The sequence below is a fragment of the Parus major genome, chromosome 4 (genome assembly GCF_001522545.3).
Source record: "Parus major isolate Abel chromosome 4, Parus_major1.1, whole genome shotgun sequence".
NCBI classification, from domain to species: domain Eukaryota; kingdom Metazoa; phylum Chordata; class Aves; order Passeriformes; family Paridae; genus Parus; species Parus major.
This window is the reverse complement of record NC_031771.1, coordinates 56,659,232-56,803,410: the sequence shown is the minus strand read 5'-3', so window position 1 is coordinate 56,803,410 and position 144,179 is coordinate 56,659,232. Positions and strand designations below refer to the sequence as shown.

At 38.7% G+C, this 144,179-nt stretch overlaps 3 protein-coding genes across 11 annotated transcripts in view; 2 read left to right on the top strand and 1 right to left on the bottom strand.

Annotated features, from left to right (window-relative positions):
• CRMP1 (collapsin response mediator protein 1) overlaps positions 1 to 20,866 on the top strand; it is a 49,269-nt gene extending 28,403 nt beyond the window's left edge. The window contains exons 6-14 of the mRNA XM_015625741.3: positions 1,470 to 1,550; positions 4,722 to 4,790; positions 6,789 to 6,909; positions 7,975 to 8,131; positions 12,282 to 12,423; positions 14,058 to 14,228; positions 15,455 to 15,634; positions 18,058 to 18,223; positions 19,824 to 20,866. Coding sequence (XP_015481227.1) covers positions 1,470 to 1,550; positions 4,722 to 4,790; positions 6,789 to 6,909; positions 7,975 to 8,131; positions 12,282 to 12,423; positions 14,058 to 14,228; positions 15,455 to 15,634; positions 18,058 to 18,223; positions 19,824 to 19,915 — 1,179 coding nt within the window. The 3' untranslated portion in view covers positions 19,916 to 20,866. The remainder of the gene's footprint in view (positions 1 to 1,469; positions 1,551 to 4,721; positions 4,791 to 6,788; positions 6,910 to 7,974; positions 8,132 to 12,281; positions 12,424 to 14,057; positions 14,229 to 15,454; positions 15,635 to 18,057; positions 18,224 to 19,823) is intronic.
• Positions 20,867 to 24,850: 3,984 nt separating this feature from the next.
• On the bottom strand, positions 24,851 to 73,527 carry EVC (EvC ciliary complex subunit 1). Of its 4 annotated transcripts, none has more exons than XM_015624540.3 (21): positions 73,334 to 73,527; positions 70,224 to 70,334; positions 67,734 to 67,817; positions 66,990 to 67,222; positions 65,983 to 66,067; positions 63,671 to 63,769; positions 61,381 to 61,518; positions 59,299 to 59,457; positions 57,490 to 57,706; positions 53,786 to 53,934; positions 50,915 to 51,013; positions 42,413 to 42,625; positions 35,085 to 35,194; positions 34,281 to 34,491; positions 31,959 to 32,165; positions 31,577 to 31,721; positions 30,587 to 30,692; positions 28,496 to 28,622; positions 28,142 to 28,235; positions 26,849 to 26,960; positions 24,851 to 25,829 (listed from the first exon to the last, which is right to left on the bottom strand). In XM_015624540.3, exons 1-21 carry the CDS (start codon positions 73,502 to 73,504, stop codon positions 25,748 to 25,750), a joined length of 2,952 nt encoding a protein of 983 aa, XP_015480026.2. In that variant the 5' UTR covers positions 73,505 to 73,527; the 3' UTR covers positions 24,851 to 25,747. The 4 variants fall into 4 exon arrangements, with proteins under 4 accessions (XP_015480026.2, XP_015480027.2, XP_015480028.2 ...); XM_015624541.3 differs by having other exon boundaries at positions 30,587 to 30,689; XM_015624542.3 differs by lacking the exon at positions 26,849 to 26,960.
• A 15-nt stretch (positions 73,528 to 73,542) lies between these two features.
• Positions 73,543 to 142,762, top strand: EVC2 (EvC ciliary complex subunit 2). Of its 6 annotated transcripts, none has more exons than XM_015624535.2 (22): positions 73,543 to 73,832; positions 77,122 to 77,176; positions 84,443 to 84,603; positions 85,120 to 85,185; positions 90,064 to 90,250; positions 91,907 to 92,016; positions 93,121 to 93,183; positions 97,056 to 97,190; positions 98,623 to 98,774; positions 108,052 to 108,376; positions 110,953 to 111,192; positions 112,692 to 112,867; positions 118,964 to 119,123; positions 120,409 to 120,866; positions 123,801 to 124,005; positions 125,296 to 125,418; positions 127,685 to 127,912; positions 129,636 to 129,844; positions 131,300 to 131,387; positions 135,995 to 136,188; positions 137,032 to 137,133; positions 137,613 to 142,762. In XM_015624535.2, exons 1-22 carry the CDS (start codon positions 73,704 to 73,706, stop codon positions 137,884 to 137,886), a joined length of 3,840 nt encoding a protein of 1,279 aa, XP_015480021.1. In that variant the 5' UTR covers positions 73,543 to 73,703; the 3' UTR covers positions 137,887 to 142,762. The 6 variants fall into 6 exon arrangements, with proteins under 6 accessions (XP_015480021.1, XP_018861900.1, XP_015480022.1 ...); XM_019006355.2 differs by having other exon boundaries at positions 120,409 to 120,870; positions 123,805 to 124,005; XM_015624536.2 differs by having other exon boundaries at positions 120,406 to 120,866; positions 125,299 to 125,418.
• Positions 142,763 to 144,179: the final 1,417 nt, after the last annotated feature.

The window sequence follows — 144,179 nt, the reverse complement described above, 5'->3', positions numbered from 1 at the left end:
TCCCTGGAGGGTCAGTGCTGAGCTGTGTGGAGCACCTGCATGTGTTTCTTCAAGTGTATACATTCACTTTCTGTGGAGATCTTATGGTGTCTCCCAACATTGCAGCTACTCAGCTCTGCTCAGGATTTCACTCATTTTATTTTGCAGTAACCTTTCAAGGACTCTAGGTCAGAGAGGGAGAAAAAGATGGGGCACTCGAGGCAGTGGCAGTTCTGAGGTTTCAAGAGTTTCTTGGTTGCTGTAAGCAGCTAGATGGAGTTGCTCTTTGGGGGAGGTGGCCTTTTCTCATTAGGGCTGGAGATAACAATGAGCTTGTTTGTCCAGAGCTCATTACAGATTCCAGACTCTTCAGCTTTCCCATTCATACATATCAGGCCACTGTAAATGGACAATGGCATCTGTTAGTAATAATAATGTTTGCTTATTCAGTTGGTAAAATGTTTCTTTCTTACTTATTCCCAGAGCTACAGCTCTTGGTCTCTTAAATAACTGTTGTCACACCTCCAATACATGTGGTTTTAATTGGAATTTTAGACATAATAATTTATAAATATTCTCTGAGAGGCAGTGCCTATTAAATTCAACTCTCTGTTGGAATTGCCAAGAGGAATACATCAAAATGTTTAATGTGTGGCTGGACTAATAGCATGTACCTTGTTTAAATATCTGTGTTGCAAGCTGTATATTGCAGCCCATTCAATGCTGCCTGAAGTGCCCTAGTGCAAAAGTAGATACTGATGAACCTTTGCCTTCCATCTTTAATCTGTGTTTGAAAACTGGGCTCCCATGTTACTGAAGTCAGGTTTAAAAAAGGGACACATAAGATGAATACCTTTTGGGAAAGAAACTGTATTTCATTAAATGTGTGCTCAGAAATTACCAGTAAAAACAAAATGATCAACTACTGCCCTTCTTTATGGATGGGTGTTGAATCTTAGAAAGCAATTAAAAAGCCAAAGATGCTCTAGAGAAAATATTGCAACTTTTAATATCAGAATTAAAGATGTTACTGAAAGCTCAACAATGATGGCTCTAAGAAGATGGTGCAAAATATCTGCACCTCAGAAAAGAGACGTTCTAGCCATACTAAAGTGTCTGTAGTACATGGCAATAATTCTATTTTGCATTTTCTAAAACTACAGAAAAGAGGGTCACTAAACTTATCCCTGTGGGGGGGGGGGGCATGAGGAGTGGCCCTGCAGTGCAGGGGCTGGGGCAGACTCTGTGTCCCAGGGAAATCCAGCCCTGCTCAGGGCTGTAAACTCTGTCTTGGTGCAGCTGGTGTGTACATGGGTGGGTAAAGTCAACACCAATCAGTGGAGCTCCAATTCTGTGTAGAAAAGAGGTCATTTGTTGCTCACCAATATTATTACCAGCATAGAAGGTACAAAACTGAGGTGAAGAGGTCTGAGTGTTAAGTAATGTGTTTTCCTTATTCAGCAGTGTTTCCTTCTTTGTACTACCTGCAGCTTTATGAAGCCTTTACCTTTCTAAAGAGTCTTGGAGCTGTTATCCTGGTTCATGCTGAAAATGGAGACTTGATAGCTCAGGTGAGTGAACCATCATTTTTGTTTCACTTTGTGAGATGATAGGTGTAAGGGAGAAGTTGAATAGGCCAGTCAGAGAATGGCTAGGAAGAAGGGAACTCCCTGGAAAGAGAAATTGAATCTGATGCCCTGCACACTACTGGTATAAAGCCTGGGATGAGAGAATGGGAGTCCTTTTGCATTAACTGGAGGAGCATCCTTGAGATAGGGCAGTGATCCATGCAGCTTCTTGCCTTGACAGCAGGTGAGGGCTAGGTAGTGGGGGCAGAAGGAAACAAGAAGGTTTCTTCTGAATCCAGCAGATAGAAGTGAAGCAGAAGATTGTAAAGCCTTGTTCACAGATTCTGGGTACAAAAGAGGATCTGAAAGCTTTGTACTAAAGTCTTTTGCTGCAGCTATCAGCATAAGCAACACAGTGAGTTTGGAGCGGGTATTAAATCTTACAGGCCTATTCATTTTTGAGAATATTCTTATAAATCTCTGAAGTTTTAGAATAAGAACTACTGTGATCTTGTAGACGTTTCAAAAATCTGTGTTTAAGTATCATCCATGCTCTTAGAAGATGCATCTCAGAACCAGGAAGCTGAGCTCAAGTTCAGAATGTTCCAGTGGTCAGGTGCCCTGGGAGCTGCTGTCCTCCCACTGGACTGCACCACGGCTCTGATCAGTGCCATAACAAATGGAAACATGGAAAGAGGCAACCCAAGGACAGCAGTGAATCTCCCACTGATCTTTCAGAGGCCAAGATCCTCCTCTAAAAGAGAAGGGGCAGATTTGGGTGGGTGTTGTTTTGACACTACATTTGTGACAGATGAATCTTTGAAAGCTGTTGCAGAGGTGTCTCACTCCTCTGATCCCTCGTACGTGCATCGAGCCCCTCTTAGGTCAGTGAGGCTCTGAGTGAGCCATCTGATTTATCTGCTGAGCTGCTTATCTGCTGGCTTATCTGCTAAGGACTGGGCTGCAGAGCTGACAAGGAAATTACAGCAGCTAAAGCTGTCTTTGAGATCTGGACAAGGCAACCCACATTGTCTCACGTCTAAGGGAGAAACTCAAGGGAATGTCTGAGTTCTTGGGCCCTTGCCTTGGGTGTATTTTGTTTTTCCCTCTGTGGGAAAAACACATCTCCATCTCCCTCCTTAGAATTTACCCGCTTTGAGATCTGCCTTTCACTTTTAACTTTGAATTTGACCAAAATAACCACTAGAGTCAAAGGTTACTAGTAAGGAGTCAGCAGGCACATACAGTGTAGTTGTGTCCTCCCCCCACTGAAACTAAGTGACAATCTTCATTTGAATTTAAGAGAGGAAAAAAGCTGATTTCTCGTGAAGTTTAGCATGAATAAAAACTACTAAATACATAATTCATAGTTTTAATACAACATAAAATATCCAGCAGAATTAAAATGACTAATAATATGGATTATTAAGTCAGTATTACTGTAGTAAAGGCATGAAATAAAACAAATAAAATAAAACAAATAAAGTAAAACAAATCAAATGGCATCTGTGGTGTTTTGATATATTGCCCATTAAAATCAAGGCACATGCATGGTATTGCATTTTTGATAGAAATCTATTTCAGCTACATTTTTCTCTGATCAGTCTTAATATACAGCCATTGAATATGAATGAACAATGAACAGAAAAATTATTATGAAAAGAGGAAGTAGTAAATAAATATAAGTTATGTTATACATCAACATATTTGTTCTCCCTTGCCATGTTTCATAAAATCAGTCTTTCTCTATGCTTTTATTTAGAAGAATTATTTGGATAATGAAAAGAAAACTGCCTGCACATAGGTTTTTTTGGACAGTCCTGTTTGAAAATACAAATTTGATCTTGTCAAATAAATATTCTAGTTAATTAGCACTATCAAGTCCTCTTTCAGGGGGCAATTTATAATATGATCTGGTTTTATTACTTCCTTCAAGATGCAAATATGTCCCACTTTGTGTATCTGTTCTGTACCAGCTTGCTATTTTTTTTCATGGTTGTAACTTCATTTTATTGCTGTATTTTAATTGTCTGAAGTCTTTAACTGCAGTATTCAGAGACTGTGCATTAACAGTCCAGAACAGCTGTTTTTAAGAATACCTATGAAATCTTACGTTTTTCTAACCAAAATGTTCTTACACAATCAGATTAATGTATTCCTGTTAATGCCTCTTCAGCCTTGATTGATTGCACTGAAGGCTAAAGTATATATTAATGTTAACTTTCTCAGTTTTATTGAAATATGTCAGTAATGTGTGAGCTTTTCTCCCTCAGGGACCTGGGATCAGATATTTATTAGTTGACACTTTCAAATATGTTCAGTAACTTTATTCTGGTCTCTAGGGGACATTTGTCTGTGTCACAGAGCCATTACATCATTGAGCTGGGCTCATTAGAGCCCCGTGGGCAGGGCCAGAGGTACAGCAGCAGTTCTGGTCCCACTTCTGCACCACTGTCAGGCCTGGACCAACCTCAGATGAAGAGAGGTTGACCAGTTTCTGCAAAAAGGGAAATTTATTCCAATAACCCTGCTTGGCCTTTAATTAAATGAAGCTTTTTGTCTATTTTGAAAAAAATTTTCTCGCAGTTATGAGGCTGGATAGCACAGATTTTCTTTCTGACAAACCCCCATTGGTCCTGAGATGGGCTCTTTGATGAGGACACAGTGCCCTTGCAACTGGAGGGCACTGTTTTGTTTTATAAAAGCATAATTTTAGTGATTCACTGTGTAGGAAGAAAGCATTACAGAAAACTGAAAGTGTCAACAATGCTGAAAGTTTAAGAATGTCCTTTGTGGATTACAAACAGAGAGGAACTTGAGCAAGTAAATAGGGAATGGCAGGCTGGAAGTACCCATAATTACCATTGGTTGAAGCCCGTTCCCTGGCCTAGTGTGGTGGTGTCAAGCAGCACTTTCTGGAGGGCAGAGGAGGTTCCTGATGGTGCAGCCCAATGGCTTGAGGCACAAATATGCTCAATCACACAACAGAGACCACTGCTGGCTGTGCTGGTGTGGCATGGGACCAGTTTAGAGCCAGTGTTTTCAGTGTTCAGTGAGCTTTGCAGCAGCCACTGAAAGGGGCAGTCAGACCATGTGGCTGTTCATCTCCCTGCAGATGCTGGGTGCACAGGTCTCATTCTGGAGATGGGTCAGCATTTATCTCTTACATTGCAGGAACAAAAGCGCATTCTGGAGATGGGAATCACTGGACCTGAGGGACATGCCCTGAGCAGGCCAGAAGAGGTAGGAGACTGTTCATTTTGTCATTTGTGGAATTATTTTGTCAAACACGTACTGTCAGAGCTTGGCTTCTGTATGTGCAGATGATGGATGGGTGCATCAGAGAATGCAGATGTCTGCTTCTCCCACTGTCTTGTCCAGTATTACTCAAAGTCTGAAAAATCCAGATCCTTTCAACTTGTTTGTTCGGCTGAAAAGCCCTTTGGATGTTGCAGCAGGTGCATTCCCTTAGTCCAGGGGTAAGTGTGTCCTTGTACACTCAGGAATCTCAACTCCTGTTCCCCTGGACATGGATGTCCATGTATTTTTTAAGTGTGACCTTTGTGTTTTGATTTGTGATGACAAAAAAATGGGCTTATCAAGCTAAAAATAAGCAGTGCAGCTTGAGGGTTAGTCCTCAGAGTAACTGCGTTTATTAAAATGCTTTGGCTGAAAATCTGGAAGATGCATGTGCACATCTATCCTGTGCATATGTATACACCCACATACAGATCTACTTTAATGCTGGCAGATATATTGGTGTCAGAAATGCAGGCTGTAGAGATGCAAATACATGAGAATGGAAAGATCCTGTGAGGCAACTTGTTTTATACAGCTCCCTTATAATAAAATCTAGGCTCTGGTGTGGATCATCTCAGGCATCTGGAATGAGTTTATTTAATGCCAAGGAAAATGTGGAGACATGAGAATGTCCCCTAAAGTACACAGCTCAGATTGTTAATGGGATGTGGAGGGTGGTAGTAGGAAGTGACTGCTTTCCTAGAAGACTAAATAGACGAGATCCCGGGGGTTTGAGGCTAAACTTGAAGAGATTATTGTGGTTTGCAGATCTTTATTTAACTTCTCCCCAAGGCAAAAGGAATCAGCTTAATTGGTAACATTCTTCTATTGAATTGTTTATGCACTTTTTCATTTTGCTTTTCAACTTCTACTAAAATTGTTCTAAAAGGATTGAGTTGTTTCCTTTTAATGAGAGCAAGGGCCTAAGGAAAATCTGCATTTGCAGTTTCTAGAAAGGAATTTTGCTCATCTGTAGTGCTGCAGTGCAGAGGCCGTGCCTCCTTTCCTGCTCTCTAAAGATGCATTTGGGATTTCCAGAGCAAATGTTTGGATACAAGTCCTAGGATAAACTGAAACAAGAACTGAAACTGAAGCATTTAAGGAAAAATAATTTACAAAACTGTAAAGGATTAAGCCAGCCATGAGGTTTTGGAAGATCTTTGCTCAACTTTTCTAGCAAAACTTTTTCACAGAAATTTCTGTGCCACTGAGCCACTATTTTCAGTTACAGCAGGGTTTTTCATATTAAAATGCCAATACCATGAATCCATCTGGGAAGGATCTGGTATAAAACTGATGGCTGGGGAAAGGAGTCTCCAGAGCTGCTGGGAAACACTGCTCCTCCATCTGAAGATGCTTTCTTTGTGTGCCTACATCCCAGATGGCTCCCTGGGAGGAGATTGCTTTTACGCTTGCTGACAGAGGAGACTTACTGGGAACTGCTTCAAAGGCTTCTGTGGATTATGGGCTAAATTCAGTCCATAGTGCTGAAGTTGCTGTTTCAGAATTCTTTACATTCACTGTCACCATTATGTAAAGAATAGGGTAAGCTGCCAAGGGGAGCTCAGAGGTTGTCTCCAAACAGGGGCAGTTTTCTTGCTTTGTTCTCCTTTCAGCTGCAGGGTAGGAGTCTGAAACAGGAAGGTAAGGAGGAACTGCATCAGCTGCTTGGATATGACCTTTCCTGGGGTGCAGGGAGCTATGTTTGTGCTGGGGCAACTGTACTCTACTAGTGAGTACAGCCTGGCTGTGGTTACTACTAGTGCCAAGTGTTTGAGGTTGGGTTAGCTCCCTGTTTCCCAGCACTGTGTCTCTCTCCATGGAAAAAGCAGAATCAACCCCTGACAAGTTGTTGCAGAACAGTTCGAAATATAGCACAGTCCTACTGATTTTTTCTTCAGACTGCATTTGCAGTTAACTTTTCCCTCTTGTTTTGCTCAGCTTGAAGCAGAAGCAGTTTTCCGTGCCATCACAATTGCCAGTCGAATAAACTGCCCAGTGTACATCACCAAGGTGATGAGTAAGAGTGCAGCTGATATCATTGCACAGGCCAGGAAGAGAGGTAAGTGACTTTCTTTGCTCCCCCAAACTAGTTTTTTTTTGTTGAATAGAACCTCAGTGAAATAACCTGTATGTCTTGACCCAAATCACAGGCTATAGGGAGAGGTTACCAAAGACTAAATATTGCAGACTAAATATTTATAGCTGGGAAGGATGAGGGGAAATCCTTTTGTGTTTTTAAGTTGAGAACCTCTCCCCACAAACTGTCCTCTTGAAGACTGAATTTGTAACTCTTCTCTATTCTGTTTTCCCTTCAATTTTTCCCTTAGACTGTTAAATCTCTGTTCTTGGGAGGGAGATACTTTATTCCTAATGGCACATTCTCCATGCCAGTATTTCAGGTTGTCACCCTCTGAGATGTGGCTTGGGCAGTGACCCTGCTGTTACAGATGCTTTTAGCTTGCTCCTGGCCTTGCTTCTGGATCTGACCCCCTCTGATGTGTACTGCAGGCTGGCCCTGCTTGCTGGGGCCATGGTGGGATCCAAGTTACAAACACCCAAAAGGGCCTCGTGAACCTGAAGGCAGCTGCTTCCGAAGCTGCGTTTACAAGTCAGGGCTGTTCTGCTGGTTGGGACTACAAAGCTCATGAGCAATATGGAAAAGCCAAAGAGCAAATTATTGTCTTGATGTTTGTATTCTTGGAGACTTGGAGTGTGGTGCTGGGGACCATATGCTGCTATCTGCTGGTGCTGTGCCCAACCTGGGAGTAGTAAAAAGGCATCTGCCTGCTGAAGTGATCCACCACCAGTGCACTTGGAATTGGAGCAACAGAGAGAACGTGGCTGTGATTAAAACAGTACAAATTAAAAGCGGGTCTGAACTGTCTCCTTCTGGATTAGAGGGAAAGATTTTTAAATAGGCTGATCAAAAGCATGTAGAGCTCAGAGAAACTCCTGATTAATTTTTTATCATACAGACAAAGCCAGGGCTGTTTAATTTCCTGGGAGCTGTGCTAGCCATGTAGAAATGTGTGAATTATACATGGCTGCATGCAGCAAGCAGTGTCATGTGCTGAAGAGAAGAGTGGGTTGTAATTAGTTCCTGTGTATCCTTGCTTTTTCCAAGGTCCCCTTGTTTTTGGAGAGCCGATCACTGCCAGCTTGGGGACAGATGGGACACATTACTGGAGCAAAAACTGGGCCAAGGCTGCAGCTTTTGTGACCTCACCACCTCTGAGCCCTGACCCTACTACTCCAGACCACTTAAATTCTCTCTTAGCATGGTAAGAATTACTTTTTTTTTTTACAGGATGGTGCAAAAGCCATATGGCATGAGGCATCTAGGGAACAGCCTGGTTTCCTTTAGACCAGTCTCATACATGAAACAGCAGAGAAGAGGCATAGAAAACGAGAGATAGTTATATCCTTATGCTTAGGCTGTCAGTCATGGACATTCTAGTTGCTGATTGGCTTGATAGAGAGGCAGTTGCTAGCTATTGAGAAATTAATTTTTTCTCTTTCTGCTTTTCAAGTGATTCCTAGTTGTACAACTAGATTTTCGGGACTTCTAACCAGCCCTCTCCCTAGTTTTCAGTTTTCTTTAGCTGAATTGTTGGTATATGATGGGATGGCACCGTCGCTGTCCAGCATAAGCAAAAGCCTGATGGATACATCCTCATCTTTGAGAAGGACTCAGTTTTAAGGCCCAGTCATATTTGACAAGCACAGCTCCTGAAATCAGGGCTATTACTGAATGCAGAGATACCTAGAACCATTAAAAATTCCTTGGTGCAATTTTTGTCGAAGCTGGTGCAGGCTCTCAGCTGTGAGTTCTGAAAATTGTCTTTTTCTAAATTTACTTGTGTTTGTAGCAGAGTTGTGTGGGCTTATCTCCTGCATATGGAAAAGTTCTGACTTGGTAGTTTGCCTTCATCTGAAGGGACCAAAATCATACATTCCTTGTGTCCAGTTCTGGCAGGCTTCTTATTTTAGCTTGCCTTGTGTCTTTATGGGGTCTGGGGTCCTCCAGCTGGAAGAAGGCAAAGTAGTACATGAAGAGCAGGTATGTCAGGAGAAAGAGACCAGAGTGGATTACAAAGGAGACTGTGAAGGACTTAGGTGGAGACAGCTGGAGACTGAAGGCCATCTCTTGAGAGGATAGGGATATGAACTGACTGCCTTCAGGTTGGCAGGGAGAGTTTAATCACTAGGTAGGTGAAAGGAATGTGGACAGCAGAGGAAGAAGTGTCTTTCTCATATGGAAAAGAAGATATCAGCAGTGCCTTGACAGAAACCCAGACTGTAAACCCATCTCTGAAAGTATTTCCTGCCTGTAGCCAACTGAGGGTCTTCTTTAGCTTAAGCAAAAGACCATCTGCTCTGAAATGATGTAGAAATTCACAGCTGAAGCCCCACCAGGACAGATTGCTAGGGCTGGAGTGAGGACCTCAACATTCATATCCTTACTTATCTTCATGTGGTGGCACCCACCTCACCTCCTGCTTCCCCTTTCTGGGGTTTACAATGGCCTAGACAGAGCAGTGAAATTTGAACCTTGCAAGTGATCATCTTTAGAGCAGCTGCCTGGGAGGTGGGTGGGCACATACATATGACAGGAAGATGCCATCAGTCAGTGCCACATCTCCCCTTGCACATGATGGATCAGTCTGTGCAGCCCACCAGAGCCCACCCAGGGTTTAACTCAGCTGCTCTAAAGATGATGCTGCAGTTGAACTCTGAGTTACATGTGGTTCTGGTAAAAATACTCAGCAGTTCTCTTCTGACAGTCTGAAGGCAAAAATATTTTTTCCATAACTGAGCTTTTTGTTCCAAATAAGGACGCAGAAAAAAAATTGCTTCCTTGGTCTAATTCATCACTATCAGCACTGTAAAGGGTGAAGCTCCCTGCATGATGGTAAGGCTCTTAGCTAGCACGTGTAAATGTGTATCAAAATGTTTGACTCCTTACTCTGTTACACTCACTTCTGTTAGAGTGACTTTGTAGAAGAGAGTCCCAAAATAATAGTATGTGGGTCAAAGCAGATTAGCTAAAATAACAAGAACCTTTTTAGAAATGGAATCCAAATAATGACTTTTTTAAACTAACATCAGAAAGACAAACTCAGGACTTACAGAGGTTTTCATTTTTCTCCAAGCATGCAAAAATGCCTTTTTTTTTTCCTAGTGGCTTAAAGTCCTAGATCTTAAATGACAGCAGCTTAGTCTGCTTTCAGTTTTAATACTTCAAATCTATACTGTGAAACTAAAAAGAATTGTATATTTTATCAGTCTTCTCTGCATTCATGGGGAATTTTATGCAAGGATGATGTTAAAGACAGTATTTCACATTTATATTACACTGTATTTGGGTACCAATATTTTACATTCATTAAAAAATCCCTCCAACATCCTTCCTTTGCAAGCATGCAGCATACTGCTTGTGCTCTTTATCACAGAAAGCGTTGATTTTCCACTGAAAAGCTGAATGTGTAAAACCCCTTCATGTCTCATGGGATTTGCAGATTGAATTTGCCTCATGAGATTAGGTCCTTGTGTCATCTGTGGGCCATGCCCTTGAGTTAGCTTTGATCTTGTGTGGTGTTGTATGCATTAGTGCAGCTGTGATGTGCCACCTCTGTGAACCAGAGATGTGAGATCTTGGTGCTACACAGAAGATGCCATGAAAGCCTTGTTTAAGGGGAAGAATAGGAAGACAAGTTATTGATCTGGCATTTATTTCATGATGATCCCTTCTTGTCTCTCAGTTTTTCAGTTGATGCTTATCCCCCATTTGACAGTAGAGTGTGTTCAGACTGTAGAAGTGCCCATGGGTTAGCCAGGGATGGAAAGCTCTCAAGTGACACACTTCAGTTTTGGAAGTCTTCTATTGATTTGACTGGGGAGTGCAGTTCATATCAATAATGTCATTACATGTCAGAGGAGAGGAATATGGAGTTAAGAAAGTAAGCCCTTTGTATCTTTCAGTGTAGGAATTTGTAGTGTGGTGGTAGAAGCACAGCATAAGCTCAGAGAAGTGGGCAGGGTTACAGGGCCTGGCTGTGACAGGTTTTCATGGTTATATCAGTGTGTGGAAGCTTTGCTGTTTAGAAGAGCATCAAAAAGGAAGAAATAGCTTTGCAGCCTTCTGACATTATTGTTGTTAATATAAATCAACACTTAACTGATGAAATTGGCTTAATCCTATGGAGTAACCAGGCAGTCATTAATAATCAGGTGCAGATAAAGCAGAGTGGCCTTTTCTGTACTGAATTCATGGGCTTGGCTTCTGCTAAAAACTGGATGGATGGCTTGTGAGCGTGGTGAAGAACCAGCAAACAGACCAAGGACTCTTCTCTGCCAGCAATAATTAGGGCTGGCAGCCTAGAAAATGGCATTAGAATTACTCATGTGTGACACTTTTTCTTCTGTACTTGACTGTTTGTTGGATCTAGATTAGGGGACCAGAATCATTCAGTTGTGTCAGAGGTAGACTTTACATTATCAGTTAAAGAAAAGGATGACAAGCTCTTGGGGACTTATGGAGTGATTCAAGAGAAATCATAGTGAGTTCTAATGTGCTTGCCTCATGCAAGCTTAATCAAGAGCTAAAAATATCATGTTTCCTGTGGATATTAGAGAACCTTCTTTTTTGTCTCTCTATTTTTGTAAGATTCTGTATATTGATTATGTTCTTCCTCCTTATTTCCGTGAGCAGCTGTGATCCAGTTCTGCTCTCTGGCAAAAAAATTCTTTTCTAGGTCAAAAAACCCAGCCTCTCAAATAAAAGCATTATAAATGGTAGCTCTTTTTGCATTTCTCTCCATGCCTTTTTCTGTGTAAGACCCTTAAGTTAGATAAATCCAGAGCATGTGTTTGATTTGCACAACCTTTTGTTGTTTAATTAGAAAACTACCTGATCATTTTTTTTATTTTCTTGGATCTGTTTTGGAAGGTCAGATGAGAAGTATTCATGTAAGTTTTGCACAAAAAATATATGCACAGCAGAGAAATGCAGGGGAACACATTTGAAGCTCATGGCTTTGCACTGTGAAATTTGCTATTATTTTTTAATGTGGTTGTGAATCAATTTATCTTGAGAGTGGCAGACATTTCATACAAGCTTCCTATCATTCCTTTAATCCTGGGGTAATCCTTTGTCCTGGTTAGTGGGCTTTTGCCTGATCTCTGTCGATAAGCAGCCTGGAACCGGAGGGGGCTGTAATCCGGGAGTTCAGGGTGCTCCTGGGGAAAGTGGAGATGTCCAGTGCCATCGTTACTCTCAGTGATCTGTACAGCACAGAAAGGCTGCTGGCATGATTTACAGCCTGTGCCTCTGGTGTCTTGAAAGGCTTGAGAGGTCCATTCACAGCCTGTCTGAGACCAAGGTCACCTTGGTGATGCTTGGTCTAAACCTTCTGTGTGTTAACTCCACAGTGGGGACCTGCAGGTGACGGGAAGTGGACATTGCCCCTATAGCACTGCCCAGAAAGCCATTGGAAAGGACAACTTCACTATGATTCCCGAAGGGGTCAATGGAATTGAGGAGAGGATGACTGTTGTCTGGGACAAAGCTGTAGTAAGTAATAACTTACTTTTATAGACTAAAAGGAAATTGAGTGTTGGCTGAATAATGAAAGCCAGGAGACTCTTGGCCATTGCTTAACTGACTTTCTGATATATTTCTGAGAATTCCCTGAGAGAATACTACTGTGAGGTGAATTGCTTATTTCAAAAACCTCTTCCAATTTTTTAAATTCAGGGCTGTGTTTCAATTCTGACACTGCAATAGTATTGTGTTTTATTAGACCTGAGGCTTCCCAGATTCCATTGCTCTATTTTCCGTTTGTGTCAGAGCGGATTCTTCTGAGAGCTGTGTTATCTGGAGCAATTTAATGCTTTTGAAGTGGACCTCATATAAACGTGATGAATGGATTGTTTGAGTTTGGGAAGTGTCTCATCATTTTTGAAAAATTACAAATGGATGGCAGCCGAGCCTGAGGCTAAATGATGAAATGCTTTGAAGGAGAGCGCTGCACGTAATTCATACTGGCATACTTTGCAGTGGAGTGCCGGTGTAAGTCAGGAATTTTTTGATGGTTCCATGGATTCTAAGGTATAATGATATTCTCCCTCTGTTCCCTCCATGTGCACACCCTGCACGCTCACACATACTTGCTGCATTGTGCTCAAATGCACATGGCAGACTGGGAAGTGGCAGTATTTACAGTGCTCTGATGAACACTTCTCCCAGATTGTATTCCGTAATCACTTTATTCAGGAACAGCTATTGAGATTCCAGGCACAGAAGCAGCTTCAGGTACCTGCCATGTAGGAGCAAAGCAAGGAAGCAAGCAAGGCACAGCCAACTGCTGATATTTTTCTTTTGTTACTCCCTCAATGGGAAGGAACTGCAGGAAGGGCTGCAACACAGGATTTATAGGTGGTCATGTTTAGTCCTGCACCACTGAGTGTAAAGTGTAAAGCAGTGTATAGCTTATACTTTACAAACCTTATATTTTACCAGGCAGAAGATAAGTGTTTGTTTAATATTAAAAGGTTTGGCAGTGTTGCTTTTCCTTAGAACATTGTTCTTGATCATTGCCAGGGAGGACCCCAAAATACTCTACTGAAAAGTCAAAATGCTGTTCAGTACAGTGCAATTACCATCACTGACTATATGCCAAGTTCTATTGGTGATGACATTTCTCCAGGGGAGGACTTTATAATTGGTTGTATTACTTAGATATATAGATCTGACAGTAATGATAATAGAATGGACTTAATTTGCAAGAATTGTTCCCAAATGTATTGGAATCTTGACCTTTTGTTACATCATGTAACACTTACATATAAAAGTTTCTCTGATTTAAAATTGCTTGAATATTTAAATAGAAATTAGTAGTAGCAACAAAACACTTAGGCCTTAGTGTTTAGAGACAGGGATCCCAGACAGCTGAACACCTTGGTGGTATCATGTGCACTAAGGTTTCTCTGGGTGTCCTTTGCAATGCCTGGAGTAACACACACATTTATTTGAAAGTACCGAGTAAAGAGCCATATATAAAGTCCTGTGTGATACAATCTCTGTTTCATGCACCATCACCATATCTATAAAGGGATGCCTTCCAATATCTCCCTGACCTTTCAGCACTCTGAATAGTAAATCCTCATTTCATAAGCATGTTTTGCTCATATCACTTTTTTTTTTAGGCCACTGGCAAGATGGACGAGAGCCAGTTTGTAGCTGTCACCAGCACCAATGCTGCCAAAATCTTTAATCTGTATCCAAGAAAAGGCCGGATTGCTGTAGGATCTGATGCTGATGTTGTTATTTGGGACCCTGATAAGGTGAAGACTATAACAGCCAAAAGCCATAAATCGGTAAGGAAATGAAAACCAGCAAGAAAAAAGAAATGTCACTGTTGTTTTTCAGCTATTGACCTAAACTGTGTGGGCACCAATACCACAGAATACCAAGGAGTGGGGTAACTGCCTACTCCTGTTCTGAAATAGGTATATGTTTCAGCACAGGAGAGTACTGAAGTCCTGTGTTGGAAGCATTGTAATCAGGAAGGATTTATTTTCTCTCTGCACATACCCTTCCAATATTTATTTTTTGCATGCTTGTTGTGCACCTATAAACAGGTGTGAATCAGCAGCTCTGCAGCTGAGGTTAGTAAGGCTGTGAGGATAAATTTAAAACCAGCTTATTTTTTTTTCTTACCTAATAAGCATGAAATTATAAATTTCATTATTAAATTAACAGTATTCTAAACTATGACAAATCATTAAATGTTTTAATAATATAGCTCTAATCACCTTCATGGATGGAATTTTCTGTTTAATTCCAGAGCTTTGCCACATATTTCTTTGTCCTCAGTGCAGAGTACCAGTGACTGACAGTTGTTTTCATTTTGACTCTGATAGGTTTTATCTTACGTATTGTCTATCCCAAAGTTCTTATCTTACTGTTTAGTGCTTTGCCCCTTTGTATTGGGGAATTCTTCCAAGAGTTTTACTGAAAATCCAGTATTGCATTTTTATATTAAAAATATAAAAACATTTATAAACTTTAAAAAAGTTAATTTGGGTGATTCAATTTCTATTTCTCTGTCTTGGGATCTCTGTATTTTCAAGAAAGTAACAATCCCCTGCCCTGTCATTCCCATTTAGATTCAGACGTTCCTGAGGTTTTCTGGGCTTTTTCAGACAGAAATACATAATCTGGCCTCTGTGAAATTTGCTTACAAAGTCACAGCAGATGCACAGTGGGACCACATCCTCTGGGTATCCAGCAGCTGAGTCACAATTTTCCTTCATATTAGGGCTATCATTCTTCTAAATGCTCTGGTTAGATACAGCAAATTTTCAAAAACAAGTGAAGTCCTTGATGGAAAATGAAAAATGGAAAGGAAATGTCTCACCCAGGAAAGAATGGGAAAGATCCTTTAAAATAATTTCATATCAAAATGCATTGCTTTTCCTTCATAAAAAACACTTTTATACACTTCTTAATGGCAGTTGCCTAAACCTATGACTACAAATGTACATATTATAAGTTACTAATGGAAAGAGGTTTTGCAGTGAATATGTTGGTTGATCCTCAGGCCATTGAGTACAACATCTTTGAAGGAATGGAGTGCCATGGTGCCCCTCTTGTGGTCATAAGCCAAGGAAAGATTGTGTTTGAAGATGGAAATCTGCACGTAAATAAGGGAATGGGCCGCTTCATCCCTCGCAAACCTTTCCCTGAATATCTTTACCAGCGCATCAAAATCAGGAACAAGGTAATGTCTGATCCTATTTAATCTTCTTTGTAGACAAACCCTCTTGGAAGCACAGTAGGATCTGTTTTTGATATTGTTGTGCTATTATGAATCCATATCAGATGGACTATATGTGACGTGCTCAAAAGATGACCACAAAACTGGTTGCAATTGTGAACTCATCTAACTTAGCATTAACACCGTGAGTTTCAGCAGGTGGAACATAAAATTGCCAGTTGGCATAATTGCCTTAGTCCAGCAATGCCTTATGTCAAGTCTTTGGAGGAGAGGCGGAAAAGTGATAGAATTTACTTTCAGTTAAAGTTCAGTAAAAGAGAAATCTTCTTGTAAACAAGGGAGGGTTAGGCAGAATAAAAACAGAATTTTAAATTGCATACTGAACTGCTATGATGCAGAGAAGTAAAACATGTCAGCCAGAGATTCTCATTATACTGGGCATTTCTGAACTGTTGTTAGTGCACTTGCTGGACTGGGTATTAGCAGCATTAATGACTCAGAAAACTTTTCTCTTTTGTTTAATAAAAAGCTTTGGAAATGACCAAGATTAAGACTAGGCCACCTCTGGTTTTCAGTTATATCAGTGCTTATGTGTTGAAAACCAATTGGCTGGACACTAGTTTGGAGTTGTTTGGAAATTGCCTCTTGTCACTGAGCAGGAAAATCACTGTGTGAGCACAGGTAATGAGAAAAATTGACTAAACCTCATACTTTCTTCAACTAAGCATACATACCGTAGACTGTGATACTGGCAGCTGAAATTAAGCCTACAAGCAGGTTGATAGCTTTTATCTTTCATCATTTATTACACAAATTCTATCAAGCTGCAGAAGAAAGGCCTGCACTTTTTAGAAGAAAAGGTATTGTAAAAAGCAAATGCACCTGCAAAAATTTTGCAAAATGCCTATCAGTATTGCATATTTTTACATTATCCATGTAGATGATACAGGCCTTCACACTTACTACTTTAGGCTTCAGTGCCTGGGAGTGCGACATAAATTAGTAACAAAGTCATCACAGTAGCGAAACCAGCAAGTTAGAAACAAATGTCACAGATTAATGTCTTGCAGCAGGAGTTTGAACAAAATTACCTGAGCTAAGTAACCTGTGTCTTGCAAGTGGACCTAGATGTTGGGAGACCTTTGATCCTTGGGAAGGTCTGCAGACAAAGGGACTGATATTTTTGCTCCTGCAGCTCCCTCTGCTGCCTGACAAGAAGGAGAGCAGATTCATGCCTACATTTCCCACTATCAAGTTTTATCCACTGGAAATATTTAGAAAAACCCCTTGATGGTTTTATCAGCTGCTGTATGAACATGTCAGTGCACAACAGAGGAATATAGAAAAACTTGTCAATCAATGTACTGCAAAACTGAACTGGCAAAAGTTGGCAGTATAAACTCATCCCTGGAGCAGGGATAGCAGTTAAGATGGATTCATTGCAGTGATTGGCAGCTGCTCTCTTCTGGGCATTAGTTTTGGCTCAGCCTGAAAGACAGTGGCTCTTCTGTGTCTGATGTCCCTGTCATCAAAAGCAAGGAAAATGCACTGACTGCTTTGAGAGCTGGATCAAACCCCCGTGAATAGTGTCTTTCTATACAGAATTTTAATTTCACTTTTAACCTGTTGGGGAAATTTCTCTGAAATCATAATCTTGTAAGACACAGATTTCTAATCTTTTTGATGAACTTTGCATTCTGCAATTCAATGGCTTCAGGCTTTTTCTGAAAACTGGAACTTTTCTTATTAAAATATTGTTTCCTAGATTCCTATGATTTTAAGGCCAGTGAATTTGTTTTGTCTTTTTTAATATTCCTTGTAAGAATCAAATAGGGAAAGAATCTACAGACCTCAAACAAATCAGAGCTCAAATGACAGCTACTTTATTGACAAATATTGTAAGATAGATTCCCTGCTACAGTCCAGTGTATAATTGCTTTTCTAGCTGATGATAGGAAGTAAAACCTTTTGAAATTTAAAATTGCCACTCCTTTTCAATGAGCTCTAATAAAGAGAATGAGATCTACAGAGGGGAGGAGCAAAGAAAATACAGATAGGAGAGAAATTGCTGCAGTTGGTATAGTGGGTATCAGTTGTGCTACAACCCAAGTGTGACTTGGCAGCTGGAAGGAAAGAGGTGATTGTGACTAATCTTATGTAAAACAAGCCACACCTGTTCTTTTGAATCCCACTTCTCTCCTCTGATTGTGAAGGAAGCCTGATAAGGAACTCTCTTGTCATTTATATATATATAAAAAATGGAGGGATCAAGCTTTATAATTTCCTTGATATATAACGTATAGATGTGTTGTTAATTCAGCCAGTGCAGAATTTAGTTCTGTGCTCACTGCTCTCTTCCTACAGGATCATTAGGCAGCAGTATTTGAGCATTCAGTGTCTGGATATTTACTGTCTTCTTGTTTTAGGTGGGAGGACTGCAAGGAGTCTCCAGAGGAATGTATGATGGACCTGTGTATGAAATCCCAGCTACGCCAAAATATGCAACTCCTGCACCCTCCACTAAATCCTCCCCTGCCAAAAACCAGCCCCCACCAATTAGAAACCTCCATCAATCCAATTTCAGCTTATCAGGTAAGTCAGCCTAACTAATGAGAAACCTTTTAAAGCTATGAGTATGGATTACTGGTGATGAATTTCAATTATAATTACTTCTTTAGTCAAATATGAAAGAATTGTATATAGTCATATACATGCATATAATTACATATATATCTAAGTATATAGGTATAGTATAATATAAGATTGCCTAGGGATATTTAACATATTGTCAAATAGTCAAAATGTTTGCAATCGGAAATTTTCTCTGTGTCAGTCTTTCAATATTATTTACCTGGCCCACTACAATTAGCTGAGTGCTCTGGTTGATGTGACTGAAACCCCTTGGTGTGCACAGCCGATGGGACTTGGTCCTGGTACAACCTGTGAGCATCAGATATCTCACAGGCTGCAACTGCAATTGCTAGACATGGAAACCTCAGCTGTCCTTGTCCATGGTCATAAACCATGTCCAGAAGTTGTTCTGAAGCAGATTGGAGTATTTCTTATCCTATGCTCTTGGTGCCCAAAACATTTTCCATGGTTCATAGGAAACCGTCTGGAAAGTCATCCTTTGGGGTTGCTAGAAATGGTTCTTGTAATCTGAAGACAATCACAAGTGTGTCAAATCCTTATTCTTCAAAAGTCTACAGCCCCAGTGGTGAATAATGCATTCATATGATGTTATGAAAGTAATTGGGTTTTCTCCCTTGTGGGAGCTGATGGTGGAGTTTTCATACCTTATAGATCTTTTCTTTAGAAGCTAAGTGAAACTTGTGTAAGAAAGTCCTAGGAGAGCAAATATTTTAAAAACCCTTCTAATGAGGTGAAGCATATTTTTGCCATACAAATATACACAAAGCTATACAAAACAAAAAAAGTGCCTAGAAAGTTCACATCTTAGCAATAACCAATAATTGGATTTTCATAAGCATCTGAAGTTGTGGTTTCACAGTGCACTGCTGGATCTGGGTTCTAACAAGGCATCTAGTGGTACAAATTTGATCTGAATGATGCAAACCCAAAATTAAGCAGAAGCAGAGACTACAGTAACATTTTAAAAGACCCTACACATTTATTACATTGCCTTTAGCAAATTGAGTATGATCAGGCAATATTTAGCCTGTCAGAAAGCTTGCTGTCCCCTTAAGCTTAACCATTCAGCATTTAAAATGCAGTTTGAAGCGCTCATTTCCTCATGGATTTATGATTGCTAACATTAGATTTACTGAACTGTTGTCCAATGGACTCAGTAAGGACATATACTCTAAGTCAGTGAGGCAGGTTTGAAAAGTCCACTCTGTATGTATGTGTTTTGGGGTACTTTTTGTAGTTAGTAATAGTTTCTGTCAGGTCTGATCTCACAAAGGGAACCCAATCTGTAGCTTGTCATTGGCTGTTCAAGTTAGTGGAAAACAATCCTCCATGAATGGTGAGCATTAGTCTGATCCTAAGCATTTAATCCCACACTTCTCATTGAAGACAGAAACGTGTCTTGAAGGTCTGTTCAGCACTTCAGTCAGGCTCAAGAGATACCAGCTGATGGTGGTGTGAGGGAAGCATAGCCAGGTGAAACCCCAGTACTGATGGTTTTATCCCTTTCATAGCTTTGTTTCCTCATTTTCTGTTGTTGCAGGAGCTCAGATTGACGACAACAACCCACGTCGTACTGGCCACCGCATCGTGGCACCTCCCGGTGGGCGCTCCAATATTACCAGTCTTGGCTGAAAAACAATGATGGACAGAAACACAAGGATGAAGGATCACGGGAATAATGTCCATTCCCTTCAATATCTGTGTTATCGAGCCCACAGTTTTATTTGGTACTAACAGAAATAAAAACTGAAATGTCTTTCTTTTTTTCTTTTTTTTCTCTTTTATTTTTCCTTTTTTTTTTTTTTTTTTGTATAGAAAGAGGTGATAATAGTGTGGTGTGTTTGCTTGGAACTACTTGCCTCACAATTGTGCTTTCATGCCATAGTCACCTTAAAGCATGGTGCTTCCATTGCCCCTTTAGTGACTACAGGTTTTAGCTTTGTCTCGTAACTGAATGATGGTTCCTTTTCGCTGTATTAGAGTAGTTAATGCATGTTACTGAGTTATTTATGCAAGTTGCATTCTGTGAGTGAGTCCCTTTAGAACACATTGCCAACAATTGACTAGACACAATGCCAAGATTAATGTCTGTATTTAAGAAACAACACCAAAAACACTAATGAAGGAAGAAAATGGCCATCTGGAAGGTAAGCAGTAGAGTAGTATAGGCAGCTTCTGTTTAATCTTTAATTTATTATAAACCCAAGAAGCACTTCTCTCAAGACACAGAAACTCACTGGGACATGTAATGACAAATGGTCTCCGTAGCACCTGTCTGTTCCCACTCGGTACATTCCAAGTCTGTGTCCTTCTTGTTTCCATTTTAGACAGAGCCATAGTTTTTACATACCAATGCCATTGCCACCCCTACAGGGATTTCTCCACCTGGGCAGTAGTGCTCTCCTTCTGCATGAGATTTTTGGTACTTACAGATAATACAAGTTGCTGTCGGATTTTTAAAGTTTTGTACAAATTTTTTCCTTTGTAATCACATACATTTTTACTTACTCTACCGTATCAAGATCTACTAGTCGTGGTTCAATTTCTGAATTCAAAGCTTGTGAAATAAAGGAAATTAATTGATGGGTAAGCGTCTTCCTCTGCTTTCCAGTGCTGTGACTTGGTGACTGAAAATTTGGAATGGAGGAACCCAAGAGAAGTTATCTTTCAGGTTGATATCATGCAGCAGAAGGAGCCTCCTTAGACCACAAGTACTGATAAGTGTATAGGTCTGGATATGCATATTATAGCATGATACAGTATGTCTTATTAAACAGTGCTCACAGTAAAAATGTACTTACTAAAAATTGTACTTATTATTGACTAAAATGTACTAACTAATGGTTGGATTGGATCTTAAGGTTCTTTTCCAACCTTATCAAGTCTGTGATTCTATGACATTGCAGCTGCCTCAGTTTTGCCCAAATGAGACACAAATTAACTTTCTCCCAAAGACCTTCAGATCTACATCTTCTTCGCCTAAAGGGGTAATTCATTGCCATCATCTTCATCTGTAATACAGAACTAGTACCCAGTGCTGCAGATTGACCTAAGCTATATTTAACTTTTGTGGTTTTCTCAGCTGACTGAGCTGTGTCCAGGCATGGCAGGAAAAGAACATGCAGGTAAGGTGAGGGAAGTGGACTTAAATTCTCTGAGAGTGAAGGAAGTATTTCTCCTTGTCTTTCTGACTCTCTCACAAGCTATGTAAAGAGACCTTATTTGCTGTCACTTTTTGCTTGTCTGATGGTGTTGCAGATACTGTGGGAGGTGTAGGCTGCAGTGGGGAGTGGGGTGTCATGATATTAGCAAGTCAACAAACACCTCCCCTTGTGCTACTTTGCCTTTATCCCCACTACAAAGCTGCAGCAGGAAAACTTTTGAGCAGTGGGGTGCCACTGAAGTGCTTCTATCAGCTGCACTGCTTTTGACCACTGGACACCCATCCATCCTACCCATGGAGCAGTAACTTGTGTTGGCACAGCTTGTGAGGTGCATGCCAGGTGAATGTGAGGCATAACAGTAGGTAGTAGCCTACCTGAAACTTGTCATTCTAAACTAGTATATTGGCACCTCTGGCTTGCATGGGAAAGGAACTGCTGCCCTGGAAAAATCCATTTTGGTCAGCTTGGTCTGAAACATAGCAACAGAGCTGGTCTGAAGAGCCAGCTTTTCCTTTGGCTTTGAGCTGAACCAGTGCAGAAACATTGCTATTCAGTATGCAGTGAACTGAACTGATTGCTCCAAAAAAAAGAGGAAAATAAAGCTTTTCATGAACAATCCCTTCTGCTAAGGATTAAAATTTGTATTTCCTATTGCCTGGAGCATGCCTCATCCTTAGGCTTCCTTGCTCATTTGGTGGTTCAGATATTTTATATGATATGAATTAAAATAAATTTCTCACTTAGTGGTTCAGGTTTTTTATAGGAAGTAAAATAGCACTAGCAGAGAAACCTGAGGACAGTGTGCCCTGGAATAACCCACAGCCTAGCAGGTAAGGCAATCCTGAAATGCCAAATCTCCATCTGCCTTGTCCTATTCCAACCCATTTGCTATGAGTGTTGACAGCCAGCAACAGTTGCAGTGATGTAACCTTGACAGCAGAAATACAGCTGGTTTGTGAAGCTACCTGGAAAATTTGACAGCATGAAAATTTCAGATCTGCTGGTTACAATTTCCTTATTGCATTTCTTGCACGTTTTTCTGCAAGTAGCAATGGTTGCTCACCTCCAAATAAAACTGCTCCATGTATGAGGCTTGTCACACTTGAGGTAGCAAAAATCACTGTGTAAATTGTGTTGAGATTCCACTTTCCCTACACACTTAACAGCATCTTAAACCAAAATCCCTTTGCCTACAAGCTGGTCAAAGATTCACTGCTAACATGCATTTATTTTTTCACAGTGAAGTGTCTGTGAATAAGTATGTGTGGGTGTTTTGAGAGGCATTTCATGGTTCAGTGCTCCCGTGTGAACAAGACTGTGCCTGTCAGGTCAATGTGACTCTCCTGTGATGTCCCCAAGAAGAAGCAGCCTAAGCCCCTGCAGCTTGGCTGCTCTTGCTGTGGCACTGCTGAGGGGCAGCCTGCAGAAAACCCATGGATCCTGAGGTGCTTCACCAGGTGAGGTGAAGGATGCTTCACCTGGATGGTTACTGGGATTCCATCAGAGATGGCGTGTGCCATTGCTCATGGACAGCAAAACAAAGCAAGGTAAGGGGTGCTTCTCCAGGCTTCACCTGGAGTCTATTTCATAGCAATGCCCCTGCTCCTACTTCACTAATCTGTCCTTAAAAAAATAAAACACTACCAGTAAAGAAAATGTGGATTAGCTGGTGATCCTGAGTGCATGCTGCAGAAGAGGAAACTGCACTTGAGTTTGTTCCCTTGCAGGAACACCAGGCTGGGAGATGTAAACTTGGTGAGGAGCTGCTGTTATTTCAACCACAGCTGTAAGCAGTGCAGAGCTTTCAGGCTTTCTGAATAGTCAAACTTCTAAAAATCTGCAACAGGCTATGACCTTTCAATACCTGATGTAGCTCTAATGATGTAAAACTGCTCTTCCCTATTGCTATGTGCAATAGTCTGCTTAAAACCAGTCCTATGGCCAGGCTGGGAAGTACCTTCATTAATCAAGTGATATGGAAGGGAAGGCTGGATCATGGTTGTGATGAATTTTCCACAAACTTTCCAGATAAATTTCAGTGATGGCAGTGGGGGCTGTTGGGAGACGAGTGTATGGGAGATGGAATAATGTTAGCCTTGATGTTTAAAAACAGAAGGAAAAAGGCATGACATTTTACCCTAAATTTCTGCGTTGTTTTTTATATGTACCTGTAAAGCATGATCAAACCTCCATATTCTCCTTCCCAGAATAAAGAGAGGGTGCTCTATAGATTAGCACTATAAACTGAGTGTTTTGAGCTGTGACTGGTGCCTAGATATCCTGTTTTCCCCTAGTCCAAGTCTGTGATTCTTAAACATAACATAAAAGTTCAACAGTATTAACTGCAAAGCAATTGCTCTGAGTTTTGTTTGGCATTTTCTGCAGTTGTTTCTTGGTCCATTTAAACTGTGTCTTGTTTAATATCTGCCTTACTGACGTGATGGGAAGTGTCACACTATGCTCATCTGCACATGACATTAAACAGGAACTCGGTGTATCCGTGGGGGAACTCAAGGGGAGTGAAGTAACTTTTGAGGCCAAGAATAGTGGGAGTTTTCACAGGAGATTGCTAATGTGACTATGGCTATATGACTATAGCTAATGGCTAATGTGGGAGAAAAGAAATGTCTGCAGAAACATCCCAGGAAATTCAGGCAGATGGAAGGCCGGGAGGTGTCCCCCGGACCGGGGGGAGCGGCGGGGATGGCACAGGGCCCCTGGCTGGCTCCCTGCTCACCTCCTGCAGCAGCGAGGGAGGCGAGCACGGCGAGCTGCCCGGGAGAGGGCACTGCTGCCCTGCTTCTGGGACAGTCTGGACTTTCCTACCGCGGAGAAAAAGCCATTTCAAGCCGGTCTGGCCAAAGCACAGCACAGGGGAGACCCCCCTTGGGTAATGAGAAAGCTGCTCGGGTGATTCTGCTGCACCCCGAGTGTGGCAGGAGCTGTCCTGAGGGTTTGGAGACAGCTCCGATGGTGACAGCTCCCCGTGGCACGGGGACAGAGCACTGCGGGGTGAAACGCCCTCTGTCCAACGCCAGCACCGTGCTTCTGTTACAAACAACAAACAAACAACAAAACAAAACAAAATCCCACAAACAAACAAACAAAAAAACAAATCAAAAACCAAAACACCAAGAAAAATCCCCAACTAAAATGTCCAGGCTGAGAAGGCAGGGATACCACAGAGTGCTGAAATACAAGAATTGAATGCTTGAAAGGGTACTATTTAGAATTATTTTTTTTTTACAAAAAAATAATTCATCAAAATTTTTTTTTGAGATGAAAATTAACCATGATATATGTGTGTGTAACAGGCCTGGTGAACTCGTTTGGACAGCAGCACTTCTGAGGCAAACTGTGTAACTGATGTAGTTCTCTCCATCCTCCAAAAAAGGACAACCTAATAATTTGCAAAATATATGTTTATTTTTAAAAAAGCAGAATACTCCCACTTCATGAAAGCTGTAAGACTGCTTAAGTGGGACAATTTATTACACAATACAGGTGCTCTGTACAGCCAGTAAGAATTAACTGCTTTGCATAACATGAATTTCCCATAGGAAACATAATGAGCATAACAAAGTATATTGGAAACAAAAGGGTGCACTTAAGGAAGAAGACTAGAAACTTAAGTATAAAAAGTGAAAAAGTAAATCAATTTTCTCTCATTTTCTCTAAAAGTAACAATTTGAATTCTAAAACAAAGGCAGACAAATACATATATAAAAATCTTTATACAAATTTAAAAAAGCATACATAAGACATAAATATAACAAAGGAGAGACCAAATGTCATCTTTTGATGTATCAGTACCATCTGAAGCCTGTTTATATATTCTCTACATTTTTACCTCTTTTTATTAGGCCGAAGTAGCACTCATAAAGAAGATTCAATGTATCACATTTCAGGCTCAAAAGTAAACAGTACATCACTATTGTGATGAAATCTTACAGAGATACACTGACCTGGGCCCAGTGTACATCTGTTCCACAAGTGCACTTTCCTCAGATTTATTCCAAATCTCAACTGTCTCTCCAGCATACTACCCAAGCAACCTCAAAGAGCTTGTATTAAAGACTTCCTTGCTCCCCCTTACCAAAACCAAGAGGGAATGTTTTATTAACAGCTAAGGGAAGTTGGGATTGATCCTTGGTCTGCAGCTAAAAAAGATTTATGGGTTATTATTGATTTTTTTCATTGTTCCTCAGCAAAGCAGCTCAGTAAGTACCTATAGCTGCTGAGATTCCCCAGAAGAATGCCTTGGTACACTGTGTTCAGACAGCTCAGACAAAGGCTTTTACTACCTGCTGCCTTTCTTTTTTAACATCTTCGAGTTTTTCCTTGGTTCAGTCTCCCCTTCATGTGAACTCTGTGACTTCTCTCTGAAAGGATAAATAAGAAAAAGAAAATAAAATTGCTGACAGTTTAAAATGCTATACTGCCCTCTTAAGCTAAATTAATTTTGGTAAAAGAAAGGCGCTTTCTATATAAACTTCTGCACTCACTGGTTTCAGCTGCCTCTATTGAGGCTGCCAAAACAAAGTTGCAAAAACATAAACGTTCCTTTGTTGGGTCCCTGTTCCCTACACACGTCTCCCTTGTTGGCTGTGGGAAAGGAGTGCATGAAAAGGGTTGATGCCATCAGGAAAAGGAACCATCTCCTGAAGTCAGTCCCAGGCTGAGGTCACTCAGGGGATAAATACTTTTCCCCAAAGGCCTGTGGCTCCTGAGAACCAACTGTTTGCTTTGCCTGTCAGCAGGATTTTCTCTGCTCAATATATCAAGCCACAGCAACCAGCTGGCTGGTTTGATCTGCCCGTGGTAATCAGCTGGCATCTTTCAGGTTTGTAGCCATTTCTTCTCTAGTTAGCACCCAGCATAAGCCAACTGAAACATCTATCAATAAACCATTGTTAGAGCTGCTACTCACAACAGCCAAAGACCGGCGCTTGCCTTTATTCCTGAAATAAAGGTAGAAGTTGAAAGCCTAAATACCACAGACCATATTTTGGTTGCTACATTTCAGCCTAGTTCCACTGAATTCACTTGTCTCTGCTGATTTATGCTGTTTGTGACTCAGGTTTAAATAAAACTAAATAAAGGAAATTTGGAAATAGAATTTCTCATTTCTCTACCTTTAATCAAAGCTATTTATAAAATACATAGCAGTACAGACAACCAAATACAGATGAATTTCCTAACTTTAAAAAAGATCATGGGTTAACAAAGGTTAAGTACATGTGAGAGGTAAATATTAAGGAAGCTCAGCTAGTGCAATCATTATGTTTTGAGTTTGATTGACATACCTTCTTAAGAAGTAGATTTTGAAGTTTTTATATTAAAAAAGGGTATTTTTTTATAAATAACTTTTCATATATCCTATTTTTAGTCTCTAAGGTACCTGCATAAGCCAGAAGTTTTTCCATGGGGCTCTTGAATATATTCATGAGAATCATCTTTTTCTGCTGGTTCAGGTGACTGGATGGTCTGCCTTTTGGAATTTGCTTTTTCACCTGAATTGTCAATTGCAGTGGATTAAAAATAATAATAATAATAATCACATATAGTAGAGGCTTGTTTGGTTCTGATAAACCTAAAACAAAAAAATTACACTCTAACACTCCACACATACCTATTATTATTCCAAGGAAACCACTCCACCTTACTTTAGCCCAGCACACTGCTTTTTTACCACTGGTTAGTTCTCACACAGGAGACTGTGAACTTAACACTGAAGTGAGCTTCCATGTAGTGCAACAGGTGAAAGCCCTATTATAAATTTTCTTAGCAAGTAACTGAAAAAGGCTTTTTATTACCACCAAACAGAAGAAAAGCAAGTTCATATTTTTGGGTGATCTGAATCAGAAAAACATGATGTTAAGAATTCACTGCTTTTAGGGCCCTGCACTAAGCTTCCACATACGTCTGTGCAGTCACGGTGCCTACCAAGGCAAACAATTCTGCACAGCTGAGAAACAACAGCTGGGGAGAGACACTTCAAAATTGTGCAGGTGAGTGAGCTACTTTTCCCTTTCAGGCACCCATCTTGCCTGCCAGCATCTTTCAAATGTAATGCCATATGTTTCATTCTGATAATGACAGAAAGATTGCACAGCTCAAAGGATGACACTTGTACACTGCATTTGAAATGTGGACCAGGAAACATGACTGCTATTCTAAAAATTTGCCCCTGAGTATCTATTGAAGAATGAATTAGTATAATTTGTTAAAACTACAGTAGATTCATAAAAATAGATCAAGCTTCTGATTCAGTAGGATTGTACATGTGTGGGAGACAATTCTTCCATTCTAGCAGGAGAATGAAAGCTGGGTGATTCAACTCTGCTGTTCTCCCGTGGATTTAGCAATTGAGCTGAACAGAGTCATTTCTAAGGGACATGACAAAGATATGAAAAATGTTTTGGTTTCAGCAAGGCAAAGCCTTACCTCAGTGGACACAATGTAATCTATTGGTTAAAGGCTGCTCTGGAGTGAGGAAAGGTGACACTTGTTTGTGGCTGTGCTGCTGGAGAACTGGGTGACCTTAAAAGGTTTCATTACTTTTCTACATCCAAATTAGGGAAATGGCGCTGATGCAAAATCTCTCCTGAAACTCTAATGTGTTATACTGCAAAATCTGCACTGATTTGTGGAATTATGTGGGGTTTTTTTTAACAATTCAGGTAGAACCAACCTGCTGGCTTGCTCCTTTTGGAAGGCTTCTTCTTCAGAGTCAGTGGAACTCGGGTCAGCACAGCCAACTCTCTCACAAAGTCCTGCTCTGCTTCCTGCATGCAAAGGCAAAGCAGCAACCCTTCAACACAACACAGCTCAGTTCTGGGTTATGTTATTACATGTGGCACAACAAAACAGGCACACCACTGCAGAAACACAGGAAGCAATATGGGAAATGATCAGGAAAGTGTTCCTACAAGACAGTAATGTCTCAGCACTGATTTCAAACAGGGTAGCAAAGAGACCCCTACAATCTGTCCCATGTTTTTACACTGAATGTTTCAGATCCATGAACCATTTCACCCTGATTTACCCTTAGCTGATTCTCCAACTCAGTTCCTAGGTGGTGCAATCCCAGCAGCTTCTGTTTCAGAGACTCCAGACGAATTTGTTGCTGCTGTTCAAACCGAGCCAAAATCTTGTTTTGCTGTAGCACTACCCTGGTGAAGAGAAATGCAGATGTACAGATGTTTTCCAGTGCAAGGTTGGATTACAATCCTGTCAAAGTCTGTTCAGAAGATTTGTAGAGAGAAAACCTCATTAACAATACTGGCCCAGCCAGCTTCTGCTGGGACAGAAAATTTTGTGGTAGACTTTTAGATTTACTTATTTTAATAAACTGCTTTGGCTGTCCATAGCATACAAGGTCCTTTTGGAGGTAGGAATTACAGGAGTTTGCAGTGTCCATGCTTGGGCTTTGGGAGCTGGAATTCAGCTCTAAAGTTGAAGCCTGCTTTCAAAACTATTGTATGTTTCTAGGGTCAGTTTTACTCTGCTTGCCAAAGGGCCAAGCTGTCCAAAGACCAGGTGTGAGGGTAAGGGATTAAGAATTAGGTATTTCATCCAGGGCTCTTCAGTACCAGACTGAGCCATCAACATGTTAATTCAAGACTTGGCAACTGAAACCATTAACAACCGTATTCTTCACTTATTTTACTTTTCTGGTTAAGGATTATTATTAACAGAGTACAACCTAAACGGCTGCAACTTTGCTGCATCTGTATTTCTTCTGTTTTCTTTCCTGATCTACCTTAAAGCAATGCTGCAAATCACCCCTCAAATTCCTCAGGGAAGGAGGTAACACAAATAGTTTCTGCCATTTACACTCAATGGAGCTGCTATTGTAATGGTCACTGCTTACAGAGGTTACCTTTCAGCATTTGCTTTTTGAACTCACAGTCCTAACCTTGCACCAAGGGCAAAAAGAAAGAAAACAGTCAAACAATGTTGAGTTTATAGGAGTTAGACAAATTAATGAAAGCCTTGTCATTAATTATAAAGGACTAGACTATGAAAGAAATCTTAATGGCAATAGGAAAACAGGTTTGATTACTGATGATTATGAGACCAGCTTAGATGCTGCATTGTTACATTCTTCAATATCACACTTCTGCTTGTGAAGCTTTTTGTGAAGAATTTGTGAACGCAAATTTCAGTGTATTTTGTTTTATGATATAAGAAAAGATTAGGGGAGGAAAAAAAAACTGAGACAACTAGAAGTGAATTTGTATGTCAGAATAAATGACAAATTTGATGATGAATAACTAACAGATCTTTTATGTAACCCTTTATTACATAAATCCATTTCTTTAACTCACACAAGGATAAAAAAGTGGACAATGATATCTTTCAGTTTAGAAAAAACAGAATGTCTAAAGAAAGATTTAGCCTCTTTACAATGTCAAAATTGCAGCTGTTGTGTTTTTCTAGATAATAAACCAAGAGTAAAGATATTAAATGACTACAAAAATGTATCATGTACATGACAAGCCATAGAGCTTTTTATGACAACTTTCTCCTTTTTAACTGCAGTTCTTTTTGTCTGGACTTTAAGTTTCATTAAATCAGTAATTAATTAAATATGATTTTTATTTAACTAACATTTGAGGGCTTCCATTCTAAATTTAGTGTGAGTAATCTTGATTTTCCAAGGCATTCACTGAAGCCCTCTTTCCATTTTGAGAATTTTTTTGGGCTTCAAACATTTTCATTGTATGTTTTTCAGTATATGTTTTCTCCACAGCAAACTAACAAACACTTTTGAAGTTCAAAGTACAAAGGATGAAATGTAATGAATTACACTCAGCATTGGTTCCCATCCTCCATTTATGTTAAATTTCTTTTAAAATCTGGCATATATTTTGGCATTGTATTTCATTCTCTTTTTTCAAACTGCCTAAATATAGTTCTTCAATCTGTAACTAATGACCATCAAAAAGTTTATTTAATAAGAAAGTAATTCTCTGAGATCAAAGGGCAGACATCATTTGGCAATAGGTACTTCTTTTCTATCAAAGACAAGTATAAAATGCAAACTCAAGACATTTATTCAGCTAGACATTTATGCAGATCTGCAATCACTCACAAAGTTTAAACAGACAGCAGTGCTGCTGCCTGGTCTAACCTTTGGTGGACCGTGGATGACACATTCAGGAGGCCTTTGGTGTGTTTTTCTTTCAATGCCAGCTCCTTCTCTTTACTCTTCAGTCTGATCCTTTCATCTCTTTCTGCTGAAATAATGTTTATGAAAAATTTTTTGCTCACAATTAAAAACTGAGTTGTGACAACTTTCATCAAAAATTAATTCTGATTCTAGGTAGTCTTTCCAAACTTACTGCTCCTTAGGGATATCAAGAACTTCTTACACACTCTGTCACTGTGATCTGCTGCAAAGAGAATACTTTATGCATGATTTAGCTGAGACAGGAATGTCACTGAATTCCTGTTTACCTACTTCTCCCACTAGGCAAACTGATGGAATTCAAAGCAGCAATTTTCTAAAAAGACCTTGATGCCTTAAGCAAGAACTGTAATACCTAAACAACTAATGAAATATAAAGAAAACCTTCCCCTCAGAGGTGACTTATTCCTGGAATGCCCAGCTTCACAAGATGTCCCCTCAAATGACAGGAAACTATTCTGGTTACTTTTACATATGCTCACACTCAGTGACTGAGTGCTTATTTGCTGTCCAGGCTCCTGATTCTTGGCCCTGAAGTCCTGCCTGGCAGCAAGGCTTGGGCACATCTGACAGGACCTTGTACCACTCCTTTTAAACTAAACAGGAGAGAAATGCATGGGTTTATAACAGATCAGGGTATGTAACCTTCATCTGGGGAGCATCCAACCTTTTCTGAGCACTCAGAGAGGCTGACAGGCACCTTTCCTTCCAACTGCACCATCAGGGAGCAGTTACTGAGTGTACTCTGGGCTGGGCTGGGCTGGCTGTGCCAGCGGATGTACTCTCCACCTTTGCTTCTGTGGCTGTGCCAGGCAGACTAAATTCAGATTTCCTAGGCCAAGGGATGCCAGAAGAAGCAAAATCCTCTAGCCTTACATTAAGCACAGTCACTGGAAGGTAGAATTGTCTTACCATTGTCAGTATCATACAAACCTTGTAAGGATTTCAGATGTTGGAGCTTTTTTCCTTCATAGCCTTCTGTGATTTTTCCTAATTGCTGGTAGTAGTTTTGCACCAGTCTACTGATATTATTACTGGTCCCATACACACTTTCAACAGCAGATTCCACCAGTTTCTCCTATATCACACATTACAAGTCACAATTAATTTTCCAATGGCTGCTGTAGCAAATACTGTACTGCTACATAAGTGTTAGCTTGTAAATACTTTGCAAAACATGCTCAGTTTTAACACAGATCCTAACGTCTTCTGCTGATTCTTCCAGGCATAGGCTAATGAATACATTAAATTGCCTTCCATCTGTGCAAGGTGGCCCCTGTTTTGTTTGGAAAACTGCTTTTGACCATTTCCATACCTTGAAGTCCTGTCCATCATCAGAACTCTTTCTTTCAGCTTCCCCCCGGGCGTACTGCAGCAGTGTCTGCCCAATCACCTGCTCCATGTGCTGCTGAAGAAACTGAAGAGCTTCTTGGATTTCTGTGACTAGCTGCTGGTGAAATTCTAAATTGGTTTCTTGTGTTTCTTCCTCAAGCTTCTCTTCCTCTTCACGAATGTGGGACTCCTGTTAATCAGTGAGACAGCACTGCCATTTAATTATGTTAACAAATGGAGTCAGCTTCACTTTGAAAGAAAGGCCTGCACCCATTCAGAATGTCACAGTTTTAGTAATTATAATAATACAATTTACAGAGGGGTTTGTACAGTCTTTTAGCACATTTGCCTTTGCAACAGAACTATAGCCTCTGTCATGACATGTACAGTAAAAGCTGCATCCTGTCCTATGAGTCACTTCAATGTGATGTATTCACATGTATGTGAAATATCCTGAGTCCAGTAAGAGATAATTGTGGATGCCTTGATAAACTGCACAGGAGCAAGGCAGTTATGCACCAGGAAAACTTGCAGTTTGTGTGGTCTACCTGAGAAAAACTTGGCTTAGTACTTGGGAGTACCAATATCCAAGGGAGTACCAATGGCCCTTGGGACAGGTCACAGAGGTGTGTTATAACACTTGAAAACCATTTGTACAACATCCTCTGGTGGTGAGTTCTAAAGCCTCTCCATGTATTTCTTAATTTTGAACCTGACATCTGGTAACACTGCTAGGTGCTCTCTTCTTTCATTAGAAACATGTATAAAATGGTTCTCTACTCACATATTTGATGCCAGTTTTAAAACCTACGATATTCCAGAAGACACCTATTTTTTAGGCTAAAGAGTTCAAGTCCCTTGAGGTCTTTGGACCATCCTTGCCTCCATTTTTGTGCATGAGAAGTGCACACTTTTCATCCAAGCTCTCTTTAATGAACTGTAGTATCTGCTTACCAGCATGACCTGTTCTGTCATCCTTAAGTGTAGTAGTCTGCCACAGAGGGCCTTCTATTCTGTTGCTGATGTATTTCTTACATTTACATACTCAGTTAAGGCTAAATAACATTAAAATATTCTGGGAGATGGGATAGTACCTATTTGATGCTTTCTTGGAAATAAGAAATGCAAGTAGAAAAAGAACATTCATTTGTACGTATATTTATATTAATGATGGGTTGTTCTGACATGTTATATTTATAGCTAAAACATATTTTTTGAGGGTTTTGAGAAAGTTGAGATGTCATTAAACCTCTTCTCATCTTTTTTAGAAGCCCAATGTCATGTGATTATGCCCAAGCTAAGATTCATTAGTCATTTTACATTCTATAGGAAATCAATGGATAGACATGACATCGTCCAGCAGTATAAAACTGGCCCAAGCCAATTAAATTTGGGTAAAACAACACAGTATGTCTGAAACTGTGGTTGAGTGTCTGCTAATTAACCTCCTCCTGGACTCTATCTTATAGATTGATTCTAGTTTTGCAGGTTGGTTGTAACATGTTTTTTCTCTCTTGACTTTTCCCATTCCACACCTATGTCCTACTTTTTCAGCAGCAAGAATCTTACATGTGTATTTTTAGGCATTTCCTTATGACATGGGTATTAGCTGGACTTGGAAAGAGATTGTAATGGACAGAAGCCAAAGAAACACTAATACCTGAGGACATTTCATTTTCATTGGGGAATCCAGTGATTGCATCAATCAGTGTCTCCATGGGAGCTAAGTGAGAGGGAGTAGTGGAAAGCAAGATACTGATCTTCTTATGGACAGAGAGAGAGAAAAAAAAGAATGAAAAATTATGACAGCTATAGAAGAACTTGCTTGGTGTGGTAGGAGTAAGAATTTCTCCTAATGCTCCAGTAAGAACTTCTCAAGTACATATTATGATCCCCAGCAGAATTAGTAGGAGCTTCTCTTACCCTGAAGCAGTAGCTTTGCAGAAGTCCTTTATACATGTTGGCATCCTTTTTGCATTAGTATTTTCATATCAATAAATTGCTAAATAAGCTTGCTAGGATAACACATATCACAGATGGCAATACACTCGATGAATTATAAGGGATTTTAAAATGTCTGCCCAAACTACAACAGGCACACTCAGAGACCTCCTATGCCAGCAATGTGCACATTTTTGACAGAGAACATTTTTCTTTCTCCTTGGAGCTTGAAATTTATTTTTTTATTATTATTATTATTTTTTTTATTTTTTTTTGTGGTTTACTTCTGCCATGGTTTCTTCTAATGCCAAATATCACAGCATATAAGACCCCTGGAGACAACCCACCTGGACACTGTACCTACCACTGCCTTCTGTAACTGCCACTGGTCCTCATCTTGGCACAGGGAGGATCCCTTCTGCAGGTTATGCTGCTCTCTCAGCTCCTGAAGAGAGCTCTTCTTTCTGGACAGTCGCATGCGCGCCAGGGCTGCCATTCCAACTCTTCGGAAGGTTAACCTTCTGACTACTGAACACAGCAGAAGTCGGTGCTTTTGCAATATATAGCTAACAGACCTGTAAAAAGGACCATTAAAAATCCATCAGTGAAGCTGCTTGCTGCTTTGGTACACCTATGTTCAGCAAAGTCATTGCTTAAAGGTGACAAGTTATTCTTCATGCTGTGCAATGTCTTTTTGTACAAAGCATGCCTTGGAAAGCTGCTCAGGTGTAAAGAATGGGTACTGCTGTCTTACACTTCTAGTCCTGTCACACTGAAGTTAAATTAAAATGAAAACAGAAATAAAATAGCTAAATAACCATCTATATGTTGCTGGAATTAACATTTTATCTTGCAGAAAATGCAACTCCATTGTGACACAGGGAGTGCCAAGAGAGGCTGGTTCAAAACTAGAAACCACTCACAAACACAGCAGATACTCACAAAGCACACCAGGGACAAATCACATAAGACTTCTTTTTTCTAATTTCCAGGAGTCATATGTCCATATTTTTTAATTTGCTTTTGATACTCAGACAAAAATCTAGAGCAATTGGCTCTCTGTCAGAAGGTGCTAATAGTCCCTCAACACTGCTTTCCACAATGTAAGGTACACAAGTTTTTATCAGTGAAGTTTTACTCCAGTGCTGACTGATGAAACTGTGCTTACTCATCGCTGAGGCATCCTAGTCTGCTTACGACACCTTGAATTATCTTCTCTTGTTTCTCAGACAGGTGCTTTTGCATCACAGCAGACAGAGCATATTCCGTTATCCAGAGCTAAAAACAGGAAAAATAATTACAAATATAAGATACTCTGATTTCAGCCAGTCACTGCATAAAGAAACAAGGGTTTATTTTGCTAAAAAATCATCCCTTGCTTTCAAAAAGAAATCCATGCTGAATTAAAATTATTCTGTTAAGGAATATTTTTTTCAATTATCAAAACCTTAAAGCAAAACTCACTGAAAAGAGGAGCTTTGCACTGGTTTGCATCAGCCCTGAGCTGTCTCCTACAAATGTTTTAGTTTCAACAACAGAAGAACAAGAAAAAAGATAACAATATGACACAAAATACTGCATTGACTCTGATCAGCAGGTTGCAGTAATCTTTTTATTTGTTGCTTTATTTTCACGAATAGTAGTTTTTCTTTTCACTGAACAAAATAAAGACATCATCTTTCATCACACTTCTGTCATAGTAAACAGTGGAATATGTTGGAATATGCTGGAAATGGAGATTACATGATTAGGTAAGTATATGTACTGCAAGTTTACAGCTCCTTCATGGTGAGATTTAGATCAAAGAATTTCATCTTTAAATTTATTTTGATGGATTTGCCATTAGATTGTAAACTTTTGGAGATATGGACTTAGGATTTTGTTTAGTATGTTGCCAATATTTAAGGAAGAGTAAGTCATAAGCTGAAATATTTGCAAGGCTCCAGCTCTCACTGTAAGATGAAGAGTATATTTTAGGCTACTGACAGCTGAATAAAAGCAGGCTACCTGCTGATGTAGCCAGAACCCTAAATTAAATATAATACCCAGGGTGTCTGACAGTTTCACTTTGTGTTCCAGTGTCATTCAGAACACGAGGGACTAAATTTTCAATTATGGCAAACAGGTAGGTTTCACTATATCAGCATGTCCAGCAAAGTGTTAGACGTTGTCCTGGATGCAGGAGGGGGTGAAGCCGAGTGTGGTGTGGGCACATCCAAGTTATTATTTTATACTACCCACATCATAAATTTGGGGGTGGTTTTGGGGTGAAAATGAGCACACCCCTCAGAAGTGGGCACCATTTTGCCTCTCCCTCTCCAGCAGGGTGTCAGCACCAGCCCCTGCAGTCCAGCTCCCATCAGCACCCCTGTTCCCCATCCCATTTTCTCCAGAACACACATGGTGCTGAAAGGACAGCGGCAGCAAACCTCAGCAGGACTGGACCAAGAGAGCCCCTGCAGAAGCTGCCACAGGGAAGGACTGGTGGGATCAAACCCCACTGGCAACAGTGACAACAATGGGGAGCCCCACTGACAACAGCTGAGCTGAGCCTGGGCCAGCTGAGCTGAGCTGCAAGGAGATGGCAGAATGGTTGGAAATGCAGCAGCGACCTGCAGGACCAGCGCAGCAGAGGGACAAACAGTGGCACAGACACCTGTGCAGAACTGAACAGCAAAGCAGTGGTGCAGCCTGGCTCAGGGGATTTCTTTGTCACTGGCTTTCATTGTTTCAGGCTGGGGGATGTGGGAAATGTTAGCCATGGGAGTTTCTTTACCATCCTGCCTTTGTTCCTGATGGCCACATGGGCAGTGAGTGGGAATGGTCTCCATATTACCTTTGTCTGGGAAGCCGAGGGGACACGACCTACAGGGAGCATCTGCCATCTGTTTGTTTCTTCCCAGTGGTGAACTCCTTTTTTGCTGGGTAAAGCACCTTCTCTTTTTGTGTACCCTTGCTATTAATATTGCTGTTGTTATAGTGCATTTCTTACTCCATGGCTTTTGCTTTCAGTAAATCGTTATCTCAACCCATACTCTCTGCTTTTGCCACTGCCTTACTGGAACAGGCAGGGGAAGGGGAGTGGCTCATTTGTAGTTTAGTTTCCATATGGTGCTAAAACCAGCACAAATGTGTAATTGCACAATTGTTAGTGTTAGAAATTAGGAGTGATACTGGGCCTCTCTGCTGGATATGTGTTTTTTCATTGGGAAGCAGGAGAGATGCTTTCTCTGTGAACACAGAATGAACTCCCCTGGGATGTGCAGAGAACATCAGAAACTTTGTCATCTTCAGCTTCAAAATAAAAATGTATTTCTTTCATGGCTAGTGCCTTCAATGTACAATTCACAGTGACACTTCTAACTGACCTCACTCCATGTAGAAAACCTTACCAAAACACATGTTCCTGAGCAGGATGCCTGACAAGGATGGGCAGGCAGTCAACAAGTGACAGATGGGAAGAGTGCAGCTGAGCATGAGAAGCACAGCCCAAAAGACTGCATGGCACTGGAGACCCACTAGGCTGCTCTCAGCAAGAGTCTCAGACGTACCTGTGTAGCCAGATCTCAACTGATCTGAGTCTAGGTGAGTCTGATAATCACAGAGCACAGCTGAGCACAGTGTCTTCCCTGATTGCATGCTGCAAGCATCAAATTAAGGTCTATCAGGTCTCCAGGTATCATCATGACAGATGGCAAAGACTTGCTTGAAGTAATAATTGTTATCAGCATTTCCCTTTAGCAGCTCTGTGGATATAGCTCCTAGTATTTCACACCTCTCTGCACATGCCTTGTAGATCCATCACACTGTGTACTTTAATGTCTCTTTCAGCAGATAAAAAAAAGCCTGAAAACGACCTTTTACTTTCTGGAAGTAATTTTATTTCCAGTGAGAGATTGGCTGTAGTTCAGATGTGGTTTTCCATCATTTTTGGAGACCTGATTATTTACTAAGAAGTTGCTCTTGAAGGGCAAGTCAAACATGAGAATATATATCACCAAGAGACAGAACACAGGAGATGGTATCTGAATTACAATTGGAATGGTAAATGATACAATATTGCAGCCAAGAACCCAAAATATAGCACCTCACTTGCTATCAGTATATCATATCCAAAAATATATCCTATCACTGTCAGTGATAACAATGACTACAAAGTGCTTCTGGTAGTTGTTATTTACTTCTGTTTATGAAGAAACAGCCTAGTTCTGTAGTAGTGAAGAGTTCCTTCTAAAGAATGAGTCACCTTTCCCATTAAGAGTGCATTTGAGGTAACCTGTATACAGAATTTATAAAATGTCTCTGCACCTCCCTGAGACCAATGGGAAACTGAGAATACAGCAGAAATTCCTCCAGCACACAGTTATTAAACTGAACAGTAAAAGTGCCTCAGCTGGGTAAGTAGTAAGAGAACAAGAGGAGGAATTATTAAACATTTATGATGAGACAATAAATAAGGAAGATTGAGAATTAGACCAAATACTAAACCAGTGTTTTGTCTCAAAAAGGCCATTAGGAAGATGATCAAGATAGAAACGATCAGCTGGAATAAACAGGATATTGTAAGTTTAACTGGAAACATCACCTAGGCAGCTCACTGGGATGAGCTAGCAGAGCTGGGTATTTTTCACCTCCAAAATACATGAAGACCTCACACAGAGAGGCAGAAATGTGACAGCAAAGATTCTCTGGGAATGTTGAGGCTGCTGGCATGTGGCTGAAAACCAGCAAAACAGAGACAACTACTTCTTCAGGCCAGGTGGCAAGGTCAGGCTCTGTGCTTGCACCAATACTCCAGTGTTGGGTCAAGTCACCACACACATCTCCAAGCTTTCTTGTTCTTGGGAATAGACTTACTTTGCTCAAAGATAGGTCGTATGGAGGGGACACACTCATGCTGCTGCACAGACTTAGCAGCTGCAACAGAGCTCAGGCTCTCTGATTCCTGTATTCAACCAGTAAAACCAGTGACAGAAGTATGGTAAATAGGGGAGTAAAGCTCTAAGGAACATCTGGCTTCTTGAACTGTTATTCCAATAGCTATGAAAAAAAAAACCAGAGAAAGTTGTAAAATGCACACCATCTCAAAGCTAGTAAGCAGGTGCCAGTTCAGCTTTCTGGGTGTCAAGCAATGATGTGGGAATGGATGGAAATCTCATCCCATTTCTTTTCTGTAGGCTTCCAAATATTTTGCTTCTTGGTTACAAGACCATTACAGGATCTTCTGAAGCTAAGTATTACTCTCTGGCAATAAAGGAAAGTGATTTCTCTGTCTCTGCCTGTAGATGGGGTGCGATGCACACTGACTGCCAAGTGAGTCTCATCCTGGTGCAGGAGGCTGCTCCCTGAAACTGCTCTCTACAGAAATCATGAGTTAGGGACTGTGTGGGAAAATGCTCTACATTTATTTTCATTAGTCATGTATTCCAATTTACCTCACTCATATCCTCAATCCTACAAGGCACAGCTATATATGAAACTGTTTTTTTTTCTTATCAGTTGTAAAAGTGATTCTTTTCACCCCAAGGACATCATATTCCAGACACGTATAAATGCTAGGAAAGATCATCTAAAAAAAGTAAAGGGAAAAGTGTCTTTTAGAGCCACTTTGAAAAGCACACATAAATACCCTGGTGAAAAGTCTTCTTTTGTTAAAACTTCCCAAGCCTGTAAAGCAGGTGACTGTGTAACTCAGCATAGCACATTTATCAAGAGGGAAATGAAGGACATATCTCCTGCTGCAAAATGCCTGACAGTTTAAAAGGCCAGTCAACATGACTCTTGATTTATGGATCTTTTGTCAGACCCAGAACTCTAACACCTATGGGTTCTCTCAAATGACATAATCACCTGGCACAAGTGTCCAATATCTCTTCTTCTTAATGTGGGAACCAAGTGCTCCTTTTTGTAAGGACGCAAGTGTCAGCTTATTGTTTAAATGTTCATGCTGCTGTGTTATAGTAGGAAAGGGACAAGAGATGCACTTTGCATTTGAACCTAATATAATGGGTTGTGATATTTTTCAGACTCATGAAAATTTACCAGCATTTCTTTGGTAGAACAGCTATCTCCCAGCATGCTCTCTTTGGAGATAAAGCAGATTTTTTCCCAGTTCAAATTCTTTCCAAAAAGCCACAAGCATTAAGTTAAAGAAGGTACTTAGGGTCCTGCACAGAATATTGTCTTGAGGAATCATAATATGAACTTCTCACTAAATGAAACTCTTATCTCTTCCTGGAATTTATCTTGCAGAATCAGTTGTCCTTAGGACAGCTCTGTCTGCCACTCAGGAAATTTTTGTATTGAATAAAGCCTGGCTGCAGTGTTGGTGAGTCAGAGACCAGTGGGAGAGCACTGTCATTGCTAAGTTAATTCCTCTATAGCTCTATACCTCAGTAATTACTGTTAATGATGTCAGAAAACCTTTTGGTTTTTTTATTTTTTTTTTTTTTCCAGCTAGGAAGTCATCTGCTTTACATTATTCATGCTAGGGTACACAAAGTGATGGAAAGTCAATTTTCTAATTTAAATAACCTATGCTTGAGCATGACCAAAACACCTGAATTCACATATAATGAATCCATCACACAGTGCTGCCCAAAGACCTATTATCTAGCAGCTGAGTGCTGGAGATGAACTAATCCTCTAAATCCTTTGAGAAAAAATCCCAGGGTATATGCTTTCTCCACTCAACAGTGTGCCCAATGATAGCAGGAGGAATGTACAAACAGCATTTTTGGATGAAAACGACAGACTTGAGATGTTCCTGGTCTTTGGTGAGTCTCTTACTTGTTAAATGCATCCTCTCCAGCCCTGAACAATGGCTGAGGCTCAATGGGACAGTGGGAAGGCCACAGGTGCCCTAATGTGCACTCTGACATGACATTTTTCATAAATTGCACACCAGAACCTCCTGTTTCCCTGTGGTTTTTTATGACAGTGAATATCACCACATTGCTTAGGGCTCTGTGTACTACGAGACATCCTCCAGGCCATGCACATATAAGGACAGGAAATTTGTGCATACTGGATGAATGTGAAAATGAACAGGAAGGTTTAAACTTGACAAGTCAGGTATTCAACCTAATCCTTGATTAAAAGGAGAAAAATAATTAAAAGGTAAAAATGAGGTCAGACATGGTTTCATTAATCACCGAAGGTACAGATATGCCAAAATCAAACACGAAATGCCAGCCAACAGTCCTGGGAAGTACAAATATAACTAAGCACATGAGCAGACCCACTGGCAGTGGTGGTTGGTCCCAAGCACAGTTTAGTTTAGTTTGCTAGATAGCCCTGCGGCAACAAACAGAAAAACAGAATTGTTTTTCAAAACAGGTCAGTTACAATGAAGGAAATATAAAAAGATCAGGGAGGTGCATGTTGCATAACTCCAGATTAAGGAAAATATAGAAGGAAAAAAAAGGAAATGTCTCGGAATTTTCAATGAAGTATTTTACTTTTGTATTTCCAAGGGTGTTCTAAATCCACTGGTTAGCAAAGAACTTTACCAGATTTAATAGGAAACCCACAGTATCCTGAATCACGGTGTTTTACAGCAGAATCCTAAATATGAGTGGGTAAAAAAATTGAACACCTTAATGCAGTTTGCAATAATTAGGGACGTGCTCAGTACTTCAATAACAGAGTATTGGATTGTCTAGGCACTTCAGAGAATGAGGGCAAGGGAAAATATGATTCTGCCAGTGTTAAAGAAATCTGCCAACCTTTTATTTAAGAAGCTCCAATTACTCTCTACATTGCAGCACACACTCAACATTTAGGAAAGGACACACCTTTGAATAGAAAAGGTCTTTCTTTGAGTAAGCTGTGTTAGAAGCAGTGTTGACAGAGACATAGCAGTGCATGAATAAACTGAAGGTATATTTGAGCCCCAGTCTGATGCTAAAGACACCTGTCTCAGCATTTACTCTTATTCTTTCCTCTGGTGTCAATGCCCCCTATGGTGGGCACACACTGAGCAGGAAAGCTGGATTCCCTGTTTTTTCACCTTCACAGAGTAGAGTAAGTTTATAAAAGTACGTATCATATGTTTCCAGTTATTAGTGTAAATGCATAAAAATTAGTAAGAGATATTTATCATAGCAAGGCTTCCTTGCCTGTAAACTGTATTTTTTTGTACCCTCTCCAAACAGACCTGATGAAGGATTTTTTGAACTGTTTCTGTAGATGCCAAGAGTTGAGGACATCAGAGAGCAGCCTCTCCTGAAAGTGTTTATGTGCTGACAAAGCTGTCAAACACTGTGGACAGATGTTCAGTAATTACTCTCTGACTCCTCTATGCAAGCCTACATGCACAGCATACATATTCACTCCATGCTGCAGGTAAAACCGCTCCTCCTCAGGCTAGAGCTGTTTCTGGACCAGGCTGTATATTTATACACTAAACACTCCCCACAGATAAGTAGCTTGGTAATTTTTTTCTGTATCCCATTTTTCAGACACTGAGATCTCAAAATACAACATGGATCTTACTTCTTTTTCTTGCAACAGCTGTTCCTGGAAAAGCTTCCAGCGTCTCTGGCGGTGGTTCTCCCATTTCTCCAGCTGAGGGACCAAATTCTCCTGCCATTCCTCCTTCAGAAGCTCACATTCTCTTACAGAGAGACTGGTCACCACAGGCAGGGTCTGAAGGAACAGCTCTGTCACCAACTCTGCTAAAGCATGGGAAGCCTTAGAGTACAGCTCCTAACAGAGGGACAGAGAGGGACAGAGAGAAACAGGTGACAAAGTGAGCCCCCAGCCCTTTGGAGCTCTTTCCATGCATATTCCATAATAGATGCCAGTGAGGGAACCATGTGAATACACTGGGCTGCTGACCAAATCCTGGAGCTAAAATCCAGTGCCACTAAGGCTTGAGTTAAAAAGACCAGGTTTTGTGGATGGAACAACTTAAATGTTTTGGTTCAAGCTACACAAGGCATTTAAAATGCAACATTGGCAAGAGCATGTGAAACCCTGTGCCCTAACTGTTGCTCACATGTGACTGCAGTAGAAAAAAGTATCTTATTTTACTGGCTATGGTAATGTGTTATAAAAACTACCCTTTTGAAAGTTGCTGTGGAAACAATCCAGTGTAGCACAACACCTCACAGGCACATTTTCTCAGGTGCTGATATGAGATGAATGAAGGAAGAGGGAAGAGTTAAAAGAGATGCTATGGCTTTTAGCTAGACAAAAGTGACATTAGTCATGTCAGTTGTTGGTACTTCAAAATATGATACTCTTCAATGCCTGAAGAACAGAATTATTCAAATTCATTCTGATGCAGAATAGTTTCAAGCCTAGGAAAACAAACATCTTCTGGTGATTTTAAGCAAACTAGTCCCATATGAACAGTTTTTAATTGCTAAGGCTGTTTCACTCACAGGAAGCATTGAGGTGATTTAGTCAGATGGCACTCAAGCAAAAAACTCTGTTCTAGTTTCACTGTCAAATACACAGTGGTGATAGGAGCTGTGCTGGCAAACTTAGTGCAATTTGACATAATTCCTGGGGAGAAGGAGTGGGGACAGGTAGCTTTCTCAGCCGAAAAGGGAGCAAAACCACACTGGAAAGTCACACGGACACTGCAGTATTCCTGCAGGATGATGAGCTATTTTTGGGTGAGCTCTGCATGATACTACCAGCCCAAAAAGCTTTACTGCCTAGCTGGGCTTGCTTTCATTGCAACTAGTGTTAACCCTCTTGAAAACACATATATTTCTTCATTTTATTTAGAATACTGATATTTTTAAAACTCGTTTAAGAATTCCTGTTAAAAGAACAAGTCAGTTCTTCTAGGTGCTGCCTAAATACAGGTTTAATTACAATTTCTTAGATGATCAAAACCTAGTACCTCTCAATAGAAACACAGGGATATTTATCACAGACAACAAAAGTTCTAGTGGAATTTTTTTTTTTTGCTGGAGAAATACACTGCTATAATGTACTGTGGTGTAAAAGCCCATTTGAACTGCTAGATATTGAATTATAAAATACAAAATACTAAAAAACAATAATAAAACTCCGCAAAAACCAAAAGAGAATATTCAAGTGCAAGGACAAGAACACAGAAATGAAGACCAGAACTTAGGTTGAATGTGAAATATGGTTTTGTGGCCCCAGAATGATACATACCCAGAATGAATGGGGTTCATGTAATGTTTCCACAATACCTTTATCTGTTCTGTGATTAGGTTTATTAATATCCTTTGACCTGATTGATTTCTGAAAAATATTTTAGTATTTCTCATTTATTGTAAAATATACAAGCTGTGCACTGAGTACTAAATTATTATTTTCTTCCTATGATCCCTCTAGGATGCTAATCACCGTATTAATTAACTGTTTCACAAACAATAAATAGCTTAACAGCTCCCTGCAGTAACCTCTTCTTCTGGATAAAATTGAGGCACAACACTACAAAACATGTTCACTACATCTTTGTGATGAGCTGTCTCAGTCCTTTCCACTCTCTTACCTGTTTAAAGAAGGATTTTCAGAATCGAGCTCCCAGGGCTTTCTTTAATTTCAATTCTTGCAAATTGGACAAGAACTTTTTGAAAATGAGTATTGGCCATAAGTATGAGAATTAGTAGCCAAAGACCCAACATAATACCTAACTTCTGATAATACTTTTCCCATTTCTAATGATTGTTCACAATTTAGACATGACAGTATCATTAAGTGAACATTTGCTACACTCGCTGAGGGATTATTAGAGTTACATACCTACTTCTTAATTATTAGAGTTACAAGTTCCTGTTACAACAAGAGGCATGATTTATACTATTCTAATCATCTGTGTAGTTGTGGGCCTGGCTTAGCTTGGCAAAAGCAATGCCAAATGGTTTGTTTGAATTCTCTCTTCTGCTGTTATTTTAAAAAGCAAGGCTCCAAGTTCTCAGATTTATCATAACCTCAAAGATACTGCATTTCTAATCTGCATATCCCATACAACATTTAAAGAATAATGGCTCTATCTCTGTAAACCATCTCTCCTCTGAGCTTTACCAGCCTTTCAGGACATGTTAATTCTCCTGCCTTTACTGGGTGTTCAGTGATATAAGAATTTCTATTATGTCTGAAATAGCTCAGAAGGAGTCTAGAGGAGTCCATGGCATTTCTACTGCAGTAGATCAAAAGATCTCAGGCAGGGTGTTAAGGAATTCTATTCTTAAACAGTGGCAGCTAAATCCCTTTTGAACACATTTTGCTGTGGAACTGATAGCATTTCCCTGGCATGCTCACAGATCTCTGTTATTATTTGCTATGAAATACTTTGCACACAACAAAAATTTTGTTCCCTGTTGTCACCGTCATTTTGTTCTCTCTGTACCCCCTGCACATTCAAATTATACTGTACGCTTTTGGCACTACCCAAAACATGGGACAGTCACTGAAGAAAAATGTGATTAGGTCCTGTTCCTACAAAATTACTTATCTGTATCACCTCATTAATGTGATGATCACATGGATATCAGAGCCCAGGCAGCCCTTGCAAGGCAGACCCAAGAGGAGAGTATGCTGTACCCAGAGGCCATACCACAGGGACAACACAGTGGTCATGCTGTTTAATGCACTTCAAAACATGTGGGAGAATGGCCTTTTAAAATTTGGGAGGGGAAATACTAAGTCTACATTTAGGAAAGATTGCAGATGTGATTGAACTCTACCCAGCAACTCAAGATAGCTAAGTAATTCAAAACTATTTGTACTCTAAGGAATGTACTTGATTTCAAACTGCAATAAAGTCTGTGAGCAGACCATATATCATAAAAGTTATTTTCCACAGGAAAGAAAAGGAAAATCAGTACTGCTTCCAGGGTCTTATTTTTGGACTAGAGCATCTACAAATATTTTTTACAAGCTTCCTGATACGCCATCTCTTGTTTTCAGAGTTTTGACTTAATGAAATTCATTCAAATTGATTCCATTAGTAGAATAGCTGATTGCTGTATTGAATGAACCTGTTTGTAGTACCTGGCAGTCAATCTCAAAGCTTTTGAAAAAATCCCTAGTGAAATACATCAAGCATAAAGAAATACCATGGGATATACATGGAAATAAAATGGGCTTAGATTAAAATGCTGAGTGCATCTGAATTTTAAACAAGGCAGTAAATATGTAATTTTGTCAAAAACCAGGGGAAATACATAGCTTATCAGATTCCACTTAAAAAACAATATTAATTCTCCCCCTTAAATCTAAATGATTAAAAGGTTCCTACATATAGATGAGTGAATAGTGAAATTGTGAATCAGAAAAAATTATTTAGAAAGGCTGATTGTACTTTATTTTACATGCCTGCCACTGAAAAGTATATATTATCTCAAAGAGGCAACTGCACAGCTATTTGTTAACTTGTGATAGAACATTTTATTAAAGGAATTGAAGTATCTGATCAAAGCTGTATAACCCTGTTCCATGTACCTCCAGAAGCTCAGTGGCTAGGACACTTGGTTAGGAGGCAAGAGATTCATCTCCCAACCCATATTGCATCTTACGAAGGACAGGGATTAAATACTCAGATCATACATCCCATAAATACATCAAAAATTCTGGGACACTGGACACACACACACCACTGGCCACTAGAAGATATTTCACATATACTCAGAAGATACACTCACTCGAAATGGGGGAAAATTGATTGCATGTACTTCTCTCTTCCACGTGAAGAATTCTGGAAAGTCAATTGGGAAATGTAAACCCTACCTGCTTTTAAGCATCCTAACATCAATAAAGCACAGTGACATTGAAGTCATCCTTAGCACAGGTCAATAAATAAGCCCCACTGCTCAATTTCCACACATTTAAAATGGAGGTTTATTGAAATGTCAGCCTTGCCCCCTCACTGGTCTTTGATTTATTCAAGAGGCAGTTTCAATCTTCTCTTTTGGCACTCCTTTTATAGAAATATGCCTTTGTGGATAAGGTTATGCCCTTTATGAGATCTAACTATTAGCCAATTGTGAATCTGCATAATGGTAAAATACATCTTCTTACACAGTAAGGCAAGAGGAAAACTTTAGAATGAAGGCTGCCCCTATCAGATATCTTGTATCAGATTTAACTGCAGCGACCAAAACAAATCCAATAGTGCCCAAACCCAGAAATAGAATGGGCTCCCATGGTCTGAGTTCACAGATTTAATCTATCAGATGATACTGTATTTTTGGGGTAAGACACGGGGCAAAAATTTCAAAAGTGAACCTTTGAGGTGGAGGTCTCTTGATAGGGATTTTTACCTGAGACGAACTTCAGTGATTACCCTAAAAAAGATGCCAGCTCTTGGTACCCAAAAATGCAGTCTAGCATCCCTAACCATATCCTAACCTATATATAACCTAAACTAACCTAACCTTAGGTTTAACAAAATGTAATTTAACAAAATTAAATAAGGAAAGTAATGAAAGATTAAATCTCTGAGAATCTGTACCTCTTGTCAAAAATATTTTTCTTTTTATTAACAAAGGAAAAAATCAATTACTTTTCCTCAAACTCACATTTGTGTCTACCCATTCATAAAATAAATGTCTACTGCCTTGCCCATTGATAACACTCATGACTTCATAGCTTTTAGACTAAATTCTCGTGCATTTCATTCCCATGTCAAGCCAAATGAAATAACATTCTGGTGAACTGCTATCAGCAAAGGGGAATTATAAATGATAATAAATTGTGTTTTCATGGTTTTGAAATAAAGGCAGAAGAAAAAGACCTATCTTACCACATACTGTGTAATTTCTAGTTGTTGATTTCCTTTGTGCAATCTGCATGTGTTTTTTCTTAATAATGAACTATTATCCGCCAACCTCTTCACTTCTCCTTTCCCTACTGAAATACATAGGTAGTTCACACAACAGCCAAAAAAAAAAAAAGAGGGAAAAGATTGGTTGGTGACTATCTGAAATGTTAAAACTTGAGACAGACTTGAAGTAGCCATTATTAGAGAAACAGAACTGGATACATTGGGGCAGCCAGTGGGGTGGGTGGTGTGTTATTGCTGCCATGTAATAGAAAATTATGGTAAAAACAACAAAAAATCCTTTGTATACAGGATAACTCTGCAGACCCTGCTCATGAAAATATTAGGCTGATCCATTCAATTAGTTTTGCACAATTTTCCCTTCAGTTATGATATATTGTGATAATCAAAATAATTTTCCCCCATTCTTCTACACACATTTCAAAAATTAGTTGTGGAGTCTGTGTCTAGACACAGACTATTCACCTACTGCACACTATTTTAATCCACTAGTGTGGCTGAAAAGTCCTACACTATCCTCCAAATATAGCTCATTCATTCACTTCAGGCATCGACAGATTCCATTGACCTTCGTTAAAACATTTTAATTGATTTATTCATGCATACACGAAACAAAACTACTCAACTGTTCTATGCAAACACAGTCAGCTTCCAGATCATTGTATTTTTACATATTTATTCAACAATTTGGATAATTCTTACATTTACTATAGCAGCACAGCCTTCCCTAGCGCTAGAGGGTTATATAAATCTATCTTGATCTGTTTAAAAGGCATAAAATTAAAAAATGGAAAAGGCATAGAAATTTGATAAAGGCTTAAAAGAAGAGGGAGAACAAGCTAAAGATCTTGCACAAGGGAGTGGCACTTACAGGTTAGTGACACCTTTTCTTCTGTCCCCAGAATACTCACTGGTTCCCTGTTCAGTCACATGGTGACCTCTTCCTTATATTTTAGTATCACCTTTTTCATTGAGACCATGTTTCAGCTTCTTCACTTGCAAGGCAAGTGACTATCAGTTAAGCTTCAGAGAGCGCAGATCTTCCGGAACGACAACATCAAGCTCTGCAGTGCTTACAGAAGTGCCCAAACTAGGTGGTTCTACAAAGGACTACAGTCAAAACATAGGTGTTGTAGTACAGAGATGACTGCTGCCATGTGAGGCTTGCTGGTACCCAGCTGGTTAATGCCTGCTTGTTTAAGTCTACTTGATCTGCAGTCACACAACTGCACTGTGGAAGATCTCAAATCCCTGTCATCTTCCCACTGCTACCTTGCCTGCCCCATTAGTAGCAGCAGCTTCTTCCTATGACAAACCTGGAGCAACTAAATGAAGAGGTGAAGTTCTGCTGCCCAGGGAAAGATCTGTGCTTGTACATGCTGCACTTCTGCTCTGGATGTGTGCTGGAGCAGGGGGAGAAGCAAAGGCATTGTGCTTGTGATGTGCACCTCCTTCCTTTAACAGCAAGTCTACTTTTGTTTTTATGGCCCTGGTTACGGAAAACCACTGCACTGTCCTCATCTGTAGAAGTCAGAACAGCTTCATTTACCTTCAGCAGGGCTATGCTCATTTGCATTATCTCTTCTTTCTAGCTTACAAGGTATATTCAAAAGCAGCCTCCTCTCCTAAAACAGTTCATAGAAGCTGTATTTGGGGTTAAGGGGAGAAAGTGCATTGTTCATTATATTAAGTATCACAGTAAAAATGTTCTATCAGAGAAAAAAAGGTAGAAATTAAGATTTGTGGACCCTCATTTAACAGATGCCAGTTGGATCACAGTACTTGAAGTTTTTCATGTCTAGCAGTGTTTGCATCTAGTCATAGGAGAGCAGATGTAATATGGAATATAATGGCCTAGAGATGGGTGAGCTGGCAGAGTTCAAGTTTGTGCAGTTCTCCTGGCAACCAGGCAATTCTAGAAAAATTTAATTTACCCAAACCAATTTTTCTTTAGTGAGAAAGAAAACTTAGCTTAGTATTGAGAGAAATAGGATTTTCAGTCTGGTCTTAGTGTTACTAAAGCAGAGTACACAATAAAGGAGAGCAATATAATTTCACAAATAAGGTGGAACTGTGTAGGATAAAAAAAAAAATTGGTTCAGTCTCAAGACTTCACATGAATTGAGAAAGGGGATGGAGAAGTTAGCAACTATGGATGAAGTACTGAGCACAGTAACATCAGCAAACATGTTGACTTCTCTTATATTACATAGCTTTGCACATTTAATCTACTCCGATTCACATCCTTCCAAGCAAACCTTTCCTTTCTCCAAAGTAGTAATTTTTCCCAAATTGTCTGTTGCTCACACTATTACATAAAACCATGGAAAAATTATTTGTTCTAAATAGAGTGGCTTTATTGTTTCTATCAAATGAATTTGAGAAAGTGCATGTGGACAACTGCTAATTAAGATCGTACGGGTATATTATCCTTATGTGATAGGGACCACAAGTTTCTACAACATCCTAATTTGGCCATAATTAATCATGACAAGGATCCTGTTGAGCTGAAAGTGATTAGTTCCAGCCTAATTAAAGTTCACTACTGACTACAGTTCTGGGCTTCACCAGATAGATCATGTTATCATATTTTTTTGCATAGACAGGAAATAACTAAAGATGATGCAAAAACATGAAGCACCTAGAATTTTCCAAATCAATAATAAAAAATAAATGTAAAAATATTACTTACACCCAAGATGTGAACCTATTTCAGGGAACTAAGTAGAGTAAAAAAAATTATCTGTGAGAAATAAATGAAAAGACTGTATTTGAAGATGTAGTGAAGTCCACTTAGAATAGTATCATCCAGCAATGGTGCAGAAGAGATAATTACAGATATATATATATATATATATATATATACACACACATATATATATAAACAGAAATTAAATCTTCCTCCTGATAGTAATGACAGACATTGTATGATCTCAAAATTACTGCAACCTTGTCAGCCACCTGGGCAGACCATGCAGGCATTTTCTGACTAATATGAGGTTAGGAAACATAGTATTTTGGGAAGATAATGGAAAAGGCAAGCTGATATGGAAGACTGTCCTGCCTTCATCTTCTGCTTTGTCAGCCTAGCTTTCTGGAGCTGTGATTCCTGGAGGTGGTTCTTCCTGCAATTCCCCAATCTTCCCCAAGGCCTGACACTGTAGTGGTATTAGGTGAACTTCAAAATTAATGTAGCAAATGACATTTATCACTAGAAGTGGCACCTTGTACAGATCGGCGACAGCCTCTGCGCTCTCACAGTCATCCTCCTCCTCCAGATCCCACTGTGCTTGCCAGTGTTTCTCCATCAGCTCATGGTAAGCCTAAAACAAACATGGTAGGTAGGTAAAGAGCTGAAAAGATCTTAAAAGTTTCTTGTGAGCCTTCCCTTTGCTTCCTTGATGCTCTTCCCTTGTATCACTACAACAGTAATTATTTACCTGGAACCATGACTCAGAGGGAAATTAAACTTGCCTTACCACCTTAATTTGAGCTTATCCAGTCTTGAGTATAAAATTCCTTAGCCTTGGGAATATGAGGTTAAATAATATGTACATAGTACTACAAAACATGTGAAATGATCTGATTTGAAACCTGCTTTCCAGTGTATGAATATCACTACATCATAGCCATTACTATGAGGTGCAGAAGAGCCATCTGACATCATGATGAGACGACTGAGTTTCAGCTGTATCACACTGTACAGGGCTTTTGGACAGGGGTTGGTCACCATGCTCTATGGTGTTTCCTAAAAGGCTGATCTGTGATGTGGTCCTGACTTGTCCTTGGTCACAGTCTTAAAAGGAATGCAATTTTTTTCTCCAAGTGAGGACTGTGACTGTGGATGTGTTGGCAGGTTCATGGAAGGTTATATTTCACAGACAAAGACTACCTCAATCTACAGACTAATGAACAGTGTTATACATAAATATTCCATATTTTAATTTAATCTGCCAAGTGCTCCCTTTCACTCCCATGGTAAACATGGCTTTCTTCATTAGATATGTCAATAGAGCTCTTCTAAAGAGTACCAAAGTGTCCATAAACATTTCATCTCTCTTGTACAGGTAGACTTGAAAGTTCACACATCTTATGGAGTCATACTTTATGACAGAATTTGACAAATTAACTGCTATAACTTTTATGTTCACTGTGGGTAGGCAGAGCCAGACTGGATTACTGTAACTGACACTTTATGGTTTGTGTTCTTCATTCATCATTCCTGTATTCTTTGCCTGTAAAAGACAAAATTAAAATTCTCCTTTTCCAACATGGAAACATTGATAAAGGAGAAAGAATGATACAGAAACTCTAACCTTTACTATATATCTCATTCTGTCTTATAAAAAAATCAGATCTGCAGCTACTCAATCATTACCACCCTACTTGTGTTCAGGACAATCTGATGTGAATTAAGTTTATTGCAAAATCCACCATCATAATTGGCAATCACTTAAAATTCAACAGAAAGCTCAGTTACTGCAAGGCTGCTACCACAGTGGTATAAACCCCTTGATGAGGTGAAGGGGGAAAGGCAGAGAATAGAAGTGTTTTTGATGGGTACAGCTCTGGGCTCGTGGTGAGGCTTTGGAATCAATTCCTTTATACTTGGGCTGGCTGTGAAATAATGTAACAAACTTAAAATAGATCCTCAGTGCCAAGGGGATTGTTCTCACAAAATAATTACTGGACTATTAAAGTCAAACCATGGGAGCTGCAGGTACAGATTTTTCTTGTTCTTCGAAGAGTTTCTGCACTTAAGACCCCATCTGTTCTGGGACAAAAGACTCTCCCACTGTGCAGCAGAAAGGCTAACATTTCTGACTTTCATAATTTGTACACAGACATTCCATAATCCTAAACCTCAGCTGTGTTCTGTCCTGCAGCACGAAGTGCAAGTTGTGTCTCCCTGCTCAGCCTGTCAGAAAGCTGTTGAGTAGGATTAGTTAAACTCTAGACTAATGATCTGCTCATAAGGTGTACAGAATAGAGCATCTCTTACACAAACCTGTGTGGCTCTACCTTTCTAGGGAAGGGGTCTAAATGCAAAAATTTTAAGGTTTGTTCAATGAGTCTAGGATGTGTCCAAGAGTGTCCAATGATGTGTAAAAGGAAAATACATTCACAAGTGCACACTGGCTACAAAAATGTGTGACAAAATTATTTGTCTCAAGTTATGAAAAGCCAAAGATGTATGAAGTGCTATACTTGTTTTTAAGTGAGGTGTTACCAGGCAGGTGTGCATACAGAAACAGTAACTGCATTATCCAATTCATACAATATAATTAAAGAATATGGCCCCATGGTGTAAAGTTGCAGTGTTAAGATCAATAAATTTTGGCAGTTTGCTACAGCTGGAATCTGGGTCTTCTCATAGTTTTATCTATGTTGTTAGATTTCATCAATATATTTTAATGCCACTGAATGTAACCACTTTCACCTTAAATTATTTCTTCTGACAAAAATTGAGAATTATTTTTTTTTAATTCTTAATAACTTGGGTTTGCAGTTCTCAGCAGTTACTTGAATTTTGCAGCTCTCAGCATTTCCTGTTAAGAACTCTGATTTTATACATTCATTTGGAACAATAATAACAAATCTCTATAGAAAATATGACCATGAAAACATTACAGTGGCCATTGTATACCATATTAAATTATCAATTGCAAACCTTCTCTAAGGCATCCTGCCAGAGATCATAATTAGTTTTTCCTCTATTTCTCTGAAATTTGTTAAGCCTTTTGAGCCTCAGTAACCCCACTCATAGAAAGTGACTGTTTCTTCTGTAATGTAGGCTGGACACTTTCCTCCAGATATTTCCTGTCTTGAAGCAATCACACAGTATCTAATAAAAGATGCTTTCTACAAAACATGCAATTTTGCATTAACCCCATTGGCATTCTGTTCCAATGCAACAACACCAACTGCAGGAAAAGCCATGGCAACAGGGATTGTGACCCTGTCTACCTGTGCTACTGCACATGATTCTCATGAAGACACAAAATTCCCAATTTTATGGAACTGGGAGAAATCTGAAATACATTTGACCTTTTAAAAACTAATGGAACAGGGAAAATAAGCTTTTGCTTGTTCACCTTGAGAAAATTATGAACATCTTCAGTAAGAAAAGTTTTGTTAAGGAGACTCTCTTGTTCAGCTTCCTGTCTACGTCTGAACTCTTCCTTCTTCTTTGCACGGTGCTCCAGCCGTTTCAAGATCAGGTCTTTACTTTGTTGCATGCATTCTGGAACATAAACCACAAACAATTAGGCACCACAACTCCACGGGGAGAAAGCAGCATCTGCTACTGTCACACAACATAAGCTCACAGAAATCTGTTAGTGAGTGAAATAGACAAGTAATCACCATGCAGGATTTGAAATTTGCTTCTTACCTTGATGGCCTTTTTAGATGTGAACTTCTAGACTGTTACATGGCACTTAAAGCTATTGGGTTTATGGACTGCTACCGTCCTGCACCCTCCCTCTCACTGGTGCTGTTGTTTATACAAAGGCAGCATGTTAGTTCAAGAAACAGATTCCCCAAACTTCCCCCTCTTGCTTCAGGAAGGTCGGTAAGTGGCTCATTACCTAATTGCAGTTATACAAATGTTGCTGCAAGGACAGGGACAGTAACATATGGTGGGGAGAAAAGGTCTAAAGCACTGCTAGTTCAGATTAGCTTGAACTGGCACGCAGCCATACATACCAGACTTCTAAAGTGACTCATCCAAGAACCTGCAGTAAAAGTTGTCAAGGTCCCTCCAATTTTGTGCTAGTAATGTGAACTATTTGGGACTAAATTCCTCCCTCCTTCATTCCCCCTGTAGCTCCAAGTGATATAGAAATTCATGAGTCTATCTGCATCCTGGGCCGCTGAATGCAATCGGTGCTTTAAATGTTCTGACACTTCATGTCTCATTGCCTGTCCACATAAGAAGAATTTTACTCATTTCATCCAGCTGCCCTGCTCAAGAGCAGTACTTCACTCCTGACACAAGCAGCTAAAGGGGAATGCAAAAGAACAGTTAGTTACCCATGGCTGCTGTTCTGCCACTACATCAAGCTGCTTTAACTTTACGAGAAATTACTTTGTAGAGAAACAAAAAAAGTACTCTAAAAGGAACACAGTACTGCAGCACCAAGAACCTTATTTATTCTCCATGCTAATTTATTGTGCTTATCCACAGGCTGATGATGCACTGACAGAACACTTGAAAATGCACCATAAGTACAGGAAAGCTTGTTATGAAAATATCACTCAAATAAACGTAGCAGTGTTCTACTTTTTAACACTATTGATTCTTTACTACTTCCTTGTTTTGTATCCTAGAAACATAGTTTTGCTAATTTTGTGCTCTGTGAATTATAGGTAGTTTAACTTTTGTATTTAGGAGCTCTTAAGAAAGGTCAACCAACATAAGACTCTATTGAAATAAATGCTGTACTCCAGATATTTTTTCCTAAAGTACTTTTCAATTCTATCTAAAACCAGGAGCTTGATAATGTTCTTCTGCACAGGATGTACCAAGTATAATATATAGCTATATATAACTATAAGCACCTACTTGGCATAAAATAAAGGCCTTGATAGAAATATTTTTGCTTTGGAACAGGTGAAAATTGACAAAAAGGAAAAATCACCCAGAGACACCCATTTATGCTTAAAGAATGTTAGAGGCTGAACCTATGCAAAAACTAGGCATAGACAGCTTTAGAAGCTAACATCCATGAAAGAAACTATATCATAATATACATGTATTTGTGAATATCAGCAAACTGTTCACACAGCTAGATGCTCTGAAAGGAGATCAAGTCTGCAGCACTTTCCGTGCTGAAATAACTGGCTCAGTAGATGATAGGAGAGTGGTGGATATTGGCTACCTTGGCTTCAGGTAGGTTTTTGATGCAGTCTCCTGACAGATCCTCACAGGGAAGAGGATGGATAAGCAGTCAGTGAGATGGACTGAAATCTTGCTCAAAGTTCACCTGGAAGCCAGTACCTACTCGTCTACCCCAGGGGTCAATACTGAGTATGATCCTTCCCAGAAGCTTCATTAAAACCCTGGATGATGGGGCAGAGTGCAAATTTAGCAAGTCTGCAGAGGTCACAAAAAATGGGAGGAGTGGCTGAAAGCATTCCTAGTACATGCCTGTACTTCCATCCATAGGGCACTTGACAAGCTGGAGAAATGAGCTGATGCAAATTTCCTGAAGTTTAACAATGGGAAGTGCAAAGTGCTGCACCTGAGGAAGAACAGCCCCAGGCACAAGCACATGCTGGGGACTGCCCAGCTGGAAAGGAGCTTGGCAGGAAAGGACCTGAGTGTTCTGGTGGACAACAGGCTGAACATAAGCCAGCAGGTAGTGGGAGGGGATCCCTTCCCTCCATTCAGCTCTGGTTAGGCCACACCTGGAGTGCTGTGTCCAGTTCTGGACTCCACAGCCAAGCACAAGAGTGACGTGGGGATACTGAAGAGGGCCACAATAATGAATGGACTGGAGCATGTCTTCTATGAGAGAAAGCTGAGAGCTGGGCATATTCAGCCTGGAGCAAAGCAGGCTCAGGGGCTATCTGAGCATGTATATAAACACCTGGAGAGTGGGTACAAAGAAGATAGAGACACTTTTTTCTGTTGTGCCCAACAGAAGGACCAGAGGCAGCTGCCAGAAACTGAAACACAGGAGATTCCTTTTACCATGAGGATGACTGAGCACTGGAACAGGCAGCCCAGGTGGAGTCTCCATTCTTGGAGACAGAAGCTGTCTGAACACGATCCTGGCAACCAACAGCTCAACCTGCTTGAGCAGACAGGGTGACCACACAACCTCCAGAAGTTCTTTCAACCTTAACCATTTTGTGATTCTGTGAATTTATGACTGTGAGATTAGGCACAAATTATCACCACAAAGCCCAAAGTGAGTTAGCAGCACTGCAGCAAGAACATACTGCAACAAGACTGCATTCATTCTGACTATTCAGTTCACTGAACTCTAAACCTAATGCCATTTTGCTATGACAATTTTCTTTAAATATGTCCAAAAGTAGCAGAAATGGTTGTGGAAATTGTGTTAAAATAGTTCTCATTATTTTCCTTTGGGCTAAATGTTTACCATAATTTTCTGTGAGTGCTAATGGGAAGCACTGAGCCCTGAAACATCACCTATCAGAGAACCTGGGGCTACATTTCTCCACATTGGGCATTAGGTAACATACAAAATGACACAGGGAGAATCTTAAATCAGAGGGGCAGTCAGTGTAGACTTAATTACAACCATGTACTTTTCAGATAGGCAATATGAAGAGGTGTAAAAGGAAGAGGAAAAAACTTCATTTTAAAAGTATTTTAGTCTGACATAAGAGAGATTTATAGGAGGATCATAAGCTTTAACATTATCTTTTCAGAAGAGTGGTAGCACAGCTGCTTCTGGCTTTACATGGCAGCAAGAAATCCTAAGACAGGGTCTTACATCATCCAGTATCACCAGTATGTGAACAGTAAATGGAGAAATATCACAAATACTTGTACCAAGTGTGATTCTTCTTCTATATTCAAATTAATGGAATCAGATTATATGAACTATAAAGTACCTAGTAATACCTGGAACAACACATAAAAGGCTTAAAGTCAAAGTTCCAATTCCAAGCATATATCCTCCAGAATAAAACTGATCCTGGTCAATTTATTAGCATCTTTTTAAAACATATATATGTATATCTATGGCTGAAGCTGTAATTTTTTTACTCTTTGAAACAATGAGAACCCATGTAAGTCATAAGCTGTAGTCTAAGTACTCACCATTACTGTAATGTGCCAGCTGCTCCCAGAAGGCCTTGTGCAGATCTGTTAGAAGTTCTTCCTTTTGTCGGACTGAAAGATTATTCTTTACAGTTAAGTGGTCCAGAATGTTTGACACAGTATTTAATCTACCCTTACACTCTTCTGGTATAGAGGACTTCAGTAAATCGATCATTTTCACCATTAGCTCCCAGTTGAATAACCTTTCCTGAATGTCCTAAACCAAACATAAAGTTCTGTTTAGAAACCAAGAATGTGTCTCTGGTTGTGCTTTTCTTTCATTGAACTACTGAATCCCAAACCATGAAGGAAACCACTGAGGCTTCAAAACCATGTGAATAACCATCTTCATGTACTTAAATACTTATGGAAGTCTTGATCAGTGCAGGCTAGCAGTAGGTTTACATGTTCATGCATGTTCAGTTGCACGAGCTAATCTAAAATTATTGGTGTTTTTCATTATTTGTAAAGAAGACATTAAGTCTGGAAAAGATAATAACACCCTTGCAGGACAAACTTAAATACTCAAGGATAAATGGACAGAAGACAACATGGAAGTCCTATACATCTTTTTAAGATACTATATGGCCGATCAGCATCAGTCTTCATTTTGAAATGAAGACACATAGCTGATTCTGATAATACTGGGATTCATTCAAATACATGGTCAGGCAGGGTTCAGTACATACACTAAAAATCAGTATAATTGCCTATGGCCTAGCAGCTTTCAATGCACTATTAAAGAAGCAGCCCATGATCACGTGGGGAAAGATTTCCTGGGTGAAAGTGCAGCTGATTTAAACAATGCTGCAAGGTTAGAAAGAGTTTGACAATGCTGTGCCAAATTAACAGCTGGATTCGATCTCAAGGGTCTTTTCCAAAACAAATGATTATCTGATTCTCTAACCTACTGTAATTAATAGAGATGTGCCTACAATGACCTCTGCAATGAGATTTCAGCATCATCACAGTAGTGACTTCAGGCAGGAATATCTCCTGTATCTGTATCCAGATATCTTATCTGCAGTCTGCCCATCTGAAGGAACTTACTGTACAGCAGCCCAGTTTGGGTCAAGTGTGATAAGCAGCAAAGACTTTTTTCATATCTGGCCACCTCAGTCTACTTAGCTGCTGCAATGCAAAACTAACAAGCTAATAATTACTGTATCTGTTTATACACCAAATTACTAATAAATGCAGTGATTACAATTGTATGTTAATCTATAAATTACATGTAACTCTTTCAGTTTTTTCAGTTTTGCACTCTTCTGTGCAAAAAACAACAGAAGATCTGTTATGTTTAACACAACTTAAAGCACAGTGCTGGTGCATTTATGAACAGTCTTTCCTCCTCAGACCATATCACTACGAGCTGATGAGAATTTTCAATTCCAATTGAAGTCACTAAACACACAGAATCATCCTCAAATTTAAATTAGGATTTGTCTAGTCAAAGTGAAATAAATATTTTGAAAGAAAAGGAAATTTAGTAATGCCCACAGTATAGATCAATTAGATCTAGTGCTCTCGCTCCTGGATCACCAGCTGCATTAATAATACTGTTTCCTTATATGACTACCTAAATGGTATTCTGAGAATTAGAACTCAAATGTAGAGAGTTCATCCCCCTGTGAGTCTTCCTAAACTGCAATGCAAATTGAGCTCTTTGCAATAAAACTCAAAGAGACAACTGGATTAAGCAGTCTACATCACTCCTGAGGCAGGACTGACAGACTCTGTGCACTGACAAACTTCTTTCTCTTCAGATTGACTAAATCTGTCTCTACTTTTATTACTTTTTTACTTTACCATTGCCTGCAAGTCTTGAGATTCACTTAACAAGCTTTCTACTGCAATCATCTTCTCAGTCAGATCCATCATTATCTTTGCTGCTTTGGCACTTGAGCATTTTGATTGGTCCAAAAAGTCCTGCTGGGATTTGTCAGTCTGCTTCCAGAAGGCTTCCATCTGTGGAATATGAATCAAAAAAACAACCATGTTCCCTCATTAATCAAGTGGTATTTCATTACAGAAAGAGGCATATATATGAGTCTACTGAAATACAAGTCACTTGATTACAGACAGCTCTCAGTATTAGTTATATTGAACAATTTGCAAAGCTATAGAGACTATAACATATTTTATATATTTAAAAAAATAAGTATATTTAATATATTGTTGGTGGCACATAACCAGTAGGTCAAACCTGACCTTTCAAAATAATTGCAGTCATTCTTTCTAACTAGCTAAGAATTTTTTAATTCTCCACATACTGCATCCATAAGAGCCTATGATGTTTTTAGTGCTGATGGTAAAAACCTAGAAGATAAACAGCATGTCTTTCATAATAGGAAGTTTATTTAGCTGTAGGAGCAGGTATTCTAGTCAAACAACATTTTTACAATCACAGCTAGATGCTACATAAGCACGTCACTTGCTGGAATAAAGTGCAGTGTCAGCACGGTGTATGTGCCAATTCTGATGGGTTATTATACGGACAATCCCTAGTTTTAGGTTCTGATTCCACAAACATGATTGTGCACAAGTGTCAATATTCTGTGCTCTGTGGGATAACTTGTACACATAAAGGTACAAAATGCATCCATCACCAAGATTTCTATTAAGTATCCATGAGTTTTGGAAAAAAATGTTATTATGGCATCTGTGAGTATGGCAAAAAGCCCTTTATATTCTCAGGGGAAGACTGGATTAGTCCAAGGTACTGATCTATACAAATCTGCATAGAGGAAAATTATTTTCAGTACGATAAAAAGCAGTTGCAGGCACAAGAGTGACAGACCCACTGAAGGATGATTGCTGCTGGTGAAGAAATGCCTCATGTTGCTCAGCAAAGTTGCCAGCAATTATTTTTACACGAATAACTCTGGAAAACTCTAATCATTTTTCCACTGAGCAAAGTTAAAATGAAAAAGAAACTTGACACAGATGTTCCAATGTTACCAGGACTTCCACTATAAAATGAAGGGCTCAGAGAATCAAAAGAAAGCTGAGAAAATTCCCAGTGAAGCACTTAAGGACCAGACATTAAAAAATATTAACTCCTGTATGAAAAAGGCCCAAGGTTGAGGTGATGGGCTGTTTGGTCTAGGGCTGAAGTGTCACAGTCAATCAACACAGGCGACTTACAGAGCTATCACCGTCTCATTTTCATCAGCAGTCAATTTGCTCAAGCTTCAAAAACAGGGCTGAGAAGAATATTACTCAGTTTACTGGAAAATAATACATAGAATGTTCTTAACCACCAGTTTTCTAGCCTGAAAGCTATACTGACACAGTGAACCTACTTCAGAGAAAAAAAAAAAAAATCTTTACTTTGAAAATCAAATGCTTGCTATCAAACTGTATTTTCACATCAAAAAATGTAAATATATTCTCACATGGAAAGTTGCTAAAGAAAAATGTTTTGCTAAAGTAAATGCACAAAACATACTAAAATATTTCCCAGCAACTATATTCTTAGTACTTCTTTCAGCTGAAAAAAAAATGTAGTTTCTTATTACTCTCTTACACAGTTATGGGGATTGACAAAAGCAAGGTGCTAGGATAACATTCCTAAAAGTCAGGCTATACATAGGTTTGAAATAAGTCTTATCATCAGACAAGCACCAGACATTTCTCAGCTGATAAAACAGTAGTGTTTTACAACAAACATAAAAATTGTTTTATCTATAAAAAGATATTGACACCCAAAGGTAGTTGAAAATATTTTGCTGGGGTGAAGTAAAAATATTTTCAGGACTCGTACACATATAAAATACTAACTGTATTATATTTATACACATAAAATACTCATCAAAACCATTGTGCTAAAGAACTTCCCACCAAAAGAGTTACACTAAAATAAAATTTTAGAAACAATTAGAAAGTTACATTATCTATTACGTGCTCGGAGTACTCCCTTTCCTTCCTTTCTATGTCTTCTAGAGTCTGGAACTCTGAATTATGCCCTCCTGACATTTCACTATTCTGGAGTCTGGAGTCAAGTTGTTTCTGTAATTCTCCAAAATCCTGGGGAAAAAATAAAGTGATTTGTTAAACAGAGAAACAAATGTAACTTCTAAATTTGGAAGTGAATCTGTATGTCAGTTCTAGCCCATGGCTAAGGAAGAACAGGAGTGTTCAAAAAATTTTGTTTCTTGGTAATGTGCATTCTGTAGCAAGCAAGGAAATCTCCATATATATGGCAGCTCTGAACTAAACTTAATACAAATACATATATTTCCATTAGGATGTGAGTACAGTCAAGACTGTAGTCCACCTCTGCTGAATTCAAGTTTTAGTAAACTGCTTCATGAGCTTTTATACTAATAACCCCTGGAATCTATCTAGGAATATTTTTATTTTAATGCATGTGCCCCATCTTAAATGGCAGCTATGAGTGTACATGCTGTGTTTAAAAGCTCCAGATGATAATGCAGAGTGCTGGATGAACACACATGGATGAGCACACCTGTAATGCTCATAAGGGACAATTTAGAGGCTGCTCATGATTACATGAGGTTTTAGTTTTTCAGTCCTTTAGAAACCAGGGTGATTTTTTTTTTGAAAGCTGATGTTGCTGACAAATACCAGTCTGCTACCATTGCTTAGTAAGTTGATACTGAAAAGGGTGATCCTTTCTTTGCTGCAAGATGCCTTACATAGCAAGCACTGACTTCTAATACCACCCACTTTTGGCTGTCAATGCATTAACATGACATCCTTATGCCTTAAAGAAATGTAAGTGAGTTGGACAAGCTTCATTAACCATGTCATCAAAATCCCATGAATCTTCTGGATGCAGAACTAAAAGAGGAAAATGCTGTCTGTAATAAAACATGTAACACTTTTGCTTATTGCCAACATCTCTTTTACATGGTGGTCATAACCAGTCTTGTTCCTTGTATGATATCCCACCTCTAAGACTGTCAGGTTTACAAGATCTTCCTCTCCATCATATAGGACATAGAAACCCCCTACTGGCACTTTAACAACTGGACTTCTCTGGCAATTATTGCATCTAATTATTCAGATTTAGTCCTTATCTTGCAGCACCTTAGGAGCATGAGGACACTGATGCCATCAAACTTCACTGAGGATTAGGTTCTATCAGGAAACATGCCCATTCTACATTACCTCTGTTTATAATTTGAAGTCATTACCAGAAGACCACCAGTAAAAGGATTTTGCATATCTAATCTCACTTTTCATCTAGTAAATACAATAAGCTTTAATACTAAACTTGAGGATTTAAGGCAGAAGAGTGCTTTAAGGCAAAATGCATTCTTCTATAAACCATAGGGTACAACTATGAAGATTCCTTATAGTAAATCACAGATTGTGAGACTGCACAAAGTATTCAACAACTAGAGCTCATGAGCTGATAGACTAATGCCTAGATGTGAAATTCCACCTACATGTGAGAAAAGCATAGTGGCTACTGTGATTAGGCTGCTCTCAGCACAAACATTCAAGATTTGGATTGGCAGGACATTGCCATAAAACATAAAACAAAGGTTCCTACAGAAGGTGGGACAGACGATCTGAAGATATGCTCCTCAATCCAGATTTTTCTGTGACTCTAAACTGGAAAGTGGATCCAATAGCTCTCCTATTTTCTATAGTTTTGTAAAGCTTTTTGTTCCTTCTAATAACCTTAAAAATAGTACTGTGATTCTACCTGAAATGTACATTGGCTGTCAGTATATGTCTTCCAGCTCAGAAGTGGCATATGGACTTTGATACAAGTACATGAAAGAAAAAAAGGATGATGAGGAAAATAAGTATATTTATCCCTGATGAAAGCCTTGGGCTTCATACTGCCACTTTATTTCCTGCTATTTTATTATCAGCAATGATACCTGGGACCAAATAAAGCCCCTGATAATTAGAAATCATTTAATCTGAGTGAAAAAGGTTCAAAATGTTCTGTTTACTTAAATGGATTCAACTACAAAATATTTTAACAGATTACACAGATCACTTCATACAGCAATGAAGAGGAAAAGCATACAAGGTAATGGAGAAAATCAACTAACAAGGGAGTTTCTTTGCACGTTCTTCAGGAATAGACTACAAATGACATTGCTGTTCAAAAGGAGTAGGTGAAATGGCCTGCTGTAGTAATAAGGTTAACTCTTATTTTGTGTGGTCTTAAATATTAACCAACAAACCTACTTACATTTTCCTGATTTAAAAGGATCTTCTTCAACAAACCATCAGTAATCTTCTTTTTACGATGGAAGTCTGTGAGGTATATCTTGAAAATCTGAATAAACATCTGTTTAAAAGGAAGAAAACAAAATCCAGGTTAAAGGCCTGTTTGTCACTGTAAGGACATCTTTGTGATAACTTCTACTGATTTAGATCAGGAAGAATATAGCAAATCCTAAGTGAAACAACAGATAAATTAACAGATAAACCACCAGCAACTCTCCAGTACTCCCACTGTGAAAAATTCTCTGGTTTTGGCTCCAGTGAAATACTGGAAGATGGTGTTACTCATAATCTCATATACCCTTGTAAGCAGACAGACACATTCAAAACTATTATTGACTGGAGAAAATACAGATCACTTGCAAATATAAAGCCCATTTTTCTAAAGTTTAATGAGCCCCTAAACTGGAAGATATCAACTATTCGAAAGATACTAAAGACTCATTACTCTAACTTCAACTAGTAGTTGAACTGTAGTCAGCCACATCATACATCAAACATTTTTATGCACAACCCAAAAGAAACTATCTCAAGTTCTAGCCAGCTTCTCTTGCAAGAATAATACTTATTTTCCATTTGTGTGCCTTTTTTCTTTTAAGACTGTAATACTAATGTCCTCAAAAAGATGTTTTTGAATTTTTTTAACACTGGGAAAACTTTTGCTTAACCTTTTCCTCTCTTGCCTCGATTAGAGATTCAGTGTAAGGTTAATGCACTTCATTACTAACTACTGCAGCATTTTCCATTTGATGTGGAAATAAAAATATGTGAAATTTAATAGCTACCTGCCTGTTCCTCATAATATTGAAAATAAGATGATGGAGAACTTGCCCACTTAAAACATATAAAAACATAAATACTTATTTACATATAGAAAAAGTTATTGAAGCCAATATGTCAAGTAGCAAAATCTGGAAAATATATTATAATTAAAGCTCAATAGAAGAGAAAACCATATAGCAGTCATGTTTTGGATCTCACTTGTGAAAGTTTTGGACACGAGTTTGGCAAGTTTTGTACGCACTACCAGGATATCACATATAGTACAAAGTAAAAAAAATGGTTCAGGAGAAGACTGAAAGAAAAGGATATATTACCTCAGACCTGATGCCAAGAAAGACTGAAATCAGAGAAAGGAGAGTGGGAAAGGAAGAAATTATTCCCAGACTGATTTATTTTTTCCCTTCTAGCAAAAATATAAAGCTATTTAAACATTCAGCTAAATGTCAAAATCGTTTGTGGTGATTTCTGGTGGGCCCCAAAGCATGTTAAATGCTCATTTTCTCTGTGTTTCTGTGATTACATCACTATGTTGCTACTTACCTTCCTTTAGAAATTGATGGTTGGCTCTGACATCAAATTCAACCTTCTATAATCAAGCTAAACTTCCTTCTGGAATCTGATTGCAAGTTCCCTTTCTCATCTAACAAGATGTGGATAACCCATCAGATGAGAAATTGCTCCCCAGGTTTACTTTCCTGTTTCCTCCTTTGGGTTGTGTAGAAATTTGCTCAGACAATCTCACCCTTTGAAATATTCTCAGTAGATTTAGGAAATTATATCAGAAATTACCAATTTATTTAAACAGAGCCCAAGAAAAGAGGGGAAGAGAAAGCTGTAGACTTTATGTCCAGACTCATATTTACTGAGCTAAAACTCAGTAGCAGTAACGGTGTTGCACTTGATCACAGCTAGTCACCACAAACAATCATTACTGAGTATCATGTGGCTTTAATTGTACTTTATTTTTTTCTTTTCTTTTTTTTCCTTGTCAGTTTTGGATGCTGTGACTTGATGTAGGTAGTTATCTATGGATTAAATGGGAGCTTAATTGCACAGTTGTACAAAATCACAACTATTGTACTTATCAGAATGGTACTGATTCAGTTGAACTGAATTTTCAATTTTATTCCAAAAGCTTTAAGTCTTTGGAGTTGCAACGCGCAAGCAAGCAAACTTGTCCTTAGGACAAACTTATCTAAATAATTCATTACCTCTTTTTATGAGCCTCAAGGACACCTCTGGAGTAATGTTTAAAACTAAATTTTTGTATTTCCTATATTGGTATTTCACAGACCAGTATACTTCATTATATTTTACTTCTTTAGGAAGCTCATATATATGCAGAGTAGAAGAAAAAAACAAAAAGACAATAATGTGGAAATGCAACTCTGCTACACTACATCCCACCCAGCCAGCTATTTATGTTATTTCCTAAACTGATATTCAACTAAGATGTTCAAAACAATGAGCCATAAATGAGATTTAAGTACCTACCATATGTTTTTCTTTTCTGAGTTCAGTATCAAGAAGCATGAGATCTTTTAAAATAAGACTGCAAAGGCAGAGCTTAACATCAAAACTAAAACAAAGATTAAAAATGTATTAATAGCAATCTAAATGAGTTACACAAAAGGAAAACACAATATATGTTTCATTTAACCAGTAGATTCTCCTAAAAACACTGCCCTGAAACATAAGTGAAGTCACTTTATTTCTACATTGCTTCCTTTTTCAAAAAACATTTCTCTGTGTAAAAGTAAACAAAACAAAGTAGTGCTTTTAATAAAGTTGGCATTGCCCTTTCCCCTAGAAAAAGTCAAGTTGAACATCGGAATGAATGGATACAACAAGGGAAAACAGGGCTTTAAATTGAAACAGCCAGAGTAAGAGTGGATATTTTGTAAACATCCTCCACCACTAGCTAATACTTGTCCCTGTCCCTGTGACATAAATAGGATGTTCTTATTCTTTCTAATGAGAATGCAGACACATGTACTCATCTAGGGGTACCTTGCTGTGGTGCTGCTGAAAGGAAATCAGAGCTGACAGACCACTTTAATTACCTCTACCTGCTCATCAGCAGCATCAGAGAGAAACTGTTTTCCCAGAGTAGGACATGAGCAGCTCCCATTAAAACGGAGAGAACAGACCACTGAGTGTTCTCAAGGCACCTGCAGTGTGAGGTGACATTGTACAGCGCAGAGGACTCCATCCCCAGCACACGTGAACAGAGCATACGAGATGTAACAAAGACATCTCCTTATCCTAACAGACACACCTTTTATAAGCTTTTGGCCAATTCTGCTTCCCAAAATTTTACAAATACCAGGATGACTTCCAACAGCTTAATGCATTAATCTCCCCAACAACTTTTTTAGGATTCTAAGCAGATAACGCTATCCTGATGTGGTGACTTTGTGCATTCATGCCCAGCCTTTCACCTTTAGTGACTGTCCTAAAAACACAGGAAACGACCAAACAAGAGTAAATTTACTGCTTACCTTTCACATGTCAGCACTTCAGGGAAGCTTGCCACCTTTAGGAAGGCCCGAGCCTGAAATCTGTCATCGCTTGTTGTGGAATGTATTGTTGTGGAGGAACTACAGTCCTCTTTGTCTCCCTGGCTCAGAGATCCCAGGCTGCCTGACATGGATGTCTCCACCACCTGATTAGGCAGAACTGCCTGCTTTGGATTCTCATGCAAAGATGGATTGGATGAGCCATCTGCCAAAGGCTAGAAGTCACAGGAAATTCACAAGGTCAATTAATATAACACAATATGGAGACAAACATCACATCAAATTTCAGTGTGTACTTTTAAGGGAAAAGTTAAACAGTATACACAGCAAAGTGTTTCCATATACATGACCAGCTTTTGCACTGCCCAGGAAAGCAGTCTTCTGTTGTAGTTAGCTGCTTGGTGCTAACCTTCTTCCTTTTAATGATTGTGGTGTTTTTCTTATGGCTCCTTACATAGATCCAGCTTCCATTAATGTTAAGAGGCAGAAAAGCTCTCTTAAATATAGTGAAAATTGACTAGACACCATGTAAAGCATTGCAGGTTTCAGGGGGAGCTGAAAGCAGCTGACACCTTACAGAATAAGCCCCGAGTCAATCAACTATAAAAAAGAGAAAGATCCCTATTAAGCAGATTGGAAGTAAATTTTCTTCCATTACTTGACTGCAATTTACTCTGACACAGAATGATTGTCATGAATTTTTACAAGTAGAATTTAAAACCTTACCCTAAATTTCTGGTTGATAGGATAGATCACTTTAGCTTTTAATGCAAATGCTGTGATGTTACTGTTCAGAGGAGACTCACTTTCCTGTGTGGAAAAGAACAGAAAATCATTTGGGAACAGCAGCACATCAGGCAATTACTCACTCTAAGTATCATGTACTCCTTTTTGTTACACAACCTAAATGTTCCTATTGATAACTGTTTATTGATTGTCTCTGCTTTGCTGCAAGAAGTCTTCAGATAAGGCTCATTCCAAAAGAAGGAAAGAAAAGAGTTCCCTTTACCATTACCATGTTTCAAAGTAGTTTTAATTCTCCAGGAGCAAAGAGGTAGTATCTGATATTTGCAAGGTATTTCCATTTGTGTCTTGTCACCCACCTCCATACCCTTAGCAACAACTAAAGATTTTACAAACGAGACTGATAATAAAAACTACTGAAGATAATAAGCTTCACAGATATCATCATGGCTATAAATTCTGTCTTTCAATTTAAATAAAGAAACAATAAATTAAGCAAATCCAGTCATTATTTTGTCCTGGGAAGAACTATTATAATACAGCCCTTACTCAAAATCTAGAGAAAATAACAATGTTTTCCAAAGAACTTTTAAACTATACTGAATTATTTTCATGCAATTTTCTATATCACATAATCTGACTTCCTGCTACAGCCTTTTTCTAGACTACGGAACAATGGGATCACCATTTGTTTTGAGAGGTTAGGTACGGCTTAATAAAAGTTTGGCTATAAATAGAAGATAAAATGAGTAAATCCAAGCACTAGGATTTCCTATTTTATCTCTTTTGGTTTTGTCATATGAAATGAAAGACTCTGATTTGTCAAAACAGGGTTTTTCATACAGCTTTTTCTTGGAAATATCAAAGCAGTAATAGAGTCTAAAAAATAGGAATGGAAAGAGAAGAGCAATGTAATGTATATAATGTATGTAATTCACTAGACTTCTATCATTGCATCATTTAATCTCCATTTAATTTATTTCCATTTTTGGGTTTCCTGATAAAGTGTAGAACACTTGCTGCCCATAGTGAGCAACCCCAGCACTGCAATATCTCATCAGGACAGGAGGGACAGAGCTACTGCTCTGCAGTGGCTGGAGGCAGAGCAGCCAGTGCAAAGTTGGAAAGCTGTACTGCAGTGTGCTACAACTAATACATCCTGCTTCTCAGCAGGCATAAGTAACACACCATCATTATTAATACAGTAATTATGATATTATTGCAATGTGAAAAGTCTCAGAATGAAAATAACTGCTTTTCTGAAGTGCTCTAACCTAATTAAAAGTATTTTCCATCTATACTTCCTCATAAAAGGTCTGTTTGATGCTAGTAACAGCAAAAACCTCTGGAAAACAGAACAAATTAATAGAAAAAAAAATTACATATAACTTCAGTAGTTAGAGAAATAGGTGGAGAAAGTCCCCCCAAATAACAAGGTACTTCTTGATGTCTTACAAATGAGCCATTTAACGGAAATGGATATAGTTGTGAATGATCACCTTTAAAAGACTGATCCCATTTCAAAACCACTGGTAATAAGCACAAAGATGTAAAATTGTGTAAGCTCTTCCACAACACTTACACTTCAAAAAATAACCTAATCCATGCTCATTTGTTATAGTCTACTTTAACTCAAGCAAAATGACCAAGTATGTTTTGTCACCACTCCTGATCACAAAGCTGAAATGAAGATTCATTACAAGTCAGGATTTAAACCAACGGTTTAAATGTTAACAATAAGATTTTCTTGAAATCCTGAAATCGCTTCTTGTTACAAGCTAATCACCAGATTTGCTGGTTTTGACTGTCATTTTATGCACATACTTAATTTATGTATAATAGACTGAATCAGCTGAACTGCTCATTTTTAAATGAGCAGTTTAAATCACAATCTTCAACAAGAGCAGTCAAATCAGCTTTGGGTGAAAGATAGTGATCTAATGACTACACAGTAGGACTGGTTCTCCAGTTATTTTGGGATTATTGAAAAAAAAAAAAAAGTTTCTTAAGTTACCTGATGTTTTCATTGAGGATATGTTATTAAGTTTATATTCCTATTTTTTTCACAAATTCTCTAATTGTCTTTGAATCCCAGCTCACCACAGCAGTCTTTCAGTACTTACAAACTTTTTCTTACGTCAATAGTGTTAATTTATCCCATCAGCCTTTTGAAACTAAGGACAACATAGAGATGAAAGCAAAGAAGCCTCTGTCCAAAAAGAATTTGGATCTTGATTAAAATATCCAAAGAGTACCCCAGGAGAAACGGAATTCATAAGGGGAATAAGTGTTTGAAGTGGTTGCACTCATAAGCAGCAATCAATTCCCACTCTCCATCTTACACTTTATCTGAACACTTTTTAAAGTCTCTCTCCAAACCCACAAAAATTAAGACAATTTGGAGCAGGCCCTGAAGATGCTCACTGCTACATGCAGCAAAATGGACATCCATCTACAAGAGCAGAGCTTTACCTCCAGCACCATTTCCTCTTTCGATGTATAGGGCTCTGCTTCACTTTTCATAACTGTGTGCTCTTTTTCACCAGTGTTGAAGCTTTCCAGAAGTCTTTGAGAATCATCTTTCTGAAATTCCAAGAGAAAACATAACATGTAACACTTGAGATCATGCAGATTAACTGGAGACATCTTCTACAGCAGTCTGGATATGTTCACGTCTCCATCATGAAAATTATTCCAGAATTAGTTGAAAATTTTGGAAAAATACAATCTGAAAATGAATGAAAATTTTACATATTCAGAAAGGAATAATTAAAATTAATGAACTTTTAAAATTTGTCATTCCAGAAGTAGAAATTTTATCTAAAAAATTTTAAGAGGCTGTGAACATGTCAAATCAATCCATCTGCTCTCAAAATGTCATACTACAGACTATGGAGTCAACCTCATGGTCTGAGCTCAAACATCTCAATTACAGCAAGTTAACTAAAATTGTCTATAATTACCAGCAATAAAGAGAATGCCAAGTATTTTTGCTCCCTGGCCATGACGCAGACTTCCTAAATGAAGCCTTCTGTGTGCGGAAGTTCCTGTCAGGGACAAGTAACTATCAGAAAATGTTCATCACCTCCTTTCCCCAAAAGCAATCCATATTATTGGCTTCACTTCACAAACACAAAAAGCCACTGGTAGGGACACAGATACTGTGTGGAAATAAAACCTCCTGCTACACATGATCTTCCCTACACACTATAGAGATCAGAAAACAATAGCGATGTGCCTCCCTCCAAACACAGCATCAGAAGGATTTCTTTTTTAGTGAAGGAAAAGATGGCACCCACACTACATGGATTACTTTTTAAATTCTTTTTCAGGTTTTCAATCCACTGACTACTATTTGATGTAGCCTAATGATACAGCTGCAGCTGTATATATAGCTATATATATATATATATATATGTATAGCTGATATAGCTACAGCTATGCATGTCACTGTCTTATGCAAGGGTTCACCTTAAGTTATTTTGCCACTTGGTATGTAAAGTAGTACATTTTCCCAGAACACAGAGAACAGCCCAGCTTTGGAACACACTTAATCCCTTATGACTTGTCTCTATCACCTCTCTAGATCTTAGATGGTGCAATAATTCAATTATATTTTTGGGTTAGCCTTTTAGATGTGCTAAAGTGCAGATGCTGATTCCTAAAAATCTACTTATGAGAAAAGAACAGCTACAAATCTCTCTCAGCAATCTTTTAATTTATTTGTTACCATGGTAAAGAGTTCTTCTTAGAACTACCCTAGTGTATCCTATGTACAAATCAACAAATAAGGGACTTATGCATCCTCCATGAACCCACATCCCAGAAATTCAGGCTGAGATCTATAAAATAGTGATTAATTGGGGCTGAATACATAATACAATAAATGTATTGGCTTATTGTGGTGCTTAAAACTGCTTCAGACTCCAGGTACTTGCCCTGCTACCATGCTAAGGATAATTTAGCTGCTTGGGATAGGACACATCATACTTAGGAAAGCTATCCCTGCTTTTACTTTGGATACAGAAGGCTGCAATAGGTGCAGTTCAGAACCTGCTTGCATTGGTGGGGCAAATAGTGGAAAGAAGGAACAGCCTAAGGTTGCCCTGTTCAGTTGGGGAAATCAGACCCACAGGACACAATCTTCCCACGCTGCAATATGCTCTGTATGCAGCAGCAAGCAGTTTATTTTTCTTTCAAAATAAATAACCCTTTCACGACAGCAGCATTGATTTTAATGGCATTTAAACATCTAAATGCATCTGAAGATCCACACCGGGAAGACTGACAGCTTCTCCCTATTGACATATATGACATAAAGGATAAAACTGTACATGGCTACATTTGAGTAGGTAGTGGCAGTACAATAAAGATACACCTATTAAGGCAAGGAAAATGAACAATTGAATCAGAAAGGCTTGTACTTGCACAGGCTGCATTGATCCAGCACTTGAAGTGCCTCCATTACTAGGCTAAAGTCTGGCTTCAAACAGAGCCTCAATCCTCCAGCTTAAAAGCAGTTGGGAACTAGAGAATTTGTCTCCTATGTCATGTTTAATGATGATCAACACTAGCAGATACACACATGCAGCAGAGCTGTTATAGCTCAGAAAAGGTGTGGTGAAAAACCAAGGCAGACCAGACCCTGCACTTGCAGGCTGGCAGAACTCTGCAGGGCTCCGAATGCTCCAGCTGTGCCAGCAGCAGCCACTGCTACATCCAGTCCAGCATGAGCTGGGTCTAAGTGCGATGGGGGAATAAAGCATAAATCAATAACAATTCTCAGAAAATATATCTGCCTGGTAGATGTGTGCCTGTGTGCTGTCTCTGCCATCTTCGAGTCCAAACAAACATTATGAAATAAAGAGATACGAACCACAGTATTTAAAAGAGAGCAGCAAGTACGTTATTAACAAAATCACACATTTTAGAAAACCCTGTTAGTCTGGCATCAAGCAAACCATCAGCAGTGCTCAGGCTCCTTTATTTCTTTAGGAACCCATGTGCACACCCTCAGTGCAGGTTTTGCTGTGGGTTAGTACTAATACTCTGGGTTGTGTTTTAACATGAACTTTGGAGAAGTCTGTAAAACACTTTGGAAAGAAGATTACTGGTTTAAGATGGAAATTAGTGTTTATTTTAAATTATCTCACAAAGCTTCTGCAAACCAGGTACATCTTCCATTATCCCCCAAAACAATACTGCTTCGTACACAAAGCGGTGGTTGCGAGAAGCAATTTGCAGGTCACCTGTATTCGAGATACAGGCCAGGGGTGCAACATTCAGACTATGTAAACACTTTCACCGGCCTCCTTTTAGAGCTAGTCCGTTTCTTTCAGCAGCTGTTTAAAGGAAGTAGTGAAATCCTTTCCAGCAGAGGTGTGGCAGGCATTACGGGGGTCCCCACCGACGCAGAGCGCACTCTGCCGCGCCGCTCTCCCCGGGCCAGCCCAGGCTGTCCCGTGCAGCGGGAGCCGCGCTCCCGGGCCCTTCTCTCTTCAAACCTTCGCAACCCACTCCAGCTCCCCCGAGCTGTTGTCCCGCGGCCGGTCCACGCCTCCCTCCCCGCGGGCCCCGCGTACCTCTCCGCCCCGGCGCGGCCCGAGCGCGCAGCGGCAGAGCAGTGCGGCGGCGGCGGCGCCCAGCAGCAGCCCCAGCAGCACGGCGGGGGCCAGCAGGGCGGGCAGCGCCTGCACTGAGTCCGCCCAGAACTGCAGCCCTACGGCCCGCAGGCAGTCCCCGACCGCCGCCATCGCACGGGGCCCTGCCCGCGCCGAGAAGGAGGGCAGGGCATGAGGGGAGGTCCCGTTGCTCGGGGGCCCTCCGTCCCCCGCCCTCGCCGCGGTGGGAGGAGACCGATGGCGGGTGGATGCGGCGGCTGATTCGGGCCTGAGCGACGCCTGGAAAACCTGCACGGCGCCGTCCGCAGCCCTGGAGGGTCCGCCCGCCGCCATGCGGTGGCCGCTGGCCGGGCTGCTGCTGGTGCTGCTCCCCGGCGGCCCCTCCGCGCCCGCTCAGCCCCTCGCGGCGGCCGCCGGGCGGGGCCCGCCCCGGGAGCCCTGCGGTCGGACGGCGGCTGGGGTAAGCGCTGTACCCGCGGTGTGCGGGTGGTGAGCGGCCCCTCGGCGCGGCGGTCGATGTCGGGCTCAGGGCAGGGCCCGAATGGAGCGGCAGCGGCCCCCGGCGGGCTCTGCCCGGGAGCGAGGCCCGGCTGAGCAGCGGCCGCTTCCCAAGCACTGGGGCCGGGGCAGCGGCCCGAAAAGCTGCCGGGCGTCGGCGTGGTGAGGCAGGCAACAAGAGGTTCTGGACAGGGTCCTCAGTACAAAAAAGGAGCCACTGGCGAGGGTCCACCAGAGGGCCACCAAAACGATGAGGGGTGTGGGAAATCTCTTAGGAGGAGAGGCTGCGGGAGCTGGGCCTGTTTAGTCTATAGAAGAGATGACTGAGAGGGGGTATCATAAATATCTCAAAGATGGGTGTCAAGAGGATGGTGCCAGGCTATTCTCACTGGTAGCTGGGGACAAGACAAGGATCAATGTCCATACAGTAAAACACAAGAAGTTTCATCTCAACATGAAGAACTTTCATTTTGGGTGGCAAAGCTGCCCAGAGAGGTCTTGGAGTCTCCTTCTCTGGAGACATTCCAAACCCACCTGGATATATTCCTGTCACCTGCTCTAGGTGACACTGCCTTGGCAGGGGGTGGGACTGGATGGTCTCCAGAGGTCTCTTCCAACACTGATGATGCTGTGGCTGTGCTTTGCTGTGCTTCTGAGCAGAGGCTCTTGGTGTTCATCTAGTCACAGCACCTCTGCTCACAGGTGTCAGTCTCCAGGAAGGAGTGCAGTTGCTTTTACGGTGGAGCTTTAATTCTTTCTCCTTATCTAAGTATGTGTCTGTCAAACCATCTCAAAATGTGTTGTCATAGTTATCTTTTGCCCATGTGGAGAAAACCTTACTGTGCAGTGGGGGTTAGAGTGAATCACAAATGGTAGTTTGTGGTAGGATTACAGGAAGAGTAATAAACAGGAAATAGTATTGCAGGAAAACAAACAAACAAACAACCCCTCCAAAAAAACAGGATCCCCCCAAGAACCAACATACAGCCCACCAACTTACTTTACCAGAAGAATAAATTAATATACAACTTGGGAAAAAGTTTCCTGACAATATTAATGCATTCAATTAACTGCTTTTGAAACATGATGCAGGTCCATGGAATTGGCACTACTTGCTGATGTGGAGCCCTTTGTGATGTCGTCTGGTATTGTGGATGCACTCTGCAGCAGGGTGGAAAACTGCTGAATACTCAGGCTACATTTTCCACTGAGAACTGAATGTCAGATATGGCAGGAAGAAAAACAATGAGTGCTACTGTATCTTTTGTATCTGAAACACATGGACATACAAACACCATAGATTTTGTGCATCAACTGTTGTAAAACCACACAGGAATAAAAACCTGGAGCCTGTGGAAATCAGGAGCCAGTTGTGTGCTGATTTCCTAGGAAGTAGGAAATAAAGCTTGTTAGGTAGAAAGCCATATCTTTAGCATATCTTTACACATTCTTAAACCATAGTCGTTGTTGCAGGCTGACAATGCAGCTGTTGACATCTAACACTGAAATTCATAAAAATGCTGATTTAGTGCATAACAGTAATATTTGGGATTTATATTTATAAACAAGATTGCCTTTAACATAAAAGGCCATATTGGTGGTTTATATTTTCATCAGTGTTCTAAACTGCTATTACATCAATTTAGTGGGCTGGTACACATTTCCTTGATGCAGATAGGGCCCTACACTGCTTTAGCAGTGCCTGGCATGGATTGATACCCTTTTAATGTGATTTCTGCTGCTGCATATCCATATGCATAAATGGAAGGGCACACAAACATCCGTTTTGATCTCCTTATGGTCCATTCATTCAAGAGTGGGACATAATGATCTGTGAGGGTCCCTCCAGCTCAGAAGGGACTGATTCTGAATATAATAATAATAATAATTCTGTCTGATTTATTCACCAGGCAATTTTTTGTTTCAGCTTGCTGCTGAAGTTTCCTGTTCTGTGTTCTTGAGGTGCTTGGTTGCTCAAAATTCATGGCCATACAGACTGTTTAACCAGTGAAAATAAAGTAATGGTATTAAAGAACTTTACCATACCTCAACTTGTGTATAAGAATTCTGAAGACCAGGAAGAGCTGTACAGCAAGGTATTTGAGAATAGCCTCTAGGGAAGAGCTCAGTGCCTGGGATCTCCCAGAGCTGTGTCCCAGAGCTGTTCAGAGTTTGCTGCATGCACATGCTAATGTTTGTTTCTGAGTCCCTTCTTTCTGTCAAAGAGTTGTTTCCAGTCCTGTATGGGCATATTTTCCAGAGGCTCCTTAAACCCCAGGGCTTCTTGTGCATCTGAATTTGTGAGATATCTTGCATTGTCTGTTATGTTGAGGGAAAGCGCCTTGTCTGAAGTGAGAAATACTTTCATTTAAGGGTAAGTAAAGTTACAGCTCTAGCAATAATCAGTGATGGCTTCCCTGAGCAGGCAAAGAAGAAAATTGCCCCTAACATGCTCTACTGTAACAGTGGTGTTGACATAAGTCAGTACTTAACATTATTCACATGCAGTGATTGGTAGCAAACAGAAATAGCAAGTGTATCTGACATCACCAGGCAGAGTTAGATCCCTGTTCATCAGCCCACATTCGTAACTTGTCTCCGGCAAAGAAGACTTTTTGATAAATGAGAACTTGTTTATATGACTGCTACATCTTGATCAAAACACTGGGCAATAAAACTCTTTAAAAACTCTGGTTTCTTCTATTGATGTTTTGAGCTGTGTTTTCTGTAGCAGTCTCTGAGGTCCAGGCACAGGCAGGAGGCTGTCACAGATTGCCTTGCAAGCTGCAGTTTTAGCATGTGGCCCCTTTGAAAGGCTCTGTGTAGTTCTCTGGAGGAAAAATGAGTGTAATGTCAGTGCACTTGATCATGTAACATGGACACATTCCTGCTGCCTGCTAGTGATCAGATTTTCCTGCATCCTCAAACATGCCTATGAAAATGGCAAAAAAAGATTATTTAATGAAAGGAAACTAATAGCCAGCCCAGCTCCACTGTTGTGGAGGAACTCATCCTGATAATATGAAGTGTAAGTTTAGTTTGAGCCCCAAGTGTGCATATCCATGCTGGGCAGCAGAGCCTCATACTGCTTAACAAGCTGAGGGAGACCTCTGGAGCCATGTTGTGTCTCTTCTGGTAGTTACTTCTGGAGAAACTCGAGGCTTTGTAGGATAGGATTCTGTGTAATTGTGAAGCATAAATTCAGCATAAAAGTTCAATAATAGTACTTCTTTATGATTGCTCTCTTTCAGGTTTTTGAAGATGATCTGTGGCTTCAGAAAGAGATGGAAAGCCTAGGAATGGCAGGTATGCAACTGTTTTCTCTCTCTTTTCAGCATTTTGGGAGTCCCAGGACTCACAGGGCATGGGTGTGAAGGTGAGCAGGCCTGGAACTGTGCCCTGTTAACATCAGTGGGACTCTCAATCTTGAGCTACAGGGGAGTGTTCACACAGAAATTAGGAGCAAGGGTGCTTCTAGGTTCCCTAAATGGCTCATCTACAATGAAGCCCTGGTGAGAAGGCCTCAGTTTATACCATGCTCTGAATCATTTTCAGTACTGAACATAATGGTGTAGGGGTGCATGCTCTGATGTCCAGAGTTCCCAGGTTTGTGAAAAGCACCAATCACTTAAAGCTGATCAAGATATTGTTCATTTTCAGAAGCTAGCTAAACCCCTGTGCATTTACCAGCAGTTGCAATACCTATTGAAGCTATTTTTATAGACCTCTGGAACTGCAGCGGCTAATACACTTTGTCCTGGACCTGATTGCTAAAGACTGCTAGATGTAATGGGTTAAAGACTGATAGATATAGTGGGTCTAGAGGTACTGCTGGGATGCTGGTACTCTTCACACAGATACCAAGAATTCTTGTCAGTAGTCTCTGGTACAGTGATCATCTCCATAAGTAGTTGACTACTCTGATCGACACAAGGTACTCCAACCCTTAAGAGAAGTCACTTTGAGCTTGGAGTAGCTGCATCTGAGAGCTGACTGCCACAGGCTCTTTGTGTAAATTTGAGAAAAACACTCAGTTTCTGTGAGTCTCTGGTCTTTAATTTCTATATATGTATTATAAATAGTGTTCTACTTCACCCAAGTGTGGTGGAGATGAGAGCATGGAAGGTTAGGACATCCTCATACAGCACATTAAGAGGGAAATACAGTGTGTTAAATAAACCTCTCCATCACTACGGTTCCCCAAGAGATAATTTCATGACATGCATTTGCCAAGAAATTACATGCTTTGAAGCAGTCATCAAGTGAGATACCTCTAATTTCTTTGCCCTGTGCCATGGCTAATTCACAAATGAGTTTATTAATTTAAATATGAAAGCAAGTAATTCAGATTTGCTGAACTTGTTTTTTTCCAGTATTTACTCAACGTCATCTTTGCTGTGTGCATCCTGCTTCATGACGGGTTGCAGATTATTCATGTACCATCCACTGAGAGAGGAAATGAGTGTGGTTTTATACTTAAGAAAAACCTTCTGGCCCTAAAAAAAAAACTGAGGGTTTTGACATGCAGTATCATTTTTTTAGTGGTTAAAATAGTGTGGCCAGCAGGATGAGGGAAGTGGTGTCCCTTTGAACTGGACACTGGGGAGGCTTCACCTCAAATCTTGTCTTCAGTCAGCCACTTAGAGCAAGAAAGACATTGAGATGCTGGAGCACATCCAGAGGAAGGCAACAAAGCTGGTGGAGGGTCTGGAGAATGAGTCTTGTGAGGAGCAGCTGAGGAAGCTGGGGTTGATTAACCTCAAGAGGAGCCTCGGTGGGGGGACCTTAGCACTTTCTATATTACCTGAAAGGAGGTTGTAGTGAAGTGGGGGTCAGTCTCTCCTTTCAGGTAAAAAGTGGTAGGATGAGACAAAATGGCCTCAGGTTGTGTCAGAGATTTAGTTTGGGTATTAGGAAAATGTCTTCATGGGAAAGGTTACCAAACATTGGAAAATGCTGCCTGGGGAAGTGGTTGAGTCACCGTGCCATCTCCAGAGGTATTTAAAAGATGAGCGCTTTGAGACATGGTTTAGTTTTCACAGTGCTAGGTTTGCAATTGGACTTAAGGGTCATTTCCAAACTTGATTGTGAGTCTGTGAAATTCTGGCATTTTGTTAGTAGGCAAATATATGTGTTAAATTAGGCATTAAATGAGTGCTACGAGTACTGAATTATATGCTTGATTTTATAACTGAAAACTATCCCTCCCATTCTAGTAAACATCAATTTTTAACATATTTAGAATTTAAGGTTTTAGTGATTTGCCTAATGAGAGTAAGAGATTTTTTAGCTTTTACTGAAGAGGTTCTTGATGAAAGCAGAGAGATGGGAACTTCTGCATAAAATCTTTGTCATAGAGACTGGCAGTGTGCTGAAGTGTGAAATGGTTTGTGACAGCACACTGATCTCAGTGTTTCTGTTGGAAGCTTTTTTGAGTTGTTTCTGCATAAGATGAGAAAAGACAATCCCAGAATATTCCTGTGAGTGGGGAACACAGTGGATTTTTGAGAGTTACATATGAGTCTGCTCTGTTTTATTCAAAACAGACCTGGAAAGTAGATTTGTTTTTTCTTGTTGATGCCCGTAGTTTCATTGACATTGTTACAAGAAAAGCTAATGACAACATTCAAAACTGGATACTGTAAATTGCTACCTTTGCCTGTTCATTGTTGTGTGTAATTAAAAGGACTTCAAATTGGATCTTGTATCTTGAATGGTTTTCAGGACTAGGAGTAATTTAGAAAAGCAGCAACAACAGAAATACAGCAAGCAAGTATATTTAACTCTTTTTCTTCCCCACTGAAATAAAACAAGATTGTTCAAAGCTTTGCTGATAAATTTGTGGTGGGTAAGCAAGTGAGACTCTGGAATCTGAATTGAAATATTCAGCCTTTGAGAGCCATATATTAGAATTAATGTCTTAGTTAAATTGCCCTTTCTGCTCTCATTTTGAATTCTGAACTTGAAATTTCACAAACTTGTCCATGTCTTTGCTGTCCTACTGTAATTTGGCATTCTGCTGCTTAGAATGGGCTGTAAAGGTATGGAAGCCTTAAGGACATACTGGAGTTTTTGATGTAAAGCTATTATAAGACTCTTTTTTTCTCTTATCATATTTAATTGCTGTAGCCAAGAGTAACCTTCACCTTAACTTCTGTTGTGATGTTGTGTGTGCTGTTCTAGTGGTGGGCTGTTGATGCTGTTGACACACTCAGAATTCACACACTCAGAACTCAGCTCCTTGAGTCCAGAGGTCAAGGCTTGTGCTGTGCCAGGTCCATGTCCATACACAAAACTAATGTCAAAGCGAAGGACAGCGTGCTGACCATGATCAGGGGACAATTTCTTTCTTAGAATATCCATCCTTCTGCCCCCAGTCTGTATGAACACAGACCCACTGCCACCCCTCTTTACACAGCAGGTGCCTTTTGTACCAGGTCGGATCCTCAGTATTTGCACTCCCTGAGCAGCAAGTGAATGCAGTGAAGGCTGGCAGTGGGGAGCTTTCCTTCCTAAACATATTGCCTGTGCCTTGAGTGTGGCAGCTGGAAGCCCAGAAGAGCAATATGTCACCACCCAAGGCAGTAATTCACAAAGCTGGAGTGGCAAGTAACTACCTAGGGAGAATAGCCAAGAAAATTGAACTTTAAGTAGCAGGGACTGCTCTGATCAACTGTGTGTTAGTCATTTTGTATGGTAGTGAAATGGGCATGTGGGGGACTGAGTGAATACTACAGCAACATGAGAGGTAAAATGTTACACCAATATTCCAGCTGTTGCAGCTATATTAATATTTATTTTTGTGTTTCAAAATTCAATTTAAAGTCTACCTACCAGCACTGGTAGCTAGCTAGGAATATGCAGTTTAAGACAGGGTTCTGGCATATCTGTTTATATGTGGTTTATGTAGAATTAAGTAACATTTTAAACATTTTACTAATGTGCTAATTAAAAGTAAGATAGAATATTTAACATCTTGATAATACCTTGTAAAAGTAGGGAATTTTTGATTTTAAAAAAATAATAATTTTTCTTAAAGATTGTGATATTGTCTCACATCTCAAAAGAAAGTGAAATTACTGTGTTTTTTTTGATGAACTGTTTGATTTGGCATATTTGGAGATGCTTACAGGAAAGCCCCAGATTAAGCCCCATGCTCTGCTAGTTTCCTCGCTGGGAAGTGTTTTGGCCTGAGGCGCTGTGTCCGGGAATGCCTGGTGGCAGCCTGGCAAGCCCAGCTGAGAGGGGGCTGCTTGGACAGCGTGGAAAGTTGAAACTGTTCCCCTGAGATTGTCTTTTGAAAAGGAGTGAGAATCGTTGCCATTTAGAAACCAATTAAAATTATGACTATGCAGCCTGGTAATGGCTTTTCTGAAAACAGGCAGAAAAATGCCAAAGTTTGAAGCTGTAGGAAGAAAAGAGTGGAAGGAACAAGGAGACCTCAGAGTCTCTCAGAACTGGGATGCATCTCTGAAGGGACGCTGTTACTGGCACCATGGAAACAAATTGCACTTCTGAGTAGCATCCAGAAGAAAGCTCTGTGCTTCCCAGTGAAGGGTTTCAGCAGTCAAGTGTTAGTATTTTCCAAGGTCAGATGAATCTATTTGTTAAAAAAAACAAAACAATTTCAGAACAGAAATCTAGTATATATGTGAAAACAACAGACTGTATTGTGCCTGTACCATCCTTTCTCAGATATTTAGAGTCCAGCTTTTCAACCACCCTGCAGATATCTACTATCCTACATCTACTACAGGAACTTAGCTGAAAAGAGACAGCATGTGAATTGATAAATACAATTATGTTGGCTGATGTTGAGTATGCAGCAAGTTATGTGGAAAAGCAGTTAAGTTCTTGTAGATTAGCTGTTCCAGTGACAGCTAAATATGTGTGGATCAGAAAAAAGTTATTTTATTTAACTGACAGTCAATACTAGAAACAAGAATGCTGCAGAAAAGTGTAGCTTTACTGACAGTGGATCCAGGGTATTATAGAACAGCCTATTTTGTTAAAAATTAATAGGAAGGATGAGAAAAATTATTGAGAAAGGCAGTGGTGCAAGTTGCTGTATGGACGTGCATCATACTGCTTGAATCTGTTTAAGCAAAACCTTTCACTGAGTACTGGGAAGATACAAGTGGATTTGCAGAAACATCCTTGTCATCATCATCAATGCTGAGGCTGCTTAGCATAATGTTCAACTACTTCAGCTACTGATGGAGCAGCCAAATAACATGCCTGGAGACTTCTATTGGGACTTGGGCACATTGTCTTGGGATTTTAAGTGATGCACAAAGCTCGCACAAAGCACAGCTTGAAAACAGACTCATCTATGTAATAATTAATCCATAGATTCATTCAGAGTCAGGGAACATGATCAGTTAATTAAATTGGTTACTGTGGACTTGATACTCTCTAGAGGAGGAGTATCAGGCTTTGCTATCACATTAAAGTGCAGTTGGGTGTGCTCATGGAGATGTTTTACTACACAGGACACAAGATAAAAAGATACTCTATGAAGCAATTACACACTTTTGTTGGTTGACTGCCCTCATCCAAAATTCTGAAGGATATGATCTAAACAGGAAGCACTTTAAAGCTAGGAGTTGCTCATACGCTTTGTCATTTTGACTTCTGACTCTTAAAAATCCCTATAAAGCAGCTCATTCAGGGTTTCTGTTTACTGTAGAGGAGTAGTCAGGCAAGAAAACTAAAAGGAGAATTTATGCTCCACCTTCATAGAAATGGGGTGACAATTGCATCAATGTATGAGACACAGCCTGTATAAAATGAATATTTTCAGTGTATGAATATATTTTTATAAAACTGCAAAGATGCTTGATTCAGTAGTCAGAAACAGGATTAGAACCACTGGAGGTGAGATACAGTATATTTGGGTCTGCTGGGGAGTGTCATGGCTAGGTGAGCTCAGATTGGTATTTAGCAGGTTTGTACTGCACTGAAAATTTAGCACTGGTTTAATTCTCAGTGATTTGGACCACTGTTTAGCCTTGAAATAGAAATTCATGAAATAGAAAGGCATGCATGACTGTCTTGAAAAAATTCTAACCCTGAAGATATGCAGGCATTTGTTGTAATTATACATGTTCCTATTCTTACTGAGTTTACCATGTTGTTTTTACAGTCCCTAAATTAGTCCAAGTCTGTCACATTGTTTAACAGTGGTTTAAATATTTAAGTAAAACTTAGAGAAGTGAATTAAAATGGTTCATAAAATATAGACATCAGCTTTCCCTGGCCCATACATCCACAATTTTGTCAAGTATAAACTATTCCCTTCCAAATAAGCATGGGAAGACAGGGAAGCTCCCCAAGTACATGTCCACCTGGGTTTTGTAAGCAACAGGATTGCATCTCATCATTATGTTAACAGAATTATATTCAGTGATTTGTGTGCATCAATACTCCTTTGAAGGGTCCAGTTCTGAATGCCCTGTTCATGGTTTTCTATTTGCAACTAATTGTATTTCCCTATTTTGTTCTTCTTACAAAGCAGTGGCTTTTCAAAAAAACTTTTGCTTCTTATATTAATGAGATTTTACTGTCTTCAGCTTTTCATATTTTATTAATATGTAATAGGGTTTTTCATAGAAAAATCATTTTACAAAATTACTTGCTTTTATAATGGGAGTTTTTGTTCATATTAATGTATATTGCTGAAAATTGATTTTAAAATAAGTAATAAATGAGAATAATATTAAGTAAAAAATGAAAAAAGTAACTTCTTTGAACACAGACAACCAGCTAACATTCTAAATTTTTGTAATATTTTTCTATTAATTCAGCAGCTTTACCTTTTGGCAATTTAACATATTAAATTATTTATTTTTAGTATAAGCTTCTTTTATTAATGTCATAGGTGCTTTTACTTTTGTAGATCAAAGTGATGTGATTTCAAAACTATGCCTATTACTTTTGTTATATCACTGACTAATCTTTCATAAAAATTTAAGAGCATAAGCTAGAATTTATATTACTTATTAGTAAATTTATGAGCATTTGATTTGATGGCATTTCAGCTGCAATGTAACTGAGACCCATCCTCAGCTGAGAAGTATTTCAGTTCTGAATATGTATTGGCAAAGTCAGTGCTGAATTGGAAGAGTATTTTTGAAGCAGAACTTAGCACCTTTAGCACTGATGCTCCACACATTGTGGATTGTTTGACTTCTTTATGATTTGCTAAAAGTTTCTTTGAGTTGAAAATATTAACAGTTGACTTATGGCTTAAACCTTTTAACTCATGCATGAAATGCTTTACATTTAAATGGCAAGAAGTTTTCTGTGGGGTGTATGGGAGTTCCTTAGGGAGAAGACAGTTTTGTTCTGACTCCTGCTGGGTTTTGTAGGACAACTCCAATCTCTGTTTCCTGGCTGGCCTCAGTCTCTGTTGCCTGTCAGGATTTTTAGTACCTTGATAGAGAGTATCTGGCTCTGCATGCGCGCAGAGCACTGGTTCCGTAAGCCCCTCCCTAGCTGGACTCTGCACCAAGTGGCTGCCATGCAGAACCCAGCCTTAGCTCTAACGCTGAATGTTGCCTTGGTTTTCAGAAATGCCCTTTCCTGTGGTCACTGAGGCAAGCAAAGCCTCTCAGCAGCTTTTGACTTCTGCAGCCTCTGACAGCCAGTGGAGCCATTCACTGTTTGCCTTGATACCCTCATGGACAAAGAAGGTGTTGTTCAAACGAGAGTCTGACGTCAGCCCCCTTCTGGTCAGTAGAAGATGGTTTGCCACTTTTGGTATTTTTAAGGATTATAGCAATTCTGTAAAAACTGAATGTTGGGAATTTACTATCCAGTTAGTACACTTCTAGTTCTGTCTCACATGACTTCAGCAACACCAACTAGTTTTGGGACTTCCAAAGAATTACTGTGACAGGTACTGCTGAGAGATTGCTGTGTAAATTCGGATAGATACTTAGTAATGAAAAGAATCTGTATAGTCTGATGAACTTTGTGCATAGTGTGGTTTTTTGGTGAATCATGATAGTCAGAAGATGAATATATCAGTTAAGATTCTAATAATTGCTTGTGGGAGTAAGTAGTTTTTACACATTTGGACTAGAAAAAAGATTTAAGTGTTGGGATAATAAAACTCCTAAATTTGAAGGTGATTAGTGCCTCTAATTTTTTTAAAATAATTTCTTTATTTATATAATTTAACTTGTTGCTGAAGTTTTTGAATTATATTTTCGTACACTATGTAGATTTTTCCCCTTCCTTCATAGCCTGAAGATGTGTCCAATATGTCAGTGTCTTCTGAATTTGGAATAACCCTTCAGAAATGTGGTATGGTAAGTTTTCTTACATTTGTCTTGTTAATTTGGTAGGAACTTTGTACCCAAGTGACCTTTGAAAAGTGAGAACCTAATTGTGCCCATGCTGAGTTTTTGGGAGTGTGTGCATTTTGCTGTTACCATGGTCCCACTGTCTTTTTTGCAATGTTGGTTCATGTCCTGGTTTAGGGCAAATTTGGGAGAAAACCTCCAGTGGGGCTCCCCCCGGGAAGCAAATGCACGTGGCCCTTTTCTCCCACCCCCCAACCGGTTCGGGAAGAGATTTCTCTGAGAGAAGTGGAAAAAACCTGTTTATTTCACAGGCACAGCACTACCCAGCACAAAAATGAATGATATCAAATTACAAAATCTCTCACCCTTCAGAAGAGATGACAAACTTCAGAGGGTCTCTTTCCTGTGGGTGTTCGCTCTGTTATCAGTCCCTCTGGTGCTGGAAAATGCCGCTGCCCAGGCTGGGCTCCCGGTAGTCCACGGGTGCAAGCTCCCGGTGCTCCCCCGAGTCCCCAGTCCAAAGCAGGTTCGATTAGTTTCAGAAAAAGGGAAAGAAGACAGTCCAGGAAGACCTCTCTGCTCTGGTTAGTTGGAAAGCCAAGGCAATCTGTGTCTTGTTGTCTGTCTGTGCTGTAGTCAAAACTCCCAATGCAGGGGGAGCAAGTACAGTCTGACAACAGACTCGCTGCTTCTTTTCCACTCACTTTTACTCTTAGATGGAATTTTAAGAATACAAAACCTGTGTCTGGGTTAGGTGGACGAATGGGGATACAATTTAACATCATAATCAACCCAGGACAGTTCAAAACAGAAGTCAGTGAAATCTCCCAGGCTTCAGGGCATTTTGGATTGTGGTTGAAGTAAAAACCTGTGATTTTCCAAAACTGCAGATGGGCAAATCCCAGTGAACTCTGGAGTAATCAGCCAATAGGCTGGATAGAGACAAATTTTACAAGATGAGATAAACCTTCTGAGATATTCCCCTAGCCCAGCCATGGATGTCCTACCTGGCTACTGGGTCAAATGTGGTCTTCTTTTGAAAGATGAAGCACTGATCTCTGTGTTGCCCATTGTGTGTTTGGGCATCCTAACAAACAGCCATAGAAAAGCCATTGTGTTGTAGTCTGCATATTCAGTGGGACACACCTACAGCACAGTATTTAATGAAAAAAGGTTTCATTTGACTTGTGTAAATGCTCATGAGGAGTAAAGACCTCCCTATTTTAAGAATTTTTTTAACTTCCCATTTTATTTTTACTAGACTCTTATTTTTCCCTTTTTTTTTTCCCTATTTTATTTTCCCTTTCTTTGCACTGGATGAAGCAGGTATGAATTTTAATAATTACTGTCAGTTCATCTTTCCTGTCTCCTGGAGAGAGAGAGAGAGAGCGAGAGTACATCCAGCTTTAGGACCAGTCTGAATTCAGCCACTGAAATGGTGCCTATGAGGGTAGAGGATTCAGTAACCAGTACAAAAGAGGTGATGTTATAACCTTCACCAGATCAGCTCTATACAGAAGAATGAATGTGCATCAAATCTTATGGTGCCAATTCCTCCAGTGTTGTTATTGAAGTGGAAGCATATCATGATTAATGAGGCTCAATAAATAGTGAGAATTTCAGACATAAGAAGTAGTAACATAAATCTGCTTTTCTGTCTGTGGATTCCCAACTTTTATACCAGAGCCCCTCAAAAACAGACTTTGAAACAGTCCTATGTTCTTTTTTCTGCTGTTTACAACACAGCCTCACACAGGCTCATTAAGAGCTGCCAATAACTCTGTAGGAGATTAAAGGTAATCTATTGTAGATGCTGGCTTTATCAGAAAATACTTTTGTAGTGCTATTAGTTGCAAATTACTGAAAACTATACAATTATATGTGTCTGTCTTCCACCTGCAAATGCAGTTCACATTTAATTTTCCTTGGCTTACCTTGTCTTCTGCTTCAGTCCTATTTTGAGTGAACAAATGCTTTCATGCTAAGAGACAGACTGGCCATATGGTGCTCTTTATCTGTTTTAAATAGAAAAAAAAAGTGAATTTTGCACATTTTCCTCCTCCTGCAATGAGTTGCTCCCCAGAGCATGGAGGTGTCATATATTTGCTTCTTGGAGTCAGGATTTTTCCAACATCTTAATGTAGAATAGCCTTATTGAAACTGAGGTGTTTAAATTTTACCTGTGCTTCCAGCATCCACTGTCTTCCTTCTTTCCAGAAATGTGTTTCTTTAAGAGCTTCATTCCATAGTATGACATGACCTTTTCTGTAATAGTACTTCGCAGTGACAATAATCCTTAGCAGAGCTGAAATAAATCTTTAAATTTAATTGTTTGTCTTCTAACACTTTTACCTGTCTTGTTTCTTAATCTCCTAAGCATTCGTGCATTGGAGATTATCAATGATTCTATAATCTTTTTTCTCCCTCCTTTCCTGTTTCTAGTTGTTCTAACTTATTCCTAACAAGGATCTTCCATTCCTTTTAACTTCTATGGCAATTCCTTCCTCCTCTCTTTCCTCCTGTCGTGTCCATGCTCTTACTGTGGTTCTTTCAGGCCACTCTCCCGGGTACCTGAAGTGAGATCACTTGCAGTGGCTGATGACACACGGGGCACTTCAGCAGCAGAGAGGAAATAGAGTACCTGCTTATGCATTATCAATGGCTGCCATTGGGTTTGGTTCCTGTAGGTGCCTGGCAGCCTAACTGTCTGCTCCAAAAGCAGGTAAAAACATCTCCAGGTAAATTAGAGGAGCAACTTAAACAAGATAATCAGTGGTCACTGATCACAGTGGCAGCACTGCATAGAGGGGTTCTTTCTAGGAGCAGTCAAACCATACTGTTTGCTTGATTCTCATCTGCTGATTTCAGTGGGGGGGAAAAATCTGAATTCTTTCAACCCCTTTGCAATTGAGCTTAAGTCTGATTGCCAGTCAAAAATAAGGAATGAAAAACATGGATTTAATATTAATGAGAAATGTGGATTTGAGACCTTTTTCCTGTTTCGTTTTGGTTTTGCTTTTTAAAGAAAATATCTAGCCTTTGTGATAGCACATGAAATGTTGAAAGGTATCTTGACTGCATCATGCCAGTTCAGAAGCCAGGAGAGAGAAAATCTTATGGATGCTAAATCTGAACCACAGTGCCTGTACAGATTACAGGCCACACAGCTCCTCAGGCTTGCCTGAGAAAGTAGTCTGGGAAAAACATGAGAAGGAATTAAAACAATCCTCAGGGACACAAAACAGCCTTGCAGGTGTTGTTTTGTTTTCCTTGTTTTCCTTGCAGGAGAAAGTCAGGGGGGTGGTGAGCCCCACTGACCAATGATGGTAATGTAGCAGTTTACTAACCAATAAGAGTTTCCTTTCTGTACTTTCCACGTATCTGTCTATAAAACAGGCCTGGAGCAATAAACTAGGATATTCTCTTGTTCTGACTCCCTTGAGAGTCTGTGTCGTTCTTTCCCGCCGTTCCCAATTAGAACGACAAAATCTGACCAAAATATAATACATTTTTAATACCTGATGATTTTAACTCTCCGAAGCTGGGGTATAACTCATGATATATAAGCATATTTAGTTGGTAATGGTTTCCTCAGAAATATAACTAAGCCCTATTTTTATACATGCATTAATACATATATTTTTATACATTGTTTGCAGCTTCTAGTACAATAAATAGTTGGGAATTTTGTCACTTAAACAGAGAAATCTGGACTAAGCCTTAATAATTTCATTAAGCTGTTTCTTCCCCTTGATTCATGTAATTCTAAAACTGTGATCTGGTTCTATGCTGAATTAGTATGACATGCACTGACCATAGCTACAGGAATTGACCCCTGTGCTACCATGAACTCTGGTGTGATTTCTGAAGGCTATCACAATTCATATTTTTAGAACACATTTTTTGTGGCGACTGCTTTATTATTTTATATTTGCTGGTGTCCAGATACAGTGTAGACATTTCCATAAAAGGAAGATCTAAGAAGAGAAAGGTTCGGCCTGAATCGTAATTCTGTCAGTTAAAGGACTATTAATTTAATGTCATTATTTGAAACCTCATAAATCATCATGAATATACTACAGATCACCATATTCTTATAGATCCTATAAAGATTTAGACAATTCTGGTTTTAATACCAGTTACAGAGGAAGGCAGTTTGGAAGGTGAGAGGTCAGTAAGCAACTCTGTGCTTAAGAATAATTTCATTTAGAGAGTATAATTGCTCAGTAAAACTTAAGGGCTGAATGGAAGGAATAAATAATATCACATGAGTGTGTGTTGCTAGAGATTGGTGATTAGTGTATGTCCTTCCTCGCTTATTGGAAGCAGAGCCATGAATTCCCAAGTTCACTGGTGGCTCCATCTGCCCTCACATGGGAAGGGTAAGTCTAGACAGCCGGTGTCCTTCAGAAAATGGGGTTGCTATGAAAAAAAGGAAAATAGAGACCAAAACTGCATGGAGAGAATTGCTTTGCAGTGAGGCAGCTTGCAAAAGAAGCATCTTCATGGCACAAAGGTACAAATTTAAGAATTTTCCAAATTCTGGTTATAAAGTTATGATCCAGTTTTGCATTGTATGCAGTATCACAGGGACATTTAGATTCAGAATCTGATTATACTTCTGGTCCAGTATGAGCTGGGTTTCCACCTTTTGGCTTTCTTCCACTGTCTCCAAGCAACAGCTTGACATACCAAAGACTAAAATCTCACTGGGAGTGTGAGATCGAACTGAGTATAGTGTCATTTGCAGATCACTCAAAATACCTTCATAAAATGAATTTGCACATATAATGAAGTTTTATTTGTAATCAAGGCTGTGAATTTTGCTGTTAAGATGCACATATAGCCATCTTGCACCATTAATACTAATATTTCTGTTTTCAGGTGGATGTTGAACATGACCCTCAAACTGCATACATTAAACTTGTGATTAATAACACCAACACATTGCTCTCAACAAACATCACAGATCTTATCCTCCTGGACAACATCACTGGTCTACACATTCAAAAAACCAGTGGGAATAAGACCACAGATGGCATACAGATTTACAGGAAAAGTTTCTTGCAAGGTAACAAAATCTGCAGTAAAATACCCCTGATGATACATGTCGAAGTGTACCTGTTAAAATCACAATATTTATTTATTTATTAAATTATAGTGGTGTAAATTACTTGATTATCACTTAATACAGGTGAAAAAGTCTGGGAAAGGTTTTAGGCTTCAGTTTCCAATTGTGTCAGCTCACTGTTAACTGTTTTGACTGCCTCCTTTGAACTTCTTCCAGACACAGAACTGAACCTCCTGTACTTTGTAAAAGTTGCTATCATAAATGAGAGTCTTTTACAATGGTATTTTTCACTTTGGATATTTTTAAAAACTTCTGCAAAAGGCATTTTAATCATATTTTGAGCCTTCTTTAGCCAAGTGTGGCATCTCAGCTTGCCTGAGGTATTGAGGTACATTGGAATTGCAAAAGGCCATGAAAACAGGGAAAATGATTCATCAGAAATAAGGCAGCTCTTCTCATTATCAGGTCTCTCCAAACTGAAAAAAATATGAAAAGTCAAAACAAGTAATAGAGAAATAAACGTTTTCCCATTATGAAGTCAGTTTGTTCCTTTTCTAATTGATAGCAGTTCAATCAGTCCACATGCATGAAATTTTATCTTTCTTGATTTCTTCATCTCCTTTTTCCTAATCACAAGCATGTCGAAAATTAGCAGTTTGCTTTTGGGAGTCACAGTGCTTCTCCAGGAGTTTCAGAAGTGTTCACTGATTCCTGTTTATGATCAAAGTATCTCTGGTTTTGATAGTTTTATGTTGAAGGATGTCCCCATAGAAAAGAGAAATAAGTAGATATGGGGGTGCTGTCTGGTTGCAATTGGATAGCCAAACTCCATTTCTGATAACACCAGTGTGAGCAGTGGTATTGATTGCAGGACTGGTCTTTTTGGAAATGTCAAGGAATTGCTGGCTTTTCACAGAGATTTCCTAGAAACAGTTGTCCTTGAGAAAGAATAGAAAAGTGGCTTGCATATCTGATCTAGTAAACCAAGTTGGAATTGCTACATAATTTATAATTACTGAATCTGGAGCTGAAGCTAGCTTTTCCAGACAAATCAGTGTGAAAAATACTGAAGTGGAAGAAAATCCAGCAGACCAGATTTCCTCATAGTTTGAGTTTGGTCATTACTATATTAATCCTGAAGTCAGCCCATACCTTGCCACTAGGTCTGGGCAGAAAGGCTCTGTCCTCACTGTCCTATGTATTGTCATGCTCAATGTTTACCATAATGATTTTTCCATACTTCAGTGCATTGTGAATCAAAATTCACCTGAAATCTGTCAGATATCTCTTAGATTTAAACAAGGGAAGAATCAGCAAGTTAGTGGTTAAAATGTAGGCAGTCCATTTTATAATAAAAAATATTTTAAAATCATCTCATAAAGAATTTTTTGGTCTCAAAAAATAATGCTTTTGGGTAGGTCAGGGCATCATTTGATGCAGTTTCCAGATCCTGGTCTGAATTTGCTTGAATTCTTAGAGGCAGCAGATACAAAGGATGTTGCTGAGTTCAAGTGGCCATCAACTGTCTACTCTGGATGTGTGGCATCTGCTGTGTTAGAAAGGAAAAGCTCCAGTGCTGTCCCAAGCCTTCCCCAGGGATCTTGAAGAAATTTTCATGGAAATATGAAAAATCTATCCATATCCCTGTTTTAATAGGTGGAGAACACTTTGCAATCAACTACTCTGCACTTCTTGATGCAGAAGAAATGTGGCATGGCAGGGTCTTGACACTGCCTGCGAAGCTAACTTTCAAGAGTTCATCACAGGTATTTTATTCACAACTTTATTCTGCTCTTCACAATTTTTGTATAAAAAATAGTCTTCAAGGTGATTCTTGCTTGCCTAAACAGTGAGATTATCATGTAATGAAATTAAGCTCTTAGTCTCTCTTATTGTTTACTATTAATTTATAAATGCATAGCTTAAGAAGTCCCAAAGTAAAGTTATTTTTGTGTGTTGTCATGGAGCCTTTCTTTATACTTCTCATATTTCTCTCCAGTTTATTGATCTGGAAATAAGTGGCTCACATATTAACATGTATTCTTGAAGTCTAAGATAGAAAGTTTTGCCATATTTTTATAGTAAAATAATTTATTTTAACTGAAAAACAAATTGCAGCAAAGGAAAACCTCATTGCTCATTAGAAAGACACTTTTTAGTATAAGAGTTTTCTGGGTCTGAAAGATTTTTCAGAGAAGCTGAGAAATCTCCATCCTTGCTGATTTTTGAGATCTCTGTTGCATCAGACTCAGAAGCAATTGGTCTAATGCTGGAATTAGCCTGGCTTAGAGGAGGAGACAGGACAAGTAGTTTCTGCCAAAGTAAAAATTTTCAATTCTTAAATATGGCTTGATGGTTTTTCTGTGGTTTTCACAACTACATGTAGTTGTAACCTGCAGATTAAAAAATTAAAGATTTAAAAAATTTAAAAGTGAAAGATGCAGATGTATTTTGATTTTAATTGCCTTTCTCCTTGGTTTAGGAGGAAGAAATGTTCTATGTGTATGGGAGTGGTACTAGAGTGGTGGAGAGGAAAACTTTAAAAAACAGGGCATGGTAAAAGTAGAGATTTATGTACTGACTGTGACTCCTGTTCTGTGCATTCTCAGTCAACCCAGACTTTGTAGGCAAAGAAAAATGTAATACTTTGTGTATTGGGATATGGGGAGTGTATCCCATAGAGCAGCTGCTTTCATATCTTTTAGTGTTACCTCTAAGTACACTGCATTTTCCTATCAGATTTATTGCAGCTTTAAGCTTAATGAGAAGTATAGCTAATCTTCTAAGGAGAGGCTTTTCTAGAGACTGGGCTGTTTGCCAGTGGATTTTGCTTTTTTTTTAATACAGATACTTTTTTGTATCTCTCTCAGAATAAAACACATTTTGTATCATTGACAGCGTCATTTACCATAACAGAAGAAGAAAAGACCAAGGTAAATTCTATGATTTGGTATTATATTGACTCTCTTCCCTATACTTCTGGACAATCTAAAGTAAACCCTAGGAGCTAAGGATGTACTTGTGTCTCATCACTCAGCTATTGGCTAGTAATCAAACACAAATTCTGCCTTCTCACATTTTAAGAAGAATAAAACAGGACTCAACATAAGAGGTCTTTTTTTGTCTGTAACCAACAATATTTAGTATGGAAAAGCTAAAAATGCCATTATGCTCGTTTCCATCTTCTTTCATTTGAAGAATTGTTCAGGCACAGGAAACTGTGATGAGGAATATGCTCACCTGCTGCTGTGCCTAACTACCATGACAGAGCTTTTTGTTTTTCCAAAAGGATAAAGGTATCCTCCACCCACTGAGGTTTCTGTATGATGCTGATACTCAAGCCTGAGAAATAAAACTGCAGAAAGAGTGGCAGAGTTTATGCTTCCTTTCATTTTTTAACTCGTCATTCTTCCAATATGACTTTTTGTTCTTGGCTTCTGAAGGAATTCTGAAAAGTAGTTTATAACAGGCAAAAAACCCTTCAAAATTACATTGATTGCAGAAGTATTATTCTTCTAGATATTTTTTTTATTAAAAAACTCTCTACTTCATCCATCAGTTTCATTGCTAGAGTAATCTCTTCACCAAACTTGTTTTTCTCCCCTAGCCTCTCATTAACTTGACAGGCTGCTATTGCAAGGGGTCATTTTTAAAGAAGCTGTGGCTTGGTTGGCAAGAGTGCTGGGATTATTTGTGGTCAGGCAGAAGCAAACAGTCTGTTTCACCATTGAGCACTTTTGCCATGGCTGTGTATGTGAATAGAGCTTGCCTGAATAGGCCCTGAGGACTAAGACCACCTATTCCTTCCATGGACCTGTCCTATGAGTTTCTTTCTGCCTTTTGAATAAGTAATCTGTTTGGAGATTGGGCACAGGGGCTTCTTGTTCCAGTATTCTGCTGGGGATCTCTGCATTCCCAGCTTTTGTTATTGTAATAGATACACGTCTGGACGTGGCTTTCTTGTAATGGAAGATCAAGTGCCCATTCTGTTAAAATGAAAGCCATGATTCAACATGATATTAAGTAAAACTATACGTAAGCTAGAGAACTCATTGTCCCTGGATAGAGATCTAGTAATATTTAAAAGGATTGGACATTTGTATAGCTAAGAATTACAAATGGAGTTGCCATAAATCTAGTTTTTGGAAACTCTGAGAGGTGTAAACCATGAAGTAGCTGACTGGTTAGAAAAATAACTTCATTAATATTTTTTGTAGAAGTCGGTGTGAATTGATTTGCAGCAGTTGCTGATGTCTTAAGCCAAGACTGTAAGCTACATTGGTCTCAACTGACCATGAAAATTTCTGCGATCTGTTACTATACATAAAACCTTTTTAGTGTGCTTATTATTTTTTCCAATTTTAACTTGATAGTTAGACCTCCAAAAGTTCTTGTGAAGTATTCCGTAGGTAAGTAAAATTAGCTCAGCTGCATTTGAACTTAGTAAATGAATAAGCTTTGTAACTAAAATGTGTGGTAAAGATGTGTGGAAAATACCATAAATTTTTGAAAAATAAAGCTTAGAAATTATTTAACATGTCATGTTTCACATGCATAATATTTGACTTTGGGCTGTGGCCAAGCATAAGGTGTTTTGGAATGAAACCAGTTTGTGGAAGGAAATTTGGATTAGCTGGAGAAGGTGTGATGTATTTTATTTCATTTGTATTGTCAGCTGTCATAAATGCTCTCCATCCCAGATTTATTTATTAAAAATAATTATGTAAGCCTGTTCACGGGTATGTTAAAACCAATGCACATATGTCACTAAGTGGACAGTAGATGTTGACTTTGAGAATGACAAGTGAAGAATTAATTATGTGGTCATGGGAGTGTCATGCTACATTGGTCCCATCAGCTTTCACTTGATTTGCTTGAACACTTAGATACTATGCTGTTCTTTAAAGTTTTACAAACCCTGTGTATTTCTCTTCTGTGCCACTGGAAGAAAATGCTTGGTTGCCTGTAACAAGGTCATTTTGTGGGTTATGAAAAAAATATGAGTTTTGCTCATCTGAGTGTCCGTGTCAAATGTCAGCATGCTGACAGGGCCTGTGAATACTTTGTGCCTCTGCCCTTGGCCAGGGGAGTTTGATGCTGAATGGGACACTGGTGAAAAGGAAAGTTCTCCCATCTTAGGATATTGCATGGAAGAGATGATAATAATTCCTTTACACTGATTTTTATGAGGTTTGCTTCCCTCATCATCAGGCAAAGCAGTGGGAGCAAATTGGCTCTTGAGACTTAGGCCTGTAAGGCCTCTACCAGCTATTGGGATGGCATTAGCTTAAGGAATGGCTTTGAGGTCTGGTGATGTCTGTGGTTTGGAGGTTGATCTGCAGGGCCAAAACTGGTCTTGACTTGAGGCAGGGCACCTCTCCTGCACCATCTGCTGTGGTGCTTTCAGATGGCATTAAGCACCTGCTGTGTTCTGCTTGGACTGACAGCCCCCCTCTGCCATGACATGGACTGTCCTTCCAGAGCCCATTTTCTTTAAGATAAAAGCACAGACAAAACTGCCTGCCCTCATGAAAACTGATTGTCCAACCATGGGTGTCACCTTTAAATTAGAAAGCACAGAGTCATTCCATAGCCAGTTCTTTTTCTTCAAAACTTAAACAGCTTCTTTCCATCTTTACTGAATCCATAGCCTCACCAGATCCTTGCTTTCCCAGCAAGAGAAAAAAAGCCTAGACAGATCCTTAAATTTCACAGAGTGCATGGAAATTAGACAAATGCAAGTGGGTTCAGACAAAATGATGAAGTGGTTATCAAAGTGGCTTTTTTTCCCTAAGTATTATCTATGGCATCTCCTGTTCCCTGAAAGTGGAGGGATCTCAGTCAGATTCCTGATGTGACACAGGTGTTAAATTGCAATAAATTATTTTCAAATTGTAGTCCATGTTTGAATATTGTTTCCTATGCAGAGTTACCAGTGACTCTGTGGAATGCTGTCAAGTTTCTGCCCCAAGGGAGAAAACAAGCCAAGCTTGCAAGCAGCATGTTAATTATTTACAGTTCCTAGCCCTAGCAGAGTGATCAGTTAGTGGTGAAACATTATACTAATAGCTGTGATATGTTTTTCATTGAAAGATCTCATAGAACTAAACAAACACTGAACTAATTTTTGCTACATAGACCATTAAATAAAACTTAGTTTTTAATGCAATTCAATTTAAAGATTAATTTAAGAGCTACAGTAGAAGGTCTACAAAGTTGTTATCTGGCTTATGGTTCCAGTGCTCCTGCCAGCCTTTTCTGACTCAGGCTAATGCAGAAGCTGCAAGGTTGCACACAGATTGAGTGGGTGACAGTTGCATGTTTATTCTGAACTCATATTGGTACCTTCTTCCTCTGGTGTTTACTCAGTTTCAGTGAATCAAGAAATGGCCGTTAATTAAAGTAGCCAGCATCTGACTGACTTTCCAGAGTCTATGAGCAACATCAAATGCCATCATTTTCAAGTAGACTTCTTAGAAGAGTGGCAACTTTTGAAAATAGACTATTAAGTACAGAGTACCCAAAAGTCACAGCAAAAAAATTCTTGCTTGAATTACACAGAAATTTGGGCAAGGTAAACATAGCAAACTGTGCTGACTTGGAAACCCATTGAAAATACACACTTGGTTGAAAACATTCATCAAGATGTAGTAATAATGTAATGCTGAGAAATCCTAAAGTTGTGTGAAGCCATTTAAAAATAATTTACTGTTTGCTTACAGTTACAGTCTTTGAATTACAGTTATGATCTGATCTTTATATGTATTTAAAATAACATTTTAATTAAATGATTTTTTAATTTCAGATTTTATATGGCCATGCCATCAGTGCTTCAGGGTTCTTCATTGCTTTTTTTGTTTCCCTTGTATTGACATGTGCTGTCTTTTTCATCGTTTACCGAACCCAAATATTAAAATGGAGTTTCTGTAGTAAAAACCAGGTGAGTACTGTCTGTCAGTATGATGATGATGATAACTTGCTAAGATTGTCTGAAGAGTTTTTGAAGGTGAATAAAAAGCCACCAAGTGATGGATTTGGCTCACAGGTACTGTAATCTCCACAGCCTCTAAACTTCAGTGCAGTCAGATTTAGAGGTGAATGTAAGAATGATACCCTGATCAAAAAACCTGCTGTCAGTAGGTGGATGTTGGCTCTAGAGCAGAGGGGGATTACCCTTTAGCTGTTCATTTCTTTCCATATTCCTCTCTTCCTCCCCTCTGTCCCTCAGAATTAGAAGCAGGAAGTCTCGGAGTTAAAAGTTTCCAAGAGGGTAGACAGCTTATTTTGAACACAGCAACTTGGATGCAAATTTTTTTTCCAATTACCAGGAATAGGGATTTGAATTTTGGTCTTAGTTTCTCCAGTGTGCAATAATATCTTCAGTGATTAAGAATCAGAAAGAATTGAGGATGAAGTATTTTCATTGTTCTGTGCCAGTTTGAAGGAAGTTTTTCAGTATGTATTGGACCAGAGAAAGAAAATACAGAATCTGATAAATGTTAATCAAGTTGGTGCAATTCCAGCTGTTCCTTCTGTTAATTATTTTTGTATTTATGTAAAGTATAACAACTTTATTGGGAGGGAGATTAGAGACCTTAGTGAAAATATTACAGTGACTGGAGCAGTCCTAAGAGAGGTGTGCTGAGAGGTTTGACCCGCCTTGTCTGCCGAAAAGGTGGTGAATCTCTCATCCCTCTGAACTGACCAGAGTAGTTCACAATTACTTACAGCCTTTCTGCAATTGAAAATTACACCATTGGTAACTTCTATTTATTTTGTGTCTGAAAAATTAATCTCTTTGAATGAAAAGGATGTGACTTGCTTCTTTCTACAACAGAAATAGTAATAATGAATTAGTAAAAAAGGTCTAGCTTGGTCTAACATCAGATATTTATATTGAGGTTTTTACACCATATTATTAGCCCTCAATCTGAAGTCTCTGTGAACTGAGTCACTTCCATCATGGATAGGATTAGTTTTTCCATGTTGTTCACCTAATAATACTGTAATGTTGCCATATGTAATTTGTATACCACTGCAATTTTTTTGAAAATTTCCTAGAAAGTTTGAAGTGGAAGACAACTTCCTAGATGATTTCACAAATGTTCTGTGTTCTCCAGTTCTTCTTCTGTATTCCAGATCAGTTATATACTAAAAAAGATCAGTCTGAAATAAAAGCAGTATATTTGATTTCAGAGATATACCTGAATTGCACAACCTTTTTATATTCTTTCCAGATTTACAGTTTGATGATAAGTAGAAACCTTCTCACCCAGATTTAAACTGCAAAAAAATTAGATTGGACACTCATGAAACTTTTTTTTTTTTACAGTCTAAAGTTTGCTTCTTTTTCTCCCCTTTTTATTTTTTAGGAGATACAGCCTGATCTCAGCCATAATCATAAAGTGGAGCATTCTCAATTTAATTCAGGCGATCTCTTTAGTGAAGATATAATTATGAATGACCAAATCATTGATATTCTGTCTTTTGAAGAACCTGGGAACATGCTTCAGGCTTTAGAAGAGTAAGAATTCACTGCTATTACGTCACATTTATTTTTTTTATCATCAGCCAAACCTTTTAATATGTTTTGAGTATCTCCTCTTTATTGTTTTTTTATAGTGTCTGTTTACACATATTACTGCACTACCTTAGGTTTTTGAACTGTTTTAAGCAATCATCTATGAGAATGAAAAGCCATCATATTTCATATCAATTCACTTTAAGAAATCAGAACTCCATCTAGGCCTCAGACATACAAGTTTTCCAATCCAAATAAACACCTTGCTTTGTCTCTCTGTTGTTCACTACATGAAGGGAAATTTTCTTGGTGTGCAAGAAGATACTAAAACACAGTATTCTACTATTGCTTAACACATTCTACTTTCAAAAGGGTGGCTTTTGTCCTAGAAAAGAGCCCCTGCTGAGTGCCAGCATTACTGTTCAGCAGTGTATTTTGAAAACAGCTGGATCAGAGTCTAAGGTGTGGCAGTTTCTAGTGCTGTCAGAAGGATACCAGGTACCTGTGATTGGTGGGACCACTTGCTAGAGCACAGAAACACTCCTGATACTGTTGAAAGGCTTTTTGACAGAAATGTGCCACTGTTAAAGATCACCCGTTCTTCAGATCAATTTTATAAAAAGGTCCTATGTGAAGATGAACAGTTGTTGTTGATGCAGTCTTACCATTACCTCCTGGTAAGTGAGGTTAAAGGCAGTATTATGCAACTATAAAATCTGTAGAGGCTGGAAAGATAGAAAACCATGGGTGGAGTTTTCTTTCTTAAAGAGCAACTAACAACATTGTTTTTTGCCTTTCCCTGATAATTGGAAACTTATCTCTGTAAATTGCACATTGGCCCTTGCTTTTATATCTCTATAGCATCTTGGGCTTTGTGAAGGCTTATCCTGAAAATAATTTTGTGAATATTAATAAGAACAGGATCAAAATTTTTTTTAAACTCACTTTAGTTTTAATTTATTTCAGGGATAGTTAGTATCTAGCTGGGTTGAAAAAGAATTGCTGAACTGTTTTCAGATACATTATGGATAAAAAGGTAAATATTCTTGCAAACCTTTGGAAAGGTTTATTTTTACAACAGGTTTATTTCTAAGCCTACATAACATGATTTGTATCTTAGTTTGAATGCCTGTCCAGGACTAAAGATTTTTAACAATTTTACAAAGTCAGTGCGTATGTCTCTTGCTTCCTTTTCTTTCCTCAGTTTCTATTTTCTTTACCTCTAAAGAGGTAGAGTGTTGCAGTAAATAAAGTGTTGCCCATTAGTCAACACTTATTAACCTGCTTCACCTTCTAAGCTATCTTCCTTTTTCCAGGGTGAGGACAGTAGATAGACTACAAAGGTATTCAGAGTTAGAGTGATTCCTGCTTTGAAAGGGTGATAGGAATTTTCAGCCAACCAACATCCTCTTGCTTGTAATCAACATCAGCTACCTTGGTAATTCTTTCTGCATGTTTTGGTGCAGGTATGTTTTATTTTTGTCTATGTGACACACGTACAAGCTTGCCAGCATAATCAGTAACATCCTTTTTATTGCACTGTCACAGTTGGAATCATTCTAGTCTTTCAGATACAAATGAGAAAAATACTCTGAAAAGTAAGAGCCACATGTTATTTTCTTCTTTGCAATGTAAAATTGTTCTGTTTTTTAAGAAGTGAGAGTGCCAAATTGTTTAGGAGATACATCAGGAGCATGTGTTCAATATTTATGGACAGGGACATCTTTGGAGTATAGACAGTTTGCAGTGTCAGGAGGATTGGCTAGAGAACAAAACATACTTTAAATGTTTCATAAGGAAGCTTCGTGGTTACTCATTTTGTGAATTTTGTTTTAATAAGTCATATCCTTGATGTACATTATGCAGCAAAATAGCTTGGCTTTTATTCTCAGTAGGTTCCTTGCTGTGTATATTACTGAATATTGGCCTCTGGGCAATGAATACTAATGAGGGGAAGCTATATGATTTGGATATTTGATGTGCACACTAGAAGATCATGTTCCAAAATGTTGTGGGCCTCTTTTTCTATATGTCTGCAGGAGAATATGAAGAAAGCTGAGCAGTTTTGGTTTGTGTCCAGTGTGATGGAGCTTTACCATTCTCATAGTCTCAAAAGATACAGATACATTAAAGGGAACTTAATTTCTTTAAATGGCTTTTCAGTACTACCTCTTTTTAATCTTCATTTTATACAGCTGTGCTTCCTTGAGTTTGTCAAAGCTCTAGCTGAATTTGAACCTGCTTGCTGATACACAATATGTACTGCTAATTATTTTGGCAAATGAGTAAGTAATATGTGTACATTGCAGCTGATTTTGTCCTGTGGTAGAGAACACTGAGGCCAGTGTACTAGAGAACAGCATTAAACTGTCTCCAAAAAGCTTTGACAGAAAAATATAAACAATTTACCATGATCTTAAGAGTTCACTTTTTCTTTTAAAATCTAAATTTCTTGCTGTACCTGCCAATTTGATTTGCTATGGAGCAAATGTTCTGGTTTTTTAAAGCCTGAATTTAAATGGAAAGTAAGAATCATAGAATCTTAAGGGATTATAAGGGACTTTAGAGATCCTCTATTCCGAACCCACCAACAAGAAGCGAGGACGCCTCCCACCAGACCAGGTTGCTCAAGGCCTTATCCAGGTTGTTCAAAGCCTTATATTTGAGCACCACCGGGGATGGAGTATAAATGATCATGTTGTCATAGCACCTAGACTTGAGTATTGCTACACAGGAAATGGTGAGAAATAGTTACAAGGTTAGTACAAAAAAAAAATAGGGAGATAAATTTCTGGTTTTCATAACTTGGAAAAGAGCGTAATTAAAATTTTGGAATTTTAGAAGGGAGTGCATATTCAGTACTCTCTTTTTGTGAAATATGTACAATGCAGGAATATAACTATAAATAATAATCATTGATATAAGATGCAGTGAAATGCTCATGGTGTGAACTCCAAATCCTGCATTTGTGGTTCTGTGTTCTGAATGCTACTAGAAACTTTTCCAAGTGTGCAACCTATACTTTTTTTTTTCATCAGAGCTCAAATGCTTAATATATGATAGGAGTCTGTAAGACTGAGGAGCTGAAGAAAACAAGTGATTTGAAATTGATGAATACATATCTTTTTTCATCTTAAAAATGTCACTTTTCTTTGATGCTGGCTATGTGTGCAGTGTTTAGTATTATAAGGGTCATTTCTGCTGTCTATCTGGAACAATTTCTCTCATCCAGAAGAGTGTGTCCTTCTGAGAGTTTTGCTGTTCCTGATGCTTTATTCCATATAATTTTAAATGAAGGTTGCTATCTCCTCCCATTTCTGTCATCTGAATACTCACCCTGCCTGGATAGATCAGAATAATCTGAGGAGATCATAGCAGAGTTGGAAGCTCCTCAGGCATTAATGCATAATGCATTCAGCAATAGTATTTATTATTTTGTTAGTATTCAGGCTGCTGGTGTTTTTGAAATCAGTGAAGTGTGTGATGACTTCACCAGAAGCAGAATTAGAATCTTTCGTATGCTTTTTTTTTTTGCATAGATACTCTTCTAAGCCATTTTCTGAACTCTGTTGCAACAGCAGTATTGTAGGTAGACATATTTTTAAAATTGGTTTTCTGAAGATCACTGATTTGTCATTTCTTATTTTCTGCAAACAATGCAGAGGTTCTCAGTCTCTTAAATGCTGTATTTTTAAAATGTTTTCTAAACAGATAATTGTAAGAATTTAAATACTCTTTATATATCGCTATGGAAAATTAAAGGAATTTGGTAGGTGAAACTGCTGCCAGATCTAATGCTTAGACTCTGTCAGGTTTTCATGAATCTTTGTTTTCTGAAGAGATTCTGGTCTCTCAGCTCAATTTATTATCTTATTCAGTTTTTTATTTGATTATAATTTCTTGGCTGTGTATCAGGAATCCTGTTTTTGGTTTTGTCAGCATTTTGACTTCTGGAATACTAAACTTAATCTGTGGCTCATCCATGTGAAGGCATCCTTAGGTAGTCCTTATGTAGCTTTCTTAGCAATTTCATTTACTGATCTGGTGTCTTGCATTCTCTGTAGTCTGCTGTGTGAGCTGTGCTGAGTTCATGCTTGGCTGTGTAAGTGCCACAGGACTGATGGATGAACTCGCCCAGTTCAGAGCTGGCTGCAGGCCAGTACAGCTACTGGTGTATCACAGAGCATCTTCAGACCTGTGCTGACACAGCCTGGCAGCAGGCAGGGACCAGAGAAAAGGCAGCACATCCCACTCTGGCACAGGAGGCTGAAGAATTTGGGCTTGGGCAGTCAGTAGCTGTTGGTGGGTGTTCAGACCTCATACCATTGCCTCTGCTTCTGCTTTAGTACAGTTTGAGTCTCCTGCAAAGGTTTGTGCCTTGTTGTGCTGCAGCTGTGTAAATCCCTGCTCTGAAGTGTTTGGAGTCTGTTGAGACTGGACCCAGCGGAAGAGCATGGAGTACAAAGGAAGGAAAAAAGGAGGGAAGTGTTGAAGGGAGGAAGGTGTGGGACTGCACAGAGGGGTCACACTGACATGGTACTTTAAAAAAACACCAACAAAACACAACAAACTAAACAGACAAAAAAACAAAAAACAAAATACAGCCCAGCTTACTGATACTGTATCACTAACCCCTCAATAAATGGATAATTTGTGAAACAAACCACATCAGCAGCTTTTGGAGACCTCTAATGCCCATTGTGCTCAAATTGGCTTTCTTTTGCTTACTGTGACTAAAGCCAGGACTGCAGGAATTGGTTTCTTTGTGATTCTTTTTGTCTGACTCTTTCTCCATCGTCACTCCTCTGAAGTGTGACGGGGCAGCATGGACCTATATAATGCTGGATGTTGTCCTCCTGTTTCCTTCCCCACTGCAGCTGTCCCATCGTTACTGTGCCTGTGGGTACAGGACATGTGCTGCTCTGGCTGTGACAGTGGGTGCCACTGGGCTGGGATGCTTGTCTGTCTGTCCTTCCTTCTTTCTATTCCCCTCTGCACTGGGAGTTGGTGCAGCTGCTATGCCTTGGAGCTCTGAGTCACTGCTGAAGTGGGAACAGTGGCTCTAAATTACTTAATTACATACTTTTCAGGAGCCTTGTGTATTTGAAGCAATACTTTTACATAAACAGCTACCATGGAGCTCCAGTCTCCTCTGAATACTTTTTGTAATATGTGTGCTACTAATTGGCAGAGGAGAGATGAGCCTTCTGAGAATGACAGGCTTTTCTGTTTCGATGAGAAAGTGTCACTGAAGGGGAATTTGTTTAATGCTTCTCTCCCGTTTAGACTTCAGAAAGCTGTGTCTCAGTAGTTTCTTATCTTTGTAAATTCAGAATTAATTTTAAAAATGTGTTTGAAAGCCATTAGTTATTTTTAGGACTGTTAAAGTCAGCAGCTATTAGTTCTCCTGTTCAAAAATTCTCTCTGTGGGCCCGTAATTTGAATACAACCTAAAGACACAATTAATTGGTAGTTAATGAGAGGTTTCCTTTTTTGTAGTGTGTTGTGTTTTGGTGTGGTTTCTTTTATAATTAACTATAGTTGCTTTCCTGACCCCAGCTGCTTTCCTGTGTTCTTTCACTAGGTCTGTGGAGGACATCAGTTGCTCAGACACTCTCTCTGCTTCTTTGTGTTTGACATCTGGGATTCTCCACTTCCAGATCTATCTGACAGATTTTTAAAACCTTTCTCTTCAAGTGAGTGAAAAAGCTTTACACTTGCTGTTTGAAGTTTCATTTTCTATGCTTCTGTTCACCTTTCCTTCCCCCACCCTTTTGTGCCACCTGCCTTCTGTACTGTCCTCATCCTTTCTCTGCATGCTTTATCCAGCAAAAGCTTTCGTCTATTTCATCAATAGGTTGCCAACAGCTACCTGTACTTCATTAGCTTTCATGTTTCTATGATGCTGAATATGCTCAGGAAGTGAGGCAAGACCTTTTAAACATCAATTGCTGTAACAACAGAGTGCAGAGCATTTAAAACAAATTAATATAGGTACCTTGGCTTGAGGAGACACAGAGTGTCAGGCTAGAATTTTTTTTCCCTGTGTGACTTGAAACATTTAATCTGGTTGATTGTAAACATTGTTCTTCTGAGGGACTCGAAGGAAACCAAATGAAAGCATTCAGTTTATTATATGTACAGGATTCCTGTTTTACTGACTGTTGGTGTGATGCAGCATGCTAGGGGTGACCTCAACCCCTCTGTTTTGAGTAAAGGGATCAAAGCAAGGTTTCTGATGTGTATTATGAGCTTGTCTCATTTCTGCTGGCTGCTCTGTGAAGATCATGGATCAGAAGTAGATCACATCACACAGAAGGGAGCTTTCAAGTTTTTACAGAGATGACCCTTCTTCAGCTGCCACTGCCAAAATGTCATGGTGTGGCTGCTGTCTTTGAAGATGTGACCTTGTGGGAGAGCTGTGGCTTGTAAATGCTTTTCTCTCTGCTGTTGACCTTGGTTTGGTGGAACAGTTCAAAACCTTCTCTGCCTTCTTCACCAATTGCCTTCTTCACCAATGAGGTGTCAGGAAAATGAAGAGTGTGAGTTGCAGGTTAAATACACCCGAGATCTTAGGAGCCTCGTTATTCACTTGCTGACACACCAGCATCAGGTGATTATTATCATTGCTCCTCCTGCATTTTCCATCATGTGGAGTTACTCGCGTACTGTAGTTCTCCTTGAGGGTGAAAATGAGCATGGGAATCTTGCCTGAAATGGAACCAGGTTGAGTCTACAATGACTTGCAGCAAGTAGAAGTGCTGTGGGAAGACTGAGGGAAAGGTTTTCATTCTCGGGATCACTCATAAAGAAGAGTGGAAAAGTAACCGGTGGGGAATGGCTTTAATCTTCTTTGAAGCATGCTTTAAAAAACCCCTGTATTTGTGATAAGGAGTAAATTATGTGTTATGAACTATGTAACAATGTGGTAGAGCTGTGAAGTGTTACTTTCAGAGAGAGATGAGGAGTTCACTCTTTCACATCTCAGTGAGAAAGGGTTAGTAGGTGCTGAGGCGACCATCTATTATTGCATGCTTGAAGAACAGAAAAATAATGACTAAGAACTTGTTGTTCTGGCAAACAAAAAGAGTTGAAAGTTGTAACTAATAAAATTCTGAGGACGAGGTTACCACTTATTAGAGAAATTATCTAGCAGAACAACTGATTAAAATGTTTAGTTTGTTATTAGGTGATGCTTGAAAACCAGGATGTTTCTCAAAGAAGACAGATATGTTTCAATTAAATTAGAACTGCTGAACTTAAAGCAGGAAATAAAACAGAAAAATAAATCTGTTAGCTTGGATTTTACAGGCTAATAATGAATTGGTGAATCTAGGAAAACCTCCTACCACTGTCTCACAGTCATTAGAGAAATATTTTAGCATAAAGCTCCCATTCTCTGAATCCTTGTTTTTGTTTAAGTGCATTTACACAACTCTGAAACACTGCTTTTCTTCAAGTTATCACAAACAGCTTGATAAGAGCTGGTTGTGTCAGCAAAAGTCCTAAGACTATAAACAAAATGGCTTAAGGGAAAACACACATCTATATCTGCTGTGTTGCTTCAACATCCTGTTACCTTGAACCTGCCATCACCTGCCCTCTGTCCTGGAGCAAGAAGGATTCTCCCCAGGGATCAGTGCCCTGAGGTACTCCACCATGAATGTAGATGAATGTTAGCCAAGAAAGCTGTGTATTTCCAGCTGCAGTGTCCATCTGTAGACAGGATAGAGAAGCTGGATGCTTGTGTTGCTTTGGGGATATTATAGCAAATATTAGCTCTTATAGGATCTGCAGATTACTGTGAGGAATGTTTCAGGCTTGTGGTACTTCAATTGCAGGCATTTCTGTTCCTTAGATATGGAAGAGGGAGTAAAATGGAGGAGGTTTAGTAGCTGCAACCAGCCACCCAGCCCTGCTGCAGTTTGCCACAATGAGGACAGCCATCACCAGTGTCTTTCTGTGGTTTTGAGAAATTGCACCAGGAAATCACTTTGTGGTAGATGACTACATTACAAAGCTAGTCTCCCAAATTCTTCAAGTGTTTGAGTCATTGTATGAAAACAATTCCATCCCTTCAATTTCAAGATAGGGAGACTATATCTCTTGTGCTGTCAGGGAGGCAGTGATGATATGTCAGTGGTTTACTTTTAATTAAACTTGACTTGCTTACATAAAGAAAGGAAGGACAAAAAAACTGAAGGGTTTCTAGATTTTCATGCCTTCATTTATATGATTCTGAATGTATCCATTCAGATATCATTCCACTGTCTTGCAAGTCTTACCAAGATCTTTGCTATGATTGAAATTTATTCTGAGATTTTTCTGTGGAAAATTTAGACCAATAATTTAGCCTAAGCAAAAAAAAATGAATGGGTTCAAGTTCCTAAAAGTATGTTTTGTAAGTCACAAAGAAATTCATATTTAATGGTCCACAGGCAGAAGAATACAGTGTTGTGTATTCTTATAATTTGTCATGAAGGAGCAAAACTCGCTGAATTTTCCAGTGTGGAATTGAGTTCAGGTGTAGAATTTAGAGTAGTTACATTGTATATGAAATTAGAATAATTATAATTCAAATTTAATTCTAAAGATAAAGGAGAATGTATTTATATGCAACATGACATACTGCATTTTCTGAAAGCTCTTGTATTTCCATCTGTTTTTAATCTATTTTTTAGAACTCTGTTAGTGTTCATGAGAGACAGATACCAGCTATTTTATTTGTATCAGCACGTAATTGAAATGGTCCCCTCTTTCCTCCAGAGAAGGGAGTACACCAGCCAAGAGTATGAATCTACACCAGTGCTGTATCAATCTAGATGGGTCAGTGAGTTTAGAACTGTTTTAAGTCAGTAAAATTTATAGTCTATTCAGGTGCCCATTTGATCTGCTTCCCAACAGAGATAGTGGAGGTTTTTTTGGGAGGGGGTCAGACATTTCTACTGGCTTTTATCTGAGGGAATGTTTTGAGTATTAGTAAAGAAAAGGTTTTTACCTTCTTTTGTCTGAAATGGAAATGGAGGCATGGACATATTTCATTAAAGTTGCTGTAGTAGAAGTTGACTCTCCCTGCTGTTTAATGAATGATTACTGTAATGATTAATAAACTAATACACTGTGATATTCCTGCACATATCTGACTGCCATTTCATTACCCAATATTGAGTGAGTCTAGATGCAATCTAGAGATTGAATGCTCTAGATACAAGAATCTTGTTTTCTTATAGAAATTTCCCATAATCTGTGATTTCTAACAGTTCTTTGTACCTTTGTACAGTTTGGAGGTTGCCAGCCTGACACGGGCAGATGCTGATCTGGAAGCCAGTCGAACACAGATCTGTAAAGAAGTGATTGCTATGATGTTGAAGAACATGGTCTTAAATCACAGCCTCTTTCCTCATGTGGAGAAGAAGATAAGTTCAGTTTTCAAAAAGCAATTTCTTGCAATGGAGAAAGAGATTCAAGAAGAGTATGAAAGGAAGATGGTGGCTTTAACAGCTGAATGTAATCTGGAAACTAGGAAGACAATGGAGGCTCAATGTCAAAAAGCAAGAGCTGCAAATGAAGAGGCTGAGGAATTAATGAAGAAAATTAATGAAAAGGTAAATCTGGTTTTAAACTGAGATATTTTGCATCACATGTTTTTTTATGGAGATGGTTTCTCATTTAGACTACCACAGCTTAGTTACACTCTTGGAAGAGTAAAGATAAAGTTCTACAATTAAATATGTTCACAAATTCAGATGACATAATTAGGGTAGTTGTTATTAAGAAATTCTGTTTCACTCACCAGAAAATTAATTTTTTCTCAACAGGATCTGTGACATCTGGAGACAAAAATGTCATTACCTTATTTGTTTTGTTGTTTTGGTTTTTTTTGTAATCACTTATACTATTGCAAAGTAGTGTAGTTTTATTTACTGTATTTTACTGCAGTGCTTTCTGAGATTTTAGACACTGCGTGAAGTATTTTGCACATTCAGAGCAGACCAAACTCCCTGTATCATAAACCTTACAGTCTAGGTAAAAAGTTTCCAATATTTATGTTCTATTTTTGAAGAAAATTAGAATATAAGCGCAACCAAAGGCTGACTTCTCTCAGAAATGAGTGAAGGCAAGCAGAACAATCCATATTTTAGATAGGGCAAGGAATGGATTTCTCTTGGAAATAGCCTTTTATTATAGATAAATAACTGAAGTCAGAGTATGATTCTGTACAATGCTCCGGTCTTCCATGTCTTTTTTCAAGTATATTGAATGTTCACAATAAAACTCATTTCCCCCTACCCTTTTTCTTTATTATTATTTTTAACAACTTCCTGAAAGGATTTGGCTTGAAAGGATTGTGGTAAGTTTTGAATATTTCATCTCTGTAAACTTGAAATGCCAAAATGCCCAAGTTGATGTTTCATGCTTGTCTATTAAGAGGGTGCTTTGGTGGGAACAAATACTGCAATCTGTCACTTACTAGTGAGGCTTTGCTTCTGGACCACAAGTGTTACTGGAGCATCACAGACCCGTAACTGTTAAGTCTTTTTAGAAAATTCATGATTTAAGTTTTGACACAAGAAGTTTGAGTTTTTTTGCTGAGTATGACCCACTAAAGGTATTCAGTATGTTGAGGCTCTCAGGAGGAACTTTGTTCTATCAGGATGTTGCATAGAGAAAATGAATGGCACAAAGCTAGTGAAGCAGTAGAATTTCTTTGATGTTTCCAGGTGAATTTTAAATTGTGACTCTGTGCAGGTCTCCATACCTGTAGGATATGCCTATCCTGAGCTAGAGGTGCTAGAAACGCAAGGGGTGGGAAGAGATACTTGTGGGCACCTTCTTAAGTATGAGGTGAACTGTACTCTGCAGGAGACTTTCTCCTTCTGTTGGATATAGAAGGAGCCAGGACCTCAGCGAGGTAAGTCCTGCCTTTGCAAAGAGACGTGCCTGACTGAAACTCAGTGTGTGAATCCACACTAAATATACTTGCAGCAAAGTGGCATTGCTTTGTAAGAAATGTACTGGTGTTGCTTCAGTCTGATTTGTTCTGAAAATCCTGAATATTAGGAGACAAGCAAATAATTAAGGTCAGTCCAGTACCTGTTCTGATCCATTTACCATATGATATCATGTTGCTGTTCACCTTTTTGTCTGTAGAAGGACCTGGTTTAATACTTGCCACAGCATGTGGTCCAGAAGGACATTCTGGAGCATAAGGGTTGGCTCACTGCCATGCTCCTGGGCAGCAGGTGTACTGGTACCCAGGGGATGGCAGTGGAAAACAGCTAGAGCAACCACCTCCTCCCCTTATCAGTCAAAACACAGGATTTATATTCCTTGCCTTTTTGATTAATTATTTGCAGCCTGCATTGTGTCTCTTGGGAATGAGAAGTGAAGTGTGGAGGGCAGTTCTCCTCAAAATAATTGGTATGAAATTTAGAACAAGACTGACACAGTGACTTTTAGGTAGCTCTGCCGGAATAAAAAGCATTCTCTGCTCTGTGAGACATGTATGTTTTGATTCTATAATGACTTCATGCCATCTAAGATTAAAGCTATAAATATATAATTCTTAATAAAGAGCTAAGAGGAAGTATTTCTGGCAAAGAAGCTTTTGAAGTAATTGCCATTTTCTTCTACTCCATGGTTATAAGTGTAAATCTAAAATGATGCTCTTGGATTCATTTGTAGAAACTGATAGTTAAAGTAGATGACCAATAGGAAAAACTTACTGAGATCTTTAGTAGAATAGGATTTTTTCTAATATATATTGTTTTTAAATTATGCTTGTTAATATTTCATTGATATGCATCATATGACTGATTAATTTTAGCTGGATTTCAGGATTGATGAAACCTAAAAAACTAATTTCATATATAGTCTTAGTGTGGAGTTTCATGCCATTTTATATAATTTGTCTTATATAAGACTTGTGAATTCTAAAAGGACTTCTTTATGCCTTGGAAATGGTATCTGGATTAGAGACTGGCAGCTGTACGCCCCTGCCATCCAAACAGGTGAAAACTATGGAAAGTGTACACTGATTCAATATTAGCCTTCACTTAAACCTGAAATGACAGTAACTAAAGTATTTGTAAAATATACATGAGCTAGTAGCACTGATACTTTAAAATGTATTGAATTCCGAAAATCACTTCTGATACATTTATTTCTTTCTTCTCTGCAGCCTGCTATAGAATACAGAAGTCTCCTGGACAAACTTCACAGACTGGAACAGGACTGCTTGAAGAGGTTCCTTTTCATAAAGCAGGAGGAATATTTTGCAAAGGCTTATAGAGAGCTGGCTGTTATCCAAAGAAAGGAGCTCCATACTATCTTTTTTACACAGATAAGAAATGCCACATTAAAGGGAGAACTGAAGTTGGAAGCAGCTAAAACATTAGTGGAAGGTTACTCTAAAATACAGGTAATAAGATGATATGTCCATTCCTAACCTAAAGACAGAATACAAACTTGCAGTGACTTTCAAGAAATGTTTTAGGATTAATGTTATCACTTTCATAACTAGCTTTTATAGAAAGTATTTTAAAAATTGTAATGCCTTTATTAGCACGTCTTGACATCTGCACAACTGTATATTGAGGTGTATACACGTGTTCAAAACCCCCTAGGCATCAAGTACTCTTGTATACGTCAGTAGATGTACTGAGCCCCCCAATCCAAATATGTAGCTTATTAAAATTGTAGTGTGTCTGAAGTACTATGATTATGTACTTAGAGTGTCTGAAGTACTATGATTATGTACTTAGAGGGGTTGTGTGTCTCCAGGTTATATGGATGCTCCAGGGCTTGTGTGTCTCCAGGTTATAAAGGGATGCTGATGAAGAATATGTTCAGGACTTTGGTTTTGCTTTCAGTTACATTTGAAACCTCATGCAACAGATTAGCTTGAGTTGCTTCCTCATGGAAGGGTTTTTTGGTTTGTTTTTTTCTGGTTGGTTGGCTTTTCCTCCATTTGTGTTGAAAACTAGTGCTCTAGATTACAGAAGTTCTGGGAATTGTTCTGCTGACTGCTTCTTGAGGAAGAGTATGATTGTTGTGGTCCTGCCAGGTTGAGGGGGGAGGTGAAAAAGCAACATCTGGAAAGTAGGTGTCAGAACATGTAAGGCCCACTCCTAAAACCTGATGCACAATATTATATACAGAAGCTCCACATGGGCCACTGTTAGAGAGAGATGCAGCAAGCACTTTGTGCAGGAGATAGTTAAGCAGCCAGGTCAAAGAGGTAGAGAAGTGAGAAAAATTGTGACTGTGTTTGGCTGCTTGGACATGGGTCATGTAACTAACTGACCTTGTCTTGGCTATTTATGCTAGCAGAATGTCTGCTGTAGAGCACACTGTGTGCCTAACTCTGGTCTCTGCCCAGACCCATCTGCAGGTATGTAAACCCTTCCTGTTCCCCACTGTTAGAAGGGGAAACGTCCAATAAAGCCAGCCTGTGTGCAGTGGCTTTCCCTATGCTGTATTCAACATACATGGAAGAGTTGGCTTTGAAGCCAACTTATAAAAACCTTTGCAAATGTGACCCTTTATGTAATCATGCAGTACATCATAAAGAACTGTTCCACTAACACAGGTAGGGTTGCATGTGTATCTAATTGTGAATACTTGATCAAATGACCTGTTAGCTCAGGGCACTCAGGACATGTACTCACTGTTAAGGAAATACACACAGTATTGAGGTAATCAAGCCAGAAGCTCAGCCAATTATTTATTTTGTTTTGTTGAAATAGCCATAATCATTTGATGTGATCATTAGGGATAAGTTGATATAAGCTTATTGTTTTACACTTTTGTAGGAACTCTTTACCTTTGCCTGTTAATGAACAAATCCTGTCTGATTCTCACAGGTGTTAGCTGAAATTAGTATTACCTCTAATTAAATGTTCACATTCTTTCCTGTAGGGTGACATTGAAGAGTTAATGGATTTTTTGCAAGCTTGCAAGAAGTATCATCTGAATAAAAGATTTTCTTACAGAGAATATCTTATAAGTAAGATACAGTCAAGGGATTCTCGTGTCTCTGCTCTTATAAATGCCGCAGCAGCCCAGATATCAAGTCTCATTAATAAGACAGAAAGGTAAATAACTCAACTGTTTCCTTTTTCAGCCTCTTCAAAAGTTTTTTTCTGTGTTACCTAGCAGGAGAGTTGCATAAAAATGTTATCTTTTAGCGAATTCTAAGGAAATATTTTGTAAGTGACTGACTTTGGTACTTAAATCCCAGTAGGTGCTAAGGTAAGATTTTGTTATCTGTGTCCACTTTGTACAGCACAGGTGAATTTCTGGAAACATGTAGTACCTGTTTGTAATTCTGAGTTCAATGGGAACCAGACTCATGTGAGATTCTCTATGTCTTTATACATTTTTTGTGTAAATACTCATCAGACATGTGAAAACTCATGCTAGAGGCCATTGCAATGTGTATGAGTGACGATCATTTGTCTACGTGCTTTATGCACAGATATCTGGATTTAACAGAAAAGAAGTTTTGATTCACTTGTGATTGAACTTGTTTGAGGAGCTGGATGTACAGTTTCTCTTTTCAAGCTGGAAATTGTGAATATTTTCTAAAGAAAGTAGATTAAGTTTATAAATAATGTAACTGTAGGATTTTGACTAGCAGGGAATACACCTGTTGCAGGGAATTAAAAGTAGATGTCAGGGAAGTTGGAAATGGACTGTTGTAACACACACATTAAATTTATTTGGGATATCATACCAGACCCAGGCTGATTGAGTACTCTGTGATAGGGTACTCAGAATCAAGGTAGTGAGGTAGAAATGGTAACTCAGCAGACACACGGAGATGCAGTTGTTTAAAATTGTGTCGCTGTGAGGTGCTGCTGTCCAGGGAACTGTGTTAGTTTGGCATATGGAGAGATTACTGAGGAGCATGCCAAGGCAGCAAAATATGTCAGTGTATAGGAAAACAACATAGCACTGCTATGTTGGTCCTGTGCATGCAGCTTTATTTATATATTTGAGATGTCTGTATTGATGTCATTGATATCACATTGTAAAATGTGCATTAAGAGAACTAGATGAACACTGATCTTTGGTGTGTTTTTTCTTCTATAGTTTTAATATTAGGAAGCAGGAAGTCTGTTAAGAGCTACAAAAGATTTCATCTTTGGATGTGACAAAATAATGTATCAGGTTTTTTGGTATCTTTTCCTTGCTTTTCTTTTTGATTGTCCTATGTTTTGCCTCATTGGAATCATACCCTAAGTTTAGCTTGATTCACCCTGAGTTTAGTCTCGAGATTCATTGATTGGAGAGGGCTTCTTCCAGTAGTCTTCCACTGTTTTACTAAATGTCTGCAGCCATGTGGCTCAAAGACAAAAATGTCCTGGAATAGGAAATATAATTCAGACACTTCTTTCACAGAGGGTTCCCTTCAAAGGTTCGTGCCTCTCTTTGGAATTGCATTACAAGGTCTGAGATGTTTTTCCCAGATGATGTGGTAGTGTGAAAAGCCTCTGTGAGAGCTGCACTCTGTGACCATTGCAGTGAACAACTTGGACTTCTTGACCTGGAAAAATCGGTTTCACCCATTGTTTATAATGCCTGTTATTGCACCTAACAGTCACAAAGCAAATCAGATATAAAACAGAAAGGAAAGGCGTAGTGTTTGTTAATTCAAGACCTCATGGATCTCATCCTCAGAAAAGTACTAAATGTATTGAAAAACCATCCAAAACCCCTCAAACTTCCAAAAGCAGCAGCATTATTACCAAGATGAAAAATTAATTTTTCTATCACTCTCCTATTAAACTTTCAGAGTATGCATTGCTTGGTTGTTTGTGGACAAAGGACACGTGCCAGTAGTTAGAGATATCATTTGTAGAGAAGCAATTCCATTTGGCTTTCTGGGCCTAGAACTTGTTATTTTCCTGTAACTTCCCCCGCCTGCTGCAGCAGTAATTCCTCTCAGACAAATGTTGGCCAAATGCTCATAATTCATTCTTTAGGTGGTGTGACTATAAAACTTGAGAATGTAGTACTTCAGTTTATTTGCTAGTGTTTTATTTTCTACAGGCAAACTGAAATATCCTAGTATAACTCACAAGAAATTCATAATTGCATAACATAGGCTTGTATTTCAGTTTCTAACTAGAAAGTGATTTTGGGAATGTTTCCAAATTGGAGCATTAAAATTTGAGCAGCAAGAGAAGTCTGGTCTGAACAGTACTCTAAATTTCTAGCAATGGTATCCTTTTAGTTTTCACTTTATCATTGAATCTGCTTGTCTGAATATAGATACAGCTCTGTCTTAATCTATTTTGTCCAGCTTTATAATAGAGTGCCTTAAAATTACTGTTACAAATGGAATTCTAAAATACAAAACTTAAATGGAGATGAGTAAAAACATATAGATTAGATATACCACAGATAGATGTAGTGATAAACCAGCAGATAGATATTGAGGGGAGAAGTCTTCTAAAAATGAAGCTTTAATAGTATGTTTAACAATTATCAAATAGCAAGGCAATTTCAAATTAACATGAAAAGGATTCTGTGTGGTTAGAAATGAGTGTTACAAAAAGCAAAAAACCAAACCAGTTCTAGGGAGGGTTGTGAACATTTTAAATAAAATAGAGCAGCCAGAGTTTACAAGCTGCATTTAAATAAAATTTCCCATTTGTCTGAGCTAGTTTTTGAGTACTCAGTGTCTTTTTGAAAATCAAGTCTGGACTGCAGTGCCAAAAAACAGGAAATAAGAATTTAAAATATAATCTGTGATCATGGATTTGAAGGATGTCTACATAGGCTCTTTATATTTTTTCTTAAAGAATAATGGGCAAAAGGGGAATACTTGAAGCAATGTTTATCTTGGGTTGTTCTTGCTATCAACAGAGGTGCAAGGTTCTTGATGTTTTTAAACTATAACAACTTTGTGTTATTCTTTTGCTAGTATCTTCTTGTTTACACGAAATTTCTATCTTGTTCAGTCTCTTGAAAATTGAATTCAGTTCTTGTGGCTCATTAGGTGGAAACAGCTGCAAGCTCCTTTATAAATTTCTCCCAAAACTTAAATTTTTTAAGACCTCAAGAGTTCCTGTGTATTGTGTTTCTAAAGTGGTCAAAAGAATGAAGTAAGCACCTTATGCTGATCTTAATAATCACCATTTATATGGACCTTGTCCATAGAAAGTAGTTTTCCATTGATGTCTTTACTGGACATTTCTGGAAGTCAGCAGTAATGCATCAATATGAAGTTTTCTAATAATCTCTTGAAACCTTTTCTGCTTGTAGTACTCTGCTTTGTAGGGAGGGCATTTATTGCCCTGAATTGTTGACATGAATTGTGATCTGAACAACAGCAAGATGCCAATTCAGCAGGTGAAGTCCTGTTGTAGCTGGAGTAGCATGGGCAGAGTCACACAAGTTCTCTCTGTGTAATTTCTGTATGGTGATGTGATTCAGTCTCTGTGTACATTCAGGCCCATACAGCTTTTCTGCTTCACATCTGTCTCCCTTTTGCTTTTGGGATGCTCCTGTTACTTCTCCAGCTTTCATGGAACAATTTTCCTTTGCTGGGGTCCAGCATCCCTTAGTCGATTCTCTGTAGCATCAAATACAAATACTACCTTTCACTTTGGTGCTGTCACTCCTTAATGTGTTTGCTTTTGTTCAGTAGAGGGTAGTCAAGGTGTCTCTGATACCTTGCACCTGTGATACTGCTGCTGTTGGCTACACGCCACCTCTGCACCTTCCTTGGTGTTTACTGCCTTTGGGAGGATCTCCCCTTAAACATCCCTGGCATTACCACTGTATTTTCCTTCATTGAAATTCTCTTTGTTCAAAGACACGTGCCTGCACATTTATTCAGTGGTTAAATGTCTGGTATGCTGAGACCTGAGGCAGTTTATCATACAATCTATACTGTCTCACTACCTTTCTCCTCTCCTTTTGTTTTGCATTTCTGTTTGGAGTCCTTTGAGACTAGGACATATTTTATTCCTGATATTGTAATTGTTTTTATATTGTATTTATATGGAATCAGAAATGAAGGTGTCTTGCCAGGACTGAGCCTTTTAGGAATTACCATAACATAAATCAATATAAGTTGGCACATGAACTTGTGGCATACTGCATCACCTACAGTTTCAGCTGTGGAAATACTGGCTCTCTAAATAAACCAACCGAAATATTGTACACCCTTTTTTTATCCTAAAAATAGGTTGCTGTTTATCATCTTCCTATCATTCTGCGTTGCATGACTTTTCTTAAACTTTGATTTGCTGTGTGGTTCCAGCACATCTATCTTTTTCTATTACAGACTCTTTTCACTGCTCTGGACAGGGATTTTAATTTCATGCAGCAAGCCTGGGTTTATTTCCTCAGTACAAGAAAGGATGAAGGTGTTGAAAATAATATCTTTGTTATTATCTTTCCTTACTTCCTCACCATAATTAATTACTGTTATTCACATATCTTTTGTCTCAGGTTCCGTCAAAAAGGAGGGGCAGGACTTAGAGTTACCAAATATGGGCTAAAAACTTGGTGCTGTTTTTTGGGAGTTTCTTGACATAACTGAATTTTAACATTGATTAGCTTCAAGGCAGAAATTACCTGGCCAAGAATGATGCTTGGTGGATTACTCTCAATATACTGAAAGGTATTTTAATCCTCTTTGCAGATTAAAAAAATGCAATAGATAGACCTTGAAAAATCTCTACAAAAGGATGATATCTTTCATTGACATTACTGTGATAAAGCACACATGAGTTTCTATCCAGCACATTCATTATATAGGAGTGATGTTTCATGGCTTGCTCAGATAGTTGTGGATGCTTGAGCAGAAGATGGGGAGGTGTGAATTACGAGATCTGGCCACCATGGTTACAGTACAGTGAGTGCCAACAAGCTAATTTGGTAATCTTCTGCTTTATTTTAGATTTTATTTTGAGGATTTTGGTTCAATTAAGTTGTCACAGTAGCCATAAATCCTAATAAACCAAAATGAGACTCTCCTTTCTGGAGAAGGGCTTGCTTATCACATTTAGATGCTACTTTAATTTGGGAATTGGGACATGTGTCACATTGGAATGAAACCTTGAAAGCCCTGATTCATTTGAGTCCTGACTCTGTAATGTTCATGTATTCGAAAAAATGGGGACTGCATAGGTAAACTAGGAGGTATGTGTATAATATCCAGGTTCAGGTCAGGAACGGGTGCTTTCAATTCAAAGTTTCATGCTGACCTTTTTAACACCGCATTTTTTAAGTCCACTGTGCTTAATAGAAATGGTAACTCACAAATGTCCAACAGTCTGGTCTGAAGTAAGATGTTATTTCATTCTTCTGTTGAATAAGAAAAACTTGGGGAACTTGTAGTGTAAATGTAATAGCTGGTAAGTTCTGAAATTCAATTTGAGTTTGTGGTAAGGGAGATTTTTTTAACTGTTGCAGGGACTGTTGAGATCTTGTTTTCTCTTTGACATTAAATACTATAACAACTGGAGGTAGAGCATAGTCTTGTACACTTCCCCTTGAAAGCACTGTGGGATTATGACTGACAATTTGCTGTTTCAAATAATTGAATTTTGCTATTATTTTGTAATTTTTATAATTATTCTGATGTAAATTTAGTAGGAGGTATGAATATAAATATGTTGTGGTTATGACTGCTTTGTCTATTAAAAATTATTTTTTGTTCTTTTTACTTGATTACATACTTTAAAGAGAAATTTTTTTTTAATGAGGAGTTGTAAAAGATATAAGGCATTTCAGGGGCATTAAATGAAAAAAAATAAATGTGCATAATATATCAGTTTTAAAATGTCTCATTTGAATGTCACATTACAAACTGATACATAATTGTTTTTGCACACTTGCATGTCCTTCCCATCTGTCCTTCCTGTCAATCCTTCCCATCCATCCATCCATCCATCCATCCATCCATCCATCCATCCATCCATCCATCCATCCATCCTTCTTGCTATTTCTTTTTCATACACCTTCACAAACTGCCTCAATCCTGTCCTTCTCTCTAAGATTGTCCTTTGATTGTCCCCTTCCTTGTTTGATTCTCCCAGGTGTCACTGCTACAGGAAAAAAGATCATTCTTTGTGTTTGTTTTGCTGAGCCTTTTTGTGGTGCTAATTGCCTCAAATACCCTTTTGCTCTTAAGAATTTGGGATAACAGCCTTCAAACACTGTTATTGCAGAGCAGGTCATCTACCTGAAAGTGATTTGGGAATCCTGTTGGACAGAGCTGAGACTGAAATTAATTTTATTAAGCAGAAATTTGATCATGATTTAAAAGAAGAAAAGCAGAAGCTTTGCCAGAAACTCATTACCAAGCGAAGGCGAGAAATGCTGCAAAAGGTAATTATTTTCAATGTATTTATTTTCATAGGGCTTATCAAGAATTAGAAATTGAATTAATTGAAAAATAGAATGTAGTTCTTACAACAGTGGTCAGCACTGCCAGGAGCATGGTTTAAAATAAGTGCCAGTTGGTTTTAGCTGTGTACCACCATGTTCTGTGTTAGTCATGTAGTTATGCATAGCTGTCCTTTTAGAAAAACCTGCAAGAAAGTAACTTAACTTCAGCTTAGCTGGAGACACTTCTGAAGCTTCTGAACTCCTCTATTTAGTGTAATGTGAACCAGGGGGTCATGACAATCTTCTGCAGCATGCTGACAGGCAAAAGCCAGCTCAGGTGCAGGAGCTGGTGAGGGAGATGGCTCAGATGACAGTCACTGTTTTCTGTGGGTTTCCTGGCCATGTGTGACCTGAGTGAATTCAGTAGCACAGTTAAAATTCAGATACTAATCAAAACCATTTAAAAGATGCTTTATCTATGGTTGCTTGTGGTAGAACTCATGTCACCTCAGCCATCTAAAAATCAAAGGTGACTCCAAAAGATAGATCATCTCAGAATGTAAGGCCACTTGCAGGTGATCTGACAGGGAGTTGTTGTCCAAAGGTAAACTTCAAAGTTACCTTTCTCTGCCTAAAAGATGTAGAAAAAACTATTTTGGATTAAGTGGTAGATCTTAAGATGATCCAAGTTAGGCGAGGTTGCTTTTGTCTTTTGCAGGATGTGTTTCACTCCGTTGTGCTCTGTAACAGATACCAGTGTGAGCACAGACAGCTGGCCTGGTGGTGGTGACATCATTCATTATATTTATTCTCAGTGTAGGTAGTTTTGGTTTAGCTTTCCAATAATACTGCAAGATGGGAAAAATAAAGAACACCAGAACAACAAAACACTAAACTTTTTTTTTGTAATTTTTTTAAAATTATTTTCCTTCTTTGCTATTTGATCTAGATTCACTTCTGAAATACTGCCGGATCACTGAAGTTCAGCTAGCTGAGATCATGTCAAACCACATGATGATGCATTTGTTTAGGTGTTAGGTCTTTTATCTAGCAACAGCCCTTGTATCTAACACTAGTCAGAGTTATCACAGACCTCCTAGGTGCTCACAAAAGCCAATCTGTTGAGGGCTAGGTGAGCCTCTGGACACTGAAAAGCAGTTTCAAGAACATGGAAAAGCAAAAGTATAAAATTTTACATTGCTATGAAATTCATATTTAAGGAGTTAAAATTTGAGATGTTCGTTTTTCTTAACTTTGCTCCTCCTTTTGGTAAATGAATCAGCAGAAAGAGCATCAGAAGGAGCAGCTGTCACTTGGAGACCCCTTCAAAACTACTACTGAGATTTCTCACTACCTGAGGCACTGGAAGAATCTTCTGAGTGATCACACCATTGAATTTGAGGATCTTACTGAAAAGCTTGACAGTGAAGCCAGTGAAGAGCTGAAGGAGCTTCTATTTAGCGTAGCAGAGAAAGCCATTGAAGAGCTTAAACGTGTTCACTGTGGAGTGTTTGTGCAAGAAATGGTCAAGCTCAATGTGCCAAAGTTGTTCCTGCTAGAAGCTGTGGAGGAGCACAAAAAAGAGATGGTGGTTAAGCATGCACAGCTTGAAAGGGAGGAACATGACAAGAGCATGGCTGCTGAAGAACTGCTTCAGCTCACCAGGCAAAAGCTGAGCCAAGAGCTGGAAACGGGCATCTCAGAACAAAAAACAATAAGGAGCTGGGAACAGTCAATATTCATGCAAGTATCTCTCTGTACTCTTTTCTTAGTTACTGTAGCAAATAGAGGAAAACAGTTTTCACACCTGTCCAGTTGTAATTCCTAATGATCAGTTCTCTGTTGGGCACTTAGGAATTGATTTTTTTTTCCAAGCTCTCAGCCCATGCAGTACCAGTGAGTGAGCACTGCAGTGGAAATCCCAGGAAGCAGCAGTCTTGAAGCAAAAAACATGGAAATAAGTGTTTTGTACTTCCATTCATTCCATGGGAGGTATCACTTACACGTCTTCCATTGTTTCAGTCTGTCATCGTTATTCTTAGTCCCACACTTTGGAAATGCCCCAAGTCCAAGTTCAATATATTGTTTTTAACCACAAGTCGAGCCTTACTCATCAGGTTTTTTTTTAAGCTTGGGCACAGATAGTCCCTAAGTACAAAGTGCAGAATCTGTCTGTGTAGCTCATGGCTCCACGTGTCAGACTGGGCTGCTCTGGCCTTCAGACAGAGTGTCCCTGGCACCAGGCCCTGAGCCAGACAGGTATCATGGCAAAGGCAGTGCTGCAGAGAGGAGTTCCAGCCCCTGGAAGTGTTATGGCCATTGCTGTCTGCAGTGTAACCCTGGGGAGTGGGAAAGCAGGTGGTGGCCTTGCCGCAGTTAGAAGACATCGTACGGGGACAGCCCATGGCTGTGGCCAGGAGTGGTTGTGCCTCTCACAAGGCAAGGTCCCTGAGAGATCAGGGAATGTTCATGAGTGTTTCTTCTTAGCTTTCAAGTACATTTATGTCTGGTTGTTGCATTGCCTGAATATTAGCAGTACTACATTTCCTATACAATGTCTATTTAATTAGAGACATTGTTAGAGACATGGGAACATGAAAAAATAAAATTGCAGCTTTAGGGGAAGCAACTGGAACAGACAAAGCTGTAATAAGTTGTGTAGCTCTGAATAAAAGATGCATAAGAGATTGAACAGGGAGGGAGAAAAAAAAAGAGAAAAAAAAAGACACTGGTAAAGTTTCTTTAAATAAAGTTTCTCCTTTATACCTGTTCTTCAAAGCAAAATAAATTTGTATGAGCAGTTTTATCCGGATAGAATCTTTGTAAGTTTTCCTGCCACATGTTGTAAAACCATACAACAGGAATATAAAAAGAAACTACTCATTACATTTGCTTTGCTGAAGAAAAAATTCCACTTTTTCCCATTGTTTTGATTCTAATTTCGAGGGCTTTGTATTTTATTCAGCATTTTAAATACTTTTCTGTGAGTCATTTATATTTATTTTCTAGCTTGTCTTAACTATCTCTTGTTTACATTGCTGAGAGCAGACCTGCAGGAATGTGGAGGTAGATTGTATGACCCAGCAGACTTTCCTGTTTCTAACTTAGAATTCCGTAATAATTGTGTTCCAGCCTGCAGTGTGCGTGTCATATTTGTTAGATGCTGTCTTTATTTGAAGTAGCAGTAAGCAGTTTGGGTTTTTTTCCAGGAAAATGCAGGAAAATATATACCAAAAAATGCAGCAACAACTGTCCTATCAATAGCCCCTTAAATTCTGTCTCACTTATTTTTTTCAGTCCATTGTCTGTTAGTTACGGTATTTTGATGACAGATGCTGGCTCTCATGCTTATGTTCTCATCTGCTATCTAGTGTTCACAAAGCAATATTTGGAATGATAGCTTTTCATTTTTGTTGCTTATCGAAGAGACCATGGGTTAACTCCAAAACATTTATGAAGATTGTTAATGCTCACAGTCCTTTTTAAATATGGACATGGCAAACCTCTATTTGCTATATTTAATTTCATAGCTCTCTATATCTATCTATATACATGGATTTATAGCATGGATTTTCTTCCATGAGTCTAAGATAAGATGAAAAATTGTTAAGTATACTATAAATGATTGTTTGGAGTAGTCTTGTCTTACAGTAAACAACTTTTTGAAGGGAAAAACCTCATGCATTAAAAGTATATTAACTGTTCTTTGCTGAATCAGAGGAAAGAAAAAAGGATTTCTAAATTCAAACATTTTAGTGAAATGATGAGGTAGTATAGGCCTGGTATACATTAAATAAAAGTATCAGTACTAATGAAACTTGCAGTATAATACTTTTTTAAATGAAAAATACTCTTTAAAAAACACGCTGTTCATGTTTTAAATACAAACATTTTTTGTGGAATAAAAGAAGTTTCCAAACAACAGTATGCTATTTTTTTGTGAAATATTCTTCAGGAAATAAGATAGACAAGGTAAGAAGATGAATGTAGTCTATAGTTAATCAGAACTGAACATGCTTTATTTTTAAGTCAACTTCAGCTTAACCTGATGATCAGTTCCTTAGAGATGTGTTGAGAACATTATTTCTACAAAATAGGAACTTTGAGTTTAAGTAATTCAGATTACTCTTAAAATGTATTGCATTTTTCAGACTACAAAGAGCCTTTTTACAAATAACAGCTGGAACCCTTGTGACCTGTTGATGGAAGGGATTACAAATGGGTTTATAATAAAGAGAGATTGTTTTTTTTTATTTTTTTTTTTTTTTCCTTCACTGTAGCTGTGACTGCTGAGTGCTGGGAAACAGCACAGGGAGGCCTTATGGGAAGCTTTTATCTTGATTTCAGCTGAAGTTCAGGGATTGTGTTGTCTTAAGTGGTGGGAGGATTCTGTGCATAGGAAATGTGCTAAAAATATTAATTTATTTTTAAAATATTCAAAAGCTGTTTTCCTTAGAAAATGAAGTTTTACAGTCCGGTAAATTCTGTTTGTAGAATTTAAGGTATCCTCAAGGGTATTTTGTACATGCTGAGCAGTTCATTGCTATGTGGAATCATAACTGATATGTGAAATAGATGATCACTGCTGAGTAAAGTGTTTGTGTGCATGTCTCTTATATTTTATGCAATATTTCCTAAATCACTGAACAGCAAATGGCTCTTGTGCTTTTTTAACAGGCAGCTTCTAAGTTTACCCCTCTCACTTTCAGAAGAGGAGTTGCTTAGAATGAGGCAGGAGTTGCACTGCTGCTTCTCTCAGGTGGACAGCAGCTTGGCTTGGCCCAAGATAAGAGCAAGAACCTTGCTTCAGGCTTTTGAAGTGGAGCAGAGGGACACCAAGGTGCTGAAAGTTGAGCAGGATTTAGCAACGACCAGAAAACAGGTGGGAGCAGCGTGGGATCAGTGTGGGGATGGGGAAGGGGCTCCTGGGGGTACCTGTGACTGCTGGCATTGGCTGCAGATCTGGGACTGTCGCTTTTTCTTAGGTGTGACAGCAGTGGGCACTCTTCCTGTCTGTATGGACCAGTGCACTTAAAGATAATTGTTTGGGCAGCAGTTGAATAAATAGTTTTTTCACATACACTTGTATTTCTGCTGCTTTTGTGAAAGTTTTGGGAGTTTCTAAAAAAGGAACTTCTACATTGTTTTTTCTGTTTAGGAAAGTTCCCGAGTAAGATGGCCTTTCTTGACAAGAAATTGGGCATGATTTCTGTTTCTTGTTTCCAAAAGATATAAGTGTATGCTGACAGTTTGGGGTTATTTCCTCACATTTAAATATGTAGAAGATGAGGCATACTCAAAATTAGAGAAATATTTCCAGCAAGTAGTCGATCTGCCTATCAAATCTAGCACTTTTTAAAGAACCCTGTGAGGGGTGTTTCATTCCTTCAGTAAAGTGTAAAAGCTGTGAAATCATAAATGGTTTTCAGTTCTTATAAAGTACAGGGGCAGAAAATGTTTCCTGTATTAGTTGTGTCTGATACCATCTTAAAAAGGAGGAGTGGCCGTTGCTTTGTTTTGGTTCAGTTATGTTTCCTAAACATGTAAACTACATTGGGTTAATTGTGCTAGGAATTAGCCTAGTTCAAAGCTTTAACAGTTTCTAAAGTACTAAAGGAGGGAAATGACTTTGCAAAACCTTAGAGTTGAACAGATGTTATCATTTCCCCAAGAGTACACATACTTAGTTGGTATTCTTGTAAAGAAATAGAAAGGTCAAGAATAATTTGATTACATGGAACAGTGCTTCTTAATATTATCATGGTTCATTTGTGATTCATAGACTGTGTGTTGAAAACAATGTAGATCTTAAATTAGTATTCTTTGTTCATTTTAACTGTGCTGAGGAGACAACGTATCACTTAAAATCTTCTCTTATTATCACTGCTAAAGCTTGTTTAAAATCAAATTTATATGCTATGAGTTTTCATGGAAAGGATGAATATATAATTCTACTTGAAATAATTTTTTTAAAAAAATTCTAACTTTGAATGTTCAATGAATCTTCTGAATGAATAGGCAGCACCTTCATTTCAGGTGTACTTTCTCAGTGAAAGTCATATTTGCCCAGTGTTTCATTATTTGGTGGATGTGCCAGTAATAGCAAGTAATAATATTAACATTAGCGTCCTCATTTACCTCTAACAAGGAATTTTTACTCATTTTGTTACAGCAGCATTCTAAAATGGGAAAAACAGGATCCAGGAATAGAAATAAATTAGATATTCTGAAGAAATCTTTACAGGACAAAATTTTAATTTATGAAGACTCAGTGAAATGTGAAAATTTGAATAGGGTAAGTACAATCTTTTTTGGACTGAGGTCAAGACCTGGATCTTTAGTAATTAAAGACTGACAGTATTCTATCAATATGAATAAGAAGCAGAGAAAAGTGTAAGGTGCATGATGCATCTCCCTACTATTGCCTGCGTTTATCAAGGTGTTGCATTTCATGCTTAATAGTTTTTGCTTTATTTTTATTTTTGCATTTTAGTTACAGAACTGGTTTAAAGTCTCAACCCTTTTTCTTCCAATGGTTTTGGGGCTTGATGTGTGCAAGATTACATGGCTTCCCTAGATCCTGTGGTTTTCTAGGAAGACTTTTAAAACATGTTAATTCAGAAATTATTTCCCTTTTATGTGAAAACAACACATTGGTTTGGTTGTAGATGATAAAAACAAATATATGTCTAGTCTAGCACCGAGTCTTAGAAAGCAAGAGCAGATGTTTGGGCAAGACTGCAACAAGAAGGCAAGTGTGTTCTAGCACTCTTTACTAGTTTAATAACTAGTGTTTTGAGACTGCTCTAATCCTTTAATGGAGGCATTTAAATTTTACCTTCAATACGTAATGCCCTGATCTTCAAAATTTACATGGTTTTGGTACTACCTTGAATGTACTTCAGATTTTGAGCTAAGCTTTAGAGGCAAAAAAGTACTGAATTCTTGTTTGGTAAATGTAAGACAGTAAATACTGCTTTACATTTTTATTAGAATTTTGTTTTAAAATAGGAAGGTTAGCTTTACCTTACTTGTGCCTGTTCTTTAAGAGAGAGGCCAAACTTGATAGGATAAATGCTTTTCAGTAGAATGCAAATGTGAGTATCTGCTCTTGGAGGCCACAGTGGTAGTAAACTTGACCAAAACTTTAAAAGGTTTTGACATTTCTCATTTGATGACTGTGGTTCTTCCATTCTGTCACAGGCAGTAGTTATTTGAGCATTGCTATTAAAATACTTAGTACTGGAAAACTCTGAAAATGCTGATTTCTGAAAAGGATTTTGGTTTGTTTGGGTTTTTTTGGTGTGCTGTGAAACCTATCAGATTAGATTTGTCAGGATGAAGAAAGAATTTAGAGATGGAGTGAGGGAAAACCTTGGGCTCTGATATCCAAGAGTGTGTGTAGATGGGCATGTGAGGCAGCAGGTGGTATCAACACCTGAGAGTTGCAGCTCTCAGGACTTCATGTGCTTTCTCTATCTGTGTCTTCTCTCTCTTGCAATCCAGCTATTTGGGCCCACATGAATAGTACAGGGAGAGAGATTAAGACCAAACTGGCAATTGTTTACTGTCATTTGAGGATTCATCTACCTAAATGTCAGATACTCAGTGTAGCCATTGGTGTCTAACATAGACATCCACCTTACATGTCAGTGCAAACCCATATTTTAGTATATGAAACCTACTGAGAGCTATCTTTTTCCTTTTTGAGTGTGAAGGGAGCTTAGAGCAATAAGCTCAGATGGAAGCATCTAAAGAAGGTAATTGCAGCTGGCTGCTATACACATTGACCCACAAAAAAATAGTCACAATGCAGTGTCCTTGGCTGCCAATGTCAGTGGTACAGCATGGAGAGCTCATCAGTCACACTGCATTGGATTGTGTGCCTGCACATGCTGCACTTGCCTTTCACCCTTGAATAGTTCCTGTGGATGTTCCATCAAATGTGTGGCAGCAACAGTTACTGAGTTAAATCACTTTGATTTTATGCTGTTTGATGTTGATCCAATCCAGTTTTAATCTTATTTGAAATCCATTGCCAATAGACTTTTGATTTACAGTTTAAATTTGTTTTATAGAAGATTTTTCGTTATTTGCTCAAAGAATAGTAGGTTGAATGTCATCAGTCAGCATTAACTGACACTTGCCAATTAGAAACTAAATACAATCTTTCTATAAGTTTCATATTTTTCTAAGCAAAAGGGCATATTTTATATTTCCATTTAACTATAGGTACCCATAGATTTATTTGTATTTCTAGCTTTTAGTTTCATTATAATAAAAATTATATAGAACCCTCTGTTTTGGGTTAGCATTTAATATTAAAGTTTTGATTACCCTAAAAGAAAGCCTGATCTCTTTACAATATTTTACTGTACTATAGTTGTTTTTTTTTTATTACAGTAAAAGCTTGGAATTGAAGGTTAAAAGCACTTCTTGAAACAGTGCATTACATTATAAGAGAACGGCATTGATTTAGTTCTCTGTCATAATCTTGCTTGTTACAGAGTGCATGTAAGAGTTTCTGTTAATCTTTCTATCTTTTTTGTTTTGTTTTTTAGATTAAGTATGAGTTGCAGCTTGAAAAAGAGTGTCACCTCCACAATCTGGAAAATAAACTTGGAGAGTATATTGCTTCTTTAGCCTTTCAAAAGACTGTTAAAAAATCTAAAATGCTGGAGCTGTATTCTGCTGTCATAAATGTGCAAGCTTTGCTCTTTGAACAACTGAACACATCAAAAACCCTGTCAAAACTGGAATGTATTCAGATTTTAGAAGCACATAATCCTGTAAGTAATGTAGTTGTTAAAAGAAAATAATCCTGTTAGGAAACAACAACTATTAGAGGGTCTTTGATTTAGCTGCTGGTTTGCACCTTCTGCTGGCTCAGACTTTAATTTCTGTGAGTATTGGAGCTTTAATGTATCTTTATGTTAAAGACATAAAGAGGAAAGCCAAGGAAGATTGTGTAGTATTATTTTTTTATTTTTGTTGTATGCAGTCAGAAAGGGTAGTATTTTGATGGCTATTTAATATTTTATTGATTGAAAGAAAGATAGTTGAGAAGTGATTTGGACTCATGGCTGGAAGAGTGAATTGTTGTGTCTCTTGTATAGAATTGCTCATGTTACAGTGCTGTCCATATGCAAAATCCATAACCACATGATATACTTCAGTTGTCAAGTTTTTAGAGATTATCTATATAGCCTCCTACCTATCTCACTCCAGGCACACTCATGCAGTTTAAATAGTAGAAAATATGGAAAAACCTCTTCCCTTCACCATAATCATTACATAGTTGGTATGCCAATTTTCTAATCCTTTTTTAATACTTCAGTGCTCCGTTTTCACAAGGACTTTTTTTTTCTGCATCTGCTATTTGAAACCATCCAAGTGAGGCTTGGAGAGAGCACTGGAGCAGAACAAACAAAATGGGTTTTTGAGAGAAACCTCTTTTCTAGAGGGCATCATTAGACTGCTATTGCTAGGACAAGGAATTTTTCCCTTGTTAAATTTTAATGTAGCCGTCTCCACAGAGTTTCTCATAGAGTGGCAGTTAGGATGCTTATAGGCCTCCAGTTTTGGTTCAATTTGTGTTAGATTTGCAGGAAGTAGTGAAAGTTGTATGTAGGAAGAGTTTTTTGCCTTTTATGCCATAAGTGTGAGGGGGCTTTTCAAAGAAGTTGCTTTCACCTTCTCTGTTGTTGATCCGGTGAAGGAAAAGGATTGAAGAAGGGGCAGAAGTGAGACCTAGAATAGCTAACATTGGATTAAATACAGCTGATGAGGCAGAGGAATAGATTAGAATTTAGCATTTTCTCCAAGGTACATGTTAGGAAGTGGGGCTTCGAGATAGTAAGCAACATAAAGGTTGAGGTGAGACAACAGTGGCATTGGAAATAGGAATATGAAGCCTTCCTTCTGGTGTCTAGTTTGACTTTTTGACCAAAGTTAGATCTTTAGCATGGGGGATCCCGTCCCCTGAAGACTTTGGATTTTAACCTTTTAATTTTCAGAACATCTTATTTTAACCCTAACTTTATCACACTAATTATGAATTACTGCCTTTTAACTTAAATCTCTTTGATATTAGCTGTTAATTTTGTATAATTACAACTAGTTAGTCTGAGTTTCTAAAGCTGTTTTGGTGGGTTTATGCAGCTTGTAAATGAATTTGAATGGTGGTGTTCCTTAGGTTTGATCTCAGCCATGCTGGCAGTGTACTTGCTGGATGTCCTCTACAGTGGAAGGTTTCAGAGAGCATTAACTTTAAACACAATGAAAACTGAGTTGTAGGTTTCCTCATTGTACTTATATTCAGAATGTGCCAGTCATGTTTACTGAAGCTGTGCAATGAATTGAAAACTGTGATGACTGCAAGTGGCTGAGTAGAATAAGAAATTAATAATGTCAGAAAATCTGATACCATTGTCTTTTTTCTTAATTTCAAATGAAATTTGTTCTTTCAAGTTATAACTTAACTTCTTATTATCATGCATTTTCAACCTCTAGGAGATTGAAGAACTTAACAGGAAATTGGAGTATGAGATGATGCATAAGGAGTCAGTGCAGCAGCATCTAATGAGTAGGCAGAAGTGGATTCTGGATGGTTTGGGACTCTCAAATGAAGCTGTGGACACGAATGCAGAAAGACATGTGACAGTTCTGTTAAGACAGGCCATGAATAAATGTAAACAATTTATAAACCTGTACCAGCAAAGGTAAGTTCTTTGGTCTCAGGTTTTGCTGTGTTACTGCGGTTCATATGGACCTTAAGATATTCTGAAGAAATAGCAGGAGGCATCTTCTGCTGTGTTGGGGAGGGACCATGCATCTGTGTTTGAACGCTGCCTTCTTAGTTATGCTCCAGAGCATAACTAAGGAGTTGGGAATATTGAAATAAGAAACATGAGATAATGATAACTTAGTAGCATATAAATTGTGTTGTGTGTTGCATGGCAGTCACCATTTTTTTCACGGGGATAGTGGAAAAATAATGACACTCTATGTCATTAAGGAGGAAAATAATTTTATTCCTATTACTTTGTCTCCCAAGAAGATAAGGAGGGACTTCAGGGCAACATGATCTGCTGGGGTCAGAGGAAATAGCTGAGACAATTTAAATTGAATTTCCATCTCCATTGTCATACTGTAGACTGAATTCCCTGGCATACAATTACTTTTGATGAGATGTATAAACTCCTCTTCAATTTCAATTTTTTCTGGCCAGTTTTTAAGTAAAGATATCTGTGACAAATAAAATGACTCTTGGTAAGTATATAAAAATAACTGTCTTGTCATAAAGGCTGACTAGCAAAAATGGATGATAATTTTCAAAATTGCAGCCTATTGTATGACTTTTATTGGGATTACAGGAAGTAGAAATGGCATTGCCATGTGAATTGCACAGTATTAAAAGCCTAGCACATTTCAAGCTTCATGTAACATCCTCAAAGTGTGCTTTCCATTAGAAAGCATGTTTTCCATAAAACCACTGATATATTAAAAATGGTTGTGATAGTGGTAAGTCTGCTTTTATTCTGAAAAGGCTGGAGCTCTACTCAGTTTAGATGAACAGCTTTCCCGCTGCAGAAGTAAAGAATCAGTAGAAGATCAGATAAACCTCTGCAGGAGTGCAGGAGTATTCACAAGCCAGTGAACCTCTCAGGGAAGCCTTCAAAGAAACTGCCACTAGGCTTGTCTTGAAAACCTACTGGAAGAAACAAGTTTCACGCTTCTGTATATTGCAGGATTTGTACCTTATGTCATCATGTTATGGTCTAGAAAAGAAAAATAATCACCAGCAATGAGGAAGTTAACTGTTTAATATCCTATTTCAGCTGCAAAAAGATCCACAACTTACCTTAAAGTGTGGTGATGAGATTTAGGGAGGAAAGAGGGAAGAGGATGGGGACAGGTTGAATCACATTGCTTTGGAGTAGTTCCAGATTTGAATTGCATGCAAGAGCATAGCTTTAGATTCTGCTCTGGTGTTTGCTTGGGGCTTCAGGGAAGAAGGGAAAAGAGTTTGGCGTCTTTTAGAAGTTAGGCTGCTCATAGCAGATTTGCTGGCAGACAGATATGTTTCCTGGATGGGTAACCTTCAGATTTTGTTTCCTGTAATACAGTCATTGCACCTGGGAAGATTTCAATGTTAATTCTGTCTTTCACTTCAGCTTGAGAGATGAGCAATGGAATTGCGTGGTGCTTGAAGATCTCCTGGAAAATATAGAAACAAATGCATTTTTGGCAATTTATAGTCAGGTAAGCATGAAATTAAACAAAGCTTCCAAGTTTAAATTGCAGTTGTATCTGGATATCAGCTTTTCTTTTTTGGGAACCATTAGATGTATTTACTCTCTGCTAGTAGTTGCTACTAGTTTGCAGACTATACTGTCAGGCACTTCACTTAATTCTGAGCTACTTTTAGCCTTTTGAATTTTACCGAGTTATACTTCTGTTTGTTCATTTACAAATCCTTTCAGGGTTTGTCCTATTGCATTTCATTCTGTGCAGATCTGAAGTGACTGATTTTTTGCTTAACAGACAGGTTTACAGTTGGATTTTCATGTATTGAAAAAAGGATTTTGATTAGATTTTGATGAGTGTTAAGAATGATTTGCATTGATTATGTTTCAAAATTAAATGATAGCAGGACTGGTAGTTAAATTTTCTAGTATCATTACTCCTACTCGTTTTCAAAATGAGTGTCTTGTCTTCAGGTAATTTGCTGCGTGTTGGCTGCTTGTCAGTCCTACAAAGGCCTTAACTATGAAACTCTGGATTGACCCCAGTTTTTATCTGCAGGCTGATCTTGGTTGAAATATGTAGCTAGCATCAAAAGAGACCTGGTGGAGCAGCTTTCTGAGTCCAGGTATCTTGCCTCCCAGGAACAAGTGTGGTCACAGTCCCCTGCATCATGAATTGGGAACTTCAGAGACCACCATGTCAAGGGAGGAGCACTTTAGTCTAAGGATCTCTCAGCTTTTCCTGTCTGTTAGTTTGTTTCTGCTGAATCACTCCAGAGGATCTGTTCCATAACCTTACCAAGCACTGAGGTTAGGCTGGCAGGCATCTGGTTCCCCAGATCCTTCTTCCAGCCTTTCTGGGCTTATGGGTGATAACCTTGATAACCTCCAGTCAACTGGTACCCTTCCAGTTGGCCAGGACTGCTGATAAATGATAGAAAATGTCCCAGTGACCACATGGCCAGTTTGCTGAGTCTCCTTGGGTGCATCCCACCAAATCCAACAGATGTGTGTGAATGAGTGGTGTAGCAGCTCATGGACCATTTCCCCTTGGATTATGGTGATTTGTCTTCTTCCCATGATTCTTGTTAATTTTCTGTGATGCAGATAGGGCAGATGTGAAAGGGCTTCTCAACAGCATGGCATGTGCATTGTAAGAGAGGTTAAAATCATTGTTTTGGAGATTACATAAGTATGCAAATAGAATATGTCATAATTTTCACAGTACCTGTCCTCTTTGCACCATAGTAGGTGAACAATGACCCTTAAAAATCGTAAATCTTGACATGTTGAAGACAGATTGGAAAGCATTGCTGTCACCTCATTGCACTTGAGAAATGGGGTACACTGTTCACCATATACTTGGGGTACTGTGCCTTATGTTTTGTTGATAAGATTCCCTGAAGAAATAATTTCATTTGTGTAAATACACATCAAATATACCATTTTTTTTTGTATTTGTATTTTTTTTTCATAAAAAGTATAGCCCAGAGATATCCTACAACATACTTTATTGAAATTCCTTAAAACCTATCCACATTAACCCTTCAAATATATAAAGATATATAAAGCAAAACTTTTTTTCAGCAAGAATAATAGTATAAAAACTCCCAACTATAATTCCAAACCTGACTACACTTAATTCAACTGTAAAGAAGTATATCCTTAGTAGAATATTAACTTACTGATTTATTAAGACTTAAGATGCAGCACAGTTATACTTTTGGATCTGCTTAGCCTGTGTGCTGATGCTGGAAATTGATTTTTAAATCCTTCTTTCCCCTGTTCTCTTGCAATTTATAGAACACATTACATTGACAAATGTTAGGAAACTATAGCTGTCTTACACTCATTCTTTTTTTTAAAGAGAATTTTCCCCTTTAGAGTAGTTTTCAGAGCTGTAGATGACACCCTCTCTGAAAAAAAAAATAAAAAACAAACACAAACCAGGTAAGTTTTACTTTCTGTATTTCATGTTTCTACTTACATCCTTATCAAGGCAGATTGAGGTCAATAAGAGATTTGCTTGAATGATAGTGAGTTTAGGATCATCAGCCTCTGGCTGAGATGTTACTTTTGAATAAACTCATAACTGTAGCCCCAGGTACACTAACTGCATTTTGGATCTAACATATGATGCAGGCAGACTGGCATGTGGAAACAGCACAGGAAACTTGAAACACATTGTGTCTGGAGTTCATTGATTCTTGCATCAGTTTTTTGAATATATACTGCTCAGTCCAAATGCTTTTAAAAAAATCTGCTGTTTTTAATCAACCATTTATTCCTGGTTTTATTTGTTGATGTTCTAGGAATACAGATGAGGCTATCGATGGCACAAGTAGCACTTGTATCCATTTGTTATTGTAGAAAAATGAGTCCCTGACCTTTCTGATATTTTACCAATAATATACCTGAACAATCAAACTTTTGATCTGGCCATTCCTGTGTATGCACACGTACTCAATTCTTTCCACTTCTGCAAGCTGGTCTGGGTAGCTGTGAGCATCTGAAAATGGTGCTCAGTGCTGGTGCATGTTCACACACCAGCACTCCCTTTGCTGTATGTGTACCAGTTCCATCTGCCTGATGGGCAACTGTGCCACTTCTGGCATTGTTGACAGCTTTAAGAATTGCTTAATTGTCAGTTCTGCTATGCTAGAAAAGTATTAAGGTTTGCCTCTCAGTCCAAGTTATATTTGGTGCAGAAAGGTAAGGCTCAAAAAAAAAAACATTTTAAAGAGGAAACTGCTACAGAAGAAAGCAGCACTAAAGTCATGATGTACATCCATAATAAATAACTGGTTTAAAGGTCCTGAGAACATTTAGCCAAAAGGAGAAGAATAGGTTTCAGAGATGTCATGCTTATGTTGCATTGTCTCCCTTAATGTTGCATTTTGTAAGTTTCTAGAAGAGCAGTTTTTAAAGACGAGAAGTACAACACAGTACTTTAGAAATTAGACTTAGGTGTCTGTATTAAGATTTAAGCTGTTATTTGCATTCCCCTCCAAAGAAGAATCAAATAATTTCTTTCACTAAGTAGCCTGAGCAAACATCTTTTTGGTATTCAACTTTGGTGCCTGGTCAGGCTGAAAATATTTTAAGAACTGTACCAATTTACTAATCTCTCATTAGTTTTAAGAATTTGTCTTGTTAATTCTGTGTGATCTCAGTGGTTTCCATGGAAAATCTGTAGCAAAACTGAAGAGGCCAGAAAACTTGGAAAGCAACTAGTTTTCTTACCTTTTGGAGAGAATGCTCTGCTTGAAGGAAAAGGAGGTTGATTTATTTCTTTATTTTGTGTGGCTGTCTAAATTTGCTTTAAGACTGCCTTGCTGGTGATGCTTTGTTTCTTTCAAAGATGATTCAGTTAATCCAGGGATCTCCTAGGTGAATTCACTCCTCTGAAAAGTTGTCATGCAGAAAAAGAGGCAGACACTTGCTGTGACTTTTTGAAACCAGTGTGGACAAAGAACCTGGCTGTCTTCCTGCATGGTGGGACCTTGTGGGGTTTTATGTGGCACAGGCTTTGTAATCATCTCCTCCATCAACACTTAGAGGAGGGTGTGCAGAGTGGTGGTAACTCAGCTGCCATGAGTCATCATGTTTGGCATGTCTTACCTCACTTCAGCTACCTTAGTTACATGTATGGCTTGAATATACAACAATAGCTTTTTTCCTGGCATTTTTTGAAACAATTAACTTGCTTTCCATTGCCTTACTCTTTTCTTTCCACATAGTTCTCAATATATTGTAGACTTTTCATATTTTATTCACAAGAAGTCTATAGAAACATCCTGGGGACATTGTATGTATGTCAACAGTGCAGAAAATAGCAATGGGATTTGAGTGTTTGGAGTGGGACAGGAAATGGGGCTGGCTGAGTGTCTATGCAGCAACTAAATTTTAATTCAGTCTATTTGAATATTATATGATTATTTTTTAGTACTGACCTGTGGGCAAAAATGGGCAGGATGTTTGGAAATAAAAAAAATACTACCAAAAGAAAGGCAGATGTTTTTCTTCACCTCTTAACAAGTGTTACAAGCTCTTCTGTAAGCTTATCACAGAATCTGCTGTTAAGAGAAACTGAACAATGAAGTGATCAACCATGACAATGTGTAAAGTTCTGTGAGGCTATTTTTCCTTCTGTAATTTTACAGACCAAAGAATGACATGTTGCTTCCTTGCTGTATTGAAAGGATTTCTTTATAGGAGTAGAATCCATAAATTAGTTAATGATGGAATGATAGAATACATGATAGAATATAATAGCCATGGGATTTTTCAGACCAAAGGGCATCAAGTACAGTCCCTACTAGTTATTTAATCAGCTAAAAGATCAGCTAGTTATTTAGCATTTGCATTGCCAAAATCACAAATGAAATGGGCAACCATTTCATTTGTGATTTTGCAATCACATGGCATACATGGGCCACTGTAGGTTGAAACAGTGAACATGGAAGTATAACCACTTGGTACCAAAATTATCACTACTAAAATAATCTTCAGTAATATTTTTTTGTTTCCATAATGACTATTTATTTAATAACAGTAATTAAGATTGGCTAACATTTATTTTAATGCTAAATTTTTCTGTCTTCTACTCATTTAATCCTCTAGGAGCTCCGTCTGGCAGGTTATTTAGCTAAACTGACGAGGGTTCCAATGGGGGTATTGCACAGGGTCCTGAACTTGCTGCTGCCCTCCAGCTCGCAAAGTGAGGTTCTTTCTGTCCTTGATTCCATCAGTGAATACTCAGATGGTGGTGTTGAAAGTGACAGTAATGCAGATGAGTCTGGCAGCTGTAAGAAAAGGTAGGTGTGATGTTTTCTGGTAGACCAGTGCAAGAGAAGATTGTTGCTTTATGTGTATATGTATGTGCTGGACAATGAGATTGACAGCTTTAGAAAATAATCACTGGTGCATAAGTTTCCTTTTGAACTATTTTTCTGGGGTAAAAATATTTCAAAATGTAATAATAAATTGATTCATACAAAGTTTAAAAATTTTTATAAGTTCATTAATTAAACAGTTATTTCATGAATTTATAAATCCTGTTCTGATAACTTTCTTTCTGTTGCCTGAATTGGAGTTTGTTAAAATATTTTCCTTACACTTTTTTTTTTAATAGCGTTCTTAACACACTGGGTTTTAGGTGTCTGTAGCTCTCAAAGGTGTAAAGGAGATCATCCTTCCTCACAGTGGAAGTTGCAGCCTTGCAGAAGTCTGGCACTTTGTAGTACTGAAGTTCCAAGTGGCCACTGTGTTTCCCTTTTCTCACAGAGACTCTCAAGGCCTTCATCACTACCCTTTAGCCCCATGTACATGAGCTGAAATCTGTGCAGTAAGACCAAGCTCTCCCAACTCCCTGCCATGACTTGGGAAGGAGACAGAAGCAGATGTCATGGCACTGAGCCCTGTTGTTGGCAGATGTGGATTGTCAAGAAACAGATAAGAGTCCTTGGTACCGTGCCCTGAGGTGTAAACCTGTAGCTGGTTTAAATGATTTGTGGCAGGGCAGCAGAAGTACTTGAACACTCTTACTGTCTGCATTTGTGGTATTGCTGTCATGGGTTTGGTAGCTAAGTCAGAGAGGGAAGAAAAATGTGTATGTTTGGGGATTTGCTGCTATGAATTTTTCTTTCCTGCTCCCTCAGGAAGAGCCAAGAGTTGTGGCAAGCACTGGAGAACAAAATAAGGCAAGATCTGATAAACAGAAGTTTAGAAAAGATCCCTTCTCTAAACAAGAGAAAAGACAGGTAAGGAGAAAACCAGAACAAGAATACCTGGGTTTTTTTTGTTTATAGTTTATTTAATGTCCCAAGATTCTTCTTAGAGCTGTTAGAAATCAGAAAATAGTTCATAAGTATGCATTTTCTAACACTGTTCTATTTAGTGCTTGTGTTTTCTACAACACATGTACGCATAAAAAGCAGTGTAGTAAATACCTAAAAAGTTTTTTCTGTACATATCCACAAAATTCTCGCATTTTCCACATACATTGCTCATCTTCCCTATTTTTATATATTATAAGGTTACCTTTCCGTGTGCAGTTTTGTATCTCAGAAAATGATACATGAATTATTGGGGATTAGAATAAAAACTACAATTCTTTCTGTTGAAATAGGAATTTCTTTAGCTTCCAAAGTCACCACTTCTGTGGCAAGGTGTGGTATAGGAAGGTATACATTTTTTGCCTCCATTTTCACTTTTCAATGCAATTTTTACATTAATGTAGCTTGATAAAGAAGAAGCAACTTGCTCTCTTGGAGAAAGCAGCATTCATACATCTGGGATTTTCACCTGCACATCCTCCTCTGGAACAGCCTGATCCACCTGTTTCTCTGAACTCTGCAACTGCTGAAGCCATAGAGCTGTTAGACACAGGGGAGAAGATATTTTTGTTCCGTGAGCCAACTGATCCAATACTTGCTTTGCATAATTTTCCAAGAAAAAAGAAGAAGAACTTTCTTAATTCTAAAAAGGCTGCTCATGCAAACATGGGCTCATAAGAGCAATTTTCATTTAAAGTATCAATTAGGGAAGAGGAAGTTAGTAAACTTATGAGGAAGAATGAAGTGTACGGTTCAAATAACACATGTTTTAATCTGATTTGTCTGATATTGGAAGCAGATGTAATTTTAGAATGGCACAATTAGTGATGTGCATCTTGCATTTTTTATTTCTTGTCAATGCTTTGTTTCACTAGTTGAAATATGGGTGTACCATGATGCACATTCTGGCAGGCAGGACTCTGTGTTCCTTCACTACATTTTGGTCATTTTTGCACTGATTTTACCATAGCTGTATTTTCATAATTTATACAGAAAGGTTATTTATTGTATATAGTAGGTACTGATTTACTATTCTTGTATTTATATTTTTGTGGTAAGCTGCAATATAGCAGATGACACAAAGAGATGAAATGGATGAACCACATGTCCTCTGTTCTCTGGTTTTATGTTATCCTCGTTAGTTTACTGTTTAACATTGTGTTCCTAATAGGCTTTGCATGTTAATTCTGCAGTTTATGTTCTACAATGACAGCTGGTAGGCCAGATCTTCAGCATATACTTGTGTACTTGGCCTTTCATCCTGCAGTAACTTCAGCATTTCGCTGTTTCTAAACTTAAATCAGTTGAACTGTGAGTGTGGCTACAGTTCCAAACTGTTAAATATTTACAACCTGTTGCAGTTTTTTTCTTGGTGAAGCAGTGTCATCACATTTGTTCAGTAGAAAAGTGAAAAATGGAAATGGGCATGTAATGCCTTCAGAAGCTCTTTTGATTGCAATTTTTTTGCCAATTTTCACAATTTTAGGTATTTCTGAAGTTCTTATTCCTGAATTTCTCTAAAGTGATGAGACTATAATATTACACTTCAAAAAGAGTTAATTTTTAAACCCATCTAGTTGACTTGAAGAACCCTATAAAAATGAATTTTAAAAAGAGGAACAAGAAAAGGCTAATTAAAATAACCACATGGTTTTTTTTAATATTTTATATTATTCAAGCCTGTTTTGAAGGAGTTGTAACTGTATTTGAATGCTGTGCTCTGAGGCCACTGTGATCATGTATTTTGCATTTTTTCATGTACAGATCTTCTGTGCCTTTTTATAGGGTGCCATATTATTTAAAAATTAAAATGCTACCATATACGTGCATGTGCAGTGGGTATTTTTTTCCTCACTTCTTTGACAAGTTTAAATATTCATCCCACAATAAACAACAATTAGCGTTTGCTATCACTGCTAGCATTAGAAAATGTATGCAGTAATTAGATTGACAATCCTTATTATTATTTGATTGCATTCTTCAGTCATTTCATGGAAATATTTGCTGTCACAGAAAGAGGAGTCTGCCAGGGTTGTGGGAGTTCAGAGTTGCTGTTTTAACTGTGTCTGGTGTTTCATGCCCAAGGCAGGGGTGGGTAAAGAGAAGGGTCTGTCCTGCCTTGGAGTTGGCCAGAGCTGTATAGGAGGAGCCTCAGGTGTTTCAGAAAGAGGCAAGAAAGCAATTGCCCCTAGGCAAGAAAGTAATTGGAAAAGTTGGACAGCTCATGGCTGCAAGGAACGCTTGAAAGCTGAAGTACCTTCTTGAATGTCAGTCCCTTCCAGGATTTCTTTGCAAGCCCAGACTCTTCACTACTCCAGTATAAGAGGGAAATGACAGTAACTCATCATGGGTAAGACAAGGAGGCCAATAGCTCTAATAGGTTACAATAATAAAAAGCAATATCTGAATATTGATTACAATAGCAATTTTTTATACTTAATAGGTAATCTCTGTGTCTGGCTGATTTGTAACTCGGTCACACCTCATCACAAATTTGAAGTGGTTCTGTGATTGTAACTATTCTAGCAGGAAAAGTTACTCCCTGCTATGAGTCACTCTTCTATCATGCAACACATTCAAAGAAACATCCAGATCTTAACATTTCTCATGCCTTGTGAAAGAAGTACTAAATAGGAAATAGCCTGCTTCAGTAAAGTTGACTTAAATTCAGCTTTAAGTTGCTCAGAGGACAGAGGACCAGCTGTAGATGGTGCAGATTTGTGTGTGTGCCATAGGTATTATGGTTCTTATTTCACAGCTGAAGTCTCTCAAGCCATTCAAATTCATCCCATTTGGCTTCACAGTCATCAACACAGGATGTTGTATAAGGCCAAGTTCTTCAGTATTTGGAATATTGTCCAAATCAGTTGTGTTCCCATGGAAGTTCATTGCTTCTCCTGTTGCCCTGGACAGTTCCCTGTGTACTCCCATCTCCATTGCACTGCTGTCTTCCCTCAACATGAAGCCATTGGACAAGGAGCCAAAACATACAAAGAACAAGCAAAACTATCCTTGGACAATGATGCTTTAATCCATACAGTAAATAACAACTTAATGGCAATGGTAGATTTTATTGCAGAAATTATTCTCCATACTGGACTAATAAACTGTAGCTTTGTTATGTTTTTTCAACATGTACTTCAGTAATCTTAGCTTGCAGCTAACAGCCCTTGTGCTCAGGTTTCAGGATTTTCAGGAGGCTTAGTTATGCATAGGCTCCTCAGCATTATCAACAACCCATCTTTCTTGCTGTATTTTTAGCTTGGGATATCTGGATACTGGATCAGCATGCCATACATATTCCTCACTCTGTCAAGCTTTTAAATAATTAATAATTTATAATAATTAATAAATAATAATTTAATAAAATAAAATATTGCATTTTGAAGGATGGTGTTTTTTTAATAAAATGGATCCCGCGTGATGCAAAATATTTTAGGGAAGATGTACTAAAAGTGTCCTGCATTGACAGTGACTGATTGAGGTGAAAATGCTTCTGTGAAACAAGTGGGTTGAGATTTGTGATCATAAATTTATATTTAATTTCTTTAACCTTGCTATTGTGCATTAATTTATTATGAAGTAGAATACAGATGCTAAGCCTAATGAAGAATAATTCATACCAAGTGTGAGTAACTAGATGTTCTGGGAGAGGCTATCTGTGTCAAAGTCAATCTGTTGTAAACAAAAGTGAGAACACCTATATGGACCTGGCACTTCACTACAGAAAAATGTAAAAATGGAAGTAAAAGGATTGGTGGAAATAATTGTTATGTTTAATGTAAGGTATCTCTTACTCTTCACTGATTACTGTAATTGTTTTTAAAGTGATAATGTCTCTTTAATAAGGTCAGTTCTGCAAAATACTTGTCTGCCTTATTTGAACCTGGGGAACTCATGCTGATTTCTTTCATTATCTGGTATTTACCCAGCTGCTATTTTAACACCTTCATTTCTTCTGGGGAATGTTAAGTTTTTATGTTGTTACCTTTGTACAACCCAGTGCCAATAATTACACTGCCTTTTGTCAACAGCTCCAGCTTCCCAAGAGACTGACAGTGGGATTTTCAAAGCATCAAATGCCAGATTCACTCATCTGTTGCCCCCTGCTGTGCTTATGCAGCCTTAGGTGTACCAGCAAAAAGCTTATTTTCCTTGCTGAGTTATAAAGCTGTATTGTCACAGGCTGTTGAGAGCTGTGTGGGTTCATATGAAAAGCAATACTTGCAAGTGAAGAACATTATCCTCCTAGCAGAGTGCTCCAGGTAGGATCTAGCCTTTTCCACATTCTATTTCGCCACTCAAGATCTCTTGTAAAAATGACTGGCAAAAGCCACCAGCTCAGGTCTTTAATACAATCTTTCTACCTGTTTTCTTGTTATTCACAGGGAATAAGGCAGGGAAAGTCAGTCAGACACCTCACTTGTGAAAGACTATACAGTGGGCTCAATGTTGGCAACTGTGACTTTAATTTTAATCTCATTAATATATTTAATGAGAACTGGTAATGTCCACCTTTGTATTTGAGCGGTCTTGTTATCTAAAACCACTAATTAGTTTTCTCACCTCAGCTGTATCCAGAAGCTTGAGTCACACTGACCAAAAGCAATTTGTTTTCTCAACAAGGTTCACAGATGCATCTGGAGAGCAGAAGACATACATTTTCAGGGAAGTGAATTTTGAAAAGGTCAGCTTCTTTGGAGCATCTTCTTCAATCATGCCAGAGAAGTTACCTCAGAAAAGAGGCTGTGTACTTTCAACCATTTTTGTTTGAAAAAAGATGACCGAATAAGAAAATAAATTAAAGCCTGGAAGTGGCAGGTATCATTCCAAGCCAAAATAGCACTCAAAATCTGAGGGCAGAACTTGGTAAATTTGAGCATTGCTGATGGAATTCAGTCCTTGATACTGTGTAGTTGAGAATGATGGCTGGTTACAATATGTGAATGGTTTTATAGTTACTCAACTGAGCAAAGATATCCTTATGCAGTGTTTCAGAAGAAGTAAAATATTCTTCAGGAGTATGAATTGAAAGGCCATTATAAAATACCTTGAATGGATAGATGTGCAATGTCTGTACTAAATGGGATAAATGTATAATTGTTTGTCATATTTTTCCAATATATTGTTGTTCTGCTTATGGCTTGACCATCACTAGTAATTAAATCTTGTCACATTTGCCAATAGATTTTTATTCATTTGCTGTTGACTACTAACAATTCATCACTCTAAAATTACCGTTTTGGTCCTTGCATTGTCCTTTCCTAAACCTCCCTTTTTTTGCAGGAGAATGAATATGTTAGAGATTGTGATGTTCCCTGATGATTCAAACCCACATGAATCCCCACTTTTCTTAATTTTTAAGTTGTTTTCTCTTTAGTTGTATGGTTAGATGATGGTTTAATGAACACTAAGTAGCTTTGTCACTACCTGTACTGGTGGCCAGGTCTGGGGTACTGTACATTGCTTTTCTGCATGCAGTTTTCAAAAACAAATGTATTCTTCCACGTTTAAAAAAAAAATCTAATTAAACCCAAACAAACTACAGAATCTATCAATATGACTTATGTGGCTTTATAAAGAGATATAAGCCTTTGAACAAGTTCTAGAATAATGTATCTATCTTTTCAGAGAGAAGAGGAAAAGCTGCATCTAACCAATTTGATTCAGTGTAGATTCACAATTCTTTTTACTAACTGTTCACCTTATTTGTGTAACAAACCAGCATGCTCTTAACATGAATGTCTTTTTGAAGGGATGTAGTACTTTCTGTAGAGTATATTCCTGGTTGCATATCTATGGATATGCATAAAATATCGTGAAAAAAACAAAGTGCTGAGTTCCATGGACTGGTTTCAGTTCATGGACATGTCTGGGTTTCAGAGATGGAATTATGTGGTTCTCCTTTGTGTGAGGAGAATGGCTCTGTGCAGCAGCTAGTGAAGTCTGTGACTTTCTAGAAACTCTCTGTGTCCCCAGTTGAAGGTAATCCTTGGAGAGGTGTTCAGGGGTTTTTTGCTTGTTTTTTTAATGAGGTCTACAAGACCATATATAAATGTAGGTTTACTTTGCAATCTCTGAACATCATCCCAGCTGTGTAGTGCTAAGAAGGTGCTTATAGCATTGGGTTTTATCTTCGGTGTCTGCAAACCCAAACAGTTACTCTGTGTCATCTCTGCTCAGAAGGCACCAAGGATGAAGTGATTTCCTACAGATTATTTCCTTCCTTGCCCTCCAGAGTCTGTCTTTTTGAATGGAGATGTGACAATTTGTCACATATACTGGGATCCAAAAACCTAAGAAAAGCTCTGGGCTTTTTTGTCAACTTCTTTCATTCAGTTTTAGTTTTCTGCCATGAGTGGGTTAAACAAGAAGCCCGTGTGAATCCAGTGGTGGATGAATAAAGATTTGGGAACCAAGGCCCCGATGCACTTCATTTCACTTGTAAATAGAAAAAGTGAAAAATCCTACCAGAAGTGGAATAAGGCAGTTTGCAGCCAGCTGTTGAATATGCAACATGGCCCTTCATGGAAATTCACTCCCAAATAGCAGTGCAGTGTTGGAAAGGGGATTTGTGGCTGTCTTCTCCAAAATAGGCATAGAAAAGCTGTGGATTCAGCAGGTTTCCGGTGGGTTTTTGATGCAAAGCAGGAAATTGTAGCACTAATGGTGCATGTGCTGACAAAAATCTTTGAATGCATCTTGTATGTTGCTTTAAGAGTAAAGTTAATTTCTTATACCAAGCCCAGACTGTGGAAGGAATACAATGAGGTTATGAAATTACTTTGTTCTGAGAGTAACTATTGCTGCCTTTGTGTCTCTGTTTGAGAGGTTTTCTTCCTAATTGAAGTGTATGAAGAGAGCACTTCATTTGGAAGTAATATGTGCTAAGGACATGTGATAAGAAAATTATGAAAACTCTGTAAATTTTGGGGAGAAAAAAAAATGCTGCAGAAATGACTGAGCATCTT

Excerpts from the sequence above, each read along its gene's own strand:
- EVC (XM_015624540.3), bottom strand. The coding sequence starts at position 73,504 with ATGGCGGCGGTCGGGGACTGCCTGCGGGCCGTAGGGCTGCAGTTCTGG. Across the intron at positions 57,707-59,298 it reads CTCAAGACTTGCAGGCAATG|GACATTCAGGAAAGGTTATT; the intron begins GTAAAGTAAAAA and ends TGTTTGGTTTAG. Across the intron at positions 28,236-28,495 it reads AGTTGGAGAATCAGCTAAGG|GAAGCAGAGCAGGACTTTGT; the intron begins GTAAATCAGGGT and ends CTTTGCATGCAG.
- EVC2 (XM_015624534.2), top strand. The coding sequence starts at position 73,704 with ATGCGGTGGCCGCTGGCCGGGCTGCTGCTGGTGCTGCTCCCCGGCGGC. Across the intron at positions 73,833-77,121 it reads GCGGTCGGACGGCGGCTGGG|GTTTTTGAAGATGATCTGTG; the intron begins GTAAGCGCTGTA and ends GCTCTCTTTCAG. Across the intron at positions 137,134-137,612 it reads CTAAACAAGAGAAAAGACAG|CTTGATAAAGAAGAAGCAAC; the intron begins GTAAGGAGAAAA and ends ACATTAATGTAG.